General features: G+C 51.5%; 1 pseudogene; it reads right to left on the reverse strand.

Annotated features, from left to right (window-relative positions):
* Window positions 1-39,801: 39,801 nt before the first annotated feature.
* On the reverse strand, window positions 39,802-121,542 carry LOC139255898 (uncharacterized; annotated as a pseudogene).
* Window positions 121,543-142,131: the final 20,589 nt, after the last annotated feature.

The raw sequence follows: 142,131 nt of genomic DNA on the forward strand, positions 1-142,131 counted from the left end.
AGATCTGGAAGGCTCAGACCAAACATGTGTACGTAAAGAAAAAGGTTGGGAATAATAATCCTAGTTGTTGGTTGTCGAGGGATTTACAGGGGAGGATAAAGACAAAAAGGGACGCTTATGTCATATACCAACCGCTAAATACTATAGAATCGTTAGAGGAATATGGAAAGTTAAGAAGCAGAATTAGAAATTATATTAGGAATGCTAAGAGAGAGCATGAGAAATTCTTGGCTAGTAAAATTAAGGATAACCCTAAGATGTTCTGTAAAAATATTAAGAGTAAGAGGGTAACTAAAGAAAGGGTAGGGCCTATTAGAGACCATGAGGGTAATCTTTGGCAAAGATGTTGGTAAGCTTCTTAACGAATACTTTGCATCTGTTTTCACAAATGAAAGGGGCAATGCATATACTGCTATCAAGGAGGAGTGTGATATCCTGGATGAAATAAATATATTGAGAGAGGAAGTATTAAGGGGTTTAGCAGCCTTGAAAGTAGATAAGTCCCCAGGCCCAGATGAAATGCATCCCAGGCTGTTGAGCAAAGTAAAAGAGGAAATAGCAGAGGCCTTGACCATCATTTTCCAGTCCTCTTTGGATCTGGGCATGATGCCAGAGGATTGGAGGACTGCTAATTTCTCCCCCTAGGTCTCTGCAGAGAAAATCTTCAGAGTGAACGTTGAACGGCCAGGAAGATTAAAGGTGAAACTTCTGCTCATGTACTCACCAGCCTGAGAGGGTCTGCCCATTAAATCAGGGATGGGCTGAGGAAGAGCAGACTTTTAACCCAAAGTGTTTATTCTGAAAGTTTATCATAATTAAAAATTAATAACAAGTTTCCAAGCATGGAGAGAAATTTAACACTCTAACAATGCAGTGAGATAATGTACACAGGAGGTAAGTGAAGCTAGGATGAAAAGACAATGACTGATGAGCGAAGACAATGACCATTGAAAGGGACTGGCAACAGATTGGTGAATCTGAATGTCCCAGAGGGTGCCAGAACCATGTGACCCCAACACAACAGATCTCAGAAAGGACAAGGTTGTCAGTCTGTGTCCATGTTACAAAGGGAGAACCAGAATATTTGATGGTTGAGATATGCCAGTGTTGCATTGAATACAAACTGTAAACATAATCTTGCTGGGTCATACCATAATCTTGCACATTGAACATAACTCCACTGTATTGTTATAAAGCAAACCTCGCTAATGCTGAGATACCACAATAGACTTAAACTATGTTTGTTTTAGTAATGATTTAGACTCTTTGTTTTATATTTCTACCTATGTACTTATGCACTCCTTAATGTTTAACTTTATGAAAGCATTAATTGTGTCATCATGGACTTTGATAATAAAGTAGTGTTAATTAATGTATCTCCGTGTCTGATAGATGACTCTGGATATATGTACTGTGCCCCTGTAGTGAATGATTTGGCTTGTGTAACTATTAATATTAGTGTCAGCTGTGGCTCAGTGGGTAGCACACTCACCTCTGAGTCAGAAAGTTAAGGGTTCAAGTCCCACTCCAGGGACTTGAGCACACAAAAAAATCTAGGCTGATACTTCAGAGCAATGCTGAGGGAACACTGCACTGTTGGAGGTCATGTCTTTCGGATGACCACTCAGGTGGACATAAAAGATCCCATGGCACTATTTCGACTAAGAGGTGGGGAGCTCTCCCCAGTGTCCTGGCTAATATTTATCCCTCAATCAACAAAACAAAAAAAACAGATTATGTGCTCATTATCACATTGCTGTTTGTGGGAGTTTACTGTGCATAAGTTGGCTGCCACGTTTCCCACATTACAACAGTAACTGCACTCCAAAAATACTTTATTGGCTGTAAAGCACTTTGAGATGTTTGGCGGTCATGAAATATGCTATATAAATGCAAATCTTTCTTTTCTAATATACTTTGGACTGGGTAATGTAATGGCATATACAAGCGAACCAAATCAGGCATCCTACAAATTTTAGATGTGAATCATAAATTGCAACTGATTTCTGCGATGCGCACATGTTCGAAAGGGGAAATCGGCTTGCCTGATACCCTTTAACTAATATCCTTTACATAACTTACAGATTTGTCTTTCTGACTATCCTACAATAAGGAGTGCCATCTCAGTGATAAGTAATCTGACTTTTTATTCCCTGTTTGTTTAACCGCTGCATGCCTCATCATAGAACTGCCAAAGATAATTGATAATTCGATATTAACCCTCAGGGTACTACACATGATTTATCTTGGCCAGCTATGCAGTGGCACGAGTGTGATTACCCATCCAGCAGTAGCAGCTCCCGGTTTGATGCTGTCAGGTACTGTTAACAGAATATTTTTATTATTGTAATATTTCTGCATGCTTCACCACCACAGCATAGAAGCTGAAATGGCCAGCCCAGCAAATCGAGAATCTCTCTGGACTTGCCATCACCCTAAGGAGAAAGGGATAGAAGGCTTTGCAACAGGTAATGGTTGAGGCAGAGAGCATTGCATCTTTTGACAGAAAATCGGCTGAATATTTGTAGTGCAGGTAAAAAGCAAAGCATGGGAAGAGCATGAGATTCATTTTGAATTGCTCTATCAATGAGCTAGCACAGATATGATGGACTGAGTGGGCCCTTCTGTGCTGCAAATATCATTGGTTCTCTGGATATTTGTGAGCGAGTGCTGGCGTAATACAATGGGAAATATTGAAGCTGATTGCGACGAGACTTCAAAATACATGTTTGGCCCATCCCAAATTGCAATCTGTGTCTTTGAGGTGAGATCTATCTCCTAATAATCTAAATGAGTCAAGATGTGGTAATCCAAAAGAGCTCAGTTGAGTATTATGTGGAAATGCAGTGTAATGGCAATTAGCACATGTCTGGGATTATCGAGTGATAGCGTGCTGAAATCGCACAGAGTATTTGGTAGCTTTAGCGGAGCAGATGATTACACCTCGAGTTGAGGAAGAATACTCATAATGCTCATTTTCTTTTTAAAAATTGATTCTAAGGGTGTGGGCATTTCTGGCAAGGCACCCTTTATTGTCCATTATTAATTGCCCTGGAGAAGGTGGTGGTGAGCCTTCTGCTTGAACCGCTGCAGTCCGTGAGGTGAAGGTATTCCTATGGTGCTGACCCAGCAACGATGAAGGAATGGTGATATATTTCCAATTCAGGATGGTGTGTAACTTGGAGGGGAAATTGGAGGTGATGGTGCTCCCATGCACCTGATGTCCTTGTCCTTCTAGGCGGTAGAGGTGGTGGGTTTGGGAGGTGCTACCGAATAAGTCTTGGTGAGTTGCTTCAGTGCATCTTGCAGATGGTACACATTATAGCCACGGTGCACCAGTAGTGGAAGGAGTGGATGTTACAAAGAAACAGAAAATAGCTGCATGAGAGGACAATTCGGCCCTTCGAGCCTGCACCACCATTCAATATGATCATGGCTGTAGTGTATGTAGGCACCTGTAGTAATGACTCCACGAGGCAGGGTATGATACTTAAACTGTGTAGACATGTAGTCCTTTATTTGCAGCTCCTGAGTGACGACAACAAACTGTGAGTTCCCTTTTATACTGGGTTACCTGCCGTGTGCAGGCAACCCCTAGGTCTCCAGCAGCAGCACCCTCTGGTGTGTACAGTATAAGGGTACATTCAATGTAGCATAACAGTGTTACAGACATCACACAGTAAACAGGCATGCATACACAACAATGGCTGATCATGCAACTTCAGTACCCCATTCCTGCTTTCTCTCCATACCCTTTGATTCCTTTAGCCATAAGGGCCACATCTAACTCCCTTTTGAATATATCTAACGGATTGGCCTCAACAACTATCTGTGGTAGAGAATTCCATAGGTTCACAACTCTCTGAGTGAAGAAGTTTCTCCTCATCTCGGTCCTAAATGGCTTACCCTTTATCCTTAGACTGTGAGCCCTGGATCTGGACTTCCCCAACATTGGGAACATTCTTCCTGCATCTACACAAACCAATTCCGTCAGAATTTTATATGTTTCTATGAGATGCCCTCTCATTCTTCTAAATTCCAGTGAATATAAGCCTAGTCGATTCAGTCTTTCTTCATATGTCTGTCCTGCCATCTCGGGAATCAGTCTGGTGAACCTTCGCTGCACTCCCTCAATAGCAAGAGTGTCCTTCCTCAGATTAGGAGACCAAAACTGTACACAACATTCAAGGTGTGGTCTCACCAAGGCCCTGTACAACTGCATTAAGACCTCCCTGCTCCTATACTCAAATCCTCTTGCTATGAAGGCCAACATGCCATTTTCCTTCTTCACTGCCTGCTGTACCTGCATGCCAACTTTCAATAACTGATGTACCATGACACCCAGGTCTCATTGCACTTCCCCTTTTCCTAATCTGTCACCATTCAGATAATATTCTGCCTCCCGGTTTTTTGCCACCAAAGTGGATAACTTCAATTATACTGCATCTGCCATGCATTTGCCCACTCACCTAACCTATCCAAGTCACCCTGCAGCCTCTTAGCATCCTCCTCAGCTCACACTGCCACCCAGCTTAATGTCATCTGCAAACTTGGAGATATTACATTCAACTCCTTCGTCTAAAACATTAATGTATTTGTAAATAGCTGGTGGCCCAGCACTGAACCTTGCAGTACACCACTATTCACCGCCTGCCATTCTGAAAAGAACCTGCTTATTCCTACTCTTTGCTTCCTGTCTGCCAACCAGTTCTCTATCCACGTCAATACATTACCCCCAATACCATGTGCTTTAATTTTGCACACTAATCTCTTGTGTGGGACCTTGTCAAAAGCCTTTTGAAAGTCCAAATACACCACATCTACTGGTTCTCCCTTGTCCACTCTACTAGTTACATCCTCAAAAAATTCTAGAAGATTTGTCAAGCATGATTTCCCTTTCATAAATCCATGCTGACTTTGACCGATCCTGTCACTGCTTTCCAAATGTGCTGTTATTACATTTTTAATAATTGATTTCAACATTTTTCCCACTACCGATGTTAGGCTAACTGGTCTATAATTCCCTGTTTTCTCTCTCCCTCCTTTAAAAAAAAATGTGGTTTCATTAGCTACCCTCCTATCCATAGTATCAGTATCCAGAGTCTATAGAATGTTGGAAAATGACCACCAATGAGTTCACTATTTCTAGGGCCACTTCCTTAAGTACTCCAGGATGCAGACTATCCAGTCTTGGGGATTTATCGGCCTTCAATCCCATCAATGTCCCTAACATAATTTCCTGACCAAAAAGGATTTCCATCAGTTCCTCCTTCTCGCTAGACCCTCGGTCCCCTAGTATTTCCAGAAGGTTATTTGTGTCCTCCTTAGTGAAGACAAAACCAAAGTATTTGTTCAATTGCCATTTCTTTGTTCCCCATTATAAATGCACCTGATTCTGACTGCAAGTCTTCACTAATCGTTTTCTCTTCACATATCTATAGAAGCTTTTGCAGTCAGTTTTTATGTTCCCTGCAAGCTTCCTCTCATACTCTATTTTCCCCCTCCTAATTAAACCCTTTGTCCTTCTCTGCTGAATTCTAAATTTCTCCCAGTCCTCAGGTTAGCTGCTTTTTCTGGCCAATTTATATGCCTCTTCCTTGGATTTAACACTATCCTTAATTTCCCTTGTTAGCCACGGTTGAGCCACCTTCCCCGTTTTATTTTTACATCAGACAGGGATGTACAATTGTTGAAGTTCATCCATGTGATCTTTAAATGTTTGCCATTGCCTATCCACCGTCAACCCTTTAAGTATCATTTGCTAGTCTATCCTAGCCAATTCACATCTCATACCATCGAAGTTACCTTTCTTTAAGTTCGGGACCCTAGTCTCTGAATTAACTGTGTCACTATCCATCTTAAGTATAAGGTTGAAGATATTGGCTGGGTTGCCGATCAAGCAGATGGCATTGTCCTGGATGGTGTTGAGCTTCTTGAGTGTTGATGCAGCAGCATCCATCCAGGCAAGTGGAGAGTATTCCAGCACACTCCTGACTTGGGGATAGAAAGCTTATGAACTGTGGGCTGAATGATATACCACATCCCGGAATGGTCGGAACTTTGTATTCAAGTGGCTGCTGTTATTACATTTGTATTATGAAGCACTGTTTAAAGTGGATGCTTAGAAGGCTTAACCGATACGCTAACAATTTGGAGCTGGCTGCCCTTGCACAGGAGGAAGATAATTACTAGTTTCCTGTTGAGGAAAATGTTGGAAAAAAAACACCAGGTGGTTGGCGGAACAATTAAACAACTGAAAGAAGTCCTGTTGTCCATAACTCATCTGGTATACTTATAACATTACAATGCTCACCTTTTACTTCACTCCAGTAGAACAAACTCAAATTGGACACGTTATGCAGCATTCGCTACCCCAACAGAATGGGGCTAGTTGGGAGATAATAATTATGTGAGATTGGCACTCACAATGCCACACTCTCAAGATGGGGACTGTAAGAATATTGAACATAGAAGCAAAATTAACATCTTTTGCTTGGCAATATTCTTCTTCCTGGATTGCAAATCATCTAAAGTGATATTGTTTAATACCACAGATTTCTAATCGAGGTCAGAAGCTGATCAAATCACGGGGTCAATGCCCTGATTAGGATATGCTAATATTAGAGATTGGTTGGGACAATGGGGAAGCAGAAAAAACGAGACGAGCCGGCAACATCCCAGATTGTATGAAAGGCATACCAGGTGAGATGTTAATATAAGATTGGCCAGAACAATGGAGACACCAAAGCTGACACATAGACAAGCTGCAAAATCATATTAATCATTTGGATGGTTTCAATGTGATTTCATGTTCCTTTGAAGTGCCAGGCACAACATTACAGTTTAAGTTGAGCAATAGTCAAACAAACAGATTGACCATTATCTGTTAGACAGAAATGCTAACTATAGTTGTGATGGTTCAGGAAATGGGATAGAGGTATTGATAAATTCAATTGAATCTCCAGAGAACAAGAATGCAGTCAGGAGCTTTCTTGTTCCTTGGGTTTTAAAGCAGAAGCCAGTCTGCAATTAAGGTTTTAGGGTCAAAACTAAGAGTCACGCCGAAGGAGTGTGGAGTCACAGCAAAAGAGAAGGCACAGCTTGATGGGCGACTGACGATATCAATTCAGGATCGGAGCGGATAATATCAATTCTTGCCAAATTCTGTTAGCTACTGCTTAAATAGTTGCATGTATTAATCTTTTACATGTTGACAATAAAATAGCCACTATAAACCATAAACCAGTAATCTCAAACCATTTGATCTTTGCTTCGCAAATTAAGAACCCACAGGTGATCCCCAGAATGTTGATGGTGGGGAATTCCACAATGGTAATGCCATTGAATGTCAAGGTGAGGTGGTTAGATTTTCTCTTATTGGAGATAGTCATTGCTTGGCACTTTCATGCTGTGAATGTTACTTGCCACTTATCAACCCAAGTCTGAATGTCATCCAGGTCATACTGCATGTGGGCACGGACCGCTTCATTATCTGAAGAGTTGTGAATGGAACTGAACACTGTGCAATCATCAGCAAACATCCCCACTTCTGATGGAGGGATGGTCATTGGTGAAGTAGCTGAAGATGGTTGGGCCTAGGATACAGTCCTGAGGTACTCCTGCAGCGATGTCCAGGGATGAGATGATGGACCTCCAACCACCACAACCATTTTCCTTTCTGCCAGTGGAGCGTTTTCTCTCTGATTCCTATTGACTTCAATTTTACTAGTGCTCCTTGATGCCACACTTGGGCAAATGCTGCCTTGATGTCAAGGGCAGTCACTTTCAACTCACCTCTGTTGCGGGACCAGGGCACAAATCTTTCAGCGCTACGCGACCTCCATCTGTACCACAGTCTTCACACACTGCCCAAAGCACCACAGCCCCAGCACTCACTCACCAACAGTGTCTGCTTACCAACACTCACACTCACATCTCACACCTTGCACACAATGACAGTTATTCAGCTGTAGCAGGCTCATCATCCAAATACATTGCTCCACACTCACTCACACACCTTCCTTTCTCTTTCAGGCCAAGGTGACTCACAACAGGAGGGTGCAGGAGTGCACGGGTGGGGGAGAAACCAATACCCAACCACTGTCTGCGCTGGAGAATAGGGTGCTGCAGATCATTGAGCACCAGGTGGTGGGCGCCATGGCCACTGGCAACATTGACCCCCTTGGAGATACCATTGGTATGTTCATCCCTACTCCTTCATCTCACAACCCACTTCCCCCTCACCCCACAAGCGTTTCGCACTTTCCAGCTAATTGTGCTGTATGCATGCATTTCTCCCTTCCTGTCCCCCTCCCCTTACCTTAACCCGACTCTTGGGCCTTTATACTTTCAGATAACCAGCAAGCCCCTGAGCAACCTGTCCCTGAGGGCACCGTAGAGAGTGAGGCGGGAGAAGAGGAAGAGGAAGAACACATCGCGTCACTGCAGGCACCAGCTCAGATACTGTCACTACGTGTTCTTTAGAGGCTAGTGTAGTAGCAGGAACTGTATAGGGTGTGGCACCGGGGACGAGGGGGCTGCAGCAAGGGTATGGATAAAGGATAGCTTGGGGGCCAGCTTCCCGGAGGGCGAATTCACGCTTAGGTTCTATTGCACAGGACTCAGATGAGGACCTCGATGGGAAGATATTTAGAAAAAGAATGATGGGCATGCACATGGAGATAATAGGTGGAATGGCCCGAGAGGCTCTTGGCAATAGTAAGCAGCATGGAGGAGTCCACCTCAAACATTGCACGGGGCTCTGGAGCCCATTATTTTCAGTCTGCAAAGGATGGGAGTCTCCCAGAGAGACTGTGGTGACCCAGATCTGATGCCGCGTGTGATGGGCAATCTGGCAGTTTCCATTGCAGCACAGGCGGAAGCGACGCAACATGTTAGTGCTGTAATGGAGTCTATGCTTGGTGGCATCCAATCTCAGTTGATCTCATGCAGACACAGCTTGATGCCACGCAAGCTCTGACTGCTGCCATCATGGCTGGGTCTACCATCATCGATTGGGGCTTCACAGTGTCTCAGCAGGCCTGCAATCTGTACTCCAATAGATTAGGAGGAATGCTGTGATGCAGCCCCAGGGCTTGTGGCAGTGGGTCAGTGGAGCAGCAACCTGGTGTCCTCTCTCACTGGTAAAGATATTGAGGGCGATGGTGACCTTGATTGCCATTGAGAGAGCCATGGTTGCCTGGTCTGGGGCTGGAGGTTTGGTTGCAGGAGGTGGCAGAGTTCTGTGACCACCTCCTTGGTGAAGCGAAGCCTTCTAATACACTGCTCATCGCTTAATTGGAGGTAGGAGAAGTGCTCTTGGAATACCCTCGGAGGGTAAGGCCTCCTGTTGATAGTCCTGATGGCCCTTCTCCTCCCTCTGGCCACATATTCCAGTCTTTCTCGCTGCCTCCACCGTAGATCCTGGAGAACGAGGTCGACTGCCAGTACTGCCCCCATTAATGTAACTAAGTGTAACAGTTTGAATTTTTAAAGAATAAATGCAGCTACTTTTTAGTTGCCACAACACTCCAGATATTAAATAACCTTGAAATTACTGAATGAAACTATTGGACTATGTGAAACTGACAAGAAAGCACTGAAACTCCACGAGCATATAGCTGCGACTCATTACTGATGAGTCCTTTAAAAAAGGTCCCTGGAGCTAGTTTCCTGGTGCTTAACACCAGCTTTCCCTGTCGCTATTTCCTCCAGGCACTAAGGTAGGTGGCGACAATCAATTTCGCAGATCGGGCACTCAGTGAGCGTTGCACACTCACTGACGTCACAATCCACCTGGCATTGAGGCTCCCAGTGATAACTGTTAGTGGCAGCATTGCAGGGGTGGGATTTGGTGTGTGATGCTGGATTCACCTCGCCCAGCCAAAAATGCTCCAGCACATGGCGCTAGCGGGAGACGATAATGATCACATTTTTGCGCCCTAGGCTCAACGTTAGAGGCAAGTCCTTGGATCCTTCCTTTACCCACAGTCTATACATAATCTGCGATATTTCTCATCGAGTGCTTTCAGCATCGTTGCCCAGTCTCTTTAAAAGAGCCATCAAGAAAGCACCAATTCTTCTATTTGGTTCCTGCGACATTTTGAGGGTCCAGGTGGATGAGTTTGTAACTTGTAATATCACTATAGCAGGGCCATAAGGACAGAAGAAAAGGCCATTTGATCCATTGATCAAGAAAACCAGCTTCTGCAGCCTAGCAAGCAGCTGTATGGTGAACTCCTGCAATATCTTGAAAATTCATCACCTTACCTGATGGATCATCCTTTTAGATAGAAATGCACTTTTCATTCATTTAAATAATGTCTCTCCTTCTTCACATGGCATGACAGGACTTAGTGTAATACTTTTGGTTCACCTTCTCTGTGCCAATGATTGGCTTTCTTTCCATCATTGATTTTGCATCAATTACAAAGTGTGGAGTCAGATGTGCGGCGGACGTGTGCTAGACCCATGGGGCTAGACTTTGCACTTTCAGGCTAAGGCCGAAAAAAATGGGCCTTGTTCCAGCGATGCGGGATCTATCGCCTGTGCTGATCGCCGGCTCAAGGCCCATTTTTTTTTTTTGCGATTTTCCACTCGGCCTTAGCCCAGCATTGTCAAATGGGTGATGTCATTTCTCGGCGATCTCCTGATCGCCCAAAGAAAACGGAAGTGAATGAAAAAAAAGCTTCCCTAGCAACGCCTTACTGCGCATGTACAGGTTGATTTTTTTTCAGGTTGATGCTTCTTCCCACGTTTTGAGAGGTCAAGGGTCTTCACACATGCTCAGAAGCTCTGGCTGGATCTGGGAGAGAGAGAGAGAGAAAGACAGGCGAAAGGAAGCAGGTCAGGAAGTCTTATCCAAATTACAGATAAATTTAAAGAATGGAGGGATGTGCAGGAAAGAGAAGGGCCAAACCCGTCAGCAAAGAGGCAAATGAGGCCCTCGTAAATGATGTCAGCTCCAGGTGCGAGGATCTGACACGAGGTGGGCAGGGGAAACCTCCGCAGGAATCGCAGGAATTGGTCTGAAATAGCCGACGTAGTCACATCGGCCTCCAATGAAACGCACATACTGGACCAGTGCCGCAAACGGTGGAACAGCCTACTGGCAGCTGCGAGAGTAGTTGAAATTTATATTTATGTATTATTTAATGATCTAAATAGTAACTAGAATCTGCAATGTTATTGGGTTACATTTAAATATAACAAAATTTTACGCAACCCAGCATAAAGTTAAATGTTCACTTGTTCACTTGTTATCATTACTTAACTCTTCCCTTTCTATTCTTTCTGAAATGGTCACTTGTTGGCATGACTGAAATGGTCACTTGTTGTCATCACTGAGATGGTCACTTGTTGTCATGACTGAAATGGTCAATTGTTATCATAACTGAAATGGTCACTTGTTAACAAGTGACCATTTCAGTCACGCTATCATTACTTAAATGGCCACTTGTTCTGTAAAATGTCATTTCTTTTTGTAACGTTTTGGGGATTTTGAGGGAAGGGTGGGTTGGTGCGGGGGGTGGGGGGTTGGAGGGAGGGTGTTGTTCATTCGTTTGTTTGTTAATTAAAAAAAAAAAATTTCTACAACTTTTGAACGTTCTCTCTTACTTACATAAGTTTTACAATGTACAGTTCTTCATGCAGATTTGTTTGTTTATTCTGTTTCCCCACAGAATATCATTAAATAACTTCACTATGTAAAAACTATTTAATAAATAATTCCAATATATGCATAAATAAGGTGATAATACCTATTTATAGTCCCTGTCCCAAATTTCTGAGTACAATTTGCATCAATTTTACTCTCTAAATAACTCAGAACAATTCTCCACCCTTCCTCAGAGGCTAAAAATGGTGTCCGTAGTGCCCATTTCCCTCTGTAAGGCCCTGAAAAAGCAACTATTTTTGAGCACTCTTTTGGGCCTTGCATCAGCCCAGCGAAGTGATGCTAAGTGCTGAAACTTGGGATGGACCTTGTGTGGGCAAGCATTTGGGCGATCATCTCAGCAATCAAAGTGGAAACTTGGGAGCCTATTTTTTCGCCGATATTTTGGGCCTAGTTTCCACTTTTTGCTCAAAATGGGCGATAGAGGTCCATTTTGGGCCATAGATGGGCCTTAGATGGGCAATGTCAAGTGGAAAGTCTAGCCCATGGTTTCTTTCTGTATAGTGGTAGACATCTCCTGAGATAACGGCCTGGAAATTCAGGCCTCCCCGGGTCTGTACGAAGTTTCTATGGACCCGGGAAGGTATCGGAAAAGCCGGTTTCCAGCACACAATGCGCATGCGCTAAAAAAATGACTTTTACGATCTGTCAAGCTGCAGTCCTGCCCACATTACATTTATTTTTAACCATAATTAAATAAACTTTTTAAAAACTCGGAATTTTTTTCCTATAAGATATTAATTAACTGTAAATTTAATTATATGAGGTCTGTTTTTTATTTTTTATTGTGTTTAGTGTTTGGTTTTTTTCCCCAGTAATAGCAATGAGAAATGATAGATACGGAGTTCTCATTGCTATTAATGGGAAAGCTGTGGAATAAAGTACTTGATTGGTTGAGCAGTCACACATGACTGCACCTTCTGCGTGGGAACCTGGAGGACGGCAGCGTGCAGCACAGCGCAGCGCGGGAAGAGAAAGTCTCCCCAGAATATCACGCTTCTCTGGGACCAACAGGTAAATTCGGAGAAATGTTTCAGGTCGGAGGCAATTGCCCGCGGGAAGACTCCGACCACAATTTCAGCCCCAACATGTTGGGTGAGGTGGGGCAGTGGTGCTGTGACTGAAGGTGTTGCTGTCGTACAGCAAGTAGTTTCTGAAGTCAGTGAGGGATCGAATTTGTGTGGATGTGAGATTGCCGATGGTGAGCAATGGCGTAGGTGGTTTGATTGATAGTACGGGTATATTGTGTGAAATCTGAGGGTGAGTGATAGGGAATCTGGTGTGTGTCTGTGAGTATGGGTTAACAAGCAATTTTGATTTCCACAGATTCTGAAGACTTTGGTGATCTTTAAACAGACTTTCCCGTTACGTGTCTAGAGCGTTTCACGATCTGCACTTCTACTGGTGAAACCCACTTCCCTCTGGGTTGCCATGGTTTGCCTAAGTTGAGAGCCCATATATGGACTGCAAGCTGTTTCAGGGTTAACCACAGACCTGAGGTACATTGGGGACAACTTTAATCTCAGCCGACCCTCAGGAAACTGACAGGATCTGGTGCAACGCTGGTTTCACCCTGCCCGATCTCACTCTCCATTGAAGTCATCATATGGAGCATGATGTTTTAAATAACCTTCTGTTATTCACTTGAGTTGTAACGAATTCAGTCTTCCCATTTTAATCATTTATTCTTTAACTTCAGCATAAAGGGCAATTTACAAGTGTAGTACATTCACAGATAGAGCATGTGAACTTAGCACGAGTTTACTTATATTTATACATTGTTTACTTACCACAATGGAACTAGCATTGCCTAATATGGTAGTCTCTGGCTACTGCATAGTCCAGAGACACAAGTCTATATTTTCAACATACATCAACAACGTTAGATGCACGTAAAATGCAGTGGTCTTGCTGTGGTAAGCATAACCCTTCTAGTCGCTAGACATTCTTATCATAAACATAATGTGGGGGAAATTGGCTTCCTTTGCGCCTCCCATTACCACCTCCACTTTGTTTGGGAGATATGCTTGCCAAGCTGTTGAATAGCTGTAAATGTAGGCAAGATGTGAGTTTGAGTAGGTGCAGATGCTTAGTGCGTGAATGGTGGAGGGGTGGTGGTTTGTGCTGTGTGAGGTTTAGATGGTGATATGTAGGACCTGTTGAAGTGTGTACACACATTGACACCTGAATGAGATCGTTTAATTTCTTCAGGAACTGTGTCAGGTTCTGGATGACCTCAATACTGGCTGAGACTTATTGAGCAACTTCCCTCCACATTGTCCTGAAGACCTGGGGCAATGGCCGCCTTCCAGTGTCCAGGAACAGCTCTGCCCTCCATCGTTCCACTCCTGCATCCAATGCCTTGTCCATGAAATTATGAGCTCGCTCCCTGGGAGTGGGATCAGCCATTCCAATCAGGGGATTGAGTTGGTTGCAGGTCCCCTTCACAACCAGCAATGCTGAAAATGAGGATCTGCATGATGATGGAACAGCACCTTTAAGAGCTGGAAGAAGCCAGTGTGAATGATCGTTGCTGATTGCATTGCACCTGAAATTCATTATTGCTCTGCTGGTAGTGCCCTTGTAGCACCCTACTGAGGTAATTAGCGCTTGATTTGGTGCTCCAGTTCTTTTTTGGAGCGCTAATTTAGGGGAAGTTCACAGTTATTATCGCCTGGCGGTAATTTTTCAAGATTTCAAAAATTCTTGTTTCATTTCTAATCTAAACATTCTATAAAGAACATTTCCAAGGAAGATTGATTGCAAATGTTGGCTGTTGCTAAATGAAATCTGGATCTCTCTCTCTCTCTAATGATGCAATCCACCTTTCTCCCCATATTGAATGAACTAAACATAAACATCCTTCAGTAGCTGAATTAACTGAGTTCCATATGCCAACAGAGCATGAACACCGGCATAGACCTAATAAGAACATAAGAACATAAGAAATAGAAACAGGAGTAGGCCATACGGCCCCTCAAGCCTGCTCCGCCATTCAATAAGATCATGGCTGATCCGATCATAGACTCAGCTCCACTTCCCTGCCCGCTCCCCATAACCCCTTATTGTTTAAGAAACTGTCCATTTCTGATGGGCCAAATAGCCTGTTTCTGTGCTGTAAATTCGATGTAATTCTTTATAAATGTTGATTAATTTCGCTATATCCTGCACTTTGGAGTGGTCCATTTTATGAAACTGTTGCAGTAGAGGAGGGATGCTGAGTGTCCACAGCCTGCAGTGTCACCTCATTTCAATAATTACCATAAGATCCTGATATCATTTTTGGTTTGTGACAGCAGCTGGTGTAACACTGAATGCAAGGAACGTGGCTGCAGCACAAATTTAAAAGGATGCACCTCTTTAATGGCAGGTGGTCTTATACAGGAAGAAAGGTTAATAGAAACCTGACCCTCCCAGCGGTAAACTGTTGAAAAACGGATTGGTCACCAGAGGATGTGGCAGTGAGCAGAGAAGAAATTGATAGTGTAGAAATGAGATTGGTGGTGAGTTTTCTGATCAGTAAGGAATGGGTTGTGTTCAGTGGGAAAGGGAGTGGTGAGTGGGGAAGGGTTTGATGGTGAGTGAGGAAGGGGTTGATGGTGAGTGGTGAAGGGGTTGATGGTGAGTGGGGAAGGATTTGATGGTGTGTGGGGGTTTCAGGTTGAGTGGGGAAGGATTTGATGGTGAGTGGGGGTTTCATGTTGAATGGGGAAGGGTTTGATGGTGAATGGAGGGTTGATGGTTGAGTGGGGAAGGGTTTGCTGGTGAGTCTGGAAGGATTTGATGGTGAGTGAGGAAGGGGTTGATGGTGAGTGGGGGTTTCATGTTGAGTGGGGAAGCAGTTAATGGTGAGTGGGGAAGCAGTTAATGGTGAATGGGGAAGGATTTGATGGTGAGTGGGGAAGGCTTTGATGGTGAATGGAGGGTTGATGGTGAGTGGGGAAGGGTTTTTTGGTGAGTGGGGAAGAGTTTGATGGGGAGTGGGGAAGGGATTGATAGTCAGAGTGGGGAAGGGATTGATGGTGAATGGGGAAGAGTTTGATTGTGAGTGGGGCAGGGTTTGTGGTGAGTAGGGATGTGTTTGTGGTGCGTGTTGAAGGGTTTGATGGTAAGTGGGGAAGTGCTTGATGGTGATTGGGGAAAGGTTTGATGGTGAGTGGGGAAAGGTTTGATGGTGAGCGGGGAAGGATTTGATGGTGAGCGGGGAAGAATTTGATGGTGAGCGGGGAAGGATTTGATGGTGAGCGGGGAAGGATTTGATGGTGAGCGGGGAAGGATTTGATGGTGAGCGGGGAAGGATTTGATGGTGAGCGGGGAAGGATTTGATGGTGAGCGGGGAAGGATTTGATGGTGAGCGGGGAAGGATTTGATGGTGAGCCGGGGAAGGATTTGATGGTGAGCCGGGGAAGGATTTGATGGTGACCGGGGAAGGATTTGATGGTGAGCGGGGAAGGATTTGATGGTGAGCGGGGAAGGATTTGATGGTGAGCGGGGAAGGATTTGATGGTGAGCGGGGAAGGATTTGATGGTGAGCGGGGAAGGATTTGATGGTGAGCGGGGAAGGATTTGATGGTGAGCGGGGAAGGATTTGATGGTGAGCGGGGAAGGAGTTGATGGTGAGCGGGGAAGGAGTTGATGGTGAGCGGGGAAGGAGTTGATGGTGAGCGGGGAAGGAGTTGATGGTGAGCGGGGAAGGAGTTGATGGTGAGCGGGGAAGGAGTTGATGGTGAGCGGGGAAGGAGTTGATGGTGAGCGGGGAAGGAGTTGATGGTGAGCGGGGAAGGAGTTGATGGTGAGCGGGGAAGGAGTTGATGGTGAGCGGGGAAGGAGTTGATGGTGAGCGGGGAAGGAGTTGATGGTGAGCGGGGAAGGAGTTGATGGTGAGCGGGGAAGGAGTTGATGGTGAGCGGGGAAGGAGTTGATGGTGAGCGGGGAAGGAGTTGATGGTGAGCGGGGAAGGAGTTGATGGTGAGCGGGGAAGGAGTTGATGGTGAGCGGGGAAGGAGTTGATGGTGAGCGGGGAAGGATTTGATGGTGAGCGGGGAAGGATTTGATGGTGAGCGGGGAAGGATTTGATGGTGAGCGGGGAAGGATTTGATGGTGAGCGGGGAAGGATTTGATGGTGAGCGGGGAAGGATTTGATGGTGAGCGGGGAAGGATTTGATGGTGAGCGGGGAAGGATTTGATGGTGAGCGGGGAAGGATTTGATGGTGAGCGGGGAAGGATTTGATGGTGAGCGGGGAAGGATTTGATGGTGAGCGGGGAAGGATTTGATGGTGAGCGGGGAAGGATTTGATGGTGAGCGGGGAAGGATTTGATGGTGAGCGGGGAAGGATTTGATGGTGAGCGGGGAAGGATTTGATGGTGAGCGGGGAAGGATTTGATGGTGAGCGGGGAAGGATTTGATGGTGAGCGGGGAAGGATTTGATGGTGAGCGGGGAAGGATTTGATGGTGAGCGGGGAAGGAGTTGATGGTGAGCGGGGAAGGAGTTGATGGTGAGCGGGGAAGGAGTTGATGGTGAGCGGGGAAGGAGTTGATGGTGAGCGGGGAAGGAGTTGATGGTGAGCGGGGAAGGAGTTGATGGTGAGCGGGGAAGGAGTTGATGGTGAGCGGGGAAGGAGTTGATGGTGAGCGGGGAAGGAGTTGATGGTGAGCGGGGAAGGAGTTGATGGTGAGCGGGGAAGGAGTTGATGGTGAGCGGGGAAGGAGTTGATGGTGAGCGGGGAAGGAGTTGATGGTGAGCGGGGAAGGAGTTGATGGTGAGCGGGGAAGGAGTTGATGGTGAGCGGGGAAGGAGTTGATGGTGAGCGGGGAAGGAGTTGATGGTGAGCGGGGAAGGAGTTGATGGTGAGCGGGGAAGGAGTTGATGGTGAGCGGGGAAGGAGTTGATGGTGAGCGGGGAAGGAGTTGATGGTGAGCGGGGAAGGAGTTGATGGTGAGCGGGGAAGGAGTTGATGGTGAGCGGGGAAGGATTTGATGGTGAGCGGGGAAGGATTTGATGGTGAGCGGGGAAGGATTTGATGGTGAGCGGGGAAGGATTTGATGGTGAGCGGGGAAGGATTTGATGGTGAGCGGGGAAGGATTTGATGGTGAGCGGGGAAGGATTTGATGGTGAGCGGGGAAGGATTTGATGGTGAGCGGGGAAGGATTTGATGGTGAGCGGGGAAGGATTTGATGGTGAGCGGGGAAGGATTTGATGGTGAGCGGGGAAGGATTTGATGGTGAGCGGGGAAGGATTTGATGGTGAGCGGGGAAGGATTTGATGGTGAGCGGGGAAGGATTTGATGGTGAGCGGGGAAGGATTTGATGGTGAGCGGGGAAGGATTTGATGGTGAGCGGGGAAGGATTTGATGGTGAGCGGGGAAGGATTTGATGGTGAGCGGGGAAGGTTTTGATGGTGAGCGGGGAAGGTTTTGATGGTGAGCGGGGAAGGTTTTGATGGTGAGCGGGGAAGGTTTTGATGGTGAGCGGGGAAGGATTTGATGGTGAGCGGGGAAGGATTTGATGGTGAGCGGGGAAGGATTTGATGGTGAGCGGGGAAGGATTTGATGGTGAGCGGGGAAGGGATTGATGGTGAGCGGGGAAGGGATTGATGGTGAGCGGGGAAGGGATTGATGGTGAGCGGGGAAGGGATTGATGGTGAGTGGGGAAGGGATTAGATGGTGAGTCTGGTAGGGTTTGATGATCACTGTGGAAGAGTTTGAGGGTGAATGGAGTGTTGACGGTGAGCGGGGAAGGGCTTGATGGTGCGCGGGGAAGGGCTTGATGGTGCGCGGGGAAGGGCTTGATGGTGCGCGGGGAAGGGCTTGATGGTGCGCGGGGAAGGGCTTGATGGTGCGCGGGGAAGGGGTTGATGGTGCGCCGGGACGGGGTTGATGGTGCGCGGGGAAGGGGTTGATGGTGCGCGGGGAAGGGGTTGATGGTGCGCGGGGAAGGGGTTGATGGTGCGCGGGGAAGGGGTTGATGCTACGCGGGGAAGGGGTTGATGGTGAGTGGGCGTTTCATGTTGAGTGGGAAAGGATTTGATGGTGAGTGGGGGTTTCATGTTGAGTGGGGAAGAGTGTGATGGTGAATGGAGGGTTGATGGTTGAGTGGGGAAGGGTTTGCTGGTGAGTTTGGAAGGGTTTGATGGTGAGTGGGGAAGGGGTTGATGGTGAGTGGGGGTTTCATGTTGAGTGGGGAAGCAGTTAATGGTGAATGGGGAAGGATTTGATGGTGAATGGAGGGTTGATGGTGAGTGGGGAAGGGTTTTTTTGGTGAGTGGGGAAGGGTTTGATGGTGAGTGGGGAAGGGTTTGATGGTGAGTGGGGAAGGGTTTGATGGTGAGTGGGGAAGGGTTTGATGGTGAGTGGGGAAAGGTTTGATGGTGAGTGGGGAAAGGTTTGATGGTGAGTGGGGAAAGGTTTGATGGTGAGTGGGGAAAGGTTTGATGGTGAGTGGGGAAAGGTTTGATGGTGAGTGGGGAAAGGTTTGATGGTGAGTGGGGAAAGGTTTGATGGTGAGTGGGGAAAGGTTTGATGGTGAGTGGGGAAAGGTTTGATGGTGAGTGGGGAAAGGTTTGATGGTGAGTGGGGAAAGGTTTGATGGTGAGTGGGGAAAGGTTTGATGGTGAGTGGGGAAAGGTTTGATGGTGAGTGGGGAAAGGTTTGATGGTGAGTGGGGAAAGGTTTGATGGTGAGTGGGGAAAGGTTTGATGGTGAGTGGGGAAAGGTTTGATGGTGAGTGGGGAAAGGTTTGATGGTGAGTGGGGAAAGGTTTGATGGTGAGTGGGGAAAGGTTTGATGGTGAGTGGGGAAAGGTTTGATGGTGAGTGGGGAAAGGTTTGATGGTGAGTGGGGGAAGGTTTGATGGTGAGTGGGGGAAGGTTTGATGGTGAGTGGGGGAAGGTTTGATGGTGAGTGGGGGAAGGTTTGATGGTGAGTGGGGAAAGGTTTGATGGTGAGTGGGGAAAGGTTTGATGGTGAGTGGAGAAAGGTTTGATGGTGAGTGGAGTGTTGATGGTGAGTGGGGAAAGGTTTGATGGTGAAAGGAGTGTTGGTGGTGAGTGGGGAAGGGTTTGTGGTGAGTAGGGATGTGTTTGTGGTATGTGTTGAAGGGTTTGATGGTAAGTGGGGAAGTGCTTGATGGTGATTGGGGAAAGGTTTGATGGTGAGTGGGGCAGGGTTGATGGTGAGTGGGGAAAGGTTTGATGGTGAGTGGGGAAAGGTTTGATGGTGAGTGGGGAAAGGTTTGATGGTGAGTGGGGAAAGGTTTGATGGTGAGTGGGGAAAGGTTTGATGGTGAGCGGGGAAGGTTTTGATGGTGAGCGGGGAAAGGTTTGATGGTGAGCGGGGAAAGGTTTGATGGTGAGCGGGGAAAGGTTTGATGGTGAGCGGGGAAAGGTTTGATGGTGAGCGGGGAAAGGTTTGATGGTAAACTGGAAGGGTTTGATGGTGAGAGGGCATTTGATGGTGAGTGGTGAAGGAATTGATGGTGAGTGCGGAAGGGTTTGAGGGTAAATGGAGGGTTGACGATGAATGGGGAAAGGTTTTTTGGTGAGCGGGGAAGGGTTTGATGGTGAATGGAGTGTAGATGGTGAGTGGGGAAGGGTTTGATGGTGAGTGGGGAAGGGTTTGATGGTGAATGGAGGGTTGATGGTTGAGTGGGGAAGGGTTTGCCGGTGAGTCTGGAAGGGTTTGATGGTGAGTGGGGAAGGGGTTGATGGTGAGTGGGGGTTTCATGTTGAGTGGGGAAGCAGTTAATGGTGAATGGGGAAGGATTTGATGGTAAGTGGGGATGGATTTATGGTGAGTCTGGAAGCAGTTGATGGTGAGTGGGGAAGGGTTTGATGGTGAATGGAGGGTTGATGGTGAGCGGGGAAATTTTTGATGGTGAGCGGGGAAAGATTTGATGGTGAGCGGGGAAGGGTTTGATGGTGAGCGGGGAAGGGTTTGATGGTGAGCGGGGAAGGGCTTGATGGTGAGCGGGGAAGGGCTTGATGGTGAGCGGGGAAGGGCTTGATGGTGAGCGGGGAAGGGCTTGATGGTGAGCGGGGAAGTGCTTGATGGTGAGCGGGGAAGGGCTTGATGGTGAGCGGGGAAGGGCTTGATGGTGAGCGGGGAAGGGCTTGATGGTGCGCGGGGAAGGGCTTGATGGTGCGCGGGGAAGAGCTTGCTGGTGCGCGGGGAAGGGCTTGATGGTGCGCGGGGAAGGGCTTGATGGTGCGCGGGGAAGGGCTTGATGGTGCGCGGGGAAGGGCTTGATGGTGCGCGGGGAAGGGCTTGATGGTGCGCGGGGAAGGGCTTGATGGTGCGCGGGGAAGGGCTTGATGGTGCGCGGGGAAGGGCTTGATGGTGCGCGGGGAAGGGCTTGATGGTGCGCGGGGAAGGGCTTGATGGTGCGCGGGGAAGGGCTTGATGGTGCGCGGGGAAGGGCTTGATGGTGCGCGGGGAAGGGCTTGATGGTGCGCGGGGAAGGGCTTGATGGTGCGCGGGGAAGGGCTTGATGGTGCGCGGGGAAGGGCTTGATGGTGCGCGGGGAAGGGCTTGATGGTGCGCGGGGAAGGGCTTGATGGTGCGCGGGGAAGGGCTTGATGGTGCGCGGGGAAGGGCTTGATGGTGCGCGGGGAAGGGCTTGATGGTGCGCGGGGAAGGGCTTGATGGTGCGCGGGGAAGGGCTTGATGGTGCGCGGGGAAGGGCTTGATGGTGAGCGGGGAAGGGCTTGATGGTGAGCGGGGAAGGGCTTGATGGTGCGCGGGGAAGGGCTTGATGGTGCGCGGGGAAGGGCTTGATGGTGCGCGGGGAAGGGCTTGATGGTGCGCGGGGAAGGGCTTGATGGTGCGCGGGGAAGGGCTTGATGGTGCGCGGGGAAGGGCTTGATGGTGCGCGGGGAAGGGCTTGATGGTGCGCGGGGAAAGGTTTGATGGTGAGCGGGGAAAGGTTTGATGGTGAGCGGGGAAAGGTTTGATGGTGAGTGGTGAAGGAATTGATGGTGAGTGCGGAAGGGCTTGATGGTGCGCGGGGAAGGGCTTGATGGTGCGCGGGGAAAGGTTTGATGGTGAGCGGGGAAAGGTTTGATGGTGAGCGGGGAAAGGTTTGATGGTGAGTGGTGAAGGAATTGATGGTGAGTGCGGAAGGGTTTACGGGTAAATGGAGGGTTGACGATGAATGGGGAAGGGTTTTTTTGTGAGCGGGGAAGGGTTTGATGGTGAATGGAGTGTAGATGGTGAGTGCGGAAGGGTTTGATGGTGAGTGGGGAAGGGTTTGATGGTGATTGGGGAAAGGTTTGATGATGAGTGGGGAAGGGTTTGATGATGAGTGGGGAAGGGTTTGATGGTGAGTGGGGAAGGGTTTGATGGTGAGTGGGGAAGGGTTTGATGGTGAGTGGGGAAGGGTTTGATGGTGAGTGGGGAAGGGTTTGATGGTGAGTGGGGAAGGGTTTGATGGTGAGTGGGGAAGGGTTTGATGGTGAGTGGGGAAGGGTTTGATGGTGAGTGGGGAAGGGTTTGATGGTGAGTGGGGAAAGGTTTGATGGTGAGTGGGGATGGGTTTGTGGTACGTGTTGAAGGGTTTGATGGTGATTGGGGAAAGGTTTGATGGTGAGTGGGGAAGGATTTGATGGTGAGTGAGGAAAGGTTTGATGGTAAATGGAGGGTTGACGATGAACGGGGAAGGGTTTTTGGAGAGCGGGGAAGGGTTTGATGGTGAATGGAGTGTAGATGGTGAGTGGGGAAGGGTTTGATGGTGAGTGGGGAAGGGGTTGATGGTGAGTGGGGATTTCAGGTTGAGTGGGGAAGGATTTGCTGGTGTGTGGGGGTTTCATGTTGAGCGGGGAAGGGTTTGATGGTGAATGGAGGCTTGATGGTTGAGTGGGGAAGGGTTTGCTGGTGAGTCTGGAAGGGTTTGATGGTGAGTGGGGAAGGGGTTGATGGTGAGTGGGTTTTTCATGTTGAGTGGGGAAGCAGTTAATGGTGAATGGGGAAGGATTTGATGGTAAGTGGGGAAGGGATTGATGGTGAGTCTGGAAGGGTTTGATGGTCAGTGGGGAAGAGTTTGAGGGTGAATGGAGTGTTGATGGTGAGTGGGGAAGGGTTTGATGGTGAATGGGGAAGAGTTTGATTGTGAGTGGGGCAGGGTTTGTTGTGAGTGGGGATGTGTTTGTGGTGCGTTTTGAAGGGTTTGATGGTAAGTGGGGAAGTGCTTGATGGTGATTGGGGAAAGGTTTGATGATGAGTGGGGAAGGGTTTGATGATGAGTGGGGAAGGGTTTGATGATGAGTGGGGAAGGGTTTGATGATGAGTGGGGAAGGGTTTGATGATGAGTGGGGAAGGGTTTGATGATGAGTGGGGAAGGGTTTGATGATGAGTGGGGAAGGGTTTGATGATGAGTGGGGAAGGGTTTGATGATGAGTGGGGAAGGGTTTGATGATGAGTGGGGAAGGGTTTGATGATGAGTGGGGAAGGGTTTGATGATGAGTGAGGAAGGGTTTGATGATGAGTGGGGAAGGGTTTGATGATGAGTGGGGAAGGGTTTGATGATGAGTGGGGAAGGGTTTGATGATGAGTGGGGAAGGGTTTGATGATGAGTGGGGAAGGGTTTGATGATGAGTGGGGAAGGGTTTGATGATGAGTGGGGAAGGGTTTGATGATGAGTGGGGAAGGGTTTGATGATGAGTGGGGAAGGGTTTGATGGTGAGTGTGGAAGGGTTTGATGGTGAGTGGGGAAGGGTTTGATGGTGAGTGGGGAAGGGTTTGATGGTGAGTGGGGAAGGGTTTGATGGTGAGTGGGGAAGGGTTTGATGGTGAGTGGGGAAGGGTTTGATGGTGAGTGGGGAAGGGTTTGATGGTGAGTGGGGAAGGGTTTGATAGTAAATGGAGGGTTGACGATGAATGGGGAAGGATTTTTTGGTGAGCGGGGAAGGATTTGATGGTGAGCGGGGAAGGATTTGATGGTGAGCGGGGAAGGATTTGATGGTGAGCGGGGAAGGGATTGATGGTGAGCGGGGAAGGGATTGATGGTGAGCGGGGAAGGGATTGATGGTGAGCGGGGAAGGGATTGATGGTGAGCGGGGAAGGGATTGATGGTGAGCGGGGAAGGGCTTGATGGTGCGCGGGGAAGGGCTTGATGGTGCGCGGGGAAGGGCTTGATGGTGCGCGGGGAAGGGCTTGATGGTGCGCGGGGAAGGGCTTGATGGTGCGCGGGGAAGGGGTTGATGGTGCGCCGGGACGGGGTTGATGGTGCGCGGGGAAGGGGTTGATGGTGCGCGGGGAAGGGGTTGATGGTGCGCGGGGAAGGGGTTGATGGTGCGCGGGGAAGGGGTTGATGCTACGCGGGGAAGGGGTTGATGGTGAGTGGGCGTTTCATGTTGAGTGGGAAAGGATTTGATGGTGAGTGGGGGTTTCATGTTGAGTGGGGAAGAGTGTGATGGTGAATGGAGGGTTGATGGTTGAGTGGGGAAGGGTTTGCTGGTGAGTTTGGAAGGGTTTGATGGTGAGTGGGGAAGGGGTTGATGGTGAGGAAGCAGTTAATGGTGAATGGGGAAGGATTTGATGGTGAATGGAGGGTTGATGGTGAGTGGGGAAGGGTTTTTTTGGTGAGTGGGGAAGGGTTTGATGGTGAGTGGGGAAGGGTTTGATGGTGAGTGGGGAAGGGTTTGATGGTGAGTGGGGAAGGGTTTGATGGTGAGTGGGGAAAGGTTTGATGGTGAGTGGGGAAAGGTTTGATGGTGAGTGGGGAAAGGTTTGATGGTGAGTGGGGAAAGGTTTGATGGTGAGTGGGGAAAGGTTTGATGGTGAGTGGGGAAAGGTTTGATGGTGAGTGGGGAAAGGTTTGATGGTGAGTGGGGAAAGGTTTGATGGTGAGTGGGGAAAGGTTTGATGGTGAGTGGGGAAAGGTTTGATGGTGAGTGGGGAAAGGTTTGATGGTGAGCGGGGAAAGGTTTGATGGTGAGCGGGGAAAGGTTTGATGGTGAGCGGGGAAAGGTTTGATGGTGAGCGGGGAAAGGTTTGATGGTGAGCGGGGAAAGGTTTGATGGTGAGCGGGGAAAGGTTTGATGGTAAACTGGAAGGGTTTGATGGTGAGAGGTGAAGGAATTGATGGTGAGTGCGGAAGGGTTTGAGGGTAAATGGAGGGTTGACGATGAATGGGGAAAGGTTTTTTGGTGAGCGGGGAAGGGTTTGATGGTGAATGGAGTGTAGATGGTGAGTGGGGAAGGGTTTGATGGTGAGTGCGGAAGGGTTTGATGGTGAATGGAGGGTTGATGGTTGAGTGGGGAAGGGTTTGCCGGTGAGTCTGGAAGGGTTTGATGGTGAGTGGGGAAGGGGTTGATGGTGAGTGGGGGTTTCATGTTGAGTGGGGAAGCAGTTAATGGTGAATGGGGAAGGATTTGATGGTAAGTGGGGATGGATTTATGGTGAGTCTGGAAGCAGTTGATGGTGAGTGGGGAAGGGTTTGATGGTGAATGGAGGGTTGATGGTGAGCGGGGAAATTTTTGATGGTGAGCGGGGAAAGATTTGATGGTGAGCGGGGAAGGGTTTGATGGTGAGCGGGGAAGGGTTTGATGGTGAGCGGGGAAGGGCTTGATGGTGAGCGGGGAAGGGCTTGATGGTGAGCGGGGAAGGGCTTGATGGTGAGCGGGGAAGTGCTTGATGGTGAGCGGGGAAGGGCTTGATGGTGAGCGGGGAAGGGCTTGATGGTGAGCGGGGAAGGGCTTGATGGTGCGCGGGGAAGGGCTTGATGGTGCGCGGGGAAGAGCTTGCTGGTGCGCGGGGAAGAGCTTGCTGGTGCGCGGGGAAGGGCTTGATGGTGCGCGGGGAAGGGCTTGATGGTGCGCGGGGAAGGGCTTGATGGTGCGCGGGGAAGGGCTTGATGGTGCGCGGGGAAGGGCTTGATGGTGCGCGGGGAAGGGCTTGATGGTGCGCGGGGAAGGGCTTGATGGTGCGCGGGGAAGGGCTTGATGGTGCGCGGGGAAGGGCTTGATGGTGCGCGGGGAAGGGCTTGATGGTGCGCGGGGAAGGGCTTGATGGTGCGCGGGGAAGGGCTTGATGGTGCGCGGGGAAGGGCTTGATGGTGCGCGGGGAAGGGCTTGATGGTGCGCGGGGAAGGGCTTGATGGTGCGCGGGGAAGGGCTTGATGGTGCGAGGGGAAGGGCTTGATGGTGCGCGGGGAAGGGCTTGATGGTGCGCGGGGAAGGGCTTGATGGTGCGCGGGGAAGGGCTTGATGGTGCGCGGGGAAGGGCTTGATGGTGCGCGGGGAAGGGCTTGATGGTGAGCGGGGAAGGGCTTGATGGTGAGCGGGGAAGGGCTTGATGGTGCGCGGGGAAGGGCTTGATGGTGCGCGGGGAAGGGCTTGATGGTGCGCGGGGAAGGGCTTGATGGTGCGCGGGGAAGGGCTTGATGGTGCGCGGGGAAGGGCTTGATGGTGCGCGGGGAAGGGCTTGATGGTGCGCGGGGAAGGGCTTGATGGTGCGCGGGGAAAGGTTTGATGGTGAGCGGGGAAAGGTTTGATGGTGAGCGGGGAAAGGTTTGATGGTGAGTGGTGAAGGAATTGATGGTGAGTGCGGAAGGGCTTGATGGTGCGCGGGGAAGGGCTTGATGGTGCGCGGGGAAAGGTTTGATGGTGAGCGGGGAAAGGTTTGATGGTGAGCGGGGAAAGGTTTGATGGTGAGTGGTGAAGGAATTGATGGTGAGTGCGGAAGGGTTTACGGGTAAATGGAGGGTTGACGATGAATGGGGAAGGGTTTTTTTGTGAGCGGGGAAGGGTTTGATGGTGAATGGAGTGTAGATGGTGAGTGCGGAAGGGTTTGATGGTGAGTGGGGAAGGGTTTGATGGTGATTGGGGAAAGGTTTGATGATGAGTGGGGAAGGGTTTGATGATGAGTGGGGAAGGGTTTGATGGTGAGTGGGGAAGGGTTTGATGGTGAGTGGGGAAGGGTTTGATGGTGAGTGGGGAAGGGTTTGATGGTGAGTGGGGAAGGGTTTGATGGTGAGTGGGGAAGGATTTGATGGTGAGTGGGGAAGGGTTTGATGGTGAGTGGGGAAGGGTTTGATGGTGAGTGGGGAAAGGTTTGATGGTGAGTGGGGATGGGTTTGTGGTACGTGTTGAAGGGTTTGATGGTGATTGGGGAAAGGTTTGATGGTGAGTGGGGAAGGATTTGATGGTGAGTGAGGAAAGGTTTGATGGTAAATGGAGGGTTGACGATGAACGGGGAAGGGTTTTTGGAGAGCGGGGAAGGGTTTGATGGTGAATGGAGTGTAGATGGTGAGTGGGGAAGGGTTTGATGGTGAGTGGGGAAGGGGTTGATGGTGAGTGGGGATTTCAGGTTGAGTGGGGAAGGATTTGCTGGTGTGTGGGGGTTTCATGTTGAGCGGGGAAGGGTTTGATGGTGAATGGAGGCTTGATGGTTGAGTGGGGAAGGGTTTGCTGGTGAGTCTGGAAGGGTTTGATGGTGAGTGGGGAAGGGGTTGATGGTGAGTGGGTTTTTCATGTTGAGTGGGGAAGCAGTTAATGGTGAATGGGGAAGGATTTGATGGTAAGTGGGGAAGGGATTGATGGTGAGTCTGGAAGGGTTTGATGGTCAGTGGGGAAGAGTTTGAGGGTGAATGGAGTGTTGATGGTGAGTGGGGAAGGGTTTGATGGTGAATGGGGAAGAGTTTGATTGTGAGTGGGGCAGGGTTTGTTGTGAGTGGGGATGTGTTTGTGGTGCGTTTTGAAGGGTTTGATGGTAAGTGGGGAAGTGCTTGATGGTGATTGGGGAAAGGTTTGATGATGAGTGGGGAAGGGTTTGATGATGAGTGGGGAAGGGTTTGATGATGAGTGGGGAAGGGTTTGATGATGAGTGGGGAAGGGTTTGATGATGAGTGGGGAAGGGTTTGATGATGAGTGGGGAAGGGTTTGATGATGAGTGGGGAAGGGTTTGATGATGAGTGGGGAAGGGTTTGATGATGAGTGGGGAAGGGTTTGATGATGAGTGGGGAAGGGTTTGATGATGAGTGGGGAAGGGTTTGATGATGAGTGGGGAAGGGTTTGATGATGAGTGGGGAAGGGTTTGATGATGAGTGGGGAAGGGTTTGATGATGAGTGGGGAAGGGTTTGATGATGAGTGGGGAAGGGTTTGATGATGAGTGGGGAAGGGTTTGATGATGAGTGGGGAAGGGTTTGATGATGAGTGGGGAAGGGTTTGATGATGAGTGGGGAAGGGTTTGATGATGAGTGGGGAAGGGTTTGATGATGAGTGGGGAAGGGTTTGATGATGAGTGGGGAAGGGTTTGATGATGAGTGGGGAAGGGTTTGATGATGAGTGGGGAAGGGTTTGATGGTGAGTGGGGAAGGGTTTGATGGTGAGTGGGGAAGGGTTTGATGGTGAGTGGGGAAGGGTTTGATGGTGAGTGGGGAAGGGTTTGATGGTGAGTGGGGAAGGGTTTGATGGTGAGTGGGGAAGGGTTTGATGGTGAGTGGGGAAGGGTTTGATGGTGAGTGGGGAAGGGTTTGATGGTGAGTGGGGAAGGGTTTGATGGTGAGTGGGGAAGGGTTTGATGGTGAGTGGGGAAGGGTTTGATAGTAAATGGAGGGTTGACGATGAATGGGGAAGGATTTTTTGGTGAGCGGGGAAGGATTTGATGGTGAGCGGGGAAGGATTTGATGGTGAGCGGGGAAGGATTTGATGGTGAGCGGGGAAGGGATTGATGGTGAGCGGGGAAGGGATTGATGGTGAGCGGGGAAGGGATTGATGGTGAGCGGGGAAGGGATTGATGGTGAGCGGGGAAGGGCTTGATGGTGCGCGGGGAAGGGCTTGATGGTGCGCGGGGAAGGGCTTGATGGTGCGCGGGGAAGGGCTTGATGGTGCGCGGGGAAGGGCTTGATGGTGCGCGGGGAAGGGCTTGATGGTGCGCGGGGAAGGGCTTGATGGTGAGCGGGGAAGGGCTTGATGGTGAGCGGGGAAGGGCTTGATGGTGAGCGGGGAAGGGCTTGATGGTGAGCGGGGAAGGGCTTGATGGTGAGCGGGGAAGGGCTTGATGGTGAGCGGGGAAGGGCTTGATGGTGAGCGGGGAAGGGCTTGATGGTGCGCGGGGAAGGGCTTGATGGTGCGCGGGGAAGGGCTTGATGGTGCGCGGGGAAGAGGGCTTGATGGTGAGCGGGGAAGGGCTTGATGGTGAGCGGGAAAGGGCTTGATGGTGAGCGGGGAAGGGCTTGATGGTGAGCGGGGAAGGGCTTGATGGTGAGCGGGGAAGGGCTTGATGGTGAGCGGGGAAGGCTTGATGGTGCGCGGGGAAGGGCTTGATGGTGCGCGGGGAAGGGCTTGATGGTGAGCGGGAAGGGCTTGATGGTGAGCGGGGAAGGGCTTGATGGTGAGCGGGGAAGGGCTTGATGGTGAGCGGGGAAGGGCTTGATGGTGAGCGGGGAAGGGCTTGATGGTGAGCGGGGAAGGGCTTGATGGTGAGCGGGGAAGGGCTTGATGGTGCGCGGGGAAGGGCTTGATGGTGCGCGGGGAAGGGCTTGATGGTGCGCGGGGAAGGGCTTGATGGTGAGCGGGGAAGGGCTTGATGGTGAGCGGGGAAGGGCTTGATGGTGAGCGGGGAAGGGCTTGATGGTGAGCGGGGAAGGGCTTGATGGTGAGCGGGGAAGGGCTTGATGGTGAGCGGGGAAGGGCTTGATGGTGAGCGGGGAAGGGCTTGATGGTGAGCGGGGAAGGGGTTGATGGTGAGCGGGGAAGGGCTTGATGGTGCGCGGGGAAGGGCTTGATGGTGCGCGGGGAAGGGCTTGATGGTGCGCGGGGAAGGGCTTGATGGTGCGCGGGGAAGGGCTTGATGGTGCGCGGGGAAGGGCTTGATGGTGCGCGGGGAAGGGCTTGATGGTGCGCGGGGAAGGGCTTGATGGTGCGCGGGGAAGGGCTTGATGGTGCGCGGGGAAGGGCTTGATGGTGAGCGGGGAAGGGCTTGATGGTGAGCGGGGAACGGTTTGATGGTGAGCGGGGAAAGGTTTGATGGTGAGCGGGGAAAGGTTTGATGGTGAGCGGGGAAAGGTTTGATGGTGAGCGGGGAAAGGTTTGATGGTGAGCGGGGAAAGGTTTGATGGTGAGCGGGGAAAGGTTTGATGGTGAGCGGGGAAAGGTTTGATGGTGAGCGGGGAAAGGTTTGATGGTGAGCGGGGAAAGGTTTGATGGTGAGCGGGGAAAGGTTTGATGGTGAGCGGGGAAAGGTTTGATGGTGAGCGGGGAAAGGTTTGATGGTGAGCGGGGAAAGGTTTGATGGTGAGCGGGGAAAGGTTTGATGGTGAGCGGGGAAAGGTTTGATGGTGAGTGGTGAAGGAATTGATGGTGAGTGCGGAAGGGTTTAAGGGTAAATGGAGGGTTGACGATGAATGGGGAAGGGTTTTTTTGTGAGCGGGGAAGGGTTTGATGGTGAATGGAGTGTAGATGGTGAGTGGGGAAGGGTTTGATGGTGAGTGGGGAAGGGTTTGATGATGAGTGGGGAAGGGTTTGATGGTGAGTGGGGAAGGGTTTGATGGTGAGTGGGGAAGGGCTTGATGGTGAGTGGGGAAGGGCTTGATGGTGAGTGGGGAAGGGCTTGATGGTGAGTGGGGAAGGGTTTGATGGTGAGTGGGGAAGGGTTTGATGGTGAGTGGGGAAGGGTTTGATGGTGAGTGGGGAAGGGTTTGATGGTGAGTGGGGAAGGGTTTGATGGTGAGTGGGGAAGGGTTTGATGGTGAGTGGGGAAGGGTTTGATGGTGAGTGGGGAAGGGTTTGATGGTGAGTGGGGAAGGGTTTGATGGTGAGTGGGGAAGGGTTTGATGGTGAGTGGGGAAGGGTTTGATGGTGAGTGGGGAAGGGTTTGATGGTGAGTGGGGAAGGGATTGATGTACGTGTTGAAGGGTTTGATGGCGATTGGGGAAAGGTTTGATGGTGAGTGGGGAAGGATTTGATGGTGAGTGGGGAAAGGTTTGATGGTAAATGGAGGGTTGACGATGAACGGGGAAGGGTTTTTTGGAGAGCGGGGAAGGGTTTGATGGTGAATGGAGTGTAGATGGTGAGTGGGGAAGGTTTTGATGGTGAGTGGGGAAGGGTTTGATGGTGAGTGGGGAAGGGTTTGATGGTGAGTGGGGAAGGGGTTGATGGTGAGTGGGGATTTCAGGTTGAGTGGGGAAGGATTTGCTGGTGTGTGGGGGTTTCATGTTGAGCGGGGAAGGGTTTGATGGTGAATGGAGGCTTGATGGTTGAGTGGGGAAGGGTTTGCTGGTGAGTCTGGAAGGGTTTGATGGTGAGTGGGGAAGGGGTTGATGGTGAGTGGGTTTTTCATGTTGAGTGGGGAAGCAGTTAATGGTGAATGGGGAAGGATTTGATGGTAAGTGGGGAAGGGATTGATGGTGAGTCTGGAAGGGTTTGATGGTCAGTGGGGAAGAATTTGAGGGTGAATGGAGTGTTGATGGTGAGTGGGGAAGGGTTTGATGGTGAATGGAATGTTGATGGTGAGTGGGGAAGGGTTTGATGGTGAATGGGGAAGAGTTTGATTGTGAGTGGGGCAGGGTTTGTTGTGAGTGGGGATGTGTTTGTGGTGCGTTTTGAAGGGTTTGATGGTAAGTGGGGAAGTGCTTGATGGTGATTGGGGAAAGGTTTGATGATGAGTGGGGAAGGGTTTGATGATGAGTGGGGAAGGGTTTGATGATGAGTGGGGAAGGGTTTGATGATGAGTGGGGAAGGGTTTGATGATGAGTGGGGAAGGGTTTGATGGTGAGTGGGGAAGGGTTTGATGGTGAGTGGGGAAGGGTTTGATGGTGAGTGGGGAAGGGTTTGATGGTGAGTGGGGAAGGGTTTGATGGTGAGTGGGGAAGGGTTTGATAGTAAATGGAGGGTTGACGATGAATGGGGAAGGATTTTTTGGTGAGCGGGAAAGAGTTTGATGGTGAGTGGGGAAGGATTTGATGGTGAGTGGGGAAGGATTTGATGGTGAGTGGGGAAGGATTTGATGGTGAGTGGGGAAGGATTTGATGGTGAGTGGGGAAGGATTTGATGGTGAGTGGGGAAGGGATTGATGGTGAGTGGGGAAGGGATTGATGGTGAGTGGGGAAGGGATTGATGGTGAGTGGGGAAGGGATTGATGGTGAGTGGGGAAGGGATTGATGGTGAGTGGGGAAGGGATTGATGGTGAGTGGGGAAGGGATTGATGGTGAGTGGGGAAGGGATTGATGGTGAGTGGGAAAGGGATTGATGGTGAGTGGGGAAGGGATTGGTGGTGAGTGGGGAAGGGTTTGGTGGTGAGTGGGGAAGGGTTTGGTGGTGAGTCTGGTAGGGTTTGATGGTCACTGTGGAAGAGTTTGAGGGTGAATGGAGTGTTGATGCTGAGTGGCGAAGGGTTTGATGGTGAATGGAGTGCTGATGGTGAGCGGGGAAGGGTTTGATGGTGCGCGGGGAAGGGCTTGATGGTGCGCGGGGAAGGGCTTGATGGTGCGCGGGGAAGGGCTTGATGGTGCGCGGGGAAGGGCTTGATGGTGCGCGGGGAAGAGCTTGATGGTGCGCGGGGAAGGGCTTGATGGTGCGCGGGGAAGGGCTTGATGGTGCGCGGGGAAGGGCTTGATGGTGCGCGGGGAAGGGCTTGATGGTGCGCGGGGAAGGGCTTGATGGTGCGCGGGGAAGGGCTTGATGGTGCGCGGGGAAGGGCTTGATGGTGCGCGGGGAAGGGGTTGATGGTGCGCGGGGAAGGGGTTGATGGTGCGCGGGGAAGGGGTTGATTGTGCGCGGGGAAGGGGTTGATGGTGAGTGGGGGTTTCATGTTGAGTGGGGAAGGGTTTGATGGTGAATGGAGGGTTGATGGTTGAGTGGGGAAGGGTTTGCTGGTGAGTCTGGAAGGGTTTGATGGTGATTGGGGAAGGGGTTGATGGTGAGTGGGGGTTTCATGTTGAGTGGGGAAGCAGTTAATGGTGAATGGGGAAGGATTTGATGGTAAGTGGGGATGGATTTATGGTGAGTCTGGAAGCAGTTGATGGTGAGTGGGGAAGGGTTTGATGGTGAGTGGGGAAAGGTTTGATGGTGAGTGGGGAAAGGTTTGATGGTGAGTGGGGAAAGGTTTGATGGTGAGTGGGGAAAGGTTTGATGGTGAGTGGGGAAAGGTTTGATGGTGAGTGGGGAAAGGTTTGATGGTGAGTGGGGAAAGGTTTGATGGTGAGTGGGGAAAGGCTTGATGGTGAGCGGGGAAAGATTTGATGGTGAGCGGTGAAGGATTTGATGGTAAACTGGAAGGGTTTGATGGTGAGAGGGCATTTGATGGTGAGTGCGGAAGGGTTTGAGGGTAAATGGAGGGTTGACGATGAATGGGGAAGGGTTTTTTGGTGAGCGGGGAAGGGTTTGATGGTGAATGGAGTGTAGATGGTGAGTGCGGAAGGGTTTGCTGGTGAGTCTGGAAGGGTTTGATGGTGAGTGGGGAAGGGGTTGATGGTGAGTGGGGGTTTCATGTTGCATGGGGAAGCAGTTAATGGTGAATGGGGAAGGATTTGATGGTAAGTGGGGAAGGATTTATGGTGAGTCTGCAAGGGGTTGATGGTGAGTGGGGAATGGTTTGATGGTGAATGGAGGGTTTTTTTGGTGAGTGGGGAAGGGTTTTTTTGGTGAGTGGGGAAGAGTTTGATGGTGAGTGGGGAAGGGATTGATGGTGAGTGGGGAAGGGATTGATGGTGAGTCTGGAAGGGTTTGATGGTCAGTGTGGAAGAGTTTGAGGGTGAATGGAGTGTTGATGGGGAGTGGGGACGGGTTTGATGGGGAGTGGGGACGGGTTTGATGGGGAGTGGGGACGGGTTTGATGGGGAGTGGGGACGGGTTTGATGGGGAGTGGGGACGGGTTTGATGGGGAGTGGGGACGGGTTTGATGGGGAGTGGGGACGGGTTTGATGGGGAGTGGGGACGGGTTTGATGGGGAGTGGGGACGGGTTTGATGGGGAGTGGGGACGGGTTTGATGGGGAGTGGGGACGGGTTTGATGGGGAGTGGGGACGGGTTTGATGGGGAGTGGGGAAGGGTTTGATGGGGAGTGGGGGAGGGCATTTGATGGTGCATCCGGAAGGGTTTGATGGTGAGGCGGGAAAGGTTTGATGGTCAGTCGCGTTTTGATGGTGAGTGGTGATGTAATTGATGGTGAGTGCGGAAGGGTTTGAGGGTAAATGGAGGGTTGACGATGAATGGGGAAGGGTTTTTTGGTGAGCAGGGAAGGGTTTTATGGTGAATGGAGTGTTGATGGTGAGTGGGGAAGGGTCTGATGGTGAGTGGGGAAGGGTCTGATGGTGAGTGGGGAAGGGTCTGATGGTGAGTGGGGAAGGGTCTGATGGTGAGTGGGGAAGGGTCTGATGGTGAGTAGGGAAAGGTTTGATGGTGAGCGGGGAAGGGTTTGATGGTGAGTGAGGAATGGTTTGACGCAGCGTCTGGAAGGGGTTGATGGTGAGTGGGGAAGGGTTTGATGCTGATTAGGAAGGATTTGATGCTGAGTGGCGAAGGGTATGATGTTGAGTGGGGACGTGTTTGACGGTTCGCATTCTACAGTCCAGCCTCTAAACATCGCCACTCTGTACAAAGTACCTGCCGGGTTTGAGTCCTGAGGGTGAGTCATCTGCCTAGAGCCGCAGGTCGAGGTCATGAATGCCTGGCTGACGGAGATGGTCTTCTGCAGTGTGACTGTGGTATCCGCCAACAGTAGGTTATGAAGAAGGCCCTCATGGCCGATTCCAATGACAAAAATGTCCCGCAGCGCTTCGTTGAGGTGGTTGCCGAACTCTCTCGGTGCCGCCAGCCTCCTGAGGTCTGCGGCGTATTTCATGATTTCCTGGCCTTCGGTGGGTGTAGAACCGGTGTCTGGCTGTGAGGATGCTCTCCTTGGGCTTAAGTTGCTCATGGATCAGGGTTATGATCTCAGTGTACATCTTGGTCATTGTCTTCGCTGGTGCCAGCAAGTCCCTAACGAGGCCATGGACGGTGGGCCCACAACTGGCTAGCAAGATAGCTTGGCGCTTATCAGCCAGTGCGGCCGGGTCGTCTCCTGCCAGGTCATTTGCTATGAAGAAATCATCGACCCAATCATCACCAGTGGCGAACTGCTGCAACGTACCAAGGGTGGCCATTTTCGTGTGAAAGTTCATAATCTCGTCGCCAATTGTTGTGTCCTTAAATGCTCTAATAATGACTCCACGAAGCAATGTGTTGTACTTGAACTGTAGTGGCCTTAGTCCTTTATTTGTTAATGCCAGAGTGAGGATCACACCTGGTGGCCTGCCTTTTATAGTAGGCCACTGCTGTGCATACCTTGTGATAGTATCAACATTAGCCATGTAGGATACATGACATCTCCCCCGCCCCCCCATAGTCTCTCTCTTCCACCACCCCCAGTCCCTTTATCCTCCACCCCCACAGTCTCCCCTAGCCCGATTCCACCAGTCTCCCTCTGCCCCCGCAGTCTCTCTGCCCCAACACCCAGTCTCTCTCTCTCTCCCTCTCCTCCAGTCTCTACCTCTCTCTCCCCACAATCTTTCTCTCTCTCTCTCTCTGTCTGTCTGTCTCCCCCCACATCTCTCTCTCTCTCCCCCCCCAGTCTCTCCCTCACTCTCTATCCATCCCTGCCACTGTCTCTCTTCATCTCTCTCTAGCTGTCCCCCCGTCTCTCTCTTTCCCCCCCAATCTCTCTCTCTCTCTCTCTCTCGCCCCAGTCTCTCTCTCCCTCCCTCCAGTCTCTCTCTTCCCCCTTCACCCCAGTCTCTCTTCCCCCCCCCCCCCACCCCGAGTATCTTCCTTCCCCGAGCCCCCCCCCCCAGTCTCCCTCCTCCCCCTCGCAAGTTCTCTCCTCCCCTCCAGTCACTCTCCTCCCTGCCCCCCCAGTCTCTCTTTCTCTCTACCCCCAGTCCTACACTCTCTCTCTCTCTCTCCCTCCCCCTAGTCTCTTTCTCTCTCTGTCGCTCCTCTGCCAGTCTCTCCCTCTCCCCCTCCACCAGTCTCTCTATCTCCCTCCCGCCATTTTCTCTCTTCCCCTCTGTTATTTATGGAGAAAGAGTCAGAATGAACACTGAGCTCAAAGTAAAGTGCGACCTTAGTCTTTTGTTGCAGGTCCCCAGAGTGCCTCTCCAACTTGTGAGGCCTCCTTAAATACCTGTGCTCCCAAGAGATTATGGGATTCCTTGGGACTCCTGGGGATCAGCCCTATGGTGGCTATACAGAGTAAATACAAGTTTACATATATAACAACACTCCCCACCCCCCCCCCCCCCCCCCCCACACCGCTCCAAAGTCAATTGTGCAACTATTTACAATATGAGTCGATCGGCGACCCTTCTTGCCCAGGTTGATCGTCTCGGTGTGAAAGCTGGTATTGTTGAATCATTTGTTGGATCCTCGCTGGGCTGCTGTGCAACTGGACTTGCTGGGCTGCCTGGTGTGTTACATAGAGATATCAAAACATAGAAAATAGGTGCAGGAGTAGGCCATTCGGCCCTTCGAGCCTGCACCACCATTCAATAAGATCATGGCCAATCATTCCCTCAGTACCCCTTTCCTGCTTTCTCTCCATACCCCTTGATCTGTTTAGCCGCAAGGGCCATATCTAACTCCCTCTTGAATATATCCAATGAACTGGCATCAACAACTCTCTGCGGTAGGGAACTCCACAGGTTAACAACTCTCTGAGTGAAGAAGTTTCTTCTTATCTCAGTCCTAAAGGGCCTACCCCTTATCCTAAGACTGTGTCCCCTGGTTCTGGACTTCCCCATCATCGGGAACATTCTTCCCGCATCTAGCGTGTCCAGTCCTGTCAGAATCCTGTAAGTTTCTATAAGATCCCCTCTCATCCTGCTAAACTCCAGTGTATAAAGGCCTAGTTGATCCAATCTCTCCTCATATGTCAGTTCTGCCATCCCGGGAATCAGTCTGGTGAACCTTCGCTGCACTCGCTCAAGAGCAAGAACGCCCCTGTACAACTGCAGTAAGACCTCCCTGCTCCTATACTCAAATCCCCTAGCTATGAAGGCCAACATACCATTTGCCGCCTTCACCACCTGCTGTACCTGCATACCAACTTTCAATGACTGATGATCCATGACACCCAGGTCTCGTTGCACCTCCCCCTTTCCTAATCTGCCGCCATTCAGATAATATTCTGCCTTCGTGTTTTTGCCACCAAAGTGGATAACCTCACATTTATCCACATTATACTGCATTTGCCATGCATTTGCCCACTCATCTAACCTGTCCAAGTCATCCTGCAGCCTTTTAGCATCCTCCTCACAGCACATACTGCCACCCAGCTTAGTGTCGTCTGCAAACTTGGAGATATTACACTCAATTTCTTCATCTAAATCATTAATATATATTGTAAAGAGCTGGGATCCCAGCACTGAGCCCTGTGGTACACCACGAGTCACTGCCTGCCATTCTGAAAAGGACCCATTTATCCCAACTCTCTGCTTCCTGTCTGCCATCCAATTCTCTATCCACATTAGTACATTACCCCCAATACCATGTGCTTTGATATTGCACACCAATCTCTTGTGTGGAACCTTGTCAAAAGCCTTTTGAAAGCCCAAATACACCACATCCACTGGTTCTCCCTTGTCCACTCTACTAGTTACATCCTCAAAAAATTCTAGAAGATTTGTCAAGCATGATTTCCCTTTCATAAATCCATGCTGACTTGGACTGATCCTGTCACTGCTTTACAAATGTGCTGCTATTTCATCTTTAATAATTGATTCCAACATTTTCCCCACTACTGATGTCAGGCTAGCCGGTCTATAATTACCCGTTTTCTCTCTCTCCCTCCTTTTTTAAACATTGGTGTTACATTAGCTACCTTCCAGTCCATAAACGACAGACTGTTGGAAAATGATCACCAATGCATCCACTATTTCTATGGCCACTTCCTTAAGTACTCTGGGATGCAGACTATCAGGCCCCGGAGATTTATCGGCCTTCAATCCCACCAATTTCCCTAACACAATTTCCCACCTAATAAGGATTTCCTTCAGTTCCTCCTTCTCACTAGACCCTCGGTCCCCTAGTATTTCCAGAAGGTTATTTGTGTCTTCCTTCATGAAAACAGAACCAAAGTATTTGTTTAACTGGTCCACCATTTCTTTGTTCCCCATTATAAATTCACCTGAATCTGACTCCAAGGGACCTACATTTGTCTTCACTAATCTTTTTCTCTTCACATATCTATAGAAGCTTTTGCAGTCAGTTTTTATGTTCCCAGCAAGCTTCCTCTCATACTCTATTTTCCCCCTCCTAATTAAACTCTTTGTTCTCCTCTGCTGTATTACAAAATTCTCCCAGTCCTCAGGTTTGATGCTTTTTCTGGCCAATTTATATTTGGATTTAACACTATCCTTAATTTCCCGTGTTAGCAACGGATGTACAATTGTTGAAGTTCATCCATGTGAGCTTTAAATGTTTGCCATTGCCTATCCACCGTCAACCCTTTAAGTATCACTCGCCAGTCTATTCTAGCCAATTCACGTCTCATACCATTGAAGTTACCTTTCCCCAAGTTCAGGACTCTAGTCTCTGAATTAACTGTGTCACTCTCCATCTTAATAAAGAATTCTACCATGTTATGGTCACTCTTCCCCAAGGGGCCTTGCACAACAAGATTGTTCATTAGTCATTTCTCATTACAAATCACCCAGTCTAGGATGGCCAGCCCTCTAGTTGGTTCCTCGACATATTGGTCTGGAAAACCATCCCTAATACACTCCAGGAAATCCTGCTCCACCGCATTGCTACCAGTTTGGTTAGCCCAGTCAATATGTAGATTAAAGTCGCCCATGATAACTGCTGTACCTTTATTGCACGCATCCCTAATTTCTTGTTTGATGCTATCCCCTTCCTCATTACTACTGTTTGGTGGTCTGTACGCAACTCTCACTAGCTTTTTCTACCCTTTGGTATTCCGCAGCTCTACCCATACAGATTCCACATTGTCCAAGCTAATGTCCTTCTTGACTATTGCATTAATTTCCTCTTTAACCAGCAAAGCCACACCGCCTCCTTTTCCTTTCTGTCTATCCTTCCTAAATGTTGAATACCCCTGGATGTTGAGTTCCCAGCCTTCGCCACTCTGGAGCCATATCTCCGTGATACCAATTACATCATATCCGTTAACTGCTATCTGTGAAGTTAATTCATCCACTTTATTCTAATTACTCCTCACATTGAGGCGCAGAGCCTTCAGGCTTGTCTTTTTAACGCCCTTTGCCCCCTTAGGATTTTGCTGTAATGTGGCCCTTTTTGCTTTTTGCCTTGGGTTTCTCTGCCCTCCACTTTTACTTTTCTTCTTTCTATCTTTTGCTTCTGCCCCTATTCTACTTCCCTCTGTCTCCCTGCAGAGGTTCCCATCCCCCTGTCATATTAGTATAACCCCTCCCCAACAGCACTAGCAAACACTCCCCCTCGGACATTGGTTCTCATCCTGTCCAGGTGCAGAACATCCGGTTTGTACTGGTCCCACCTCCCCCAGAACCGGTTCCAATGTGACAGGAATTTGAATCCGTCCCTTCTGCACCACTCCTCAAGCCACGTATCTGAGCTATCCTGCGATTCCTACTCTGACTAGCACGTGGCACTGATAGCAATCCTGAGATTACTACTTTTGAGGTCCTACTTTTTAATTTAGCTCCTAGCTCCCTAAATTTGTCTTGTAGGACCTCATCCCATTTTTTTACCTATATTGTTGGTACCTATATGCACCACGACAACTGGCTGTTTACCCTCCCCCTTCAAAATGTCCTGCACCCGCTCTTAGACATCCTTGACCCTTGCACCAGGGAGGCAACATACCATCCTGGAGTCTCGGTTGTGGTTGCAGAAACGTCTATCTATTCCCCTTACAATATAATCCCCTGTCACTATAGCTCTCCCACTCTTTTTCCTGCCCTCCTGTGCAGCAGAGCCACCCACGGTGCTATGGACTTGGCTGCTGCTGCCTTCTCCTGATGAGTTATCCGCCTCAACAGTACCCAAAGCGGTGTATCTGTTTTGCACAGGGATGACCGCAGGGGACCCCTGCACTACGTTCCTTCCACTGCTCTTCCTGTTGGTCACCCATCCCCTATCTGGCTGTGTAACCTTTACCTGCGGTAAGATCAACTCACTAAACGTGCTATTCACGTCATTCTCAGCATCATAGATGCTCTAGAGTGAATCCACCCGCAGCTCCAGTGCCACAATGCGGTCTTTCAGGAGCTGCAACTTCAGGAGGATACACTTCCCGCATATGTAGTCGTCAGGGACACTGGAAGCTCTCCTGCCATGAATTAACCCCCAGATTAACTTATTTGGCAACAATAATGCTAAAGGTTACTTACTGATAAAGGAAAGAAAAAGAAAAAACTACTCACCAATCGCCAGCCAATCACTTACCCCCTTGGCTGTGACGTCACCTTTCGATCTCTCTCTACTTTTTTTGTCTTCTCTCCCTGCTGCAGCTGCACCAGCTGGCCTTTATAGGCCGCTCCGACATCCCCGAACCTCTTGCTGTGACGTCACACTTAGTTTTCTTTTCCTCCCAGGTTGGGGAGTCAGCACTGGTGGGGAAAACAAGACAAAGCAATACCTCCCGCTCCCACTTGCCCAACTCTCCCACTTACCTTTGCACTCTGACCTACCACTGCACTCCGAGCAAGACTGCACCAAGTTCCCTCTTTTTATACTGTTCCTGACTAACTCACTGGCCTATTTAGGGAACCAGTTTTTAACTAGCTGCCCAATTAACTAAGCTAGCTTGCTTGTTTGTCTCTGCTTGAACCTACAAGAATCCTATCTGTTTAATATTGCAGTTTTACTTAAACGTGAAGCACATAGCTTTTGACTAGGGATAATAAGGGGTCCTGGCTCATCCAGGTTTTGATGGGCCAGGCAGTGACGGATGATTGCTCACTCTCAAATGCTTACATAACCATGTCAAAATCTGCTGGCTGCGCCATTTCCACCCCCGTGGTGGGCAATGGCAGCCTACTGAGAGGATCGGCGCAGTTTTCTGTGCCCGGCCTGTGGTGGATGGCGTAGTTGTATGTGGACAACGTGAGCACCCATCTCTGGATGTCGGCCGATGCTTTGGTATTTATCCCTTTACTCTCAGAAAACAGGGATATTAGTAGCTTATGGTCAGTTTCCAATTCGAATTTTAGCCCAAACAGGTATTGATGCATTTTCTTTACCCCATAGACACACGCTAACACTCCTTTCTCAATCATGCTGTAGGCTCTCTCAGCCTTAGACAGGCTCCTGGATGCATAAGCAACCGGTTGCAGTTTCCCGAAATCATTAGCTTGTTGCAATACACACCTGACGCCATATGACGACACATTACATGGTAGTCCCAAACATTTACATGGATCATACAACACAAGCAATTTGTTTGAGCATAACAATTTTCTCGCTTTTACAAAGGCATTTTCTTGGCTTTTGCCCCAAACCGAAACCCATTCATCCCCTTTTCATGCAGTGGTTCTAACAGTGTGCTGAGACCCTGTAAGAAGTTACCAAAGTAGTTCAGGAGTCCCAGAAATGACCGCAGCTCCGTCATGTTCTGTGGCCTCGGTCAACAATTGTACATCCCTGTCTGGAGTAAAAATAAAACGGGGAAGGTGGCTCAACCGTGGCTAACAAGGGAAATTAAGGATAGTGTTAAATCCAAGGAAACATAGAAAATAGGTGCAGGAGTGGGCCATTCGGTCCTTCGAGCCTGCACCACCATTCAATGGCTGATCGTTCCCTCAGTACCCCTTTCCTAATTCTCTCCATACCCCTTGACCCCTTTAGCCGCAAGGGCCATATCTAAATCCCTTTGAATATATCCAATGAACTGGCATCAACAACTCTCTGCGGTAGGGAATTCCACAGGTTAACAACTCTCTGAGAGAAGAAGTTTCTTCTCATCACAGTCCTAAATGGCCCACCCCTTATCCTAAGACTGCGTCCCCTGGTTCTGGACTTCCCCATCATCGGGAACATTCTTTCCCGATCTAGCCTGTCCAGTCCCGTCAGAATCTTGTAAGTTTCTATGGGATCCCCTCTCATCCTTCTAAACTCCAGTGTATAAAGGCCCAGTTGATCCAGTCTCTCCTCATATGTCAGTCCCGCCATCCTGGGAATCAGTCTGTTGAACCTTCGCTGCACTCGCTCAATAGCAAGAACATCCTTCCTCAGATTAGGAGACCAAAGCTGAACACAATATTCAAGGTGAGGCCTCACCAAGGCCTATACAACTGCAGTAGGACCTCCCTGCTCCTATACTCAAATCCCCTAGCTTTGAAGGCCAACATACTATTTGCCGCCTTCACCGCCTGCTGTACCTGCATGCCAACTTTCAATGACTGATGAACCATGACATCCAGGTCTCGTTGCACCTCCCTCTTTCCTAATCTGCCGCCATTCAGATAATATTCTGCCTTTGTGTTTTTGCCCCCAAAGTGGATAACCTTACATTTATCCACATTATACTGCATCTGCCATGCATTTGCCCACTCACTTAACCTGTCCAAGTCACCCTGCAGCCTTTTAGCGTCCTCCTCACAGCTCACACTGCCACCCAGCTTAGTGTCGTCTGCAAACGTAGAGATATTCCTTCATCTAAATCATTAATGTATATTGTAAAGAGCAGGGATCCCAGCACTGAGCCCTGCAGTACTCCACTAGTCACTGCCTACCATTCTAAAAAGGACCTGTTTATCCCGACTCTCTGCTTTCTGTCTGCCAACCAGCTCTCTCTATCCACATCAGTACATTACCCCCAATGCCATGTGCTTTGATTTTGCACACCAATTCTCTCCATACCCCTTGATCCCTTTAGCCGCAAGGGACCTTGTCAAAAGCCTTTTGAAATTCCAAATACACCACATCCACTGGTTCTCCCTTGTCCACTCTACCAGTTACATCCTCAAAAGGATAGTGTTAAATCAAAGGAAGAGGCATATAAATTGGCCAGAAAAAGCAACAAACCTGAGGACTGAAAGAATATTATAATACAGCAGAGGGGGACAAAGGGTTTAATTAGGAGGGGGGAAATAGAGTATGAGAGGAAACTTGCTGGGAACATAAAAACTGACTGCAAAAGCTTCTATGGATATGTGAAGAGAAAAAAGATTAGTGAAACCAAACATAGGTCCCTTGCAGTCAGATTCAGATAAATTTATAATCGGGAACAAATAAATGGCGGACCAGTTAAACAAATACTTTGGTTCTGTCTTCACGAAGGAAGGCACAAATAACCTTCTGGAAATACTAGGGAACCGAGGGTCTAGTGAGAAGGAGGAACTGAAGGAAATCCTTATTAGGTGGGAAATTGTGTTAGGGAAATTGATGGGATTGAAGGCTGATAAATCCCCGGGGCCTGATGGCCTGCATCCCAGAGTACTTAAAGAAGTAGCCCTAGAAATAGTGGATGCATTGGTGATCATTTTCCAACAGTCTATCGACTCTGGATCAGTTCCTATGGACTGGAGGGCAGCTAATGTAAGATCACTTTTTAAGAAAGGAGGGAGAGAGAAAACTGGTAATTATAGACTGGCTAGCCTGACATCGGTAGTGGGGAAAATGTTGGAATCAATTATTAAAGATGAAATAGCAGCACATTTGGAAAGCAGTGACGGGATCGGTCCAAGTCAGCATGGATTTATGAAAGGGAAATCATGCTTGACAAATCTTCTAGAATTTTTTGAGGATGTAACTGGTAGATTGGACAAGGGAGAACCAGTGGATGTGGTGTATTTCGACTTTGAAAGGGCTTTTGACAAGGTCCCACACAAGAGATTGGTGTGCAAAATTAAATCACATGGTATTGTGTACTGACATGGTTGGCAGACTTGAAGCAGAGAGTCGGGATAAATGGGTCCTTTTCAGAATGTCAGGCAGTGACTAGTGGGGTGCCACAGGGCTCAGTACTGGGACCCCAGCTCTTTACAATATACATTAATGATTTGGATGAGGGAATTGAGTGTAATATCTCCAAGTTTCCAGATGACACTAAGCTGGGTGGCGGTGTGAGCTGTGAGGAGGACGCTAAGAGGCTGCAGGTTGACTTTGACAGGTTAGGTGAATGGGCAAACGCGTGGCAGATGCAGTATAATGTGGATAAATATGAAGTTATCCACTTTGGTGGCAAAAACACAAAGGTAGAATGTTATCTCAATGGTGGCAGATTCAGAAAAGGGGAGGTGCAACGAGACCTGGGTGTCATGGTACATCAGTCATTGAAAGTTGGCATGCAGGTACAGCAGGCGGTGAAGAAGGCTAATGGTATGTTGGCCTTCATAGCTAGAGGATTTGAGTATAGGAGCAGGAAGGTCTTATTGCAGTTGTACAGGGCCTTAGTGAGGCTTCACCTGGAATATTCTTTCTATTGAGGAAGGATGTTCTTTCTATTGAGGGAGTGCAGCGAAGGTTCACCAGACTGATTCTCGGGATGTCAGGACTGACATATGAGGAGAGACTGGATCGACTAAATTCACTGGAGCCTGTATTCACTGGAGTTTAGAAGGATGAGAGGGGATCTCATAGAAACATATAAAATTCTGATGGGACTGGACAGGTTAGATGCAGGAAGAATGTTCCCGATGTTGGAGAAGTCCAGAACCAGGGGATATAATCTAAGGATAAGGGGTAAGCCATTTAGGACTGAGATGAGGAGAAACTTCTTCACTCAGAGAGTTGTTAACCTGTGGAATTCCCTACCGCGGGAAATTGTTGATGCCAGTTCATTGGATATATTCAAGAGAGAGTTAGTTATGGCTAAAGGGATCAAGGGATATGGAGAGAAGGTGGAAAAGGGGTACTCAGGTGAATGATCAGCCATGATCTTATTGAATGGTGGTGCAGGCTTGAAGGGCCGGATGGCCTACTCTGCACCTATTTTCTATGTTTCTATGTTTCTATGTACCTTCTCAGTTGCCTTCATCTTTGCATTGGTGGGCCTGATGCCGTCCGCCACAATCCTCCTTCCCAAGAACTCCACTTCAGGTGCCAGGAAACGCACTTCGAGCATTTTAACCTGAGCCCCACGCGGTTGAGTCGACTAAGAACCTCCTCCAGGTTCTGCAGATGCTCGACTGTGTTCCGACTTGTGACCAAGATGTCGTCCTGGAAGACCACGGTTTGTGGAACCGACTTCAGTAAGATTTCCATGTTTCTCTGGAATATCGCCGCTGCTGATCAAACTCCAAATGGGCACCTGTTATAAATAAAAAGACCTTTGTGCGTGTTGATGCAGGTGAGGTCCTTCGATGATTCCTCCATTTCCTGTGTCATGTAGGCCGAAGTCAGATCCAGCTTCGTGAACGTCTTTCCTCCCGCCAGCATTGCAAAGAGGTCATCGGCCTTTGGTAGAAATGATTGATGGTCACTTTGTAATCACCACAGATTCTGACGGTGCCATCTCCCTTGAGAACAGGAACAATCGGGCTGGCCCACTCGTTGAACTCGATCGGTGAAATGATACCCTCTCGTTGCAGCCAGTCTAGCTCGATCTCTACCCTTTCTCTCATCATGCACGGTACTGTTCTCGCCTTGTGATGGATGGGTCACACCCCCAGAATTAGGTGGATCTTCACTTTTTTGCTCTTTGGAATTTCCTGATGTCTGGTTCAAACAGCAAAGGGAACTTGATTAAGACCCAGGCACACAAAGTATTGTCAGCTGGTGATAGCGCTCGGACGTCGTCCCAGTTCCAGCGTATCTTTCCCAGCCAGCTCCTGTCGAGCAGCGCGGTACCACCCAGAGTGGTAGTTTGTGCACCGCTCCATCTTATGAGACTTTTACGATGGCACTGCCAATTACGGGAAACAGTTCTTTCGTGTAAGTTCTTAGTTTCGAACAAATTGGAGTTAAGACTGGCCTTGAGGCCTTGTTGCACCATAACCTTTCGAAAGTCTTTTTGCCCATGATGGACTGGCTTGCGCCAGTGTCCAGTTCTATTGACACCGGGAGACCATTTTGTTCAACATTCAGCATTATCGGGGGACAATTCATGCTGAATGTGTACCTCTGCCTCCTCGGTCTGAGGCTCTGGTTCGTCGTGATCCTCCATGGATCTGTCCTCCTCTGAAACATGGTGGTTTGCAGGTTTACAAGATTTGCAGCTCGCCTGCACACTCATTGGAGGTATCCCATTGTTCCACAGCCCTTGAAAATGTACCCTTTGAATCGGCATGAATGGAAACGATGATCACCCCTGTAGCGTCAGCAAGGTGTTAATGGCCTTGCATTCATCACCCTTGATGGTGGACTCTGAGACATCTGCGGACGTGCAGCTGCAGGCTTGTGTGACCTGCCCTGTACGTTGTAATTCGAAAATAACATCACTTTGTTCACAGTACTTGTAGCAGCACTTGTGTGCTGAGAGATTTGCTTTGTATTGTCACTGGCGGCAATGAACGCCTGAGCTATCGCTATGGCCTTACTCAAGGTTGGGGTCTCTGCAGTCAAAAGTTTGCGAAGTATGGTTTTGTGGCCAATGCCTAGTACGAAAAAGTTTCTGAGCATGTGCTCCAAATATCCTTCAAATTCGAAATGTCCTGCAAGGCTTCTTAGCTCAACGATATAACTCGCCATTCCTGGCCTTCAGACCTTTTTAGGTGTAAAACCAGTACCTCGCCATCAGAACGCTTTCCTTCAGGCTCAAATGCTCTCGGACCAGTGTGCACAAATCATCGTATGATCTCTCCATGGGTTTCGCTGGAGTGAGCAGATTCTTCATGGTGACATACGTTGGTGCCCCGCAGACGGTGAGGAGGATCGCCCTTCGTTTGGCAGCGTTCTCTTCCCCATCTAACTCGTTGGCTGTGAAGCATTGGTCGAGTCACTCCACAAAAGTTTCCCAATCATCTCCATCTGAGAATTTCTCCAGGCTGCCCACTGCATCATTGTGTTCACTATCTGTATCTCATCGCCAGTTGTTATGTATGGAGAAAGAGTCAGACTGAACACTGTGCTCAAACTAAAGTGTGACCTTAGTCTTTTCTTGCAGGTCTCCAGAGTGCCTCTCCAACCTGTGAGGCCTCCTTAAATACCTGTGCACCCAAGGGATTATGAGATATACAAGTTTACATATATAACACCCTCTCCCTACCCAGTCTCGCTCTTCCCCCTCCCTGCCGTCTCTCTCCTCCCCCCCAGTCTCTCTCCTTCCTCCGTGCAGTCTCGCTCCCTCACCCCTGTCTCTCTATCTCCCCCACCCCAGTCTCTCTCTTCCCCCTCCCCACCAGTCTCTCTCTTCCCCCTCCCCACCAGTCTCTCTCTTTCCTCTCCCCCTCTCTCTTTCCTCTCCCTCCCAGTCTCTCTCTCCCTTCCAGTCTCTCTTCTGCACGTCTCTCTCCGCCCCACCCTTGTCCCTCTCCTGCCCTCCACCCCCAGTCTCTCTCCTCCCTCCCCTTAGTCTTGCTCTCTCCCTCCTCCCAGTCTCGCTCTCTCCCTCCTCCCAGTCTCGCTCTCTCCCTCCTCCCAGTCTCGCTCTCTCCCTCCTCCCAGTCTCGCTCTCTCCCTCCTCCCAGTCTCACTCTCTCCCTCCTCCCAGTCTCTCTCTCCCTCTTCCCCCAGTCTCCCTATGTCCCTATGTTCCCCCCCCCCCCACAGTCTCTCTCTTCCCCCTCAGTCTCTCTCCCCCCCCCCACTCCTTCTCTACCCCTCAGTCCCTCTCTCTCTCCCCCAGTCTCTCTCTCTCTCTCTCCCCGCAGTTTCTCTCTCTCCCCCACCCTCAAGTCTCTCTCTCTTTCCCCCCCCCCCAGTTTCTCTCTTCACCAATCCCCAGTCTCTCTCTCTCTTCTCTCCCCCAACCAGTCTCTCTCTTTTCCCCACCCCCAGTCCCTTTATCCTCCACCCCACAGTCTCTCTGTTTCCCCCGTCTTGCTCTCTCTCCCTCTCCCCCAGTCTCTCTCTCTCCCCAGTTTCTCTCTCTTTCCCCCACCGCCAAGTCTCTCTCTTCACCAATCCCCAGTCTCTCTCTCTTCTCTCCTCCCGTCTCTCACCCCACCCCCAGTCCCTTTATCCTCCACCCCCACAGTCTCTCTATTTCCCTCGTCTTGCTCTCCCTCTCCTCCAGTCTCCCTCTCTCTCTCTCTCTCTCTCTCTCTCTCTCCACCCAGTCTCTCTCTCTCCCAGTTTCTCTCTCTCTTTCCCCCCCCCCCCCCAACCAGTCTCTATCTTCCATGCCCCCAGTCACTCTTCCCCCTCTCCCGTCTCTCTCTTCCCCCACTTTCTCTCTCTTACCCCCCCATTCTCTCTTCCACACAATCTCTCTCTCCCCTTCAGTCCCTTACTTCCCCTCTCCAGTTGCTTTCTATCCCCCCCAGTCTCTATCTCTCCCAAAAATTCCAAGTCTTTCTCTCTTCCACCCCCCGCCCCCAGCCTCTCTCTTCACCAACCCCTCAGTCTCTCTCTCTTCTCTCTTTCCCCCCCGAGTCGCTCTGTTCCCCCTGTCTTGCTCTCTCCCTCTCCTCCAATCTCTCTCTCTCTCTCTCTCTCTATCCCCCCAGTCTCTCTCTCCCCCTCAGTCCCTTGCTTCCCCTCCCCAGTTGCTCTCTATCCCCTCAGTCTCTCTCTCTCTCTCTCTCTCTCTCTCTCTCTCTCTCTCCCCCACCCCCAAGTCTTCCTTTCTTCCCCCCCCCCTCCCCAGTCTCTCTCTCCCCCCATCCCCCAGTCTCTTTATTATCCACCGCCAACCCCCCAACAGTCTGTCTTTCCCCCACTTCACCAGTCTCTCTCTAGCCCCCAGTCTCTCTGTTTTCTCCCCCCCCCCCGCCCAGTCTCTCTCTCTCTGTCTCTTCCAGTCTCCTCCTCTCTCTCTCTCGCCCTCTCTGTCTCACCCCGTCTCTCTCTCTCACCCCCAGTCACACTCTCTCTCTCGCTCCCCTCAGTCTCTCTCTTTCTCTCGTACCCCCAGCCTCTCTCTCTCCCCCCAGTCTCTCTCTCTCTTCCCCCTCACCCCCCAGTCCCTCTCTCCTGCAGTCTCACTCTCCCCACCCAGTCTCTCTTCTCCACACCCCCGCAGCCTCTCTCCTCCCTCCTTCAAGTCTCGCTCTCTCCCCCAGTCTCTTTCTCTCTCTCTCTGTCTCTACCCGTCTCTCTCTCTCTCTCTCTTTCCCCCCAGTCTCACTCTCTGTCTCTCTCCCCCCCCCCAGTCGCTCGCGCTCCCCCCCTGTCTCTCTTTCTCTCTCGCTCCCCGCCCCAGTCTCTCTCTCTCGCACGCTTCCCCCAGTCTCTCTCGCTCTCTCTCTCTCTCTCCCCCCCCCCCCCAGTCTCTCTCTCTCTCTCTCTCTCTCTCTCTCTCTCTCTCTCTCTCTCTCTCTCTGTCTCCTCCCCCGTCTCTCTTTCTCTCTCTCTCTCTCCACCCCAATCTCTCTCTCTCTTCCCCCTACCCCCAGTCTCTCTCTTCCCCCTCCCTCCCAGTCTCTGCCCCCTCCCATTATCTCCCTTCCCCAACCCCCAGTCTCTCTCCTTCCTCCTATCTCTCTCCTCCTTCCCGTCTCTCTCCTCCCTCCCCTATCTCTCTCTCCTCCCTCCCACCTAATATGTCTCTGCTTATCTGTAGAATAACTCCACGAGGCCTAGTGCTCTGCTTGAACTGCTGTGACCTTAGTCTCTTTAGTCAAAATGCAGAGTGCCTTCACCGCGTGCTGACCAGCTTTTTATGCAGCTCCTGCTGGGTTCCCACAGTTGCACTCTCTAGTGGTACCAGCATAGTACATACACAGAGTATACATATATGACAACATTCACCCCCCAACGTCTTTGATGCGAGTTAGTTATAGGTTGAGGTGATCCAGAACTCTGCACTCCCTGGTTGATTGTCTGAATGTCACTTCTGGCATGGGTGAGTTGGTCAGGCCACTGCTGTCTTGCAGCGCTGTTGGTCTGACAGGACTGGTGGAGATGGTGAGATCATCCTCGTGGTTGGCAGCTGGGTCTATTGCTGATTGGTGTGTGCAGGTGGATCGCTGAAGGTAAGGTCCTCTCCCTGTAGTTCCTGGTTACCTGTAAATCGCAATTTGGTCTGGTCCAAATGCTTTTTGCACATTTGTCCGTTAAGCAGTTTGACAACAAACACTCTATTTCCCTCCTTGGCTAAAACAACGCCAGCGACCCATTTGGGGCCATGACCGTGATTCAGCACAAACAGTGGTGTCGCGTGATACAGCCGTGCGATCATGGTACATGTTTTGCCAATAACACCTGCTTTCTACCTGATTGTTGAGGTCAGGGTGGACTAAGGAGAGTGCACGTTTCATTAGTAACTCCGCAGGGAGGACACCAGTAAGCGAGTGGGGTCGTGTCCTGTAATTGATCAGCACCCGGGATAGGCGGGTTTGTAAGGATCCTTCCGTGACGGGTTTCAAGCTCGGCTTTATGGTTTGGACTGCCCGCTCCGCTTAGCCGTTGGATACGGGCTTGACATGCTTGATGCCATTGCGGGTCATGAATTCATTGAATTTCGAGCTGGTGAAACACGGACCATTGTCGCTGACCAGAATGTTGGGCAAGCCAAGCCAAGCCTGAGGCTTTCAATGGTGGCGGTGTACGTGCTGGATGCCATTATTACACATTCGATCCACTTAGAGTAGGTGTCCACTACAACGAAGAACATTTTTCCTAGAAAGGGCCCCGCATAATCTACGTGGATCCTGGACCATGGTTTTAAGGGCTAGGACCACAGACTAAGTGGAGCCTCCTTGGGGGCATTGCTCAATTGTGAGCAAGTGTCACACTAGTACACCAAGTCCGAGTCAATGCCGAGCCACCAGACGTGGGACCTGGCGATAGCTTTTATCATGACTATGCCTAGGTGGACTATGTGTAGGTCGCGTATGAAGGTTGCCCTGCCTTTTTTTGCCCCATAAGAGGCAATACGGTTGGATGGACATGTCGTCTTTACGATGGTGAAACGGCTTTATCTCGTCTTGCATTTCTCTTGGGATCGCTGACCAGCCCCCATTGAGGACGCAACTTTTTACAAGAGATAACACAGGGTCCTCGTTGGTCCAGGTCCTGATCTGCAGACCATTACGGGACTTTTCACTTTCGAAGACATCCATGACCAGGCACAGATCTGCAGGCTATGCCATTTCCACCCCGATGGTGGGCAACGGTAGCCGGCTGAGGGCATCTGCGCAGTTCTCAGTGCCTGGCCTGTGGCAGATCGTATAATCATAGGCCGACAGTGTTAATGCCCATCTTTGGATTCATGATGAAGCATTGGTGTTTATGCCTTTGCTTTCTAAAAACAGTGAGATTAGGGGCTTGTGGTCGGTTTCTAACTCGAACCTGAATCCAAACAAATACTGGTGCATTTTTTTACCCCATAGACACAGGCCAAAAGCCTCCTTCTCGACCATACTGTAGGCTCTTTCGGCCTTGGATAGACTTCTAGACGCATATGCAACCAGTTGGAGTTTGTCCGCTACATTTGCTTGTTGTAAAACACACCCGACACCATACACCAACGTGTCACATGCTAAAACTGGGTCATACAATACAAGCAACTTGTTCGAACACAGCAAGTTTCTGATCTTTTTGAAGGCGGCCTCTTCATTTTGACCCCAAACTCAGTCATCTCCCTTGCGTAGCAACTTGTGCAATAGTTCGAGCAAGGTGCTCAACCCTGGAAGAAAGTTACCAAAATAGTTGAGGAGTCCCAGGAACGAGCGCAGCTCCATTACATTTCGTGGTCTGGGTGCATTCTTGATGGCCTCTGTCTTCGAGTCCATGGGCCTGATGCTGTCACAATCTTCCTCCCCAGGAATTCTACCTCTGGCTCCAGGAAGACATACTTGGATCGTTGCAGCTGGAGTCCAGCTCTGTTTAGTCGACTTAAAACCTCTTGCAGGTTGTGCAGGTGTTCGGTGTTGTCGTGACCAGTGATGTCATCCTGAAATACAACGGTGCGTGGAACTGATTTCTCCATGTTCCTTTGGAAGATGGCTGCAGCTGAGCAGATCCTGAACGGACACCTGTGATACAAAAACAGTCCCTTGTGTGTGTTAATACATGTTAATTTTTTTCGACGACTCAGCCAGCTCCTGGGTCATGTAAGCAGAGGTTAGATCCAGCTTGGTGAACGCCTTTTCCCCTGCTAATGTCACAAAGAGATCATCGGCTTTGGGTAGCGGGTACTGTTCCTGTAATGAAACTCGGTTGATCGTTACCTTGTAGTCAACACAGATTCTGACCGTGCCATTGCACTTTAGTACCAGAACAATCGGGCTGGCCCACTCATTGAATTCGACTGGTGATATGATTCCTGTGATATCTTCACAGTGCACAGCACAGGCAGCTTCCTAACATGGCAGGCAGCTCTCTCGGAAGTCTCCGGAAATCTGCCTGGGCTGTTTATTATTAACCCTGCACTTGCAGTACACATTACGTCCACATCCACAGTGTGGAGCTACAAACATTACAAGCTTACAGACATTACACTACTCCCTCCTTATTGAAGAAGCCATCATAACTAACATCATACATAACTTTCATGTTTATACATAACACAGGATATAAACTTATTTTTTTGCCATATTTACAAATTTAACTTTACGACTTGTTTTCTGTTTCGAAGAGGATACCTTCACTCTCGAACAGAACCTTCCAAACATGGTGTCGATTCTAAACTCATTCGAGGCTCACCCTGAGGAACATTTTCCTCCATGGAATTTCCTTGATTTTCATTTGAACTCACTCTAACTTCAGGCTTTTTGTTTTCCTGACTCGGACTCAGACTTTCATTCTGATTCTCTCCTGGATTTGTTTCCAGTATATTGGATTTAGGATTTGCTACTGGTATATCAAAACTATCTGATGAGTCAGAAATAATTGAATCATTCCCACCTTCAACTCCTTCCATGTCTGTCGGTAAAATATGATCAATATGAACAAACTTAACCTGTCCATTATCAAACATCTTTACCAAATATGTGCGAGGACCACATATCTTCATCACTATTCGTGGTAACCACTTCAACTATTTATGGTGATGGTTCTTCACTCTCACCTTCTGGTTTAATTTCACACTTCTCTCTTTTACTCTGCCTCTATCCTGATTCTCTTTCTGTCTTAATTGTGTCTCTTCTACGGACTGTGCCAAATTTGGCTTTAACACCGAGAATCTGGTTCGAGGCTGTCGTTTGAGAACAACTCTGCTGGTGTTCTACCAGTAGTTGTATGAGGAGTATTTCGATATGCAATCAAAAAATTAGCCAATTTGTGATCCAATGACAACTGTCGTTTCCTTGGATTTGGATCTAACATTTGTTTTATGAGGGCACGTTTTAGAATTTATACAGTGCGCTCTACTGCACCATTCGAAGCATAGAAACATAGAAAATAGGTGCAGGAGTAGGCCATTTGGCCCTTCGAGCCTGCACCGCCATTCAATGAGTTCATGGCTGAACATGCAACTTCAGTACCCCATTCCTGCTTTCTCGCCATACGCCTTGATCCCCCTAGTAGTAAGGACTACATCTAACTCCTTTTTGAATATATTTAGTGAATTGGCCTCAACAACTTTCTGTGGTAGAGAATTCCACAGGTTCACCACTCTCTGGGTGAAGAAGTTTCTCCTCATCTCGGTCCTCAATAGCTTACCCCTTATCCTTAGACTGTGACCCCTGGTTCTGGACTTCCCCAACATTGGGAACATTCTTCCTGCATCTAACCTGTCTAAACCCGTCAGAATTTTAAACGTTTCTATGAGATCCCCTCTCATTCTTCTGAACTCCAGTGAATACAAGTCCAGTTGATCCAGTCTTTCTTGATATGTCAGTCCCGCCATCCCGGGAATCAGTCTGGTGAATCTTCGCTGCACTCCCTCAATAGCAAGAATGTCCTTCCTCAAGTTAGGAGACCAAAACTGTACACAATACTCCAGGTGTGGCCTCACCAAGGCCCTGTACAACTGTAGTAACACCTCCCTGCCCCTGTACTCAAATCCCCTTGCTATGAAGGCCAACATGCCATTTGCTTTCTTAACCGCCTGCTGTACCTGCATGCCAACCTTCAATGACTGATGTACCATGACACCCAGGTCTCGTTGCACCTTCCCTTTTCCTAATCTGTTACCATTCAGATAATAGTCTGTCTCTCTGTTTTTACCACCAAAGTGGATAACCTCACATTTATCCACATTATACTTCATCTGCCATGCATTTTCCCACTCACCTAACCTATCCAAGTCACTCTGCTGCCTCATAGCATCCTTCTCGCAACTCACACTGCCACCCAACTTAGTGTCATCCGCAAATTTGGAGATACTACATTTAATCCCCTCGTCTAAATCATTAATGTACAATGTAAACAGCTGGGGCCCCAGCACAGAACCTTGCGGTATCCCACTAGTCACTGCCTGCCATTCTGAAAAGTACCCATTTACTCCTACTCTTTGCTTCCTGTCTGCCAACCTGTTCTCAATCCACGTCAGCACACTACCCCCAATCCATGTGCTTCAACTTTGCACATTAATCTCTTTTGTGGGACCTTGTCGAAAGCCTTCTGAAAGTCCAAATACACCACATCAACTGATTCTCCCTTGTCCACTCTAGTATGGTGGAACCTTGGTATGTTTCACACCATTTTTGCTCGTGAATTGTGCAAATTCTTCTGAATGAAATTGTGGTCCATTATCCGAAACAATTTCTTCAGGGAGGCCAAATGAAGAAAATAATTTTTGTAAAATGTCCAATGTTTTACTTGTTGTTACTTTCCACATTGGAAACACCTCAACCCACTTCAAATGTCTATCAATCACAATGAACTCAGCAAAATCAATATGTAGCCTTTGCCACGCCCTGGAAGGCCATTTTCATGGCTGTAATGGTACTGGTGGTGGTTGCTTGCTTACCAATTGACATGTCATACATTGACTCACGATGTACTCTATATCTTTATCAAGACCTAGCCACCATAAATAACTGCGTGCAAAACTGTTGGTCAAGCACATTCCCAGGTGCTGGTCATGGAGGTCTCCTAATAATTTGGACCTGAATTTATTTGGTATAACCACTCTTGCACCCCACATGATACAATCTTTATCGACTGATAATTCATTCCTTCGAATGAAGAATGGATGTGTATCTTTGCCTGTTACCTGGTTTAGCCATCCATTTGCAATATACCCATACACCTTTGACATCACTGGGTCACGTTTGGTTGCTCTACCAATCTCTTCAGCTGTGACTGGCAGTTCATCAATGTATGAAAAATAAAACACTTCTTCCCTATCAGGTGTAACTTGTGATGGGGAAGGCAATCTAGACATTGCATCAGCATTACTGTGATCAGCTGATCGTCCGTATTCAATGTCATATGTATATGCTGACAAAATCAAAGCGCATCTCTGCATTCGGACTGCAACTAATGTTGGAACTGGGGACTTTGGATGGAGAATTGCTGTTCGGGGCTTATGGTCCATAACGATGGTAAACTTACAAGTATTTGTGAAACTTCTTGACCCCAAAAATTAATGCCAAAGCTTCCCTTTCAATTTGCGCATAATTACTCTCACTGGCACTGAGAGTGCGTGAAGCAAAAGCAATTGGTCTCTCTTCCCCACTACTTAATACATGAGAGATCACTGCCCCAACTCCATACAGAGAGGCATCACATGCTAGCTTAATCTCATTAAATATGTCATAGTGAACTAACATGGTGCTCTCTACCAATTTGCTTTTATGCTCCTTGAATGCTGTATCGCATTCTTTTGACCACTTCCACTGGACCTGTTTTTGTCAAAAGTTCATTCAGTGGATGTAATACTGTGGCCAAATTTGGTTGGAACTTCCCATAATAGTTCAAAAGACCCAAGAATGAACGAAGTTCAGTGTCATTCCTGGGAGTAGGTGCATTTCTAATTGCATCCAATTTTTCCATGGTTGGATGTAAACCATCTTTGTCTACTCTGTACCCTAAGTACTCCACTGAGTTTTTAAATAACTCACACTTACGAGCAGACACTCGTACTCTGTGCTTCTCTAGCCGTTTGAGGACTTCATTCAATATGTTATTATGAATTTGCCTGTTTGATTTTGAAATTTGTATGTCATCCAAATAACATCCTTCAATACCTTGCAAAATCTAGTTCATCACCCCTTGGAATATGGCAGGGGTGGAAGACACTCCAAACGGTAGCCTATTAAATTGATATAGGCCTAGATGAGTATTTATAGTCAAACATGACTTGGACCCCTCATCTAGTTCAAGCTGCTAGTAGGCATTCGTAAGATCCAGTTTTGAGAAGATCTGACCATCTGTCAGTGTTGTGAACAAATCTTCTATATTCGGCAATGCATTGGGGACATTACCCTCTAGAACCTGGTTTACGGTTAGTTTATAATCACCACACAATCTTAGCTTACCATCGGACTTAGGTACAACAACAATGGGTGTAGCCCAATTACATCGATCTATTTTACAAATAATGTTCTCAGTCTCTAGTCTTTTGAGTGCATATGGTACGGAACGTGGCTTGTAGTAAACCGATCTAGCATCCTTCTGTACCCTGACAGTCGCTTTGAAGTCTTGGATCGGACTGCCCGTTTCGCAGAACACCTTCGGATACTTCTTGATAACCTCATCCATTGATGAAAATCTCCCTTCCACACACAAAATCTTACTCCAATCCCGCTTCAGTGAGCTCAACCAATTTCTTCCTGGTAAGGCAGACTTATCTCCTTTCACTACCATTAGAGGCAAGTTCTGAAATTGATCTTTATATTTCACCGGTATGGTGATACGACTTACCACAGGAATTTTCTCTCCCCAGTCTATCTTGGATTTCTCCAGTTGAAAATCATGCAATTTGTCATGGTATCGTGACTCCAGTACTACACTCATGGATGCACCCGTGTCAATATCCATTGGTATCTTGAATCCCGCAACATCTGGATTTTGATGCTTTCCGTATCACTGTCCGTTAACCTCGTGCTTCTGATGACGTGTAACTCTAACATCTCCTCGTCCTGTTGTTGTTCTCCCATGTTATGTAATCTCTTGGGATTTCTACTCATAGCTTTGAACGCTGGACTCATAGCTTTCAAAGCTGGTTTACCCTTCAGTCAGCATAAGAACATAAGAACATAAGAATTAGGAACAGGAGTAGGCCATCTAGCCCCTCGAGCCTGCTCCGCCATTCAACAAGATCATGGCTGATCTGGCCGTGGACTCAGCTCCACTTACCCGCCCGCTCCCCATAACCCTTAATTCCCTTATTAGTTAAAAATCTATCTATCTGTGATTTGAATACATTCAATGAGCTAGCCTCAACTGCTTCCTTGGGCAGAGAATTCCATAGAGTCACAACCCTCTGGGAGAAGAAATTCCTTCTCAACTCGGTTCTAAATTGGCTCCCCCGTATTTTGAGGCTGTGCCCCCTAGTTCTAGTCTCCCTGACCAGTGGAAACAACCTTGCTGCCTCTAGCTTGTCTATCCCTTTCATTATTTTAAATGTTTCTATAAGATCACCCCTCATCCTTCTGAACTCCAACGAGTAAAGACCCAGTCTACTCAATCTATCGCCTCCAGCTCCTGACAGACCGCGTTGCGGAGTTGGAGCTGAGGGTGGATTCACTCTGGAGCATCCACGATGCTGAGAATGACGTGAATAGCTCGTTTAGTGAGTTGGTCATACCGCAGGTGAAGGGTCCACAGCCAGCTAGGGAATAGAAGACCAGCAGGAAGAGCAGTGCAAGGAAGGTAGTGCAGGGGTCCCCTGCGGTCATCCCCCTGCAAAACAGATTCACCGTCTTGAATACTATTGAGGGAGATGACTCATCAGGGGAGGGCAGCAGCAGCCAAGTTCATGGCACCGTGGCTAGCTCTGCTGCACAGGAGGGCAGGAAAAAGAGTGGGAGAGTGATAGTGATAGGGGATTCGATTGTAAGGGGAATAGATAGGCGTTTCTGCTGCCGCAACCGAGACTCCAGGATGGTATGTTGCCTCCCTGGTGCAAGGGTCAAGGATGTCTCGGAGCGGGTGCAGGACATTCTGAAAAGGGAGGGTGAACAGCCAGTTGTCGTGGAGCACATTAGTACCAACGATATAGGTAAAAAAAGGGATGAGGTTCTACGAGATGAATTTAAGGAGCTAGGAGCTAAATCAAAACGTAGGACCTCAAAAGTAGTAATCTCAGGTTTGTTACCAGTGCCATGTGCTAGTCAGAGTAGGAATCGCAGGATAGCTCAGATGAATACGTGGTTTGAGCAGTGGTGCAGCAGGGAGGGATTCAAATTCCTGGGGCATTGGAACCGGTTCTGGGGGAGATGGGACCATACAAACCGGACGGTCTGCACCTAGGCAGGACCAGAACCAATGTCCTAGGGGGAGTGTTTGCTAGTGCTGTTGGGGAGGAGTTAAACTAATGTGGCAGGGGGATGGGAACCAATGCAGGGAGACAGAGGGAAACAAAAAGGAGACAAAAGCAAAAGACAGAAAGGAGATGAGTAAAAGTGGAGGGCAGAGAAACCCAAGGCAAAAAACAAAAAGGGCCACTGAATGTAAAGGGGCTGCAGGAGGGGTCAAAACTAAAAATCATGGTTTAAAAACTAGTATTAAAACACTCTATCTAAATGCACGCAGCATTCGAAATAAAGTAAATGAGTTGACGGCACAAATCATTACAAATGGGTATGATTTGGTGGCCATTACAGAAACGTGGTTGCAGGGTGGCCAAGACTGGAAATTAAACATACAGGGGTATCTGACAATTCGGAAAGATAGACAAGAAGGGAAAGGAGGTGGGGTAGCTCTGTTAATAAAGGATGATATCAGGGCAGTTATGAGAGACGATATTGGCTCTAATGAACAAAATGTTGAATCATTGTGGGTGGAGATTAGAGATAGTAAGGGGAAAAAGTCACTGGTGGGCGTAGTTTATAGGCTCCCAAATAATAACTTCACGGTGGGGCGGGCAATAATCAAGGAAATAATGGAAGCATGTGAAAAAGGAACGGCAGTAATCATGGGGGATTTTAACCTACATATCGATTGGTCAAATCAAATCGCATGGGGTAGCCTGGAGGAGGAATTCATAGAATGCATACGGGATTGTTTCTTAGAACAGTATGTTACAGAACCTACAAGGGAGCAAGCATGCCTTCGCAAGATGCCCAGTCTTTCTGCAGAAGAAACACTCTGCCTTCACGTATGGACAAATTTGAGCAATGTGTTGTCCCAGGCACCTATAGCACGACTTCGACGCTCTGTTAGAATTTCCAGTTTCTGAGACTTTGGGCCCCCATCGTCTTTTACTTTGAACATGCAGGTGATTTATCTCGGTTGACTAACGACCATAATCATTATTTAATTCTCGGGAATATTGTTCATGCCCATCGACCTCACTGTCTGACGAGCAATCTAAAAAGTCAAGACATCCGTCGTCAATAACTTCCTTCTGATCGCATCATTTTTCACCCCACAAACAAAACGATCCCGTAATGCTTGGTTTTGAAAGTTTCCAAAATTACAGTGCATAGATAGCTTCTTTAATGCAACGATGTAATCACTGATATTCATCAGCCTTTCGATTCCGAATCCCGAAACGATAGCTTTCAGCAATTTCTAACTGTTTGGGGTTATATTGCGGCTCCAGCTTCGTTAAAATCTCTTTAAGAGTTGTGTCCTTTGGCTCGTCAGGCACAAGCAGATTTACAAGGGTTTCGTATAATTCTGGACCTGCCACCGATAAGAAGATCGCTTTCTTACGTTCCAACACAGCCCGGTTCTGGACTGCATTGTCTGGAACTTCGATTATGTTATTTGCAATGAAATACATTTCTAGCCAATCCACATACACTTTAAAATGTTCCCGGTCGTGTCTATGTTCCCCCAAATGTCCCAATACACCTGCTGGTGCTGCCATTTTAATCTCTAGCTGTTCACAATGTGTGCTGTATTTTACCTCGGATTTTGTAGCTTTTTTCAAAGACAGAAACTTCCAAAGTCTCTCTGTCGGCTGGCTGAATCCTTCACCAACAAAATTTCAGCTTTAAATCATCCAAAAAATCCCATCTCAATCGCCAAATGTGATATCTTCACAGAGCACAGCACACACATGGCAGGCAGCTCTCTCGGAAGTCTTCGGAAATCTGCTTGGGCTGTTTATTATTAACCCTGCACTTGCAGTGCACAATACGTCCACATCCACAGTGTGGAGCTACAAACATTACAAGCTTACAGAAATTATAATTCCCTTGCGTTGAAGTCTGTCCAATTTGATCTCCACTTTCTCCATCATCAAGTAAGGGACCACTCGAGCCTTGTGATGAACAGGCCGTGCCTCGGGGACCAAGTGGAGCTGCACTTTGGCGTCTGTGAAGTTGCCGATGCCTGGTTCAAATAAGGATGGGAACTTGCTCAGCACTTGAGCACAGGAAGCATCGTCCACTGAAGATAGTGCTTTGACAGCTTCCCAGTTCCACCGAATCTTCCCCATCCAGCTTCTGCCAAGCAGCGTTGGCCCATCACCTGGTATAACCCATAGTGGCAATTCGTGTATCTCTCCATCATCGGATACTTTTACGTTCGCACTGCCAATAACTGGGATCAGTTCCTTGGTGTAAGTACGCAGCTTTGTCTGAATCGGGCTCAGCTTGGGTCTTTGTTCTTTGGTGCACCACAGCCTCTCAAATGTCTTCTGGCTCATAAGTGACTGACTCGCCCCCATGTCCAACTCCATGGAAACAGGAATACCATTTATCGTGACTTTCATCATTATGGGGGACTTTTGTTGTGAAGGTGTGCACCCCGTGCACTGCTTCCTCGGGCTGAGTCGCCTCTCCAGCTTGTACTTTATGATCCTTGCTGGATATGAAACCTCCTGCCGACTCCTCTGCCATGTTTTGAGTCGCAGTTCTTCTGCACATTCACTTTGGGTGGCCCTTTTGGTTGCAGCCTTTGCACACATAGTGTCTGAATCGACACAATGGTTACCACCGCAATGTCAGCATGTTAAACGAGTCCCTTGGTGGACTGTGAGTTGGACTAATTCTTTGATCAACAGTTATTTTCTGCACAGTACTTGCCAGTGAGTTTTGATTCTGGGAGATTCTCAATGTTGAGGTCATGAACGCCTAGCTTAAGGTGATGGTCCGCTTCACGTTCTGTCCCGTCACAAAAACATTGTTGAGGAGATCGTCAAATTCGCACGATTCCACGACATATTTCACTAAATCCTGGCCCTTGGGGCGGCGGTGTGTGTAGAAGCGATACCTGGTCAGTGAAACCCGAGTAAAGGCTTCACCCTCTGTAAACTTTTCGAAACTACCAACGGCAGCCATCTCTACGTGTAAGTCCGTGATCTGAACTCATCGCCAGTTAATATGTCTCTACTTATCTGAAGAATAACTCCACAAGGCCTAGTGCTGTGCTTGAACTGCTGTGACCTTCGTCTCTTTATTCAAACTGCAGAGTGCCTTCACCGCGTGGTGACCAGCCTTTTATACAGCTCTGGCCTGGGCCTCCCACAGTTGTACCCTTAGTGGTACCAGCATAGTATATATACAGAGTATACATATATGACACTACCATCTCTTTCCTCCACCCCCCTCCCCCTCACAGTCTCTCTCTCCTCCCTCCCCACAGGCTAGCTCGCTCTCTCCCCCAGTCTCGCTCCTTCTCCCCGTCTCTCTCTCTCAATCCCCCAGTCTCTCTCTCTTTCCCCCCAGTCTCTCTCTTACTGTCTCTCCCCTCCAGGCTCTCTCTCTCTCTCTCCCCCCCAGACTCTCTCTCTTTCCCCCCAGTCTCTCCCTCTCTCTTCCACCCCCCCCCCTCTAGTCTCTCTCTCTCTCTCGCTCTCTCCCCCAGTCTCTCCTCCCCCCGCATCTCTCTCTTCTCCCCCGCTTCTCTCTCTTCTGTCCCCAGTCTCTCTATCCCTCTCTCCCTCTCAGTCCCTCTCTTCCCCTCCCCAGACTCTCTCTCCCCCTCAGTCCCTCTCTTCCCCTCCCCAGTTGCTCTCTTCCCCCCGCCCTAGTCTCTCTCTTCCCCAGTCTCTTTATCCTCCACCCCCGCCCCCCCCCCCCCCCCCCGCCAGTCTCTCTCTCCCCCACTCCACCAGTCTCTCTTTGGCCCACAGTCTCTCTCTGTTTCCCTCCCCCCACCTCCCAGTCTCTCTCTCTCTCTCTCTCTCTCTCTCTCTCCCCCAGGTCTCTCTCTCTCTCTCTCCACCCCAGTCATTCTCTCTCTCTCCCCCAGTCTCTCTCTCTCTCTCTCTCGCTCCTCCCAGTGTTCTCTCTCTCGCTCCTCCCAGTGTTCTCTCTCTCGTTCCTCCAAGTGTTCTCTCTCTTTCTCTCCCTCCCAGTGTTCTCTCTCTTCCCCAACCCCGTCTCTCTCTCACTCTCTCTCCTCCCCCAGTCTCCTCCTCTCCCCCCCCGTCTCTCTCCCTCTCTCCCTCTCCCTAGTCCCTCTCTCCCTCTCCCCCCAGTCTTTCTCTCTCTCTCTCCCTCCCCGTCTCTCTCTCCCGTCCCCAGTCTCTCTCTCTCTCTCTCTCTCTCTCTCTCTCTCTCTCTCTCTCTCTCTCTCTCTCTCTCTCGCTCCTCCCAGTGTTCTCTCTCTTTCTCTCGCTCCCCCAGTTTCTCTCTCTGTCTTCCCCCCCCCCCCCACCGCCCCTCCCTCTCCCCCAACCCCGACTCTCTCTCACTCTCTCCCCCCAGTCTCCCCTTCTCCCCCGTCTCTCTCATTCTCTCACTCTCCCTAGTCCCTCTCTCTGTCTCTCTCACCCCCCCACTCTCTCTCGCTGTCTCCCCCAGTCTCGCTCAGTCCCTCCCCCCTGTCTTTCTCTCTCTCACTCTCCCCAGTCTCTTACTCTCTCTCTCTCTCTCTCTCTCTCTCTCTCTCTCTCTCTCTCCCCCCCCCAGTCTCTCTCTCTCCCCAGTTTCTCTCTCCCTCCCCCCCCACTAGTCTCTATCTTCCACCCCCTCCCCAGTCTCTCCTCCCCCCTGTCTCTCTCTTTCCCGTCTCTCTCTGCCACCCCAGTCTCTCCTCCCCCCACCAGTCTCTATCTTCCACTCCCCCAGTCTCTCCTCCCCCCTTCCTGTCTCTCTCTTCCCACTTTCTCTCTCTTACCCCCAGTCTCTCTATCCCCCCAATCTTTCTCTCTCCCCTACTCCCAAGTCTTCCTCTCTCCCCCCGCCCCAGTCTCTCTCTTCCCCCCCCCCCAGTCTCTCTCTCTCTCTCTACTCTCCCCTCCCCCCACCCCAGTCTCTCTCTGGCCCCCAGTCTCTCTCTCTCAGTCTCCTCCAGTCTCCCTCTCTCACTCTCTCTCCCCAGGTATCTCTCTCTCTCGCTCTTTCTTTCTCACCCCGTCTCTCTCTCTGTCCCCACCATCTCTCTCTCTCTCTCCCCCCAGTCTCTCTCTCTCTCCCCCCCAGTCTCTCTCTCCCCCCAGTCTCTCTCTCTCTCCCCCCAGTCTCTCTCTCTCTCTCTCTCTCTTTCTCGCTCTCTCTCCCCCCACCTCTTGCTTTCACTCGCTGCCCCGATCTCTCTCTCTCTTCCTCAGTCTCTTTCTCTCTCTCTCCCCATGTCCCTCTCTCTCCCCCACCCCTGTCTCTCTCCCCCCCAGTCTTCCCCTCTATCCCCATTCTCTCTCTTGTAATGACCCTATTTAAAAAAGGAGGCAGACAAAAAGCAGGCAACTATAGACTAGTTAGCCTAACATCTGTGGTTGGGAAAATGTTGGAGTCAATTATTAAAGCAGCAGTAGCAGGACATTTGGAAAACCATAATTTGGTCAGGCAGAGTCAGCATGGATTTATGAAGGGGAAGTCACGTTTGACAAATTTGCTGGAATTCTTTGAGGATGTAATGAACAGGGTGGATAAAGGGGCACCAGTGGAAGTAATGTATTTGGATATCCGGAAGGCATTTGATAAGGTGCCACATAAAAGGTTACTGCACAAGATAAAAGTTCACGGGGTTGGAGGTAATATATTAGCATAGATAGAGGATTGGCTAACTAACAGAAAACAGAGAGTCGGGATAAATGGTTCATTCTCTGGTTGGCAATCAGTAACCAATGGAGTGCTGCAGGGATCAGTGCTGGGACCCCAACTATTTACAATCTATATTAACGACTTGGAGGAAGGGACTGAGTGTAACATAGCCAAGTTTGCTGACGATACAAAGATGGGAGGAAAAGCAATGTATGAGGAGGACACACAAAATCTGCAAAAGGACATAGACAGGCTAAGTGAGTGGGCAAACATTTGGCAGATGGAGTATAATGTTGGAAAGTGTGAGGTCATGCACTTTGGCAGAAAAAAATCAAAGAGCAAGTTATTATATAAATGGAAAACGATTGCAAAGTGCTGCAAGTACAGCGGGACTTGGGGGTACTTGTGCATGAAACACAAAAGGTTAGTATGCAGGTACAGCAAGAGATCAGGACGGCCAATGGAATCTTGGCCTTTATTGCAAAGGGGGTGGAGTATAAAAGCGGGAAAGTCTTGCTGCAGCTATACAGGGCATTGGTGAGGCCACACATGGAATAATGCATGCAGTTTTGGTTTCCATATTTACGAAAGGATATACTTGCTATGGAAGCAGTTCAGAGAAGGGACACGAGGTTGATTCTGGAGATGAGGGGGTTGACGTATGAGGACCTCTACTCATTGGAATTCAGAAGAATGAGAGGTGATCTTATTGAAATGTGTAAGATTATGAGGGGGCTTGACAAGGTGGATGCAGAGAGAATGTTTACACTGATATGGGAGACTAGAACTAGAGGGCATAATCTTAGAATGAGGGGCCGCCCATTTAAAAGTGAGATGAGGAGAAATTTCTTCTCTGAGGATTGTGGATTTGTGGAACTCACTGCCTCAGAGATCTGTGGAAGCTGGGACATTGAATAAATTTAAGACAGAAATAGACAGTTTCTTAAACAATAAGGGAATAAGGGGTTTTGGAGAGCGGGCAGGGAAGTGGACCTGAGTCCATGATCAGATCAGCCATGATTGTATTAAATGGCGGAGCAGACTCGAGGGACCGTATGGCCTACTCCTGCTCTTATTTCTTATGTTCTTATGTTCTTAGGTTCCCGTCTCCCACCTTCTCCCCCCTCCAGTATCTCTCTCCCCCCCCCCCAGTCTCTCTCGTCCCTCCCACCATCTCTCTCCTCCCCTCCCCCCCAGTCTCGCGCTCTCTCTTCCCCAGTCTCACTCTTTCCCCCCCCCCAGTCTCACTCTCTCCCCCTCCCCAGTCTTTCTCTCTCTCTCTCTCTCTCTCTCCCCCCAGTCTCTCTCTCTCGTGCGTTCTTCCCAGTCTCTCTCTCTCTCTCTCTCTCTCACCCCCAGTCTCTCTCTCTCTCCCACGCGTCTCTCCCTTTCCCCCACCCCAGTCAATCTCTCTCTCTCTCTCTCTCTCTCTCTCTCTCTCTCTCTCTCTCTCCCCAGTGTATCCCTCTCCCGCCCCACCAGTCTCTCTCTCTCCCTCCCCCAGTCTCTCTCTTACACTGTCGCCCCCCCCAGTCTCTCTCTTCCTCCTCCCCCACAGTCGCTCTCTCTTCCCCCTTCCCCCCAGTCTCTCTCTCCCTCCCCCCCATCTCTCTCTTCCCCCCCGCCCCCCGCCACAGTCTCTCTCCTTCCCCACCACCCTCCCCCATTCCCAGGCCTCTTAATCTCTCTCTCTCTCTCTCTCTCCCCAGTCTCTCTCTTTCCCCCAAGTCTCTCTCTCTCTCTCCCACCGCAAGGTTCAATGCTGGGACCCCAGCTATTTACTTTATATATGAATGATTTAGATGAAGGAATTAAATGTAATATCACCAAGTTTGCAGATGACACTCAGCTGGGTGGCAGTGTGAGTTGTGAGGAGGATGCTAAAAGGCTGCAGGGTGACTTGGACAGGTTAGGTGAGTGGGCAAATGCATGGCAGATGCAGTATAATGTGGATAAACTTGAGCTTATCCACTTTGGTGGAAAAAACAGGAAGGCAGACTATTATCTGAATGGTGACAGATTAGGAAAAGGGAAGGTGCAACGAGACCTGGGTGTCATGGTACATCAGTCATTAAGTAGGCATGCAGGTACAGCAGGCGGTGAAGAAAGCATGTTGGCCTTCATAGTTAGGGGATTTGAGTATAGGAGCAGGGAGGTCTTGCTGCAGTTGTACAGGGCCTTGGTAAGGCCACCCTTGAGTATTGTGTGCAGTTTTGGTCTCCTAATCTGAGGAAGGACGTTCTTGCTATTGAGGGAGTGCAGCGAAGGTTCACCAGACTGATTCCTGGGATGGCAGGTCTGACATATGAAGAAAGACTGGATCGACTAGGCTTAAGTTCACTGGAATTTAGAAGAATGAGAGGGGATCTCATAGAAGCATATAAAATTCTGACGGGATTGGACAAGTTAGATGCACAAAGAATGTTCCCGATGTTGGGGAAGTCCAGAACCAGGTGGTCACAGTCTAAGGATAAGGGATAAGCCATCTACGACCGAGATGAGGAGAAACCTTTTCACCCAGAGAATTGTGAACCTATGGAATTCTCTACCACAGAACGTTGTTGAGTCCAATTCGTTGGATATATTCAAAAGGAAGTTAAATGTGTAACTTACGGCTAAAAGGATCGGGGGTATCGAGAGAAGGCAAGAGTGGGGTACTGAAATTGCTGATCAGCCATAATCATAGTGATCCACCCCACAGTCTCTCTTTCTTCTGTCCCCCTAGCCTCTCTCTCTCGCTCTCACTCACTCCCTCCCCCCAGTCTCTCTCTCTCTGACTCTCGCTCTCTTCCCCCCGCAGTCTCACTCTCTCGCTCCCCCCAGTCTCTCTCTCTCTTACTCCTCCCAGTCTCTCTCTCTCTCTCTCTCTCTCTCTCTCTCTCTCCCTCCAGTCTCTCTCTCTTCCCCCCCCCCCGTCTCTCTCCCCGATCCCTGTCTCTCTCTCTCTCTCTCTCTCTCTCTCTCTCTCTCTCTCTCTCTCTCTCTCTCTCTCTCTCTCTCCAGTCTGTCTGTCTCACCCCCAGTCTCTCTCTCTCTCCCCGTCTCTCTCTCTTCCCCCCAGTCGCGCTCTCTCTCTCACTCCCTCCCCCAGTCTCTCTCTCTCCCCCAGTCTCTCTCTCTCCCACCCCCCGGTATATCTCTCTCTCTCTCATGCCCTCATTTTGTCTCTCTCTCCCCCAGTCTCTCTCTCCCTCCCTCCAGTGCTATTGAGTAAGGACATTAATTGGTGATGAGAAACGGGAATCAACGACCCACGAGAATGGCCACCAGTAGCACAGAGGAACTGTACTGTGTTGGTGAGGACTGGGATGATTTCATTGAGAGGCTCCAGCAAAGCTTTGTCACGAAAGAATGGCTGGGAGATGCAGCGGCCGACAAGCGAAGGGCCCATCTGCTGACCAGCTGCGGACCTAAGACTTACGCACTCATGAAGAACCTACTAGCACCCGAAAAGCCAGCGGTCAAAACCTTTGAAGAGCTCAGCAAACTAATCGGTGAGCACCTCAAACTGGCGAGCAGCATACACATGGCCCAACACAGATTCTATACCCACCGACGTCGTGAAGGACAGAGCATACCGGACTTCGTTGCGGACCTCTGGTGCTTGGCCAGCCACTAAGTTCACAGACGCCTGCAGGGGAAAGATGCTAAGGGACTTCTTTAATTGAGGGTATCGGTCATGTGGGGATTTTCCAAAATTGAGACCAAGGACTTAACCTTGGAAGCGGCAGCGTTGATGGCTCAGACTTTCATGGTGGGGGAGGAGGAAACCAAAATAATATACGCGCGGAATTCTGCCTCCAACGTGGCGATGGATCAGGGAGTCAATATCATAAGCGCAACTCAGAGCCCGCAGGCAGGCAAGGGCAGGTCGACACACCCCAGGCAGCAATAGACCCCAGAGTAGGTTTTCAACAGAGACAATGGCAGGCTGAACGGACATTTACGCTATCACAGTGAACAATGCAGTCCAAATTGGGCCATTGACATCCACTAACAGGGTACTCAAGAGCAGTCAAAGGGACAATCAGCAAGGAATGCCGGGTCATAGCTGCTTTTTCACAACATTGGGAATCTCAGCTCATGCTGGAGGTGTGGGGGCAAACACTCTGCTAGGACTTGCAGGTTTCAACAATTTGTCTGCAGCACTTGAAACCTCAGTGGCCATTTAGCTCGAATGTGCAGGAAGCCTGTAACCAGGCTAATTTATGAGGCGGATGGACTAGAAGAGGGTTCTGTGAGGCATGATGGCTCTTGGAGCAAATCAATGAACGCTGAAGTTCAGCGGGTTCATGTGGCAAACATTCACAGCTCATATACCAAACGCCACCAATGATGATGAAGGTTTTATTAAACGGCATCCCTGTACGCATGGAGCTGGACAATGGGGGCCAGCCAGTCACTCATGAGCGTTCAATAATTTGAAAAGCTATGGCCACTCAAAGCCAGTAGACCCAAACTAGAGTGCATTGAGACACAACTACGGATGTATAACAAAGAAATCTTTCCAGTACTAGGCAGTGCAATGTTGGCGGTCACACACAATGGATCAGTGAACCGGCTGCCGCTCTGGATTGTCCCGGGCAATGGTCCCGCACTACTGGGGAGGAGCTGGTTAGCTGAGATGAACTAGAAATGGGGGGATGTGCATGCAATGTCATCTGTGGAGCGAAGTTCGTGCTCACAAGTCCAACAACAATTTGAGTCACTATTCCAACCTGGCGTCGGGACGTTCAAAGGTACCAAAGTAGTGATCCGCATCACCCCGGACGCCAGACCAGTGCACCACAAAGCCAGAGCGGTGTCGTGTATGTGATGCGGGAGAAAATTGAGAGCGAATTGGACTAATTGTTAAGAGAGGGCATGATCTCGCCCGTTAAATTCAGCGACTGGGCGAGCCCCATCGTTCCCGTCCTAAAAGTGGATGGCTCTGTCAGGATCTGTGGTGACTACAAGGCCACTATCAATCAGGTGTCCCTACAAAACCAATACCCGCTCCCGAGAGCAGAGGATCTTTTCGCCACGCTGGCAGGCGGCAAGCTGTTTACCAAGTTGGACCCCAGGCTACATGACCTAAGAACTGGCCGACGAATCTAAACTACTGACCACCATCACTGCGAACAAGGGACTTTTCATTTACAACAGGTGGCCATTTGGCATTCGATCAGCGGCCGCGATTTTTCAAAGAAACATGGAAAGCCTGCTGAAATCCATTCCTGGAACAATCTTATTTCAGGACGACATCCTCATCATGGGTCGTGACACCGAGGAACACCTCCACATCCTGGAGAAGGTGCTAGCTGACTGGACCGGGTAGGCTTGCGACTCAAGAAGTCTAAATTTGTGTTTTTGGCTCCTGAGGTTGAGTTCCTGGGCAGGAGGGTTGCTGCATATGGGATTCGGCCCACCGAATCCAAAACAGAGGCGATTCAACGAGCACCCAGGCCTGGCAACGCATCGGAGTTGTGTTCATTTCTGGGACTCTTGAACTATTTCGGGAACTTTCTGCTGAACTTAAGCACGTTGTTGGAGCCGCTACACGTGCTCCTGCCTAAGGGTTGCGATTGGTTTTGCGGGGACTGTCAGGAACGGACTTTCAATCGGGCATCGAACCTACTTTGTTCAAATAAGTTATTGACCCTGTACGACCCCTGTAAGGAATTGGTTCTGACATGTGATGCATCGTTCTATGGGGTTGGGTGCGTGTTACAGCAGAGTAATGCTGACGGCCAACTACAACCTGTGGCTTATGCCTCCAGGTCGCTCTCTCGAGCAGAACAGGGATATGGGATGGTTGAGAAGGAGGCACTCGCATGTGTCTATGGTGTAAAAAAAATGCATCAGTATCTTTTTGGTAGGAGGTTCAAATTAGAAACGGACCTCAAGCCGTTCACATCCCTGTTGTCAGACAGCAAGGCTGTCAATGCCAATGCGTCAGCTCGCATACAGCGATGGGCTCTCACGCTGGCTGCTTATGACTACTCCATCCGGCACCGGCCTGGCACTGAAAATTGCGCTGACGCACTCAGCAGGCTTCCACTGGCCACCACCGAGGAGGCAGTGGAGCAAAGCGCTGAGATGGTCATGGACCAATGCCTTTGACAGCGCAGGCTCCCCCATCACAGCCCACCAGATCAAAATCTGGACCAACAGAGATCCCTTCTTATCTCTGATTAAGAAATGTGTCCTGACTGGGGATTGGGTGCCCTGAGGAAGTCAGACCGTTTCACAGACGGATGGATGAGCTCTCCATCCAAGCTGACTGCCTACTATGGGGCAGCCGGGTAGTCATGCCCCAGAGGGGCAGGGAAGCATTCATCCGGGATCTCCACAGCGTGCATCCAGGCATCGTGCTGATGAAGGCCATTGCCTGGTCACATGTTTGGTGGCCGGGAATTGATTCAGACCTGGAATACTGTGTTCGCAGGTGCACGACGGGGGCCCAGCTGGGCAATGCCCCCAGGGAGGCCCCGCTCAGCCCGTGGCCCTGGACCAGGTCATGGTCACGTATTCATGTAGACTACGCGGGTCCGTTCATGGGAAAAATGTTTCTCATTGTGGTAAATGCGTACTCGAAATGGATCGAGTGCATAATTTTGAATTCGTGCACGACATCCACCACTGTGGAGAGTCTACGTGCGGTCTTTCCAACCACGGCTTGCCGGATATCCTTGTTAGTGATAATGGCCCATGTTTCACAAGCTACGCATTCCGGGAGTTCATGTCGGGCAATGGCATCAACCATGTCAGGACAGCACCGTTCAAGCCGGCCTCCAATGGCCAGGCGGAACGTGCGGTCCAAATCATTAAACAAGGCATGCTCAGGATTCAAGGACCCTCCCTTCAATGCCGCCAATCGTGCCTCCTGTTGGCCTATAGGTCCAGACTGCACTCGTTCACGGGGGTCCCGCCCCCTGAGCTACTTATGACATGAGCACTCAAAACTCAGTTGTCCCTCATTCACCCAGTCCTGACCGAAATAGTTGAGGGCAAGCGCCAGTCCCAAAATGAGTACCATGACCGAAATTCAAGGGGGAGATGTATAGAAATAAATGACCCCGTATTTGTCCTCAATCATGCCGTGGGGCCCAAATGGCTTGACGGTGCTGTAATCGACAAAGAGGGGAATAGGGTCATCGTGGTTAAACTTAACAATGGGCAGATATGCCTTAAGCATCTGGACCAAGTAAAAAAAGGTTCAGCATGGACACTGAGGAACCTGAGGAAGATCATGAGATGGTGCTCACACCACCACCAGTGAACAAGCAACAAGAACATTCAGAGGCATGCACAGTCCCTGCGGTCAGCCCGGACAGGCCGGAGTCACCATAGGTGACAGACACTCATGCCAAGGCTCAACAACCAGAGCTCCAACTGCGGTGCTCCACGAGGGAGCGTAGACCACCTGAAAGACTTAACCTATGATCCCAATAAGACTTGGGGGGGGGGGGGCGGTGATGTCATGTATGTCACCTCAATGTAACACCACTGCAATACTGTATATACTTAAGAAATGCACACCTTGACCACAGGGGTGAACTTGTGGGAGACACTCCTTACCTGGTCATCCAGGTATATAAAGGGAGGTCCCACGCAGGGTCATCACTTCTTGGTCCTGAGAATAAAGGTTCAGGTCATAGAGTGACCTTGTCCATAGAATGTGCCTCATGTGGGTTTTGTGCTATTGAGTAAGGACATTACAATGACCACAGACTCAGTGGGGCCTCCCTTGGTGCATTGCTCAACTGTGAGCAAGTGTTGCATTGGTGTACGCATGACTCCAACTTCGAGTCAATGCCGGGCCACCAAACGTGCGACCTGGTGATGACTATGCCTGGGTGGGTACTGTGAAGGTTGCATATAAACCTTCCCCTGCCTTTTTTTGGCAAAATTACATGATTCCCTCATAGGAGGCAGTCCGAGTGGATGGACATTTCATCCTTGCGTTTGTGGAACGGCTTAATTTCGTCTTGCATTTCCCCTGGGACTGCCGACCAGCTCCCATTGAGGACACAGCTTTTTACTAGTGATAGCACCGGGTCCTGATCTGACGAGCCATGACGGGTGACCCCTTGCTCTCAAAAGCATCCATTACAAGGAGCAAGTCTGCGGGTTACGTCATTTCCACCCCGACTGAGCCGACTGAGGGCATCCACACAGTTCTCGGTGCCTGGTCTGTGGCGGATTACATAATCATACGCAGATAACGTTAGATAACGTTATTGCCCCTCTTTGGATGCGGGACGAAGCATTGGTGTTAATACCTTTGCTTTCTGAGAACAACGAAATGAGTCGCTTGTGGTCGTTTCGAGCTCGATTCGGAGCCCAAATAGGTTTGGTGCATTTTCTTAACCCCGTATATGCATGCTAATGCTTCTTTTTCAACCATACTGTCGGCTCTTTCAGCCTTAGAAAAGTTTCTGGACACATATGCAACTGGTTGCAGTTTGGCTGATTGTTGTAACACACAACTGACCCCGTACGAAGATGCATCACATGTTAGTACTAAATGTTTACATGGGTCATACAATACAAGTAACTTGTTAGAACATAGCAGGTTTGTGGCCTTGTTAAAGGCTGTGTCTTGAGCTTTACCCCAAACACAGTCGTCACCCTTGTGTGGCAAAAAATGCAATGGTTCCAGCAAAGTGCTCAACCCCGGTAGAAAGTTACCAAAATAGTTGAGGAGTACCAACAAACGCAGCTCTTTCACATTCTGTGGTCTGGGTGCATTCTTGATGGCCTCTGTCTTAGAGTCTGTGGCTCTGATGCCGTCCGCCACAATCTTTCTCCCCAGAAATTCGAACTCTGGCGCCAGGAAAACACACTTGGAGCGTTTCAACCTGAGTCCCACTCTGTCCAGTCGCCTGAGAACCTCTTCCAGGTTATGCAAGTGTTCAGTGGTATTGCGGTCAGTGATCAAGATGTCGCCTTGGAACACCAGAGTGCGTGGAACTGATTTCAGCAGACTCTTCACGTTCCTCTGGAAGATGGCCGCTGCCGAACGAATCCCAAAAGAGCATCTGTGGTATATGAACAGTCCTCTGTGCGTGTTGATGCACATCAATTTTTTCGAAGGTTGAGCCACCTCCTGTGTCATGTAAGCAGAGGTTAGATCCAGCTTGGTGAATGACTTCCAACCTGCTAGCGTTGCAAACAGGTCATCCACTTTGGGTAGTGGGTACTGGTCCTGTAACGAGACTCGATTGATTGTTACATAGAAACATAGAAAATAGTTGGTGGAGTAGGCCATTCGGCCCTTCGAGACTGCACCACCATTCAATAAGATCATGGCTGATCGTTCACCTCAGTACCCCTTTCCTGCTTTCTCTCCATACCCCTTGATCCCTTTAGCCATAAGGGCCATATCTAACTCTCTCTTGAATATATCCAATGAACTGGCATCAACGGTAGGAAATTCCACAGGTTAACAACTCTGAGTGAAGAAGTTTCTCAATTTCTCAGTCCTAAATGGCTTACCCCTTATCCTTAGACTGGTTCTGGACTTCTGCAACATCGGGAACATTCTTCCTGCATCTAACCTGTCCAATCCCGTCAGAATTTTATACGTTTCTATAAGATCCCCCCCTCATCCTTCTAAACTCCAGTGAATAAAGGCCCAGTTGATCCAGTCTCTCCTCATATGTCAGTCCTGCCATCCCGGGAATTAGTCTGGTGAACCTTCGCCGCATTCCCTCAATAGCAAGAACATCCTTCCTCAGATTAGGAGAACAAAACTGAACACAATATTCCAGGTGAGGCCTCACCAAGGCCCTGTACAACTGCAGTAAGACCTCCCTGTTCTTATACTCACTATAAAGGCCAACATGCAATTTGCCTTCTTCACCGCCTGCTGTACCTGCATGCCAACTTTCAATGACTGATGTACCATGACACCCAGGTCTTGTTGCACCTCCCCTTTTCCTAATCTGCTGCCATTCAGATAATATTCTGCCTTCGTGTTTTTGCCACCAAAGTGGATAACCTCACATTTATCCACATTATACTGCATCTGCCATGCATTTGCCCACCAAGTCACTCTTCAGCCTCTTAGCGTCCTCCTCACAGCTCACACCGTAGTCCCCGCAGATTCTGACCGTCTCATCGCTCTTCAACATCGGAACAATTGGACTGGCCCACTCATTGAACTCGACTGACGATATGATCCCCTCTCGTTGGAGTCTGTCCGTTCGATCTTGACTTTCTCTTGCATCACGTATGGAACCGCTCGGGCCTTGTGATGAACGGGTCATGCATCAGGGGCTAGATGAATCTGCACTTTGGCGCCTGTGAAGTTGCCCATGCCTGGCTCGAATAATGATGGGAATTTCTTTAGCACTTGGGCGCACGAGACGTCATCCTCCAAAGACAGTGCTTTGATGTCGTCCCAGTTCCATTAGATCTTTCCTAGCCAGCTTCTGCCGAACAGCTTTGGACCATCACCTGGTACCATAGTAGTAAATCATGCAAAGCTCCATCGTACGATACATTCACTGCCGCACTGCCAATGACTGGTATGTAAGTGCGCAGCTTGGTGTGGATCAGACTTAGTTTTGCCCTTTGTGCCTTGTTGCCCCACAGTTGCTCAAAAGCTTTCTGGCTCATAATTGACTGACGCCCCCGTGTCCAATTCCATGGAAACTGGAATGCCGTTTAATTTGACTTTTAACATTATCGGAGGGCTTTTGGTGGTGAAGATGTGTACACCATACACTTCCTCTTCAGCCTCGGGTTGAGTTGCCTCTCTTACTCGTTCAGCGTGATCCAAGCCGGATCGGTCATCTTCTGCCGACTCTGCCACATGGTGAGTCACAGCACGTCTGCACATTCACTGGAGATGCCCCATTGTTCCACAGCCCTTGCATACGTAGTGCCTGAATCGACAGTGATGGGCTCGATGATTACCCCCGCAGCGCCAACATGGTGCTAATGAATTCGCATTCACGCCCCATGGTGGGCTCTGAGTCATCCTACAAACACTGAATGGATTTCTCTGTCACGAGATGGATTTCTCTTTCACTGGATGAATTTCTCTACCACTGGCTATATTTCTCTATCACTGGATGGATTTCTCTGTCGCTGGTTTGATTTCTCTATCACTGGATGGATTTCTCTATCAATGGGTATAATTCATGACTACTGGCTGGATTTCACTGTCACTGGATATATTTGTCTATCACTGGATGGATTTCCCTATCACTGGATGGATTTCTCTGTCACTGGATGGATTTCTCTTTCACTGGATGGATTTATCTATCACTGGATATATTTCTCTGTCGCTGGATGGATATCTCTATCACTGGATGGATTTCTCTATCACTGGATGGATTTCTCTGTCGCTGGATGGATTTCTCTATCACTGGATAGATTTCCCTGTCACTGGATGGATACCTCTATCATTGGATGGATTTCTCTATCACTGGATAGATTGCACTGTCACTGGATGGATTTCACTATCACTGGGCAGATTTCTCTATCACTAGATGGATTTCATTATAACTGGGTAGATTTCTCAGTTATTGGATGGATTTCTCTGTCACTGGATGGATGTTTCTGTCACTGGATGGATTTCTCTATCAATGGATGGATTTATCTGTCACTGAATGGATTTCACTGTCACTGGAAAGATTTCTCTGTCACTGGTAGGATGTTACATTCACTGGATGGTTTTCACTGTCACTGTATGGAGTTCTCTATCACTGGGTGAAAATCTCTATCACTGGGTGTATTTCTCTATCACTAGATGGATTTCTCTATCACTGGATGGGTTTCTCTGTCACTGGATGGATGTCTCTATTACTGTATGGAATTCTCGATTACTGGGTAGATTTCTCTATGACTGCATGGATCTTTCAAACACTGAATGGATTTCTCTGTCACTCGATGGATTTCTCTATCACTGGGTGGATTTCACTATCACTGGATAGATTTCTCTGTCACTCGATAGATTTTGCTGTTAATGGATGGATGTCTCTATCACTGGTAGGATGTTACATTAACTGGATGGTTTTCACTGTCACTGTATGGATTTCTCTATCACTGGGTGGAATTCTCTGTCACTGGGTATATTTCTCTGTCACTGGACGGATATCTCTATCACTGGATGGATGTATCCATCACTGGATAGATTGCACTGTCACTGGATGGATTTCTCTATCACTGGGCAGATTTCTCTATCACTGGATGGATTTCATTATAACTGGGTAGATATCTCAGTTATTGGATGGATGTTTCTGTCACTGGATGGATGTTTCTGTCACTGGATGGATGTTTCTGTCACTGGATGGATTTCTCTGTCAATGGATGGATTTCTCTGTCAATGGATGGATTTCTCTATCACTTGATAGATTTCGCTGTTAATGGATGGATATCTCTATCACTGGTAGGATGTTACATTCACTGGATGGTTTTCACTGTCACTGTATGGAGTTCTCTATCACTGGGTGAAAATCTCTATCACTGGGTGTATTTCTCTATCACTGGATGGATTTCTCTATCACTGGATGGGTTTCTCTGTCACTGGATGGATGTCTCTATTACTGTATGGAATTCTCGATTACTGGGTAGATTTCTCTATGACTGGATGGATCTTTCAAACACTGAATGGATTTCTCTGTCACTCGATGGATTTCTCTATCACTGGGTGGATTTCTCTATCACTGGATGGATTTCTCCATCACTTGATAGATTTCGCTGTTAATGGATGGATTTCTCTATCACTGGTAGGATGTTACATTGACTGGATGGTTTTCACTGTCACTGTATGGATTTCTCTATCACTGGGTGGAATTCTCTGTCACTGGGTGTATCTCTCTGTCACTGGATGGATTTCTCTGTCACTGGATGGATTTCTCTATCACCGGATGGATTTCTCTATCACCGGATGGATTTCTCTGTCACTGGATGGATTTCTCTTTCGCTGGATGGATATCTCTATCACTGGATGGATTTCTCTATCACTGGATAGATTTCCCTGTCACTGGATGGATACCTCTATCACTGGATGGATTTCTCTATCACTGGGTGGATTTCTCTATCACTGGATGGATTTCTCCATCACTTGATAGATTTCGCTGTTAATGGATGGATTTCTCTATCACTGGTAGGATGTTACATTGACTGGATGGTTTTCACTGTCACTGTATGGATTTCTCTATCACTGGGTGGAATTCTCTGTCACTGGGTGTATCTCTCTGTCACTGGATGGATTTCTCTGTCACTGGATGGATTTCTCTATCACCGGATGGATTTCTCTATCACCGGATGGATTTCTCTGTCACTGGATGGATTTCTCTTTCGCTGGATGGATATCTCTATCACTGGATGGATTTCTCTATCACTGGATAGATTTCCCTGTCACTGGATGGATACCTCTATCACTGGATGGATTTCTCTATCACTGGATAGATTGCACTGTCACTGGATGGATTTCATTAAAACTGGGTAGATTTCTCAGTTATTGGATGGATTTCTCTGTCACTGGATGGATGTTTCTGTCACTGGATGGATTTCTCTATCAATGGATGGATTTCACTTTCACTGGATAGATTACTCTGTCACTCGATAGATTTCGCTGTTAATGGATGGATTTCTCTATCTCTGGTAGGATGTTACATTAACTGGATGGTTTTCTCTGTCACTGTATGGATTTCTCTATCACTGGATGGATGTCTCTGTCACCGGATAGATTTCTCTGTCACTGGATGGATATCACTGGATGGATTTCTCTATCACTGGATAGATTGCACTGTCACTGGATGGATTTCTCTATCACTGGATTGATTTCTCTGTCAATGATGGATTTCTCTATCACTGGATGGATTTCTCTATCACTGGCTGGATTTCTCTATCACTGGATGGATTTCTCTGTCACTGGATGGATTTCTCAATCACTGGATAGACTGCACTGTCACTGGATGGATTTCTCTATCACTGGGCAGATTGCTCCAACACTGAATGGATTTCATTATAACTGGGTAGATTTCTCAGTCATTAGATGGATTTCTCTATCACTGGATGGCTTTCATTATCACTGGGTAGATTTCACTATCACTGGATAGATTTCTCTGTCACTGGATGGTTGTCTCTATTACTGCATGGATTTCTCTATCACTGGATAGATTGCACTGTCACTGGATAGATTTCTCTATCACTGGATGGAGTTCTCTGTCACTGGATGGATTTCTCTATCACTGGATGGATTTCTCTGTCACTGAATGGATTTCTCTATCACTCGATGGATTTCGCTGATAATGGATGGATTTCTCTATCACTGGTAGGATGTTACATTCACTGGATGGTTTTCGCTGTCACTGTATGGAGTTCTCTATCACTGGGTGAAAATCTCTATCACTCGATGGATTTCGCTGTTAATGGATGGATTTCTCTATCACTGGATGGGTTTCTCTGTCACTGGATGGATGTCTCTATTACTGGGTGGATTTCTCTATCACTGGATAGATTTATCTGTCACTCGATAGATTTCGCTGTTAATGGATGGATGTCTCTATCACTGGTAGGATGTTACATTAACTGAATGGTTTTCACTGTCACTGTATGGATTTCTCTATCACTGGCTGGAATTCTCTGTCACTGGGTGTATTTCTCTATCACTGGATGTATTTCTCTGTCACTGGATGTATTTCTCTGTCACTGGATGGATATCTCTATCACTGGATGGATTTATCCATCACTGGATAGATTGCACTGTCACTGGATGGATTTCTCTATCTGGGCAGATTTCTCTATCACTGGATGGATTTCATTATAACTGGGTAGATTTCTCAGTCATTGGATGGATTTCTCTATCACTGGACGGATGTTTCTGTCACTGGATGGATTTCTCTATCACTGGATTGATTTCTCTATCACTGGATAGATTTCTCTGTCACTGGATGGATATCTCTATCACTGGATGGATTCCTCTGTCAATGATAGATTTCTCTATCACTGGATGGATTTCTCTGCCACTGGATGGATTTCTCTATCACTGGATGGATTTCTTTATCACTTGATAGATTTCTCTGTCACTGGATGGATGTCTCTGTCACTCGATAGATTTAGCTGTTAATGGATGGATTTCTCTATCACTGGTAGGATGTTACATTCACTGGATGGTTTTCGCTGTCACTGTGTGGATTTCTCTATCACTGAGTGGAATTCTCTTTCACTGGATGGATTTCTCATGTCACTGGAAAGATGTCTCTGTCACTGGATGTATTTCTCTATCATTGGATGGATTTCTCTGTCACTGGATGGATGTCTCTATTACTGGATGGATTTATCTGTCACTGGATGGATTCCTCTGTCGCTGGATGGATGTCTCTAATTCTGAAATTATTTCTCTCTCACAGGATTAATTTATCTATCGCTGGGTAAATTTCTCTATCACTGGATAGATATCTCTATCACTGGGTAGGTTGCTCTATCACTGGATGGAATTCTCTATCACTGGATGGACTTCCCTATCACTGAATGGATTTATCTATTACTGAATGGATTTATCTATCACTGGGTAAATTTCTCTCTAACTGGATGGATTTCTCTATCATTCGATGGATTTCTCTATCACTGGATGGATTTCTCTGTCTGGATGGATTTCTCTTTCACTGGATGGATTTCTATGTCACTGGATAGAATTCTCTATCACTGGATGGATTTCATTATCACTGGGTAGATTTCACTGTCACTCGATAGATTTCTCTGTCACTGGATGGATTTCTCTGTCACTCATTAGATTTCGCTGTTAATGGATGGATTTCTCAATCACTGGTAGGATGTTACATTCACTGGATGGTTTTCGCTGTCACTGTATGGATTTCTCTCTCATTGGGTGGAATTCTCTGTTACTGTATGGATTTCTCTATCACTGGATGGATTTCTCTGTCACTGGATGGATGTCTCTATCACTGGATGGATTTATCTGTCACTGGATGGATTCCTCTGTCGCTGGATGGATGTCTCTATAACTGGATAGATATCTCTATCACTGGGTAGGTTGCTCTATCATTGGGTGGATTTCTCTGGCACTGGATGGATTTCTCTATCACTGGATGGATTTCACTGTCAATGGATGGATTTCTCTATCACTGGATGGATTTCTCTATCACTGGATAGATTGCACCGTCACTGGATGGATTTCTCTATCACTGGGCAGATTTCTCAATCACTGGATAGATTTCCCTCTCACTGGATGTATTTGATTGTCACTGGATAGATTTCTATGTCACTGGATAGATTTCTCTATCACTGGATGGAGTTCTCTATCACTGGATGGATATCTCTATCACTCGATGGATTTGATTATCACTGGATAGATTTCGCTGTCACTGGATAGATTTCTCTATTACTGGATAGATTGCACTGTCACTGGATGGATTTCTCGATCACTGGGAAGATGTCTCTGTCACTGGTTGGATTTCATTATAACTGGGTAGATTTCTCAGTCATTGGATGGATTTCTCTATCACTGGATGGATGTTTCTGTCACTGGATATATTTCTCTGTCACTGGATGGATTTCTCTATCACTCAGTACATTTCGCTGTTAATGGATGGATTTCTCTATGACTGGTAGGATGTTACATTCACTGGATGGTTTTCGCTGTCACTGTATGGAGTTCTCTATCACTGGGTGACATTCTCTATCACTGGGTGTATTTCTCTATCACTGGGTGTATTTCTCTATCACTGGATGGATTTCTCTATCACTGGATGGGTTTCACTGTCACTGGATGGATGTCTCTATTACTATATGAATTTCTTGATTACTCGGTAGATTTCTCTGTCACTGGATGGATTTCTCTGTCACTCGATAGATTTAGCTGTTAATGGATGGATTTCTCTATCACTGGTAGGATGTTACATTCACTGGATTGTTTTCGCTGTCACTGTATGGAGTTCTCTATCACTGGGTGACATTCTCTATCACTGGGTGTATTTCTCTATCACTGGGTGTATTTCTCTATCACTGGATGGATTTCTCTATCACTGGATGGGTTTCACTGTCACTGGATGGATGTCTCTATTACTATATGAATTTCTCGATTACTCGGTAGATTTCTCTGTCACTGGATGGATTTCTCTGTCACTCGATAGATTTAGCTGTTAATGGATGGATTTCTCTATCACTGGTAGGATGTTACATTCACTGGATTGTTTTCGCTGTCACTGTATGGATTTCTCTATCACTGGGTGGAATTCTGTGTCACTGGGTATATCTCTCTATCACTGGATGGGTTTCTCTATCACTGGGTGGTTTTCTCTATCACTGGATGGGTTTCTCTGTCAGTGGATGGATGTCTCTATTACTGCATGGATTTCTCTATCACTGGATAGATTGCACTGTCACTGGATGGATTTTGCTGTTAATGGATGGATTTCCCTGTCACTGGTAGGATGTTACATTCAATGGATGGTTTTCATTGTCACTGTATGGATTTCTCTATCACTGGATGGAGTTCTCTATCACTGGATGGATTTCTCTGTCGCTGGATGGATTTGATTATCACTGGATAGATTTCGCTGTCACTGGATAGATTTCTCTATTACTGGATAGATTGCACTGTCACTGGATGGATTTCTCGATCACTGGGAAGATTTCTCTGTCACTGGTTGGATTTCATTATAACTGGATAGATTTCTCAGTCATTGGATGGATTTCTCTATCACTGGATGGATGTTTCTGTCACTGGATATATTTCTCTGTCACTGGATGGATGTCTCTATTACTATATGAATTTCTCGATTACTCAGTAGATTTCTCTGTCACTGGATGGATTTCTCTGTCACTCGATAGATTTAGCTGTTGTCTGGCCTTTGCGGGCGTGTAGGCCGTACCATATACCGTTCTGCCTGCTGAATGCACAGTACATGCCGGTGAGCTTCAATGCTGCAATGATATCTGTTTAGTGTTATCGTTCATGGACATAAAAGCCTGGGCTATTGTGATGGCCTTGCTCAGATCTAGGAATTCGGCAGACAGCAGTTTGCGAAGAATGACCACATGGCTGATTCCAAGCATGAAAAAGTCCCGCAACACTTCCCCCAAAAATCCAGCAAATACGCATGGTCCCGCAAGGCATCTTAGGTCGGCGACATAGCTCGCCATGGCCTGGCCCTCGGAGCTGTGGTGCGTATAAAAGCGATACCTAGCCATCAAGATGCTCTCCTTCAGCTTGAGGTGTTCCCGAACCAGCGTGCACAACTCTTCATATGTCTTGTCCGTTGGTTTCGTCGGTGCTAGCAGATTTTTGATGAGGCCATATATCGTGGATCCACAAACGGTGAGGAGAACCACCCTGTGCTTGATCACAGTTTCTGCCTTTTCCAGTTCGTTGGTCCCGAAGTACTGGTCAAGATGCTCAACGAAGGCTTCACCTTCAGCACCTTCAAACAAATCTCTTAAGAATACAAACGGCAGCCATCACTGTGTGAAAGTTCATGATCTGTTACTTGTCACCAATTGTTACGTTTAGAATAATTCCACAAGACTGTATATCTTAAGCTCAAACTGTTGTGACCTTGGTCTCTTTATTGTAACTCCAGACTGAGGAGGCAGCATGGTAGACAGCCTTTTCTACCTGCTTGCCCGGGGTATGCAGGTGACCCTTGGGTCTCCCACAGATGCACCCCCTGGTGGCAAGTCTTACACATTGGTAATGTTTACAAACATAACACTCTCCTCCCCCACTCTCTCTCCCCCCACACCAGTCTCTCTCTCTCCCATCTCCAGTCTCTCTCGTCCACCACTCCCCTGGCTCTCTTCTCCTTCGCATCTCTCTCCTCCCCTCCCCTGAGTCTCGATCGCTCCCTCATCCCAGTTTCACTCTCTACCTTACTACTAGGGGGATCAAGGGGTATGGCGAGAAAGCAGGAATGGGGTACTGAAGTTGCATGTTCAGCCATGAACTCACTGAATGGCGGTGCAGGCTAGAAGGGCCGAATGGCCTACTCCTGCATCTATTTTCTATGTTTCTATGTTTACCTCCCCCCAGTCTCGCTCACTCCCTCCACCAGTCTTGATTTCTCTCTGCCCCAGTCTAGCTCTCTCCCTCCCCCAGTCTCGCTCTCTCCTCCCCCCCTTCTCACATACTCGCTCCCCCCAATCTTGCTCTCTCCCATCCCCAGTCTCTCTCACTCCCCTCCAGTCTCTCTCTCTCACTCCCTCAGTCTTGCTCTCTCCCAACCCCCAGTTTCTCTCTCTCTTCCCCCTAGTCACTCTCTTTCTCGCGCCCCAGTCTCTCTCTCTCTCTCTCTCTCTCCCTCTCCCTCAGTGCCTCTATCTCTCTATCTCTCTCTCTCTCTCTCTCTCTCTCTCTCTCTCTCTCTCTCTCTCTCTCTCTGCCCTAGTTGCACTCTCTCGCCCTCCAGTCTCTCTCTTCCCCCACCCCCAACCACTAGTCCCTTTCTTCCACCCCCCCAGTCTCTCGCTTTGCCCCCCCCCCAGTCTCTCTCTTCCCCTCCCCATCTCTCTCTTCTCCCCAGTCTCTCTCTTCCCCCAACCCACAGTCTATCTCTCTCTCTCGCCTCAGTCTCTCTGTCTCCATCTCCTCTCTCCCCCACCTAGTCTCTCTCTCTCTCTCCTCCCTCCCCAGTCCCTGTCTCTCTCCCGCCAGTCTTTCTCTCTCCCCCCCACCAGTCTCTATCTTCCACCCCCACAGTCTCTCTCGTTGCCCACGCAGTCTCTCTCTCCCCCACAGTCCCTCTCCGCCCACCCAGTCCCTCTATTTCCCCCTCCACAGTCTCTCTCTCTCCCCCATGCCCAAGTCTCTCTCTCTTCTCTCCCCCGCTAATCTCTCTCTTCCCTCAGCCCCCAGTCTCTTATCCTCCACTCCCCCAGTCTCCCCCCCGACTCTCTTGTCCTCTCCAGTCTCTCTCCCCGCCAGTCGCTCTCTCTCTCTCTCCCTCTCTCTCTCTCTCACCCCCAGTCTTTCTCCCCCCAGTTTCTCTCTCCCTCCCCCCAGTCTCTCTCCCCCACCCCAAGTCTCTCTTGCCCCCAGTCTCTCTCTCCCCCCCACAGTCTCTCTCACCCCACCCCCAGTCTCTATCACCCCACTAGTCTCTCTCCCCGTGTCTGTCCTCCATTCCCCCCCCAGTCTCTCTCCTCCCAGTCTCCCTCTCTCCCTCCCCCAGTCTCTCTCTCTCCCCATATCTCTCTCCTTCCCTCCCCTCCCCCACGTCTCGCTCTATCCCTCCCCCACGTCTCGCTCTATCCCTCCCCCACGTCTCGCTCTCTCCCTCCCCACAGTCTCGTTCTCTCCCAACCCCGGTCTCTCTCTCCCCGCCCCCCCAGTCTCTCTCTCTCCCCATGTCTCTCTCCTCCCCTCCCCTCCCACAGTCACGCTCTCTTCCCCCCTCCCCCCCCAGTCTCGCTCTATTCCTCCCCCCAGTCTCACTTGCTCCCTCCCCTGCAATCACACTTTCTCCCTCTCCACTCCTCCAATCTTCCCCCTGTAAAGTCCTGTCCCTTCAGTACAGATTCACACGAGGCATGTAGTGAAGTCAAGGTCACTCTGGACCTGCACCTTTATTTCACAGTGCTGGAATGCTGCACTTGCCTGAGACCTGTCCTTATATACCTATCTCTTGCAAGTGCACCCCTGGTGGTAAGGTATGCTGGTGGTTACAGGTCATATCTCATTACAGTCATGTATAGCATGTTAGGATACAGTTATATATAATAATGTAAGATACATGACATCACCCTCCCCCAAGGTCTTATTGTCTTTATAGGTTCAGTCTCTCAGGTGGTCTATGCTCTCGCGTGGAGCGTCTGAGTTGTGGTTCAGTTGTTTGCCTTGGTGTCTGTTTTTCTTTGGGTGTGGTTGCTGGTATCTCACCTGGGCTGTCTGTTTCAATTGGTATGATTGTTGTTGACTCGCCTGAGCTGTCTGTTGGGATTGCCCTTTCGCTCTGTCTGTCCACCAGGTGTGGTGCAAGTTCCACATTGTAGTCTGCCTCTGGTTCCGCAGTGTTGTTGGTAAATCTGCTTTTGACTTGGTCTACATGCCTCCGGCAGATTTTGCCATTGTCCATTTGTACTACCAGTAGCCTGTTTCCTTCCTTGCCCGTTACTGTCCCTGCAAGCCATTTGGGACCCCTGCCATAGTTTAGGAGAAACACTTTGTCCCCTGTCTCATTCCATCTCCCCCTTGAATTTCTGTCATGGTACTCAGTCAGCTTACGGTGCTTTACCTCAACGATTTCGTGCATGTCTGGGAGGATTAATGAGAGCCTTGTTTCTAAAGTCCTTTTCATCAACAGTTGCGCGGGGGGGATCCCAGTCAGTGAGTGCGGACGAGATCTGTATGCCAGCAGCAGTCGCGACAGGCGGCCCTGCAGCGTGAGAACTTGGATTGTTTAATGATTTGCATTGCTCTCTCCACCTGGCCGTTGGAGGCCGGCTTGAACGGTGCCGGCTTGACGTGATTTATGCCGTGCTCAATTATAAAATCTTGGAATTCTTCGCTGGTGAAGCACGGACCATTGTCACTGACCAATATGTCAGGGATTCCGTGCATTGCAAACATGGTTGCGAGGCTCTCCACAGTGGTGGAGGTTGTGCTCGAGCTTAAAATGGTGCATTCGATCCACTTTGAAAATGCATCTACAACTACGAGGAACATTTTGCCCATGAATGGGCCCGCATAGTCTACGTTTACCCGCGACCACGGTTTGGTAGGCCAGGGCCAGGGGCTCGGGAGCCTCCCTGGGGGCATTGCTGAGTTGGGCACAAATGGTGCACCTTCGGACGCAGAACTCCTAGTCCGCATCAATACCAGGCCACCAGACGTGGGATCTGGCTATGGCCTTCATGAGAATAATCCCCGGGTACTCGCGGTGGAGCTCCCGGACAAATGCCTCTCTGCCTCACAGAGGCATGACTACTCGGCTGCCCCACATCAGGCAGTCTGCTTGTAGTGATAGCTCATGCATGCGCCTGTGAAAGGGTTTTAATTCCTCGGGGCAGGCATCGTGAGCCTCTGCCCAGTCACCGGTTAGGACACATCTTTTTACTAAGGATAACATGGGGTCACTGGCCATCTAGGCTCTGATTTGGCGAGCCGTCATGGGCCAACCTGTGGACTCAAAGGCATTGATTGCCATGATTATCTCACAGTCCCGTTCGTCAGACCCTTCCGTGGTCGCCAGGAGTAGCCTGCTGAGCGCGTCGGCACAGTTGTCTGTGCCTTATGGTATAGTCGTAGGACGCCAGCATGAGTGCCCACCATTGAAGTCGCGCTGAGGCGTTGGCGTTTATTGCCTTGCTCTCGGATAGGAGGGACGTGAGGGGCTTGTGGTCGGTTTCTAACGCAAACTTTGTCCCGAAAAGGTATTGGTGCATCTTTTTGACACCGTACACGCACGCGAGCGCCTCCTTCTCTACCATTCCTTACCCGCGCTCCGCCCGCGAAAGTGACCTGGAGGCATAAGCTATGGGTTGTAATTTGCCCGCACTATTGACATGTTGCAAAATGCACCCGACCCCATACGCTGACGCATCGCATGTGAGAACTAGCTTTTTACTTGGATCAAAGAAAGTCAAGACACTGTTGGAACACAGAAGGTTGCATGCCTTGTTGAAGGCGTGTTCCTGGGCGTCCCCCCAAAACCAATCGCACCCCTTCCTGAGTAGCACGTGAAGAGGCTCCAGCAGCGTGCTTAAGTTCTGCATAAAGTTCCCAAAGTAATTGAGTAGCCCGAGAAAGGCACGCAGTTCTGAGACATTCCGGGGCCTGGGTGCCAGGCGAATTGCTTCTGTTTTGGACTCTGTTGGGCAGATTCCATCAGCGGCAATCCTTCTGTCCAAAAATTCAACCTCGGGTGCGAGAAACAGGCACTTGGATTTCTTGATTCGTAGGTCTACCCGATCCAACCGCTTTAGTACTTCCTCCAAATTACGGAGATGGGTGTCGGTGTCCCTGCCCATGATAAGTATGTCGTCTTGAAATACAACCGTCCCCGGGATGGACTTGAGCAGACTCTCCATGTTGCGCTGGAATATGGCAGCTGCCGACCTGATGCCGATTGTACATGAAAAGGCCTCGATGTCTGTTGATGGTGGTGAGTAGCTTGGATTCCTCGGTCAATTCTTGCGTCATATACGAAGATGTGAGGTCTAGTTTTGAGAAAAGTTTACCTCCAGCCAATGTGGCAAATAAGTCCTCCGCTCTGGGCAGCGGGTATTGGTCCTGTAGGGAGACTCTGTTTATGGTAGATTTGTCGTCCCCACAGATTCATACAGATCCATCAGGCTTCATGACTGGGACGATGGGACTTGCCCAGTCGCTAAATTCCACAGGTGATATAATGCCTTCCCGCAGAAGCCTGTCTAGTTCGTGTTTAATCTTTTCTCGCAGGAGCCTGTCTAGTTCATGTTCAATCTTTTCCCTCATCACATAGGGTACAGCTCTGGCCTTGTGATGACTGGTCTAGCATCCTGTGTGATGTAGATTTTGACTTTGGCCCCTTTGAAAGTGCCCACACCTGGCTGAAAGAGATGTTCAAATCGCTTTATAACTGTTGAGCAGGAGGTCCGTTCCTCTAATGACATGGCATGGACATCATCCCATTTCCAGTTTAGTTTTGCCAGCCAGCTTCTCCCCAGCAGTGCTGGGGGGTCTCCGGGGACAATCCACAGGGGAAGTCGGTTCACTGTCCCTTTGTGTGTGACAGAGAGCATGGTGCTGCTGAGGACTGGTACGATTTCTTTGGTATAGGTCCTTAGTTTGGTGTCGACCCTTGTGAGTTTTGGCCTGTCTCTTTTATGCAGCCACAGTTGTTCAAATTGTTGAGCGCCCATGAGAGATTGACTCGCTCCCGTATCCAGCTCCATGTTGACAGGTATCCCGTTGAGTAGGACCCTCATCATTATAGGAGGCGTGCTGTTGTAGGAGCAGTGGCCATTGATCGTGTTGACCCGGTGTACATCGGTGTCCCCGGTACTGTCCTCTCCATCTTCTGGTCCGCTTTCCGACCCATCCGATTTGTATACCAGCCGAGCTGCCATTTCTTTGCACATGCGGGCCAAATGCCCTGTATATTCACAGTTCCTGCAAACCGCCTGCTGAAATCGACATCCCCTTGACGAGTGCCCACCCCCACACCTCCAGCACAGACCGTTTCCATTCCCAAAGAATGAGCTGCATCTGGCTGATCTCTCTTGAGCTTCTCTCAGTTTGTAGTTGATTGCTCGCATTGTGGGTTGATGAGGCCGTTCCTGTGGCCCTTGATGGCTTCTGGCGCCACTGCCTGCTGTCGAGAGCCTGTTCTCCCGGTTTTGTCAGTGTGTGGGGGTAGCAGCTTGTTTCACGCTGTGAACTTCTTGTTCCGATATTTCGTTAGTTGTCGTACCTGCATTGTAAATCAACTTCGTTTCTTCTTCCCCTACCAAGAATGTTTGTCAGTGCTGCTGCTTCTAAGGTCAGATTCTTGGTCTCTATGAGCTTTCGGAATATGCCTGCGTGGCCTATTCCTTCAATGAAAAAGTTTCTCAGCATTTCTCTCCTCAGTTCATCGGAGAACTCACATAAACTAGCCAACCTCCGAAGTTCCGCCACGAAGTCGGGTATGCTCTGGCCCACACAGCGTCTGTAGTTGTAGAACCTGTGTCTGGCCATGTGTAGGCTGCTCGCTGGCTTCAGGTGGTCTCTTACCAGGGTGCTCAATTCTTCAAACGACTTGCTTGCTGGTTTCTTGGGTGCCAACAGATCCTTCATTAAAGCGTATGTTTTCGAGCCACAGCTGGTCAAGAGATGGGCTCATCTCTTGTCTGCCTTATCGTCGCCTAACCAGTCTTTGGTTACAAAGCTTTGCTGCAGCCTTTCTATAAAGTCCTCCCAATTGTCTCCCGCATTGTACTTTTCATCTGATCCGTTGTTCGCCATTCTGTGGATTCTGTAATCCCATAACTCGTCTCCACTATAAAGTCCTGTCCCCTCAGTACAGATTCACACGAGGCATGTAGTGAAGTCAAGGTCACTCTGGACCTGCACCTTTATTTCACAGCTCTGGAATGTTGCGCTTACCTGAGACCTGTCCTTATATACCTGTCTCTTGCAAGTGCATCCCTTGTGGTAAGGTATGCTGGTGGTTACAGGTCATATCTTATTACAGTCATGTTTTGCATGTTAGGATACAGTTATATATAATAATGTAAGATACGTGACACCTCTCCCCCTCCCCCCCCAGTCTCTCTTTCCCTCCCCCCCCAGTCTCGCTCTCCCCCTCCCCCAGTCTCGCTCTCTCCCTCCCCCAGTCTCGCTCTCTCCCTCCCCCAGTCTCGCTCTCTCCCTCCCCCAGTCTCGCTCTCTCCCTCCCCCAGTCTCGCTCTCTCCCTCCCCCAGTCTCGCTCTCTCCCTCCCCCAGTCTCGCTCTCTCCCTCCCCCAGTCTCGCTCTCTCCCTCCCCCAGTCCTCGGTCTCTCCCTCCCCCAGTCTCACTCTATCCCTCCCCCAGTCTCGCACTCTCCCTCCCCAGTCTCTCGACTCCCCCAATCTCTCTCCTCCCTCCCCCCAGTCTCGCTCCCTCCCTCCCCACAGTCTCGCTCTCTCCCTCCCCCAGTCTGGCTCTCTCCCTCCCCCCCCGTCTTGTCGCTCTCTCTCCCCTCAGTCTCTCTCTCTTGCCCCAGGCGCTCTCTCTCCCCCAATCTCTCTCTCTCCCCCAGTCACTCTCTCCCCCAATCTCTCTCTCCCCAGTCTCTCTCTCTCCCGCCAGTTTCTCTCTCTCCCTCCCCACAAATCTCTCTCTTTACTCCCAGTCTCTCTCTTCCCCAATCTCTCTCCCCCAATCTCTCTCTCTCCCCCAGTATCTCTCTCCCCCGGGACTCTCTCTTGCACCAGTCACTCTCCCCCTCAGTCTCTCTCTCCACCCCGAGTGTCTCTCACTCTCCCCCCCTTTCTCTCTCCCTCTCTCTCTCCTGTCTCTCTCTTTCCCCCCAGTCAATCTCTCACCCCCAGTTGCCCTCTCCCCCCAGACTCTCTCTCTCTCTCTCTCTCTCTCTCACCAGTCTCTTTTCCCCGCTCAGTCTCTCAATCCGCCACAATCTCTCACTTCTCCCCCAGCCTCTCTCCTGCAGTCTCTCTCTCTCCCCCTCAGTCTCTCTCTCTCTCTCTCTCTCTCTCTCCCCCATTCTCTCTCACTCTCCCCCAGTCTCTCTCTCTCCCCCAGTTTCTGTCCACCCAGTCTCTCTCTCTCTCTCTCTCTCTCTCTCTCTCTCTCTCTCTCTCTCCATCTCTCTCTCTCTCTCCCTCTCTCTCCCTCTCTCTCTCTCTCTCTCTCTCTCTCTCTCTCTCTCTCTCCCTCCTCCCCCAGTCTCTCTCTTCCTAATCTCACTCTCTCCCTCCCCCATCCTCGCTCTCTCCCTCCCACCAGTCTCGCTCGTTCCCTCCCCTGCAATCACACTTTCTCCCTCCCCACTCCCTCAATCTCCCCCTCTCTCCCCCCGCAGTCTCTCTCCTCCCCCCATCTCTCTCCCTCCCCAGTCTCTCTCTTCTCTACCCCAGTCTTGCTTCCTCCCTCCCCCAGTCTCACTCTCTCGCTCCCCCAGTCTCGCTCGCTCCCTCCCCGAGTCTCGCACTCTCCCTCCCCCCAGTCTTGTCTTGCTCTCTCCTCCCCCAATCTCTCTCCTCCCGCCACCAGTCTTGCTCTCTCCCTCCCCCAGTCACGTTCGCTCCCTCTCCCCAGTCTTGTCTCAGTCTCTCTCTCTCCCCTCAGTCTCTCTCTCTTGCCCCAGGCTCTCTCTCCCCCCGCCCCCAGTCTCTCTCTCTCCCCCAGTCACTCTCTCCCCCAGTCTCTCTGTCCCCAGTCTCTCTCTGTCCCCCCAAGTCTCTCTCTTTACTCCCAGTCTCTTTTCCCCCCCAATCACTCTCTCTCCCCCAATCTCTCTCTCCCCCGAGACTCTCTCTCGCACCAGTCTCTCTCCCCTCACAGTCTCTCTCTCCATCCCCCAGTGTCTCTCTCTCCCCCATTCTTTCTCCCTCCCTCTCTGTTGTCTCTTTCTTTCCCCACCGCCTCCAGTCAATCTCTCTCCCCCAGTCTCCCTTTCCCCCTGTAAGGGGTGGTTTGCAGGGGGTCAGCTTTCCCTTCTGACCTTATATGAGCGGTTCCGAATCGCTCCCACATCCTTGGTTCTAGACACTGGAATTCTGAAGGGACTGTGACAGACTTGGACAGACAATCGGTTTCAAGGTAGGAAGCAGGTATGGCTTTATTGTGTTTAAAAAGAAGTAAAAGGCACACCTTTAATAACACACACAGACCAATACACACTGAGGGGTACAACACATTGAATAAATTGTCCAATTACAGTCTGTGGGGAAAAGAATACAGCTCAAACTCTAAATGGGGTAAAGAGGCGAATGCAGATACATTTACACAAGTTATCCCAGCCTCCCTCCTCCCAATTCCCCTAACTAACGAAGTTATAGCTCTGGGGGGTTCAGGGGCTATGCTCACCAATCCCCTTTTTGACAGTTCCAACTCCAGGGTTCGCCTTAGTTGTCCCTGGGGTTCGCCTTAGTTGTCCACGTTCTGTAGTCTGTACCCCTTGGTAGCGTAGGACCAGCTTGTAGAGTGGAAAAATCTTCGGTTTTTCTTCGGTTTTGTCGGGTTGGTTCCGGTTGACTGTTGGGTTGGTCGCGATGGCCCGCAACTTTCCAATAGTCGTTTTGACAGCCTGTTTGCTGTTGTGGTGCTGTCCTTCTGGGTTTTAGAGATTCCTTTCGCCGATGTTTCGGGATCCCACTTTTCGAGGCTGGTGTAGAACTTATACAACGAGACTGCTAACTTAATAGTGTCTCTTGAAGCACACCTAACTGCCAGAACAGACTTCAATTATACTAAAACAGGCTTCCTTATCTTCCATCAAATCTTTGTTTCGATTTTTCAGCCAGCTAACTGAAACTTGATTAAGTGGTTTTAATCTGGCGTTAATAGGCTTTTCGATGTTGGTGAGCTCTCCATTGTGCTAGTCTGGCCTGAGCCAGATATTTCCTATGCCTGTTGAAAAGGTGTTGGAATATGTATGTGACATTTGGGTCCTCCGGGTGCGGTGATAAATGTTTCTTCCATCGTTGATTGTTTAAATGCTAATGTTTTCAAGGGGCAAGTTTCGAGGGTATACAGTTCCCAGACAATTTGATTATTTCCAATGTCCAAACTGACCCTTTAGATATTGACCCCACCCCTTTTCTCGCAGACCCAACATACACCTTTTAAAAATCCCAAATTCGATTAAAGTTCGTAGTTTCTTCCATGTGCACTTTAGGATTTCAAACTTTCTGGTAGATAGTTCCAAATTAAATTCCCTTTCCTATGAGTCCAAACACTGGGGGGGGGGGGTCTCCATGAATGCACCCCCTTTTGTCCCCTGCAGGCCTCGTCTGCCCTTTTAAAATTCATTTGTGTCCCAAAGTTTTCCTTCCATTTTAAAAGTCCAGAAAGGGATTTTTCTCCTCTGCAGGGGATAGGTACCTGGAATCTTTGCGAGATATTGGTAAATTCTACACCCCCATACTCTCTCTCTCACCAGTCTCTCTCTCCGCCCCAATCTCTCACCTCTCCCGCAGTCTCTCTCCCCAGTCTCTCTCTCCCCCCCCAGTCTCTCTCTTTCCCCCAGTCTCTGTCCAACCAGTCTCTCTCTCTCTCTCTCTCGCTCCATCTCTCCCTTTCCCTCCGCCCCCTCCCTGCCCAGACTCTCTCTTCCCACTCTCGCTCCCTCCCTCCCCCCAGTCTCGCACTCTCGCTCCCAAGTCTCGCTCTCTCCCTCCCCCCAGTCTCACTTTCTCCCTCACACCTCCCAGTCTTGATCTCTCCCTCCCACAGTCTCACTCACTTCCCTCTCCCCAGTCTCGCTCTCTCCCTCCCCACATTCACGCTCTCTCCCTCCCCCCAGTCTAACTCACTCCCTCCCCTTAGTCTCTCTCTCCCCCCCAGTCTCTCTCTCTCCCCCTGTTTCTCTCCCCTCCCCCTTCCCCAATCTCGCTCTATCCCTCCCCCCAGTCTCGCTCACTCCTTCCCCCGCAATCACACTTTCTCCCTCCCCACTCCCCCAATCTCCCTCTCTCCCTCTCCCTCAGTCATTCTCTCCACCCCCATCTCTCTCCTCCCCCCTGTCTCTCTCCCCCCCATAAGTCTCTTCCCCCCCCCCCCCTGTGTCTGTCCTCCACTCCCTCCCCCAGTCTCGCTCTCTCCCTCTGCCTAGTCTTGTCTCTCTCTCTCCCCTCAGTCTCTTTCTCTCCCCTCAGTTTCTCTCTCTTGCCCCAGGTTCTCTCCCCCAATCTCTCTCTCCCCCCCAGTCTCTCTCTACTTCAGTCTCTCTCTCTTCCCCAGTCTCCCTCTTTACTCCCAGTCGCTCTCTTACCCCACAATCACTCTCTCTCCCCACAGACTCTCTCTCACGCACCAGTCTCTCTCTCCCCCTCCGACTCTTTCTCCGCCCCCAGTGTCTCTCTCTCCGTCCCCATTCTCGCTCTCTCCCTCCCTCCTGTCCCTCTCGTCACCCCCCCCACCCCAGTCAATATCTCTCCTCTAGTCTCCCTCACCGCCCAGACTCTCTCTCTCTCACCAATCTATCTCCCCCGCTCAGGCTCTCTCTCCACCCCAATCTCTCACTTCTCACCCTGTCTCTCTCCCCCAGTCTCTCTCTCTCTCTCCCCTCAGTCTCTCTCACTCTCCCCCAGTCTCTCTCACTCTCCCCCAGTCTCTCTCACTCTCCCCCAGTCTCTCTCACTCTCCCCCAGTCTCTCTCACTCTCCCCCAGTCTCTGTCCCCCCAGTCACTCTCTCTCTTTCTCTTCCCCGTCAGTCTCTCTCTTCCCACTCCCCCCGAGTCTCTATCTCCCTCCCCCAGTCTCGCTCACGTCCCTCCCCCCAATCACGCTCTCTTCCTTCCCCCCCCTCCCCCGCCTCGCTCTCTCTCTCCCTCCCCCCAGCCTCGCTCTCTCCCTCCCCCCAGCCTCGCTCTCTCCCTCCCCCCAGCCTCGCTCTCTCCCTCCCCCCAGCCTCGCTCTCTCCCTCCCCCCAGCCTCGCTCTCTCCCTCCCCCCAGTCTTTCTGACTCTCCCCCAATAGCTCCTTCTCTCCCCAGTCTCTCTCTCTCTCTCACCCCCAGTCTCTCTCCTCCAGTCTCTCTCTCCCTATTTTTCCATCTCTCTAGTTCCCCCCAAACCTGTCTCTCTCCTCCTAAACACCAGTCTTGCAATCTCCCTCCCCTCAGTCTCACTCTCAGCGCAGTCTCGCTCACTCCCTCCCCTCAGTCTCTCTCTTCCCCCCAGTCTCTCTCTCTCCCCCTGTCTATCTCCTCCCCTCCCCGCTTCCCCAATCTCGCTCTCTCCCTCCCCCCAGTCTCACTCTCTCCTTCCCCCGCAATCACACTTTCTCCCTCCCCACACCCCCAATCTCCCTCTCTCCCTCCCCCTCAGTCATTCTCTCCCCCCCATCTCTCTCCTCCCCCCCGCAAATCTCTTCCCCCCCTGTGTCTGTCCTCCACTCCCTCCCCCAGTCTCGCTCTCTCCCTCTGTCCAGTCTTGTTTCACTCTCTCTCCCCTCAGTCTTTCTCTCTCCCCTCAGTCTCTCTCTCTTGACCCAGGTTCTCTCTCTCCCTCAGTCTCTCTCTCTCTCTCCCCCCAGTCTCTCTCTCTCCAGTCTCTCTCTCTCCCCCAGTCTCCCTCTTTACTCCCAGTCTCTCTCTTACCCCACAATCACTCTCTCTCCCCCCAGACTCTCTCTCACGCACCAGTCTCTCTCTCCCCCTCCGACTCTTTCTCCGCCCCCAGTGTCTCTCTCTCCGCCTCCATTCTCACTCTCTCCCTCCCTCCTGTCCCTCTCTTCCACCCCCCAGTCAATATCTCTGCTCTAGTCTCCCTCACCGCCCAGACTCTCTCTCTCTCACCAGTCTATCTCCCCCGCTCAGTCTCTCTCTCCGCACCAATCTCTCACTTCTCTCCCAGTCTCTCTCCTCCAGTCTCTCTCTCTCCCCACACCCAGTCTATCTCTCTCTCCCCTGAGTCGTTCTCTCTCTCCCCCAGTCTCTCTCACACTCCCCCAGTCTCTCTCACTCTCCCCCAGTCTCTCTCTCTCCCCCAGTTTCTGTCAACTCAGTCTCTCTCTCCATCTCTCTCTCTCCCTCCCCCCCAGTCACGCTTTCTCCCTCCCCCACAGTCTCGCTCTCTCCCTCCCCACAGTCTCGCTCTCTCCCTCCCCCAAGTCTCACTCTCTCCCTCCCCCCAGTCTCGCTCTCTCCCTCCCCCCAGCCTAGCTATTCCACCCCCCAGTCTCGCTTTCTCTCTCACACCTCCCAGTCTTGCTCTCTCCCTCCCCCAGTCTCGCTCCCTCCCTCCCCACAGTCTCGCTCTCTCCCTCCCCGCAGTCTCGCTCTACCCCCCAGTCTCTCTCCCTCCCCCTGTTTCTATCCTCCCCTCCCCCCCCAATCTTGCTCTATCCCTCCCCCCAGTCTCGCTCTCTTCCTCCCCCCGTCTCGCTCTCTCTCTCTCCCTCCCCCCAGTCCCGCACTCTCCCTCCCCCCAGTCCCGCACTCTCCCTCCCCCCAGTCCCGCACTCTCCCTCCCCCCAGTCCCGCACTCTCCCTCCCCCCAGTCCCGCACTCTCCCTCCCCCCAGTCCCGCACTCTCCCTCCCCCCAGTCCCGCGCACTCCCTCCCCCCAGTCCCGCGCACTCCCTCCCCCCAGTCCCGCGCACTCCCTCCCCCCAGTCCCGCGCTCTCCCTCCCCCCAGTCCCGCAGTGTCTCTCCCTCCCCCCAGTCCCGCAGTGTCTCTCCCTCCCCCCAGTCCCGCAGTGTCTCTCCCTCCCCCCAGTCCCGCAGTGTCTCTCCCTCCCCCCAGTCCCGCAGTGTCTCTCCCTCCCCCCAGTCCCGCAGTGTCTCTCCCTCCCCCCAGTCCCGCAGTGTCTCTCCCTCCCCCCAGTCCCGCAGTGTCTCTCCCTCCCCCCAGTCCCGCAGTGTCTCTCCCTCCCCCCAGTCCCGCAGTGTCTCTCCCTCCCCCCAGTCCCGCAGTGTCTCTCCCTCCCCCCAGTCCCGCAGTGTCTCTCCCTCCCCCCAGTCCCGCAGTGTCTCTCCCTCCCCCCAGTCCCGCAGTGTCTCTCCCTTCCCCCAGTCCCGCAGTGTCTCTCCCTCCCCCCAGTCCCGCAGTGTCTCTCCCTCCCCCCAGTCCCGCAGTGTCTCTCCCTCCCCCCAGTCCCGCAGTGTCTCTCCCTCCCCCCAGTCCCGCAGTGTCTCTCCCTCCCCCCAGTCCCGCACTCTCCCTCCCCCCAGTCCCGCACTCTCCCTCCCCCCAGTCCCGCACTCTCCCTCCCCCCAGTCCCGCAATCTCCCTCCCCCCAGTCCCGCACTCTCCCTCCCCCCAGTCCCGCACTCTCCCTCCCCCCAGTCCCGCACTCTCCCTCCCCCCAGTCCCGCACTCTCCCTCCCCCCAGTCCCGCACTCTCCCTCCCCCCAGTCCCGCACTCTCCCTCCCCCCAGTCCCGCACTCTCCCTCCCCCCAGTCCCGCACTCTCCCTCCCCCCAGTCCCGCACTCTCCCTCCCCCCAGTCCCGCACTCTCCCTCCCCCCAGTCCCGCACTCTCCCTCCCCCCAGTCCCGCCCTCTCCCTCCCCCCAGTCCCGCCCTCTCCCTCCCCCCAGTCCCGCCCTCTCCCTCCCCCCAGTCCCGCACTCTCCCTCCCCCCAGTCCCGCACTCTCCATCCCCCCAGTCCCGCACTCTCCCTCCCCCCAGTCCCGCACTCTCCCTCCCCCCAGTCCCGCACTCTCCCTCCCCCCAGTCCCGCACTCTCCCTCCCCCCAGTCCCGCACTCTCCCTCCCCCCAGTCCCGCACTCTCCCTCCCCCCAGTCCCGCACTCTCCCTCCCCCCAGTCCCGCACTCTCCCTCCCCCCAGTCCCGCACTCTCCCTCCCCCCAGTCCCGCACTCTCCCTTCCCCCAGTCCCGCACTCTCCCTCCCCCCAGTCCCGCCCTCTCCCTCCCCCCAGTCCCGCCCTCTCCCTCCCCCCAGTCCCGCCCTCTCCCTCCCCCCAGTCCCGCCCTCTCCCTCCCCCCAGTCCCGCCCTCTCCCTCCCCCCAGTCCCGCCCTCTCCCTCCCCCCAGTCCCGCCCTCTCCCTCCCCCCAGTCCCGCCCTCTCCCTCCCCCCAGTCCCGCCCTCTCCCTCCCCCCAGTCCCGCCCTCTCCCTCCCCCCAGTCCCGCCCTCTCCCTCCCCCCAGTCCCGCACTCTCCCTCCCCCCAGTCCCGCCCTCTCCCTCCCCCCAGTCCCGCCCTCTCCCTCCCCCCAGTCCCGCCCTCTCCCTCCCCCCAGTCCCGCCCTCTCCCTCCCCCCAGTCCCGCCCTCTCCCTCCCCCCAGTCCCGCCCTCTCCCTCCCCCCAGTCCCGCACTCTCCCTCCCCCCAGTCCCGCACTCTCCCTCCCCCCAGTCCCGCACTCTCCCTCCCCCCAGTCCCGCACTCTCCCTCCCCCCAGTCCCGCACTCTCCCTCCCCCCAGTCCCGCACTCTCCCTCCCCCCAGTCCCGCACTCTCCCTCCCCCCAGTCCCGCACTCTCCCTCCCCCCAGTCCCGCACTCTCCCTCCCCCCAGTCCCGCACTCTCCCTCCCCCCAGTCCCGCACTCTCCCTCCCCCCAGTCCCGCACTCTCCCTCCCCCCAGTCCCGCACTCTCCCTCCCCCCAGTCCCGCACTCTCCCTCCCCCCAGTCCCGCACTCTCCCTCCCCCCAGTCCCGCACTCTCCCTCCCCCCAGTCCCGCACTCTCCCTCCCCCCAGTCCCGCACTCTCCCTCCCCCCAGTCCCGCACTCTCCCTCCCCCCAGTCCCGCACTCTCCCTCCCCCCAGTCCCGCACTCTCCCTCCCCCCAGTCCCGCACTCTCCCTCCCCCCAGTCCCGCACTCTCCCTCCCCCCAGTCCCGCACTCTCCCTCCCCCCAGTCCCGCACTCTCCCTCCCCCCAGTCCCGCACTCTCCCTCCCCCCAGTCCCGCACTCTCCCTCCCCCCAGTCCCGCACTCTCCCTCCCCCCAGTCCCGCACTCTCCCTCCCCCCAGTCCCGCACTCTCCCTCCCCCCAGTCCCGCACTCTCCCTCCCCCCAGTCCCGCACTCTCCCTCCCCCCAGTCCCGCACTCTCCCTCCCCCCAGTCCCGCACTCTCCCTCCCCCCAGTCCCGCACTCTCCCTCCCCCCAGTCCCGCACTCTCCCTCCCCCCAGTCCCGCACTCTCCCTCCCCCCAGTCCCGCACTCTCCCTCCCCCCAGTCCCGCACTCTCCCTCCCCCCAGTCCCGCACTCTCCCTCCCCCCAGTCCCGCACTCTCCCTCCCCCCAGTCCCGCACTCTCCCTCCCCCCAGTCCCGCACTCTCCCTCCCCCCAGTCCCGCACTCTCCCTCCCCCCAGTCCCGCACTCTCCCTCCCCCCAGTCCCGCACTCTCCCTCCCCCCAGTCCCGCACTCTCCCTCCCCCCAGTCCCGCACTCTCCCTGCCCCCAGTCCCGCACTCTCCCTGCCCCCAGTCCCGCACTCTCCCTGCCCCCAGTCCCGCACTCTCCCTGCCCCCAGTCCCGCACTCTCCCTGCCCCCAGTCCCGCACTCTCCCTGCCCCCAGTCCCGCACTCTCCCTGCCCCCAGTCCCGCACTCTCCCTGCCCCCAGTCCCGCACTCTCCCTCCCCCCAGTCCCGCACTCTTCCCCCTCCCCCCACAGTCTCGCTCTCTCCCTCCCCCCAGCCTAGTTCTCTCCCTCCCCCCCAGTCTCGCTCTCTCCCTCCCCCCCAGTCTCGCTCTCTCCCTCCCCCCAGCCTAGTTCTCTCCCTCCCCCCCAGTCTCGCTCTCTCCCTCCCCCCCAGTCTCGCTCTCTTCCTCCCCCCCAGTCTCGCTCTCTCCCTCCCCCCACAGTCTTGCCCTCTCTCTCTCTCTCCCAGTCTCTCTCTCTCTCCCTCCCCCCAGCCTAGTTCTCTCCCTCCCCCCCAGTCTCGCTCTCTCCCTCCCCCCCAGTCTCGCTCTCTCCCAGTCTCTCTCTCTCTCCCTCCCCCGCAGTGTCTCTCTTCTCCCACCCTGTCTCTCTCCTCCCAACCCCCAGTCTCGCTCCCTCCTCCCAGTCTTTCTGACTCTCCCCCAATAGCTCCTTCTCTCCCCAGTCTCTCTCTCTTCCCCAAACTCTCTCTCGCATCCCCAGTCTCTCTCCCTCTCTCTCCGTCTCTCTAGCTCCCCCCAAACCTGTCTCTCTCCTCCCAAACCCCAGTCTCGCAATCTCCCTCCCCCCCAGTCTCACTCTCACTCTCAGCGCAGTCTCGCTCTCTCTCTCCCCCAGTCTCTCTCTCTCTCTCCCCCAGTCTCTTTCACTCTCCCCCAGTCTCTCTCTCTCTTGCTCTTCATCTCTCTCTCCCTCCCCCCAAGTCTCTCTCTCCCTCCCCCCAGTCTCGCTCACTTCCCTCCCCCCGTCTCGCTCTCTCCCACACGCCCGTCTCGCTCTCTCCCTCCCCCCAGTCTCGTTCTCTCCCTCCCCCCAGTCTCGTTCTCTCCCTCCCCCCAGTCTCGCTCTCTCCCTCCCCGCCAGTCTCGCTCTCTCTCTCTCTCCCAGCCTCTCTCTCTCTCCCTCCCCCCCAGTCTCACTCTTCCCCCACCCTGTCTCTCTGCTCCCCCCCCAGTGTCTCTCCTCCCCATCCACAGTCTCGCTCCCTCCCCCCAGTCTTTCTGACTCTCCCCCAACAGCTCCTTCTCTCTCCAGTCTCTCTCTCTTCCCCAAACTCTCTCTCTCACCCCCAATCTCTCTCCCCCAGTCTCTCTCCTTCTCTCTCCGTCTCTCCAGCTCCCCCCAAACCTGTCTCTCTCCTCCCTCCCCTGAGTCTCGCTCTCTCCCTCCCCCCAGTCTCACTCTCTCCCTCCCCAAGTCTCGCTCTGTCCCTCCCCCCATCTCTCTCTCTCCCTCAGTCTCTCTCTCTTGCCGCAGGCTCTCTCTCTCCTCCAGTCTCTCTCCCCCCCAGTCTCTCTCTCTCACTCTGCCCAGTCTCTCTCTCTCTCCCTCCGCCCAGTCTCTCTCTTTACCCCCCAATTACTCTCTCCCAGTCTCTCTCTCCCCCGTGACTCTCTCTTGCACCGGTCTCTCTCCCCCCTCAGTCTCTCTCTCCAGCCCCAGTGTCTCTCTCTCCCTCCATTCTCTCTCCCTCTCTCTCTCCTGTCTCTCTCATCCCCGCCAAAGTCAATCTCTATCCCTCAGTCTCACTCTCCCCCCAGACTCTCTCTGTCTGTCTCTCTCTCTCTCTCTCTCTCTCTCTCACCAGTCCCTCTTCCCAGCTCAGTCTCTCTCTCTGCCCCAATCTCTCACTTCTCCCCCAGTCTCTCTCACCCAGTCTCTCTCTCTCCTCCCCCTGTCTCTCTCTCTCCCCCCACACTCTCACTCGTGCCCCAGTCTCTCTCTCTCCCCTCAGTCTCTCTCTCTCCCGTCTCTCTCTCTCTCTCTCCCCCAGTCTGTATGCACCCAGTTTCTCTCTCCCTCTCTCTCTTCATCGCTCTCTCTCCCTCCCACCGCGCCCCCCCGACCCCGTCTCTCTCTTCCCACTCTTGCTCTCTCCATTCCCCCAGTCATGCTCTCTCCCTCCCCACAGTCTTGCTCTCTCCCTCCCCCCAGTCTCGCAATGTCCCTCTCCCAATCTCGCTCTATCCCTCACCCCAGTCTCGCTTTCTCCCTCACCCCAGTCTCGCTCGCTGCCTCACCCGCAATCACACTTTCTCCTTCCCCACTCACCCAATCTCCCTCTCTCCCTCCGCCTCAGTCATCATCTCCATCCCCCATCTCTCTCCTCCACCTTGTCTCTCTCCCCCCCGCAAGTCTCTCCCCTCCTGTGTCTGTCCTCCACTCCCTCCCCCAGTCTCGCTCTCTCCCTCCCCCCAGTCATTTCTCTTTCTCTCCCCTCAGTCTCTCTCTCTTGCCCCAGGTTCTCTCTCCCCAATCTCTCTCTGTCCCCCAGTCTCTCTCTTTTTACTCCCAGTCTCTCTCTTGCCCCACAATCACTCTCTCTCCCCCCAGACTCTCTCTCACACCAGTCTCTCACCGCCTCCGACTCTCTCTCCGCCCTCAGAGCCTCTCTCTCTGCCCCCATTCTCTCTCTCTCCCTCCCTCCTGTCTCTCTCTTCCCCCCACAGTCACTCTCTCTCCTCCAGTCTCCCTCACCCCCCAGACTCTCTCTCTCTCACCTGTCTCTCTCCCCCGCTCAGTCTCTCCGCCCCAATTCTCACCTCCCCCAGTCTCCCTCCCCCACTTTCACTCTCTCCCCACAGTCTCTCTCTCTCCCCACAGTCTCTCACTCTTACCCCAGTCTCTCTCTCACACCACCCTCCCCCACCCCCATCTCTCTCTCTCCCCCAGTCTCTCTCACACTCCTCCAGGCTCTCTCTCCCCCAGACTCTGTCCACCAAGTCTCTCTCGCTCACTCTCTCTCTCCATCTCTCTCTCTCCCACGTCCCCCCAGTCTCTCTCTTCCCACTCTCGCTCTCTCCCTCCCCCCATTCTCGCGCTCTGCCTGCCCCCCAGTCTTGCTTGCTCCCTCCCTCCCCCCAGCCTAGCTCTTCTTCCCCCGTCTCGCTCTTTCCCTCCCCCTAGTCTCACTTTCTCTCTCACACCCCACAGTCTTGCTCTCTCCCTCCCCCCAGTCTCGCTCTCTCCCTCCCCCCAGTCTCGAACTCTCCCTCCCCAGTCTCGCTCTCTCCACCCCCCAGCCTAGCTCTTCCTCTCCCCAGTCTAGCTCCCTCCCTCCACAAAGTCTCGCTCTCTCCCTCCCCCCAGTCTTCCTCTCCCCCTATCTCTCTCCTCCCCTCCTCCCTCCCCCAATCTTGCTCTATCCCTCACCCCAGTCTCACTCGCTGCCTCACCCACAGTCACACTTTCTCCCTCCCCACTCCCCCAATCTCGCTCTCTCCATCCCTCCAGTCATGTCTCTCTCTCTCCCCCAGTCTCTCTCTCCCCCAGTCTCTCTCTTTTAACTTCCAGTCTCTCTCTTGCCCCACAATCACTCTCTCTCCCCCCAGACTCTCTCTCTCGCACCAGTCTCTCCCCCCACCTCCGACTCTCTCTCCGAACTCAGTGCCTCACTCTCCGCCCCCATTCTCTCTCTCTCCCTCCCTCCTGTCTCTCTCTTCCCACCCCGCCCCCCCCCAGTCAATCTCTCTCCTCCAGTCACCCTCACCCCCGCAGTCTCTCGCTCTCTCTCTCTCTCTCTCTCTCTCTCTCTCTCTCTCTCTTTCTTCATCTCTCTCTCTCTCTCTATCTCTCTCTCTCCCTCCTCCCCCCCCCGAGTCTCTCTCTTCCCACTCTCGCTCTCTCTCTCCCCCCAGTCTCGCTCTCTCCTTCCCCCCAGTTTCACGCTCTCTCTCCCCAAATACGCTCCCTCCCTCCCCCCAGCCTAGCTCTTCCTCCCCGTCTCGCTCTTGCCCTCCCCCGAGTCTCGCTTTCTCTCACACCCCACAGTTTTGCTCCCTCCCTCCCCCAGTCTTGCTCACTTCCCTCCCCCCAGTCTCTCTCCCCCCCCAGTCTCTCTCTCTCCTCCTGTCTCTTTCCTCCCCTCCCCGCTCCCCCAGTCTTGCTCTCTCCCTCACCCCAGTCTCGCTCGCTCTCTCCCCCGCAATCTCACTTTCTCCCTCCCCATTCCCCCAATCTCCCTCTCACCCTCTCCCTCAGTCATTCTCTCCCCCCATCTCTCTCCTCCCCCGTCTCTCTCCCCCCCGCAAGTCTCTCCCCCCCCGTGTCTGTCCTCCACTCCCTCCCACAGTACCCCTCTCTCCCTCCCCCCAGTCTTGTATCTTTCTCTCACCTCAGTCTCTCTCTCTCCCCTCAATCTCTCTCTCTTGCACCAGGTTCGCTCTCTCCCCCAGTCTCTCTCTCTCCCCAGTCTCTGTCATTATTCCCAGTCTCTCTCTTCCCCCACAATCACTCTCTCTCCTCCAAGACTCTCTCGCATCAGTCTCTCTCCCCCTCTCCGAATCTCTCTCCGCACCCAGTGTCTCTCTCTCCGGCCCCATTCTCGCTCTCTCCCTCCCTCCTGTCTCTCTCTTCCCCCCCGCCCCGGTCAATCTCTCACCTCCAGTCTCCCTCATTCCCCAGACTCTCTCTCTCTCTCATCAGTCTCTCTCCCCCGTTCAGTCTCTCTCTCCGCCCCAATCTCTCACTTCACCCCCAGTCTCACTCCCCGCAGTATCTCTCTCTCCCCCTCCAGTCTCTCTCTCTCCCCCTAGTTTCTCTCTCTTGCCCCAGTTTCTCTTTCTTACCCCCAGTCTCACTCTCTCCCCTCAGTCTCTCTCTCTCACTCTCCCCCAGTCTCTCTCACTCTCCCCCAGTCTCTCTCACTCTCCCCCAGTCTCTCTCACTCTCCCCCAGTCTCTCTCACTCTCCCCCAGTCTCTCTCACTCTCCCCCAGTCTCTCTCACTCTCCCCCAGTCTCTCTCACTCTCCCCCAGTCTCTCTCACTCTCCCCCAGTCTCTCTCACTCTCCCCCAGTCTCTCTCACTCTCCCCCAGTCTCTCTCACTCTCCCCCAGTCTCTCTCACTCTCCCCCAGTCTCTCTCACTCTCCCCCAGTCTCTCTCACTCTCCCCCAGTCTCTCTCACTCTCCCCCAGTCTCTCTCACTCTCCCCCAGTCTCTCTCACTCTCCCCCAGTCTCTCTCACTCTCCCCCAGTCTCTCTCACTCTCCCCCAGTCTCTCTCACTCTCCCCCAGTCTCTCTCACTCTCCCCCAGTCTCTCTCACTCTCCCCCAGACTCTCTCACTCTCCCCCAGTCTCTCTCACTCTCCCCCAGTTTCTCTCACTCTCCCCCAGTCTCTCTCACTCTCCCCAGTCTCTCTCACTCTCCCCCAGTCTCTCTCACTCTCCCCAGTCTCTCTCACTCTCCCCCAGTCTCTCTCACTCTCCCCCAGTCTCTCTCACTCTCCCCCAGTCTCTCTCTCTCACTCTCCCCCAGTCTCTCTCTCTCACTCTCCCCCAGTCTCTCTCTCTCACTCTCCCCCAGTCTCTCTCTCTCACTCTCCCCCAGTCTCTCTCTCTCACTCTCCCCCAGTCTCTCTCTCTCACTCTCCCCCAGTCTCTCTCTCTCACTCTCCCCCAGTCTCTCTCTCTCACTCTCCCCCAGTCTCTCTCTCTCTCCCCCAGTCTCTGTCCCCCCAGTCTCTCTCTCTTTCTCTTCATCTCTCTCTCTCCCTCTCCAGTCTCTCTCTTCCCACTCCCCCTGAGTTTCTCTCTCCCACCCCCAGTCTCGCTCACTTCCCTCTCCCCAGTCACGCTTCTTCCCCCCCGTCTCGCTCTCTCTCTCCCTCCCCCCAGTCTCGCTCTCTCCCTCCCCCCAGTCTCGCTCTCTCCCTCCCCCCAGTCTCGCTCTCTCCCTCCCCCCAGTCTCGCTCTCTCCCTCCCCCCAGTCTCGCTCTCTCCCTCCCCCCAGTCTCGCTCTCTCCCTCCCCCCAGTCTCGCTCTCTCCCTCCCCCCAGTCTCGCTCTCTCCCTCCCCCCAGTCTCGCTCTCTCCCTCCCCCCAGTCTCGCTCTCTCCCTCCCCCCAGTCTCGCTCTCTCCCTCCCCCCAGTCTCGCTCTCTCCCTCCCCCCAGTCTCGCTCTCTCCCTCCCCCCAGTCTCGCTCTCTCCCTCCCCCCAGTCTCGCTCTCTCCCTCCCCCCAGTCTCGCTCTCTCCCTCCCCCCAGTCTCGCTCTCTCCCTCCCCCCAGTCTCGCTCTCTCCCTCCCCCCAGTCTCGCTCTCTCCCTCCCCCCAGTCTCGCTCTCCTGTATCTCTCATCCCCCCGCAGTCAATCTTTAGCCCCCAGTCTCACTCTCCCCCCAGACTCTCTCTCTCTCTCTGTAAAGTCCTGTCCCCTTAGTACAGATTCACACGAGGCATATAGTGAAGTCAAGGTCACTCTGGACCTGCACCTTTATTTCTCAGCTCTGGAATGCTGCACTTGTCTGAGACCTGTCCTTATATACCTGTCTCTTGCAAGTGCACCCCTGGTGGTAAGGTATGCTGGTTGTTCCAGGTCATATCTTATCTTATTACAGTCATGTACAGCATGTTAGAATACAGTTATATATAATAATGACATATTAATATAATTATGATACATGACATCACCCTCCCCCAAGGTCTTATTGTCTTTATAGGTTCAGTCTCTCAGGTGGTCTACGCTCTCGCATGGAGCGTCTGAGTTGTGGTTCAGTTGTTTGCCTTGGTGTCTGTTTTTCTTTGGGTGTGGTTGCTGGTATCTCGCCTGGGCTGTCTGTTTCGATTGGTGTGATTGTTGTTGATTCACCTGGGCTGTTTGTTGGGATTGCCCTTTCCTCAGGTTGTTCCCTCTGTCTGTCCACCAGGTGTGGTGCGAGTTCCACATTGTAGTCTGCCTCTGGTTCCGCAGTGTTCTACATGCCTCCGGCAGGTTTTGCCATTGTCCATTTGTACTACCAGTAGCCTGTTTCCTTCCTTGCCCGTTACTGTCCCTGCAAGCCATTTGGGACCCCTGCCATAGTTTAGGAGAAACACTTTGTCCCCTGTCTCATTCCATCTCCCCCTTGAATTTCTGTCATGGTACTCAGTCAGCTTACGTCGCTTTGCCTCAACGATTTCGTGCATGTCTGGGAGGATTAATGAGAGCCATGTGTTTAAAGTCCTTTTCATCAACAGTTGCGCGGGGAGGATCCCAGTCAGTGAGTGCGGACGAGATCTGTATGCCAGCAGCAGTCGCGACAGGCGAACCTGCAGCGTGGGACCTTGGATTTTAAGCATGCCTTGTATAATGATTTGCACTGCTCTCTCCACCTGGCCATTGGAGGCCAGCTTGAACGGTGCCGTCTTGACGTGATTTATGTCGTGGACAATTATAAAGTCTTGGAATTCTGCGCTGGTGAAGAACGGACCATTGTCACTGACCAATATGTCAGGGATTCCGTGCGTTGCAAACATGGTTGCGAGGCTCTCCACAGTGGTGGAGGTTGTGCTCGAGTTTAAAATGGTGCATTCGATCCACTTTGAAAATGCATCTACAACTACGAGGAACATTTTGCCCATGAATGGTCCCGCATAGTCTACGTGCACCCGCGACCACAGTTTGGTCGGCCAGGGCCAGGGGCTCAGTGGAGCCTCCTTGGGGTATTGCTGAGTTGGGCACAAATGGTGCACCTTCGGACGCAGAGCTCCAAGTCCACGTCAATACCAGGCCACCAGACGTGGGATCTGGCTATGGCCTTCATGAGAATGATCCGCGGGTGCTCGCGGTGGAGCTCCCGGACAAATGACTCTCTGCCTCGCAGAGGCATGACTACTCGGCTGCCCCACATCAGGCAGTCTGCTTGTAGTGATAGCTCATGCATGCGCCTGTGAAAGGGTTTTAATTCCTCGGGGCAGGCATCGCGAGCCTCTTCCCAGTCACCGGTTAGGACACATCTTTTTACTAAGGATAACATGGGGTCGCTGGCCATCCAGGCCCTGATTTGGCGAGCCGTTGTGGGCGAACCTGTGGACTCAAAGGCATTGATTGCCATGATTATCTCACAGTCCTGTTCGTCAGACCCTTCCGTGGTCGCCAGGGGTAGCCTGCTGAGCGCGTCGGCACAGTTGTCTGTGCCTGGTCTGTGCCTTATGGTATAGTCGTAGGACGCCAGCATGAGTGCCCACCATTGAATTCGCGCCGAGGCTTTGGCGTTTATTGCCTTGCTCTCCATAGGAGGGACGTGAGGGGCTTGTGGTCGGTTTCTAATGCGAACTTGGCGCCGAAAAGGTATTGGTGCATCTTTTTGACACCGTACACGCACGCGAGCGCCTCCTTCTCTACCATTCCATACCCGTGCTCCGCCCGCGAAAGTGACCTGGAGGCATAAGCTTTGGGTTGTAATTTGCCCGCACTATTGACATATTGCAAAACGCACCCGACCCAATATGCTGACGCATCGCCTGTGAGAACTAGCTTTTTACCTGGATCAAAGAAAGTCAAAACACTGTTGGAACACAGAAGGTTGTATGCCTTGTTGAAACATAGAAACATAGCAACATAGAAAATAGGTGCAGGAGCAGGCCATTCAGCCCTTCTAGCCTGCACCGCCATTCAATGAGTTCATGGCTGAACATGAAACTTCCTGCTTTCTCGCCATAACCCTTGATCCCCCGAGTAGTAAGGACTTCATCTAACTCCCTTTTGAATATATTTAGTGAATTGGCCTCAACTACTTTCTGTGGTAGAGAATTCCACAGGTTCACCACTCTCTGGGTGAAGAAGTTTCTCCTCATCTCGGTCCTAAATGGCTTACCCCTTATCCTCAGACTGTGACCCCTGGTTCTGGACTTCCCCAACATTGGGAACATTCTTCCTGCATCTAACCTGTCTAAACCCGTCAGAATTTTAAACGTTTCCATGAGGTCCCCTCTCATTCTTCTGAACTCCAGTGAATACAAGCCCAGTTGATCCAGTCTTTCTTGATAGGTCAGTCCCGCCATCCCGGGAATCAGTCTGGTGAATCTTCGCTGCACTCCCTCAATAGCAAGAATGTCCTTCCTCAAGTTAGGAGACCAAAACTGTACACAATACTCCAGGTGTGGCCTCACCAAGGCCCTGTACAACTGTAGCAACACCTCCCTGCCCCTGTATTCAAATCCCCTCGCTATGAAGGCCAACATGCCATTTGCTTTCTTAACCGCCTGCTGTACCTGCATGCTAACCTTCAATGACTGATGTACCATGACACCCAGGTCTCGTTGCACCTTCCCTTTTCCTAATCTGTCACCATTCAGATAATAGTCTGTCTCTCTGTTTTTACCACCAAAGTGGATAACCTCACATTTATCCACATTATACTTCATGTGCCATGCATTTGCCCACTCACCTAACCTATCCAAGTCACTCTGCAGCCTAATAGCATCCTCCTCACAGCTCACACTGCCACCCAACTTAGTGTCATCCCTGGGCGTTCCCCCAAAACCAATCGCACCCCTTCCTGAGTAGCATGTGGAGAGGCTCCAGCAGAGTGCTTAAGTTCTGCAATAAAGTTCCCAAAGTAATTGAGTAGCCCGAGAAAGGCGCGCAGCTCTGAGACATTCCGGGGCCTGGGTGCCAGGCGAATTGCTTCTGTTTTGGACTCTTGGGCGGATTCCATCAGCGGCAATCCTTCTGCCCAAAAATTCAACCTCGGGTGCGAGAAACAAGCACTTGGATTTCTTGACTCGTAGGCTACCCGATCCAACCGCTTTAGTACTTCCTCCAAATTACGGAGATGGGAGTCAGTGTCCCTGCCCGTGATAAGTATGTCGTCTTGAAATACAACCGTCCCCGGGATGGACTTGAGCAGACTCTCCATGTTGCGCTGGAATATGGCAGCTGCCGATCTGATGCCGAATGGGCATCGAATGTACATGAAAAGGCTTCGATGTGTGTTGATGGTGGTGAGTAGCTTGGATTCCTCGGTCAATTCTTGCGTCATATACGCAGATGTGAGGTCTAATTTTGAGAAAAGTTTAACTCCAGCCAATGTGGCAAATAAGTCCTCCGCTCTGGGCAGCGGGTAGATTTGTAGTCCCCACAGATTCGTACGGATCCATCAGGCTTCATGATTGGGATGATGGAACTTGCCCAGTCGCTAAATTCCACAGGTGATATAATGCGTTTCCGCAGAAGCCTGTCTAGTTCGTGTTCAATCTTTTCCCTCATCACATAGGGTACAGCTCTGGCCTTGTGATGACTGGTCTAGCATCCTGTGTGATGTAGATTTTGACTTTGGCCCCTTTGAACGTGCCCACACCTGGCTGAAAGAGATGTTCAAATCGCTTTATAACTGTTGAGCAGGAGGTCCTTTCCTCTAATGACATGGCATGGACATCATCCCATTTCCAGTTTAGTTTTGCCAGCCAGCTTCTCCCCAGCAGTGCTGGGGGTCTCCGGGGACAATCCACAGGGTAAGTCGGTTCACTGTCCCTTTGTTTGTGACAGAGAGCATGGCGCTGCTGAGGACTGGTACAATTTCTTTGGTATAGGTCCTTAGTTTGGTGCCGACCCTTGTGAGTTTTGGTCTGTCTCTTTTATGCGGCCACAGTTGTTCAAATTGTTGAGCGGCCATGAGAGATTGACTCGCTCCCGTATCCAGCTCCATGTTGACAGATATCCCATTGAGTAGGACCCTCATCATTATAGGAGGCGTCCTATTGTAGGAGCAGCGGCCATTGATCGTGTTGACCCGCTGTACATCGGTGTCCTGGGTACTGTCCCCACCATCTTCTGGTCCGCTTTCCGACCCATCCGATTCGTATACCAGCTGAGCTGCCGTTTTTTTGCACATGCGGGCCAAATGCCCTGTATATTCACAATTTCTGCAAACAGCCTGCTGAAATCGACATCCCCTTTGCGAGTGCCCACCCCCACACCTCCATCACAGACCTGTTCCATTGCTCAAAGTGTTTCCAAAGAATGAGCTGCGTCTGGCTGATCTCTCTTGAGCTTCTCTCAGTTAGTAGTTGATTGCTCGCATTGTGGGTTGATGAGGTGGGAACGGCCATTCCTGTGGCCCTTGATGGCTTCTGCCTGCTGTCGAGAGCATGTTCTCCCGGTTTTGTCTGTGTGTGGAGGTAGCAGCTTGTTTAGTGCTGTGAACTTCTTGTTCTGATATTTCGTTAGTTGTCGCACCTGCATTGTAAATCAACCTCGTTTCTTCTTCCCCTACCAAGAATGTCTGTGCAACCAGTGCTGCTGCTTCTAAGGTCAAGTTCTTGGTCTCTATGAGCTTTCGGAATATGCCTGCGTGGCCTATTCCTGCAATGAAAAAGTCTCTCAGCATTTCTCTCCTCAGTTCATCGGAGAACTCACATAAACTAGCCAACCTCCGAAGTTCCGTCACGAAGTCGGGTATGCTCTGGCCCACACAGCGTCTGTAGTTGTAGAACCTGTGTCTGGCCATGTGTAGGCTGCTCGCTGGCTTCAGGTGGTCTCTTACCAGTGTGCTCAATTCTTCAAACGACTTGTGTCGAGGAAATTTAGCTTAAATTAACTCAGGCGGAGACTTTCAGAATTGCGCTTCGAGAGAATTTTATTTCTAAAACTAATGAGATATCTGGGAGAGCCCGCTTAGTCCACACCAAGGCAGAACTCTGAATTTTACAGGCAACTTCGCTCTATCTTTATACAGTTGAAACAGGAATTTTATCTGCAACTCGCCACGCATAAACATTATTCATACATTCCGTGAGTACAAAGGTCATTGTATCTATGAGCATTATTCATATGAAACTGTGAGTACAAAGTTCACCCCGGTAGGCACACTTTATCTGTTTCTTGCATAGTTTCTCTCTGTCCCTATGCTGATAAGCAAGGTATCTGGAAACTCATGCAAAGACCAGACAGTCATGTATATACAACATTCTGTTCTTTGAGGCTGATAAGTTTCGGTAAACACCAGATAGTCATGTATATACAACATTCTGTTCATTGAGGCTGATAAGTTTCGGTAATTTTCTCTAGCTCCGTGAATTCTACAGAATCAGCAAAAGCGAACTTAACCCTTCCTTTAACCTAGGACATGGATTGTTTTCTTCTACAACTCCCTCCTTGTTGATCTTTTCCGGATCAACACGGTTTCATATTCTTTTCATGTTTAAAAGGGGGTTCATACCCTTCAGGGTAGGATCGCATTTCAAGGCATTTTTCCTCGTCGTAATCATCTATATTTTCTTCTATGCGATTTAACCTTTCTTTTATGAACACACTTTTTCTTTCCACGCGGGATACTAGGTCCATTACTTGACCAATTAATTTTTTCAATTTCATCCACATTGCACAAATGATTATCAACAACGCAAGCATAACTGCACCCAAGATTACTATGGGGTGTATGGCCAGTTTCAATACGGCTGAGGCCCTGGGGGACCATCCGTAAAACACATCCCACCAGTGGTGTACTGTTAAGGAGGTGACTTCATCTGCGATTCTTACTAGTTGTCCCTTCCTGTAAGCCATTTCGATTTTGAATTGGTGGATGTCTCTGCCTCGTTTAGACAGAGCTTCCTCAATTTGCTTGTCATTACATATCATATTGTGCAGTCTGGTCAAATTAATTATAGGGGGTAGGGGGTCAATCCTATGCACAGACAGGCATTTTTCTACATTTTGCCACTGCCCAAAGGTATAAGTTCTTTTTTCTTCAGGGTCATACAAGGTGTATACTCCTCTCATGCATGTATTAATGGGGGGCCTATATAGAATTCCATCCAGATAGACAGATTTGCTTCCTGTCACACAGATTTCATTCGGTCCAATTTCTGCAATCTCAGTGTCATTTGTTGGCTTTAATCCCCATTTACATACTCCAATGGAGTGCTGCAGTGAGCATGGTTCGTATATGGCGGTCTGATAGGGACATACCATTCCGAATGGCCACCTAGCACATCCCCTCTGGTGATGTGTCATATTCTTCTCATCGACCCAATCTCCTTTAAATTCTGGGTACCAGAAGTTCTGTCCAAACAGCTGGGGCATTACTTGGAACTGACACCAAATTTATTTTCGTGTCTTACTTACTATCTCCATAGTAACGTTACATCCTTTTGAATTACAACTTTTTTGAGGGTTAATTAAGTCGTTACTACCGTGTGGACGTGTTGTTATTGTAACAGTGGGCCAAATAATAAAGGCCCAAACTGGCACACAAATGAGCTCTGACATCCGTTCCTGAACTTTTGGGCAGTACTTTCAAGTCCAAATATTTAATTTAACACAAGAGCAGGTACAGTTCTTCAGCGAGAAGATGGCCTTTTTCTTAGTCAGGCAATCGTAGTACGTCCTGGTTCAATGCCTTTTCTTTTGTCTGTATTTCGTCGGGAAAATAATATTTACAACGGGTTGCATGCACCCAATTTGGATGCTTTTCCAACTTCAGCGCGGTTCGTGTTGTGAGAATTATCTGATATGGTCCTTTCCACCTAGGAGAAAAGGATTCTTTGTTTAATGTTTTTACCAACACTTGGTCTCCAGGCATAAAAGGGTGCATATTTCCTTCCGACGGGGGCACCTGTGTCTGCTTTATTTGTTCATGCAGACTCCTTGCTATTTCACACATGGCCTGAGCATACTTTAGTGATTTTTCATCATTCCAAATTAATGCTATTTTTTCAGCCAACAATGGTGGTTTTACGCCGGTAGGCATTGGTCTTCCCAACAAGGCTTCATGTGGTGTCAAACTAGTATTTCGGTTTCTTTGGTTTCTCATTGTATACAGTACCAATGGTAAGGCACCTGGCCATTTTAATCCTGTTTCCTGACATACCTTGGTGAGGGTAGATTTTACTATTCCATTCGCTCTCTCTACCATTCCCGTGGACTGTGGTTGATATGGTATATGTAACTTCCACTGGAAACCTAATGCTTCTGCAAGATTTTGCACTTTCTTTCCTGTGAAGTGTGTTCCCCTATCACTATTGATTCCCATAAGTATCCCATATCTTGGTACTATTTATTTAAATAGAATCTTTACTACTCTTCGGGCATCGTCTCTCTTAGTGGCGTACGCTTCTACCCACCTTGTGAACATGCCTATTATCACCAATAGGTACTTAAAACCTGATACTGGAGGCATGTGGACAAAATCAATTTGCAAATTTTCAAAGGGCATACTAGGTTGGGGTAGATGATCATATTCAGCAGGTGTTTTACCTCTGTTATTTTGTTGACAAATTTGGCATGTTCTAGCAACTTTCTCAATTACTACTGTTATTCCTGTTGCATACCACTGTGCATTAATAGCATGTATCATCCCTCCTTTGCCCATGTGAGCCTGACCGTGTGCCAGGTGAGACAGGGGCAAGAATAGAGATCTAGGGCAAACAGTTCGCCCATCAGGGTGATACCAAATGTCGTTTCTCAGAAAATAACCCTGGTTTTCCCAAGTCCTTCTTTCCTGCATAGTAACTTGTTGTTGGGCTGTTTTAAGTAGTTGGATGTTGTCGAAATCTCGACCTCCGAAAAGAATGACTCCGACACTTACAGCTCCGGTAGAAGTTTCCTTTTTAATTTACTTGCTCGCAAGGGGTAGGTCACACTCAGTCAAGGGCTAAGTGAACACCTCCGAAATGGTTCAGTTTAACAAGATATTTATACAGTAAAACCAAAATTATGGCCTCTCCCTGTGTATTGCTCTGTCTCACAGTCAGTGAATACAGATAAAGAGTTAATTACTATATCCTGGTCCTGACATGGTATCCAAATATTTCTTTTTGTCAGGGCTATCAGAAAGCCAAACGGCCATTACTCCATGAGTCACAGGTAATGGGCTATCACCTGTCTTGTATTGTGTCAGGATTGTTTCAATTTCCTGGTCAGTTTATCTGTTTGCATCAAATGGATGCGGTCTCGGGAAGAGATAATGGCTAGAAGATAAGGGTGGGGTGACATGGAACTCCTGTAGTGTAGACAATAGGAGAGCACCATGGGGGGTTACTTGTCTCAGCATGACTTGTTCTCCTAGCTGTCTGATGGCCATCAGCCATCTAACAGCAGGTTTAGCTGTTTATGCAAGCTGACTGCTAAAATGCAGAAAGTTCTGGAAGGGCCAGGACTCCATTTTAATCAAAAGGCACACAAATACCGTATGGTATCAGCTTAGATAAAAAATACTTTCCATATTCCCCCATTTTGTCCTTCACAAGGACAACTCAATCCATTCTGATCTTGTACAGTCTCTCCATTTCCATTTCCACACAAGAGCTTTCAGCAGTTGTTGCTACCATAACTCTAGCCGTGGTCTCGGTAGGTAACATAGTTTCTCCCACCCTGGCACAGCAACACTTAACGATGACAAATAATAGATACAGGGCGAAGACTATCAGCAGGAATATGACCAAACCCTGTCCCACAGATTTCCCCAGGGCTCCCAACCATCCTGATGTTTTCAGCTAGACTGCCGATATATTCTGATTTATCTAGGATATACGTACAGCATCCTTCACCTATTAATGCGCATGTTCCTCCCTCCTTGGCTAGGAGATAATCTAAGGCCATACGATTTTGGAGAGCCACTGTTCGAATAGCTACCATTTCGTCATTTATCCCTTCAAAGGCTTGGGAAGTTGCGTTGGCTACTGATTCTACTAAGTTAGCCAGTTCCCGTAACTGCCATTCGGTCGATACTATTCCATAGGGTGGCACCATTACCTTGAATATTCCGTTTAGCCACGTCAAATCCCGTTTAAATCTGTGGCTTCCATAGGCCTCCCTTAGAGTCCTTACTGATCTGATAAGGGGTACCACATATCCTAAGTAACAGGACCCTGTCCAGTTGGCTGGTAACCATGGATAGGCTTTATGGCCACAAATAAAGTAGGTGCAATTATAGGGCGTCAGCTCCTGGTCCTTTAGTCTCATTACTCACTAGGCATTCAGGATTTCCTATTCTGGGAGTAATGCTTAGGAAGGGAGGCTGATGGTTATTATCATAATTTGGCTGGTACCATCCCTGGAAGGCTGTAAGTTTATACCCTGCCGACCTCCATTCTGTTTGCTCCTTCGTTTCTGGCCCCTTAGTTAGTTTTGTCCTGTTTTGCACTGTCAACCATTCTACCATTTCTGATTCGTTAAAGGGGACAGATCTCAGGGGAATACCCCCCCTGGAGTGGACAGGTACATGGGAACATATCCAACAACTCGACAAGTTTCTTTCTTGAGCATACCTATGACTCAGTGCCATAAATACGTTTACGTGCAATTCCCTTCGGTGGCGGGTCTGTGCCCCTGGTGTAATCAATAATGTGAAGTAAAACCCTGTCAAGCCCAGCACCATCAGTCCCCATAGTCCATACAGTTCCTTATTCAGTCTTCCTTTTTCTGTTCCTCTGATTCCTTCGTCCCTTCCTCCTGGTCGGGTGCCCGTTTGCAATGGGATGCGTGGATCCATGTTGGTCTTTCCTTTACCTTGATTGCAGTATTGGTCGCCAGCAAGACCTGGTATGGTCCTTCGAATCTTGGCTGTAGACTGCTTTTCTTTTTAAAAATCTTGATGTAAACGAATTCCCCTGGCTTGACTTGGGCTTCCTTTACCTGTGAATGAAAGCTGGAAATACATTTGGTTAGTGCAATACAATAATTCAACATATTTTCCTCCATTTTGTGGATGTCCATCTGTTTTGCAGTAAATGGTGCTGTAAAAGGTAGTCGTTGGGGACGTCCCATAACTATCTCATGCGGTGACAGGCCTGTTGTTCTGTTGGTTGCAGATCGCATTACCATCAAAGCTAAGGGCAGCAGTTCTGTCCATTTCAGTCCAGTGTCATTGCATAGTTTTGCCAGCTTATTTTTAAGCATTCCATTATATCTTTCAACAAGTCCAGCTGATTGTGGATGATAACTGCAATGAAAACGTTGATTAATCTGCAAAGCTTTACACATTTCTCTTATAACAGTTCCCGTGAAATGTGACCCGTTATCACTAGAAAGCTTAGCGGGAATTCCGAAGCGCGGTACAATTTCTTTTAACAAACATTTAGCAACAGTAGTGGCATCGGCCTTTTTACATGGAAAGGCTTCAATCCATCGAGAGAACACATCTACAATAACTAATACATACTTGAATCCCATACACATAGGTAATTCAATAAAATCCATTTGTAAATGTACAAAAGGCCCGACTGGATTTGGGTGGGAGGCAGATTCTTTTTCCGTCTTACCCGGATTCATTGTCTGACAGGTAACACAATTTTCACAGATTTGTTTTGCAATTGCCGAAATACCTGGTGCATACCAAGTTGCCAAAATATAATCTGCCAATCCCCCTTTGCCTGCATGTGTGAATGTATGAACACATCGGGCAATCCATGGAAGTAAGGATCTAGAGGCCACCACGCGGCCGTCATGGTGAACCCATATTCCTTCTGGATTTTTATAACATTGATCCTTCGTCCAGGTCACCATCTCCTCCGTACTGGCCTGTGTCTGAAAGGCCAGCACGTCATTAATAGTGGGTGGCGGGTCTGAGCAATTATTTTTCCTTAGTGGGAACAATGACACCTGCATCCCCCCTGACTTAGCTGCATTATCAGCTCTGGCATTCCCAAGTGCCACCTCATTCGACTGGCCTGTATGTGCTTGGCATTTGATAATGGCAAGTTTCAAGGGGCATTGAATGGCTCGCAAAGATTTTCCACTTGTTCTGCATTTTCTGATAGGGGTTCCTGAAGAAGTCAGGTACCCGCGAATCTTCCAAATTTGTCCATAGTCATGTGATACCCCAAAAGCATACCTGGAGTCAGTGTAGATATTAACTGTGTCCTTCAGCCAGAATACAGGCTCGAGTTAACGCAAATAATTCGGCTTGTTGGGCTGAAAAGGAGTCTGGAAGAGAGGCTGTTTCGACAACATTAAACTGAGTTACAATTGCATAAGCCGCTCTTGGTTGGCCCCTATCATTTCGTAAGGCTGATCCATCAACATAGTACACTAGATCAGGGTTACACATTGGTACATCCGTTAGATTGATACGTGGTTTAGTCACTAATTCGGTTACCATTTCACATGAATGGGGTTCACCGTCGTCTTCCGTGGGGAGTAGAATGGCTGGATTTAAGGTAGTACATCTTTTGATGATAAGGTTCGGATTTGATAACAGTTCGACCTCGTATTTAGTGGTTCTTGCGGAGGTTAGGTGTGGGGTGGCACATTTAGTAAGTAAAATCTCGACAGAGTGGGGGATATACAAAATGGTCTGATGATTTAGAGTTATTGTCTGAGCCTGTTGCATAGCATAATAAGCTGCTGCCAATGAAGGAAGACATCCTGGTAGTCCGCGTGCCACTGGGTCTACTGAAATATGCTACCGGTCGCTGCCTGTCCCCATGTAACTGAGTCAAAACAGATTGTGCAAAACCCGACTTGTGATGCACAAATAAGTTGAATAGTTTAGTGTAATCTGGTAATCCCAAGGCGGGTGCTGAAGTGAGGGACTGCTTAAGACTCTGGAAAGCATTCCGGGATACTTCATTCCACATCCTTTAAGCATTGTGAGAATATAGTAGATTCATTCACAGCTCGTAGGTCATGGACAAACCTCCATTTGTGTGGGCTTCTGAACTGGACGAATCTGTGTGTTACACGGACTTCTCATTTATGCTTATAGTGATTCACAGATCACAGAATGTAAAGTACTTGTTTTCTAATTTTATTAAAAGGCTTCCAAACCCAAGATTTTTCCAATGCACTCAAAATGTTGATCAAGGAGATCACCTGAAATATCTCAAAATCCCAATTCAATTATTGTACTGCCATTCTTTATCTAAAAAAAATCCTCTTACTGAGCTAGAAGCTTTTGTACCAAGATTTTACACCAAGGACAATGAGAGTGTACTCCCCCAGCCTGCACCTCGAGAGACCCACAAAGGCTTTTTTTTAAAAAAAAGCATTACAACTTTTAACCACGGGACCATGTCTCAACAAACCTATCCTTTGTGCATTTCCTAGCTCTGTAACCTCTCATCCGAATAAATCCACACCTGCGCTTCTAACTTAAAATGTCTTAAACTTCCCACATACAGGACAACACTATGAAGGGTTAAAAAACTTCACTTTGTTTGAAAAAGTGGGTGGAGCTAAAACAAACAGGCAGCTCCACAACCTTTCCAAACAGGTTTCCAGACACAAGGAAAAAAAGACAGAAGCACTCTCATTCAAAGACAAGACATTCACGCACTCTCATTCAAAGACAAGACATTCACAAGTCTCTCTCCATTCAATAAAGCTTTTTCTTTTGCTAGCTTCATTTTTTTTTGAATCCATAAGTCACTATCAGGTTCTCTTTTTTTTTACATTTGATTTACTTCCTCTGTTAATTTTACATGGACTTGAAGAATCGGAACCCAGGCCTTTTTTATTACTTTCCTTTTTTTTTTCTACCTGGATCTCTGTTTATAAGACACTCCTCTAGACATGTTGTTCTCTCTAAATTAAATGAACCATCGGGTGGAAATGGCCTGTTTTCACCCTTAGTCCACTTTACCGGTTTTTGTTTCTTTGGTCAATTGAAGACTGACCACAATTCTGGAGCATGACATAGGCTGGTGTGCCTTTTGATGGTGGTTTACTTGCTCCAGCCCCCATTCTGGATGATTTAAGATTTTTTCCACAGTTTCTGATCTCACAATCCTTTCGGCCAACCGAGTTCTCTACGCCCACTTCTCCTGGCCGTTACGTGGCCTGAAAAGGCTCTTAATTCGGGCTCAGTCTGGGTGTGTGAGATATGTTGGCACGAACCAATCGTAGTTGATCAATCAGTTACTGTTTCTTTTCTTAATCAATCCTTGTGGGTTTTTTTTTCCTCGAATCACAATTTTCCCTAGTGACTCTTCCCGTTTCTCTAATGGCAATGACTCACAAAGGTATTGCACACGACAGTAATACAAGGACAACAAACAATATTCCCGCGAGTACACAAATCATAACCTCTAAACAAATTCTCAGTCTGCGTTGTACGCCACTACAGACCGAGTCCTTAACTTATCCTAATAAAAACTGATAAAACTTAAGGTTCCGTACCCAAACTCTTTGATCGATTGCGCTTTCTTTTTTTTTATAGTCTTATCACATAAGAACCCCTTCCGAATTAAAAACAATAAAAATCTTATCACATAAGAACCTTCGATCGATTAGCGCTTTCTTTTTTCTCTTTTTTTTTTAATAGTCTTATCACATAAGAACCCCTTCCGAATTAAAAACAATAAAAATCTTATCACATAAGAACCTGGAACCCTTTTCGATCGACTAGCGCTCCCTTACCTACTGAAACCTTCCCCGGGCTGTCTCGAGATTTTTTTTCCAGAACCTGTTCTCTTCTGCTGGCGAGCTGAGAAAGAAATGGTTATAAAAAAAATACCTTTAACTTTTAAATGCCGAGTCTTGTAGATGCAGTACCTCCGCTGTGGACAACAGATTACATATGCGATTCAACAGTGAAGAAACCTCTTGTGAGCAAAAGGCTCACCTTGTTTGGCCACTGAAGCCTTTCACTGGAGAGGCACTATGCCTGTATCCGTTTTACTCACAGGACAGAGAGTATGCATCTCGGTGGAACCTCCAATAACTGTCGAAATCTCGACCTCCGAAAAGAATGACTCCGACACTTACAGCTCCGGTAGAAGTTTCCTTTTTAATTTACTTGCTCGCAAGGGGTAGGTCACACTCAGTCAAGGGCTAAGTGAACACCTCCGAAATGGTTCAGTTTAACAAGATATTTATACAGTAAAACCAAAATTATGGCCTCTCCCTGTGTATTGCTCTGTCTCACAGTCAGTGAATACAGATAAAGAGTTAATTACTATATCCTGGTCCTGACATGGTATCCAAATATTTCTTTTTGTCAGGGTTATCAGAAAGCCAAACGGCCATTACTCCATGAGTCATAGGTAATGGGCTATCACCTGTCTTGTATTGTGTCAGGATTGTTTCAATTTCCTGGTCAGTTTATCTGTTTGCATCAAATGGATGCGGTCTCGGGAAGAGATAATGGCTAGAAGATAAGGGTGGGGTGACATGGAACTCCTGTAGTGTAGACAATAGGAGAGCACCATGGGGGGTTACTTGTCTCAGCATGACTTGTTCTCCTAGCTGTCTGATGGCCATCAGCCATCTAACAGCAGGTTTAGCTGTTTATGCAAGCTGACTGCTAAAATGCAGAAAGTTCTGGAAGGGCCAGGACTCCATTTTAATCAAAAGGCACACAAATACCGTATGGTATCAGCTTAGATAAAAATACTTTCCACAATGTCAAGTGTCTGTGGAAGGGAGACTGAGACTGCTTGAAGGCAGTTTGCCTGTGCCGAAGCGGCCTGTTTGGCTGCCTCGTCAGCCCTCCTATTTCCTACTGCTACTTCATCCTCACCGGTTGTGTGAGCTGCACATTTGATAACGGCTACCTTACTTGGCAACTGAATGGCGTCTAATAGATTAAGCACCAGTTGAGAGTGCTTAATATGCTTTCCTCCAGAGGTGATAAAGCCTCTGTTTTTCCATAGTTGCCCAAAATCATGGACCACACCAAATGCATACCTAGAATCAGTATAAATATTGGCAGTTTGATCTTTTGCTATTATACAAGCTCTGGTGAGGGCAAACAATTCAGCAGCCTGAGCCGAGGTTCCGGGAGGCAGGGCAAATGCTTCAACCGTTTCATGGGGGTTTACAATTGCATAACCTGCCAAAAGTAAATCATCTGACGGCCTGTACGATGATCCATCTGTATACAGAATGAGATCAGGATTGTCCGTAGGTTCTGTGAGCAAGTCTGGTCTTGGTAAGGTGGCTACTTGCACTGTTAATAGACAATCATGCTGGTCTGGATCTTCTATGTCAGTAGTAGGAAGGAAAGTGGCTGGGTTTACTACCAGTGCGCGCCGAAAGATGTAATTAGGGTGTGACAGTAGTAATACTTCATAACCTGTTCTTCTAGATGCTGTAAAGTGTTGTGTGGCAGCGGAATTCAACAGTAATAACACAGTGTGGGCTGTTATGACATTACATGGATAGTCCAAAACAATAGGTACCGACTTCTCCACCATCACCGCGGTAGCTGCTACAGCACGTAGACATGCTGGCATTCCCCTTACCACTGGAGGCAGCAAAACCGAATAATAAGCCACTGGTCTATTTCCCCCACCGTGTTCTTGGGTCAGTACGGCTGTTGTAAATCCTTCTTTTTCATTCACATACATTTGAAAAGGTTTTCCATAATTTGGAAGTCCCAACGCTTAGTGATCGCTTTCTTTAACTGTTTAAATGCTTCTTCTCTCTCAGGGGTCCATTCCACCTTGGGTGGGGCATCATTTAGAGCAGCTGATCTTAGGACTGCATCCCATTCCCGATTAATCAGGGATCCATTGTCTACAGTACCCAACCATCCCCAAAAATGACAAGATATCCTTCTTTGTCTTGGGTATGGTGGCTCTTTGAATTATCTGAATTCTTTCTGGTCCTAGCTGCCTTTGCCCATGAGATATGATAAAACCTAGGTACTGGACTTGAGTCTGACAAAACTGTAACTTTTGTAACGACACTCGGTGCCCTCTTTCACACAGGTGTTGTAATAGTTTCAGGGAATCTTGCATACACCTATATCCGTGGCTGGAAGCCACAAGCAAGTCGTCCGCATACTGCAGCAGTACGGACTGGTCTGATAAGGTACAGTCTTCGAGGTCTCTCTTTACTGCTGCTGCATATACGGCGGGGCTTTCTGTATACCCTTGGGGCAACCTGGTCCAGGTGTACTGCTGTTTCTTGTAGGTGAAGGCAAACACAGATACTGACTCTCCTGACTTAGTGGGATGGAGAAAAAGGCTGAACACAGATCTACCACCGTAAAGACAGTTGCTGTTGGTGGGATAGCAGATAGTATAATGTTGGTGTCCGGCACCACAGGGGTGATAGGGACTACTATCTTGTTAATAGCTCTCAGATCTTGCACAAATCTCCCCTCATTCGGCCTATTAACCTTTGGTATGGGCAGTATCGGAGTGTTACACGGGCTCTGTGTCTTTTCTTGAACTGCTTGTTCCAACAATGCAGAAATGACTGGCTTTATCCCATCTTCTGCCTCTGGAGGCAGTCTGCACTGCTTAATGCTTGGTAACACGGCGTTCTTTATCTTAGCTGTACCCGATGGGGTACTGCAGAGTGTACTTGCCCAACATGATTCTTATGTTTTGCCCAAAGTTCCGAAGATACTTGATTCAATGCCATTGGCAGCTTAGGGCTTGGTTGTTCAGGGGGCTGCTGTTTTTTAAAAGTGGAGGCATAACTTTTACCTTTCCACCAGAGAATCCCCCTGGTGCGGGCGATGAATTCTATCTGCACATTCTGTAATTCTATTACTGCCCAAGGTCGATAGCCTGGTTGCTGTTTCTCCTTTTCAATTTCTACAATCATCGGACCCATATCTTTGGGTTTCGCTGGCGGTTTTACAGCCAATGTCAGATGGGGTGTCGAGTTCTCTTCTTTAAACCGCTTCTGCTGTAAGGGCGTCAAATTCATGGCTACCCCTAATCCTTCTGGTCCGAAATAAATGCGGGGTGTAGCTTCTATTATTTCTTCTTTATTTAGAAAGGGCTGTATTAAGCACTGGTAAGTTTCAGCTTTTTGTCAAGTGTACCAGGCTGTGCAGTGAAGCTGAACTGCCTCACAGCTTGTTAAAATTATATACATCAATTCTTCGGTATTAGAGTCGAATTTAGTTTTTAAGTTTTGTATAATTTCATGTATCAAAGGGGAATAGGAGTTGCCATTCAACTGCCAATAATAGAGGGTAGCCTTTTCTTCGTTATCTTCCCTCTTTTCTCCCTCAATCCCCTTGAGGAACTGATGGATTTTATTAGGTGGGAGTTCCATGAACATTCCCTCCTGTGTACAATAAATTGTGGCTCCTAGTTTGCATAAAGTCTGCCTTCCTAATAAAGGGAGAGGCGCTGTTTTAGAGACTATCAAAGCCTCGTCATTAACTTGTTGTCCTTCAATGATCAATCTGGTAGGTTCAGATAAAAATTCTTTCATGGGGATACCAGCCACGCCCAAACTTAAGACGGTGGTGTTGCTTACAGGTAGTCCCACAGAGGGTGGTACAGAAGACATAGTAGCACCGGTATCCTTCAGGAACATCACATAAGTGTTTCCCACTTTTACTACTGCTAGTGGGTTTTCTTCTATGTCGGCTGATAAGTGGAGGGCTGCCGCTTGTACCACTAAGCCTCCGGTGCATCCCTATGCTGATTGGTGCGGGTTGGGGTTAGAAAATGAAAACTGAGGGGCCAAGGGAAGTGGAGGTTCGGGGAAACCCCCTTTCAATCCTCCACCCTGTTTCGGGGGGCACCTGCAATCGCGAGCCCAATGCCCTTTTCTTATGCAATTTCTACACTCATCTTGGGATCGATCTCGTTGGGGCCACTGTCCTCTTCCCCTTGCGCGTCCTTGTCCCCCAAACCCTCCTTTATTATTTTGTGTGTACCCTCTTCCTTTTTGCTGATAGTATTGACCTGTCGTTTTGGCCTTATTGTCTTTATAGGTGAATAGTCCCTCCCTATCCATATTGGCTAGTACTGTAATTGTCTCTTTCCAACTTTTTCCTTGCCAGTCCAAAACCTTTATTTTATAGGTTCTGGCGTGTTATGGCAACATACAATTTAACAAGGTTTGTACTGCCAAAGGTTCATTTTGATCCATAGGTATTCCTGCATGTTCGTCCCAACTATTTCTCCATCTGCCTGCGAAGTCTATCATTGATTCTTCCGCCTTCTGCAAGCAGCGGGTGACTTCCCCTATATCGCCATGCTTTTTAGCTCCCTTTAATATGGCATCCTTGCCCCTGTGTTGCAACCAATGTTCCCGGGACTCATTTCCTTCTTCCTCATCATTTTTTCGCCAATCTCCGTTTCCGCCGGCGGGTATAGGGAACATATCTTTTACCCCCTGCCAGGAAGACCCATAGGCCGCTTGCAATAATAATTTAACATCTCCTGGGAGTGGATTGTAAATTGTACATGTCTGCTCAAGCCAGTTGTGAAAAGCTATTGGTCTTTTTACCGGATTCGGGGCAGCCGAGATCATATCTCTAGCTTCTCCGGGAGACCAGGGTTTCAGGACTGCTGTAATTCCTACCATTACCCTAGGATTTTGGCCGACGGGGGTTTGGGAAGTAGAGTCGGCGGCTTTTTTTGCCGTTTGTTGCCTTGTTTGGTGAGGACCTCTCCTCCCTGTGTCCTAGTTTGCTACCCCCCTCCCTCTACTGCTCCGGCTTCCCCTGATCCTGATGCTCCCGGATCTCCTCCACCGGGTCCTCCATTAGGTGGCTGATCCGGAGGGGCTGCTAGTTCCCTCGGAGCTTGATTTCTATGGGCCGCAATTATTTCTATAATTTTCTGCCAACTATCTTGTTTTGGGGGTTCTATACGGGGGTAAAGTCCTACTGCTGGTGCTGAGGGGATAGGAAAACCCGGAGGACTGTAAGAGGGAGGTTTTCCACCTTTTCCTTTTTCTTTTTCTTCCGGTTTACTTTTGGGGGGTTGATGCCTTTTGGCAACCTCTGTCCATTTTTTAAAACAGTTTTCCATGTAGTCTTATCCCAAGTAGGATCTCCCCCTCCTTCTTGGTTACTTTTCTCCATTCCTCTATCAAGGATAACTTAAAACTTCCTCCATATGGCCAATCCCCATCAGACCAACCATACAAATCGCTGCTAAACGTTACCGCGTATCTGTTGTCTCCTGCTTCTTTAATTACAGTGTCCGCCGGCGAGCCGGGCGGCACAATGGGATCTCCTACCTTCTCTCGTTGCTTTACTACCTTACGGATTCTCTTCTCGGTTTGAGGATCTAATTTCATTTTTTCAGTCGAGGGATCGTCTTTCTTTCCTTTTCTAGGAGCTGGGCGCGAGCGCCATGCACGACTAGAGCCGTTTCCCATTCGTCTGGGTGTTATGTCCCACGATCCTTTCTGAAATGAGAGTTTAGGACACGCCTACAAAATATACAGTATTTTACAAAGCGCTCACCGGTGTTCTCTTTTCTGCTCAGCTCGGGGTCTCTTTTTGCCTTTTCGTTACTTTAGCTTCTTTACGGTAGCTACCTTATGCCTCAACCACTCCCCTGGGGATTTTTGCCGGCTCGTCCTTTTTAACTAGGACTGCCCAGGCACCTTCTTCCTTTCAGCTAGGAAGGTCCTTTAAAATTCCTCTTTTCTCTTTAAAAGTTAAATTTAGTTCTTTTGGATCTCGTTATCAGAGATCCTGCTGACTACACCAGAAACTGTCAAGGAAATTTAGCTTAAATTAACTCAGGCGGAGACTTTCAGAATTGCGCTTCGAGAGAATTTTATTTCTAAAACTAATGAGATATCTGGGAGAGCCCGCTTAGTCCACACCAAGGCAGAACTCTGAATTTTACAGGCAACTTCGCTCTATCTTTATACAGTTGAAACAGGAATTTTATCTGCAACTCGCCACGCATAAACATTATTCATACATTCCGTGAGTACAAAGGTCATTGTATCTATGAGCATTATTCATACGAAACTGTGAGTACAAAGTTCACCCCGGTAGGCACACTTTATCTGTTTCTTGCATAGTTTCTCTCTGTCCCTATGCTGATAAGCAAGGTATCTGGAAACTCATGCAAAGACCAGACAGTCATGTTCTTTGAGGCTGATAAGTTTCAGTAATTTTCTCTAGCTCCGTGAATTCTACAGAATCAGCAAAAGCAAACTTAACCCTTCCTTTAACCTAGGACATGGATTGTTTTCTTCTACAACTTGCTTGCTGGTTTCTCGGGTGCCAACAGATCTTTCATTAAAGAGTATGTTTTCGAGCCACAGCTGGTCAAGAGATGGGCTCTTCTCTTGTCTGCCTTATCGTCGCCTAACCAGTCCTTGGTTACAAAGCTTTGGTTACAAAGGAGCCTTTCTATAAAGTCCTCCCAATTGTCTCCCGCATTGTACTTTTCATCTGATCCGTTGTTCGTCATTCTTTGGATTCTGTAATCCCGTAACTCGTCGCCACTGTAAAGTCCTGTCCCCTCAGTACAGATTCACACGAGGCATATCATGAAGTCAAGGTCACTCTGGACCTGCACCTTTATTTCACAGCTCTGGAATGCTGCACTTGCCTGAGACCTGTCCTTATATACCTGTCTCTTGCAAGTGCACCCGTGGTGGTAAGGTATGCTGGTGGTTCCAGGTCATATCTTATTACGGTCATGTATAGCATGTTAGGATACAGTTATATATAATAATGTAAGATACATGACGCTCTCACCAGTCCCTCTTCCCAGCTCAGTCTCTTTCTGCGCCAATCTCTCACTTCTCCCCCAGTCTCTCTCTGTCCCCACAAGTCTCTCTCTGTCCCCACCAGTCTCTCTCTCTTCCCCCAGTCTCTCTCTCTCCCCCCACTCTCTCTCTCTTCCCCCCCAGTCTCTCTCTCTCCCCCCAGTCTCTCTCTCTCCCCCCAGTCTCTCTCCCCCCAGTCTCTCTCTCTCCCCCCAGTCTCTCTCTCTCTCCCCCCAGTCTCTCTCTCTCTCCCCCCAGTCTCTCTCTCTCTCCCCCCAGTCTCTCTCTCTCCCCCCAGTCTCTCTCTCTCCCCCCAGTCTCTCTCTCTCCCCCCCAGTCTCTCTCTCTCCCCCCCAGTCTCTCTCTCTCCCCCCAGTCTCTCTCTCTCCCCCCAGTCTCTCTCTCTCTCCCCAGTCTCTCTCTCTCTCCCCAGTCTCTCTCTCTCCCCCCAGTCTCTCTCTCTCCCCCCAGTCTCTCTCTCTCCCCCCAGTCTCTCTCTCTCCCCCCAGTCTCTCTCTCTCCCCCCAGTCTCTCTCTCTCCTCCCAGTCTCTCTCTCTCCTCCCAGTCTCTCTCTCTCTCCCCCCAGTCTCTCTCTCTCCCCCCAGTCTCTCTCTCTCCCCCCAGTCACTCTCTCTCTCCCCCCAGTCTCTCTCTCTCTCCCCCCAGTCTCTCTCTCTCTCTCCCCCCAGTCTCTCTCTCTCTCTCCCCCCAGTCTCTCTCTCTCTCTCCCCCCAGTCTCTCTCTCTCTCTCCCCCCAGTCTCTCTCTCTCTCTCCCCCCAGTCTCTCTCTCTCTCTCCCCCCAGTCTCTCTCTCTCTCTCCCCCAGTCTCTCTCTCTCTCTCCCCCAGTCTCTCTCTTTTTACTCCCAGTCTCTCTCTCTCTCTCTCTCCCCCAGTCTCTCTCTTTTTACTCCCAGTCTCTCTCTTGCCCTAAAATCACTCTCTCCCTCCCCCCAGTCTCGCTCTCTCCCTCCCCCCAGTCTCGCTCTCTCCCTCCCCCCAGTCTCGCTCTCTCCCTCCCCCCAGTCTTGCTCTCTCCCTCCCCCCAGTCTCGCTCTCTCCCTCCCCCCAGTCTCGCTCTCTCCCTCCCCAGTCTCGCTCTCTCCCTCCCCAGTCTCGCTCTCTCCCTCCCCAGTCTCGCTCTCTCCCTCCCCAGTCTCGCACTCTACCCGCTAGCCTAGCTCTTCCTCCCCCCAGTCTAGCTCTCTCCCTCCCCCCAGTCTCTCTCTCCAACCCCAGTCTCTCTCTCCCCCCCCTGTCTCTCTTATCCCCTCCTCCCTCCCCCAATCTCGCTCTGTCCCTCACCCCAGTCTAGCTCCCTCCCTCCACACAGTCTCGCTCTCTCCCTCACCCCAGTCTCTCTCTCACCCCACCCAGTCTCTCTCTCCCCCGCTGTCTCTCTCCTCCCCTCCTCCCTCCCACAATCTCGCTCTATTCCTCACCCCAGTCTCATTCGCTGCCTCACCCGCAATCACTCTTTCTCCCTCCCCACTCCCCCAATCTCCCTCTCTCCCTCCCCCTCAGGTCATTCTCTCCATCCCCCATCTCTCTCCACCTCCCTGTCTCTCTTCCCCCCCCCCCACCCCCGCAAGTCTCTTCCCCTCCTGTGTCTGTCCTCCACTCCCTCTCCCAGTCTCGCTCTCTCCATACCCCCAGTCATGTCTCTCTCTCTCTCTCTCTCTCTCTCTCCCATCAGGCTCTCTCTCCCCCCAGTCACTCTCTCTCCCCCCAGTCTCTCTCTCTCCCCCCAGTCTCTCTCTCTCTCCCCCCAGTCTCTCTCTCTCCCCCCAGTCTCTCTCTCTCCCCCCAGTTTCTCTCTCTCCCCCCAGTCTCTCTCTCTCCCCCCAGTCTCTCTCTCTCCCCCCAGTCTCTCTCTCTCCCCCCAGTCTCTCTCTCTCCCCCCAGTCTCTCTCTCTCCCCCCAGTCTCTCTCTCTCCCCCCAGTCTCTCTCTCTCCCCCCAGTCTCTCTCTCTCCCCCCAGTCTCTCTCTCTCCCCCCAGTCTCTCTCTCTCCCCCCAGTCTCTCTCTCTCCCCCCAGTCTCTCTCTCTCCCCCCAGTCTCTCTCTCTCCCCCCAGTCTCTCTCTCTCCCCCCAGTCTCTCTCTCTCCCCCCAGTCTCTCTCTCTCCCCCCAGTCTCTCTCTCTCCCCCCAGTCTCTCTCTCTCCCCCCAGTCTCTCTCTCTCCCCCCAGTCTCTCTCTCTCCCCCCAGTCTCTCTCTCTCCCCCCAGTCTCTCTCTCTCCCCCCAGTCTCTCTCTCTCCCCCCAGTCTCTCTCTCTCTCCCCCCAGTCTCTCTCTCTCTCCCCCCAGTCTCTCTCTCTCTCTCCCCCCAGTCTCTCTCTCTCTCTCCCCCAGTCTCTCTCTCTCTCTCCCCCAGTCTCTCTCTTTTTACTCCCAGTCTCTCTCTCTCTCTCCCCAGTCTCTCTCTTTTTACTCCCAGTCTCTCTCTCTCTCTCTCTCCCCCAGTCTCTCTCTTTTTACTCCCAGTCTCTCTCTTGCCCTAAAATCACTCTCTCCCTCCCCCCAGTCTCGCTCTCTCCCTCCCCCCAGTCTCGCTCTCTCCCTCCCCCCCAGTCTCGCTCTCTCCCTCCCCCCCAGTCTCGCTCTCTCCCTCCCCCCCAGTCTCGCTCTCTCCCTCCCCCCCAGTCTCGCTCTCTCCCTCCCCCCCAGTCTCGCTCTCTCCCTCCCCCCCAGTCTCGCTCTCTCCCTCCCCCCCAGTCTCGCTCTCTCCCTCCCCCCCCAGTCTCGCTCTCTCCCTCCCCCCCAGTCTCGCTCTCTCCCTCCCCCCCCAGTCTCGCTCTCTCCCTCCCCCCCAGTCTCGCTCTCTCCCTCCCCCCCAGTCTCGCTCTCTCTCTCTCTCCCCCCAGTCTCTCTCTCTCTCTCTCCCCCAGTCTCTCTCTTTTTACTCCCACTCTCTCTCCCCCCAGACCCTCTCTCTCGCACCAGTCTCTCCCACCTCCCCCGACTCTCTCTCTGCCCTCAGTGCCTCTCTCTCCGCCCCCATTCTCTCTCTCTCCCCACCCCCGCCAGTCAATCTCTCTCCTCCAATCTCCCTCACCCCCCAGACTCTCTCTCACCAGTCTCTCTCTTCTGCTCAGTCTCTCTCTCCGCCCCAATCTCTCACCGCCCCCAGTCTCCCTCCCCCAATTGTACTCTCTCCCTCACAGTCTCTCTCTCTCCCCCCTGTCTCTCACTCTTGCTCCAGTCTCTCTCTCACGCCCCCCATTCCCCCCGTCTCTCTCTCTCTCTCCCCTCAGTCTCTCTCACTCTCACCCCCAGTCTCTCTTACACTCCGCCAGTCTCTCTCTCTCCCCCAGTCTCTGTCCACCCAGTCTCTCTCTCTCCATCTCTCTCTCGCCCTCTCCCCCCCCTTCAGTCTCTCTCTTCCCACTCTGGCTCTCTCCCTCTCCCCAGTCTCGCTCTCTCCCTCCCCCCAGTCTCGCTCTCTCCCTCCCCCCAGTCTCGCTCTCTCCCTCCCCCCAGTCTCGCTCTCTCCCTCCCCCCAGTCTCGCTCTCTCCCTCCCCCCAGTCTCGCTCTCTCCCTCCCCCCAGTCTCGCTCTCTCCCTCCCCCCAGTCTCGCTCTCTCCCTCCCCCCAGTCTCGCTCTCTCTCTCCCCCCAGTCTCTCTCTCTCCCCCCAGTCTCTCTCTCTCTCCCCCCAGTCTCTCTCTCTCTCTCCCCCAGTCTCTCTCTCTCTCTCCCCCAGTCTCTCTCTTTTTACTCCCAGTCTCTCTCTCTCTCTCTCTCCCCCAGTCTCTCTCTTTTTACCCCCAGTCTCTCTCTTGCCCTAAAATCACCCTCTCCCTCCCCCCAGTCTCGCTCTCTCCCTCCCCCCCAGTCTCGCTCTCTCCCTCCCCCCCAGTCTCGCTCTCTCCCTCCCCCCCAGTCTCGCTCTCTCCCTCCCCCCCAGTCTCGCTCTCTCCCTCCCCCCCAGTCTCGCTCTCTCCCTCGCCCCCAGTCTCGCTCTCTCCCTCCCCCCAGTCTCGCTCTCTCCCTCCCCCCCAGTCTCGCTCTCTCCCTCCCCCCCAGTCTCGCTCTCTCCCTCCCCCCCCAGTCTCGCTCTCTCCCTCCCCCCCAGTCTCGCTCTCTCCCTCCCCCCCAGTCTCGCTCTCTCCCTCCCCCCCAGTCTCGCTCTCTCCCTCCCCCCCAGTCTCGCTCTCTCCCTCCCCCCCAGTCTCGCTCTCTCCCTCCCCCCCAGTCTCGCTCTCTCCCTCCCCCCCAGTCTCGCTCTCTCCCTCCCCCCCAGTCTCGCTCTCTCCCTCCCCCCCAATCTCGCTCTCTCCCTCCCCCCCAGTCTCGCTCTCTCCCTCCCCCCCAGTCTCGCTCTCTCCCTCCCCCCCAGTCTCGCTCTCTCCCTCCCCCCCAGTCTCGCTCTCTCCCTCCCCCCCAGTCTCGCTCTCTCCCTCCCCCCCAGTCTCGCTCTCTCCCTCCCCCCCAGTCTCGCTCTCTCTCTCTCTCCCCCCAGTCTCTCTCTCTCTCTCTCCCCCAGTCTCTCTCTTTTTACTCCCAGTCTCTCACTCGCCCCAAAATCACTCTCTCTCCCCCCAGACCCTCTCTCTCGCACCAGTCTCTCCCCCCTCCCCCGCCTCTCTCTCTGCCCTCAGTGCCTCTCTCTCCGCCCCCATTCTCTCTCTCTTCCCCACCCCCGCCAGTCAATCTCTCTCCTCCAATCTCCCTCACCCCCCAGACTCTCTCTCACCAGTCTCTCTCTTCTGCTCAGTCTCTCTCTCCGCCCCAATCTCTCACCGCCCCCAGTCTCCCTCCCCCAATTGTACTCTCTCCCTCACAGTCTCTCTCTCTCCCCCCCCAGTCTCTCTCTCTCCCCCCAGTCTCTCTCTCTCCCCCCAGTTTCTCTCTCTCCCCCCAGTCTCTCTCTCTCCCCCCAGTCTCTCTCTCTCCCCCCAGTCTCTCTCTCTCCCCCCAGTCTCTCTCTCTCCCCCCAGTCTCTCTCTCTCCCCCCAGTCTCTCTCTCTCCCCCCAGTCTCTCTCTCTCCCCCCAGTCTCTCTCTCTCCCCCCAGTCTCTCTCTCTCCCCCCAGTCTCTCTCTCTCCCCCCAGTCTCTCTCTCTCCCCCCAGTCTCTCTCTCTCCCCCCAGTCTCTCTCTCTCCCCCCAGTCTCTCTCTCTCCCCCCAGTCTCTCTCTCTCCCCCCAGTCTCTCTCTCTCCCCCCAGTCTCTCTCTCTCCCCCCAGTCTCTCTCTCTCCCCCCAGTCTCTCTCTCTCCCCCCAGTCTCTCTCTCAACCCCCAGTCTCTCTCTCTCTCCCCCCAGTCTCTCTCTCTCTCCCCCCAGTCTCTCTCTCTCTCTCCCCCCAGTCTCTCTCTCTCTCTCCCCCAGTCTCTCTCTCTCTCTCCCCCAGTCTCTCTCTTTTTACTCCCAGTCTCTCTCTCTCTCTCCCCCAGTCTCTCTCTTTTTACTCCCAGTCTCTCTCTCTCTCTCTCTCCCCCAGTCTCTCACTTTTTACTCCCAGTCTCTCTCTTGCCCTAAAATCACTCTCTCCCTCCCCCCAGTCTCGCTCTCTCCCTCCCCCCAGTCTCGCTCTCTCCCTCCCCCCAGTCTCGCTCTCTCCCTCCCCCCCAGTCTCGCTCTCTCCCTCCCCCCCAGTCTCGCTCTCTCCCTCCCCCCCAGTCTCGCTCTCTCCCTCCCCCCCAGTCTCGCTCTCTCCCTCCCCCCCAGTCTCGCTCTCTCCCTCCCCCCCAGTCTCGCTCTCTCCCTCCCCCCCAGTCTCGCTCTCTCCCTCCCCCCCAGTCTCGCTCTCTCCCTCCCCCCCAGTCTCGCTCTCTCCCTCCCCCCCAGTCTCGCTCTCTCCCTCCCCCCCCAGTCTCGCTCTCTCCCTCCCCCCCAGTCTCGCTCTCTCCCTCCCCCCCAGTCTCGCTCTCTCTCTCTCTCCCCCCAGTCTCTCTCTCTCTCTCTCCCCCAGTCTCTCTCTTTTTACTCCCACTCTCTCTCCCCCCAGACCCTCTCTCTCGCACCAGTCTCTCCCACCTCCCCCGACTCTCTCTCTGCCCTCAGTGCCTCTCTCTCCGCCCCCATTCTCTCTCTCTCCCCACCCCCGCCAGTCAATCTCTCTCCTCCAATCTCCCTCACCCCCCAGACTCTCTCTCACCAGTCTCTCTCTTCTGCTCAGTCTCTCTCTCCGCCCCAATCTCTCACCGCCCCCAGTCTCCCTCCCCCAATTGTACTCTCTCCCTCACAGTCTCTCTCTCTCCCCCCTGTCTCTCACTCTTGCTCCAGTCTCTCTCTCACGCCCCCCATTCCCCCCGTCTCTCTCTCTCTCTCCCCTCAGTCTCTCTCACTCTCACCCCCAGTCTCTCTTACACTCCGCCAGTCTCTCTCTCTCCCCCAGTCTCTGTCCACCCAGTCTCTCTCTCTCCATCTCTCTCTCGCCCTCTCCCCCCCCTTCAGTCTCTCTCTTCCCACTCTGGCTCTCTCCCTCTCCCCAGTCTCGCTCTCTCCCTCCCCCCAGTCTCGCTCTCTCCCTCCCCCCAGTCTCGCTCTCTCCCTCCCCCCAGTCTCGCTCTCTCCCTCCCCCCAGTCTCGCTCTCTCCCTCCCCCCAGTCTCGCTCTCTCCCTCCCCCCAGTCTCGCTCTCTCCCTCCCCCCAGTCTCGCTCTCTCCCTCCCCCCAGTCTCGCTCTCTCCCTCCCCCCAGTCTCGCTCTCTCCCTCCCCCCAGTCTCGCTCTCTCCCTCCCCCCAGTCTCGCTCTCTCCCTCCCCCCAGTCTCGCTCTCTCCCTCCCCCCAGTCTCGCTCTCTCCCTCCCCCCAGTCTCGCTCTCTCCCTCCCCCCAGTCTCTCTCTCTCCCCCCAGTCTCTCTCTCTCTCCCCCCAGTCTCTCTCTCTCTCTCCCCCAGTCTCTCTCTCTCTCTCCCCCAGTCTCTCTCTCTCTCTCCCCCAGTCTCTCTCTCTCTCTCTCTCCCCCAGTCTCTCTCTTTTTACCCCCAGTCTCTCTCTTGCCCTAAAATCACCCTCTCCCTCCCCCCCAGTCTCGCTCTCTCCCTCCCCCCCAGTCTCGCTCTCTCCCTCCCCCCCAGTCTCGCTCTCTCCCTCCCCCCCAGTCTCGCTCTCTCCCTCCCCCCCAGTCTCGCTCTCTCCCTCCCCCCCAGTCTCGCTCTCTCCCTCCCCCCCAGTCTCGCTCTCTCCCTCCCCCCCAGTCTCGCTCTCTCCCTCCCCCCCAGTCTCGCTCTCTCCCTCCCCCCCAGTCTCGCTCTCTCCCTCCCCCCCAGTCTCGCTCTCTCCCTCCCCCCCAGTCTCGCTCTCTCCCTCCCCCCCAGTCTCGCTCTCTCCCTCCCCCCCCAGTCTCGCTCTCTCCCTCCCCCCCAGTCTCGCTCTCTCCCTCCCCCCCAGTCTCGCTCTCTCCCTCCCCCCCAGTCTCGCTCTCTCCCTCCCCCCCAGTCTCGCTCTCTCCCTCCCCCCCAGTCTCGCTCTCTCCCTCCCCCCCAGTCTCGCTCTCTCCCTCCCCCCCAGTCTCGCTCTCTCCCTCCCCCCCAGTCTCGCTCTCTCCCTCCCCCCCAGTCTCGCTCTCTCCCTCCCCCCCAGTCTCGCTCTCTCCCTCCCCCCCAGTCTCGCTCTCTCTCTCTCTCCCCCCAGTCTCTCTCTCTCTCTCCCCCAGTCTCTCTCTTTTTACTCCCAGTCTCTCACTCGCCCCAAAATCACTCTCTCTCCCCCCAGACCCTCTCTCTCGCACCAGTCTCTCCCCCCTCCCCCGACTCTCTCTCTGCCCTCAGTGCCTCTCTCTCCGCCTCCATTCTCTCTCTCTTCCCCACCCCCGCCAGTCAATCTCTCTCCTCCAATCTCCCTCACCCCCCAGACTCTCTCTCACCAGTCTCTCTCTTCTGCTCAGTCTCTCTCTCCGCCCCAATCTCTCACCGCCCCCAGTCTCCCTCCCCCAATTGTACTCTCTCCCTCACAGTCTCTCTCTCTCCCCCCTGTCTCTCACTCTTGCTCCAGTCTCTCTCTCACGCCCCCCATTCCCCCCGTCTCTCTCTCTCTCTCCCCTCAGTCTCTCTCACTCTCACCCCCAGTCTCTCTTACACTCCGCCACTCTCTCTCTCTCCCCCAGTCTCTGTCCACCCAGTCTCTCTCTCTCCATCTCTCTCTCTCCCTCTCCCCCCCCTTCAGTCTCTCTCTTCCCACTCTGGCTCTCTCCCTCTCCCCAGTCTCGCTCTCTCCCTCCCCCCAGTCTCGCTCTCTCCCTCCCCCCAGTCTCGCTCTCTCCCTCCCCCCAGTCTCTCTCTCTCCCTCCCCCCAGTCTCGCTCTCTCCCTCCCCCCAGTCTCGCTCTCTCCCTCCCCCCAGTCTCGCGCTCTCCCTCCCCCCAGTCTCGCGCTCTCCCTCCCCCCAGTCTCGCGCTCTCCCTCCCCCCAGTCTCGCGCTCTCCCTCCCCCCAGTCTCGCGCTCTCCCTCCCCCCCAGTCTCGCGCTCTCCCTCCCCCCAGTCTCGCGCTCTCCCTCCCCCCAGTCTCGCGCTCTCCCTCCCCCCAGTCTCGCGCTCTCCCTCCCCCCAGTCTCGCGCTCTCCCTCCCCCCAGTCTCGCGCTCTCCCTCCCCCCAGTCTCGCGCTCTCCCTCCCCCCAGTCTCGCGCTCTCCCTCCCCCCAGTCTCGCGCTCTCCCTCCCCCCAGTCTCGCGCTCTCCCTCCCCCCAGTCTCGCGCTCTCCCTCCCCCCAGTCTCGCGCTCTCCCTCCCCCCAGTCTCGCGCTCTCCCTCCCCCCAGTCTCGCGCTCTCCCTCCCCCCAGTCTCGCGCTCTCCCTCCCCCCAGTCTCGCGCTCTCCCTCCCCCCAGTCTCGCGCTCTCCCTCCCCCCAGTCTCGCGCTCTCCCTCCCCCCAGTCTCGCGCTCTCCCTCCCCCCAGTCTCGCTCTCTCCCTCCCCCCAGTCTCGCGCTCTCCCTCCCCCCAGTCTCGCGCGCTCCCTCCCCCCAGTCTCGCGCGCTCCCTCCCCCCAGTCTCGCGCTCTCCCTCCCCCCACTCTCGCGCTCTCCCTCCCCCCAGTCTCGCGCTGTCCCTCCCCCCAGTCTCGCTCTCTCCCTCCCCCCAGTCTCGCTCTCTCCCTCCCCCCAGTCTCGCTCTCTCCCTCCCCCCAGTCTCGCTCTCTCCCTCCCCCCCAGTCTCGCTCTCTCCCTCCCCCCCAGTCTCGCTCTCTCCCTCCCCCCCAGTCTCGCTCTCTCCCTCCCCCCCAGTCTCGCTCTCTCCCTCCCCCCCAGTCTCGCTCTCTCCCTCCCCCCCAGTCTCGCTCTCTCCCTCCCCCCCAGTCTCGCTCTCTCCCTCCCCCCCAGTCTCGCTCTCTCCCTCCCCCCCAGTCACGCTCTCTCCCTCCCCCCCAGTCACGCTCTCTCCCTCCCCCCCAGTCTCGCTCTCTCCCTCCCCCCCAGTCTCGCTCTCTCCCTCCCCCCCAGTCTCGCTCTCTCCCTCCCCCCCAGTCTCGCTCTCTCCCTCCCCCCCAGTCTCGCTCTCTCCCTCCCCCCCATTCTCGCTCTCTCCCTCCCCCCCAGTCTCGCTCTCTCCCTCCCCCCCAGTCTCGCTCTCTCCATCCCCACCAGTCTCGCTCTCTCCCTCCCCCCCAGTCTCGCTCTCTCCCTCCCCCCCAGGCTCGCTCTCTCCCTCCCCCCCAGTCTCGCTCTCTCCCTCCCCCCCAGTCTCGCTCTCTCCCTCCCCCCCAGTCTCGCTCTCTCCCTCCCCCCCAGTCTCGCTCTCTCCCTCCCCCCCAGTCTCGCTCTCTCCCTCCCCCCCAGTCTCGCTCTCTCCCTCCCCCCCAGTCTCGCTCTCTCCCTCCCCCCCAGTCTCGCTCTCTCCCTCCCCCCCAGTCTCGCTCACCCCCTCCTCCCAATCTCACTTTCTCCCTACCCCCAGTCTCGCTCTCTCCCGAGCCCAGTCTCGCTCTCTCACTACCCCATTCTCACTTTCTCCCTCCCCCCAGACTCACTCTCTCCCTCCCTAGTCTCTCTCTCTCCCCAGTCTCGTTCTCTCTCGCACCCCCCCCGCAGTCTCCAATAGACCACCACTGATCATCTCCCCTGGGCATGACAATAAAGATATGAGAAATGCTTAGCGGGGGGGGGGAAGTGTAGCGTATGTAGGCACCTTTAGTAATGACTCCACGAGGCAGGGTATGATACTTAAACTGTGTAGACCTGTAGTCCTTCATTTGCAGCAGCTCCTGAGTGCAGACAACAAGCTGTGTGTTCCTTTTTATACTGGGTTACCTGCACTGTACAGGTAACCCTTAGGTCTCCAGCAGCAGCACCCTCTGGTGTACAGGCAAGGTGTGTACAGTAAAGGGTACATTCAGTGTTGCATAACAGTGTTACCGACATCACACAGTAAACAGGCATGCATACACAACACTCTCCCTCCCCCAGTCTCGCTCTCTCCCTCCCCCAGTCTCACTCCCTCCCCCAGTCTCGTGCTCTCTCTCTCTCCCCCAGTCTCTCTCTCCCCCAGTATCTCTCTCTCCCTCCCCCCCAGTCTCTCGCTCTCTCTCCCCATTTCTCTATCCCCGCCCAGCCTCTCTCTCTACGTTTCCCCAGTCTTGCTCTCACCCTCCCCCCAGTCTCTCTCTCTCCCTCCCCAGAGTCTCGCTCTCTCCCTCCCCCCCCGAGTCTCTCTCTTCCCACTGCCCCCCCCAGTCTCTCGCTTCCCCCTCAGTCTCTATGAGCCCTCCCAGTCTGTCACTTCCCCCACAATGTCTCTCTCCTCCCCTCCCCCTACAGCCTCTCTCTCTCCCTCCCCCCAGTCTCTCTCTCTCTCCCTCCCCCCAGTCTCGCTCCCTCCCTCCCCCCAGTCTCGCTCCTTCCCTCCCTCCAGTCACTCTCTCTCCCTCCTCCCAGTCTTGCTCTCTCCCTCCCCCCAGTCTCGCTCCCTCCCCCAAGTCTCTCTCTTCCCCCTCAGTCTCTCTTCCACCACACCCCCGCAGTTTCTCTCCTTCCCCTCTCTGTCTCCTCCACCCCTGTCTCTCTCCTCCCCTCCCCCTGTCTCTCTCCTCCCCTCCCCCTGTCTCTCTCCTCCCACTCCCCCTGTCTCTCTCCTCCCCTCCCCCTACAGCCTCTCTCTCTCCCTCCCCCCAGTCTCTCTCTCTCTCCCTCCCCCCAGTCTCGCTCCCTCCCTCCCCCCAGTCTCGCTCCTTCCCTCCCTCCAGTCACTCTCTCTCCCTCCTCCCAGTCTTGCTCTCTCCCTCCCCCCAGTCTCGCTCCCTCCCCCAAGTCTCTCTCTTCCCCCTCAGTCTCTCTTCCACCACACCCCCGCAGTTTCTCTCCTTCCCCTCTCTGTCTCCTCCACCCCTGTCTCTCTCCTCCCCTCCCCCTGTCTCTCTCCTCCCACTCCCCCTGTCTCTCTCCTCCCCTCCCCCTGCAGCCTCTCTCTCTCCCTCCCCCCTGTCTAGCTCTCTCCCTCCTCCCAGTCTCACTCTCTCCCTCCCCCCTGTCTCACTCTCTCCCTCCCCTAGCCTCGCGCTCTCCCTCCCCCAGTCTCTCTCTCTCTCTCTCTCCCTCCCCCTCAATCTCTCCCTTCCCCCCTCTCCATCAGTCTTTCTCTCCCAACCCAGTCTCCTCCCCCTGTCCCTCTCCTCCCCACCCTCATCTCTCTCCTGTTCCCCCCCACCCCACATCTCTCTCCTGCCCTCCTCCCGTCTCTCTCCTGCCATCTCCCAATCTTGCTCTCTCCCTCCCCCCGTCTCGCTCTCTTCGTCCCACCAGTTTCGCGCTCTCCACACCCAGTCTTGAACTCTACCTCCCCCAGTCTCACTTTCTCACTCGCCCCATCTCCCTCTCCCTCCCCTAGTCTCGCTCCCTCCCTCCCGTCAATCTCGCTCTCTCCCTCACCCCAGTCTCGCTCTCTCTTCCCCCCCCCCAGTCTCTCTCTCTCCCTTCTCCCAATCACTCTCTCTCCCTCCCCCTCAGTCTCCCGCTATCCTCCCCCCCCCCCGAGTCTCTCTTCCCCCTCCCCCCAGTCTCTCGCTTCCCCCTCAGTCTCTATCAGCCCCTCCAGTCTGTCACTTACCCCACTCTGTCTCTCCTCCCCTCCTCCCAACTTCTCTTTCTCCCTCCCCCCCAGTCTCACTCTTTCCCTCCCCCAAGTCAGTCTGTCTCCCCGCACCGCAGTCTCGCTCCCTCCCTCCCTCCAGTTACTCTCTCTCCCTCCTCCCAGTCTCGCGCCCTCCCTCCCCCCAGTCGCGCTCCCTCCCTTCCCCCGTCTCACTCTCTCCCTCCCCCAGCCTCGCTCTCCTCCCTCCAGCAGTCTCGTCTCTCCTTCCTCCCAGTCTCGCTCTCTCCCTACAGCCAATCTCGCTCTCTTCCTCCCTTGAGTCTCTCTCCCTCACCCAGTCTCTATCTCTCTCCGCCAGTTTCTCTCTCCCCCAGTCTCTCTCTCTCTCTCTCTCTCTCTCTCTCTCTCTCTCTCTCCCCGTTTCTCTAACCCCGCCCAGCTTTTCTCTCTCCCTCCCCAGTCACACTCTCTCCCTCCTCCCAGTCTCGCTCACTCCCTCCCCCCAGTCTCGCTCCCTTTCCCAAGTCTCTCTCTCTCTCCGCAGTCTCTCTCTTCCCCCTCAGTCTCTCTTTCACCCCACCCCCGCAGTCTCTCTCCTTCCCCTCTCTGCCTCCCCTCCCCCTGTATCTCTCCTCCCCTCCCCCTGTCTCTCTCCTACCCTCCCCCTGTCTCTTTCCTCCCCTCCCCCTGTCTCTCTCCTCCCCTCCCCCTGTCTCTCTCCTCCCACTCCCCCATCTAGCTCTCTCCCTCCTCCCAGTCTCACTCTTTCCCTCCCCCTGTCTCACTCTCTTCCTTCCCCAGTCTCGCTCTCTCCCTCCCCCAGTCTCTCTCTCTCCGTCTCTCTCTCTCCCCCTCAATCTCTCTCTTCCCCCATCTCCATCAGTCTTTCTCTCCCAACCCAGTCTCTCTCCTCCCCCTGTCCCTCTCCTCCCCAACCCCGTCTCTCTCCTGCCCTCCTCCAGTCTCGCTCTCTCCACACCCAGTCTTGCACTCTACCTCCCCCCAGTCTCGCTTTCTCACTCCCCCCATCTCCCTCTCCCTCCCCCAGTCTCGCTCTCCTCCCTCCCCCCAGTCTCGCTCTCTCCCTCCCCCAGTCTCTCTCTCTCTCCCTCCCCCAGTCTCGCTCTCTCCCTCCCTCCAATCTCGCTCTCACCCTCCCCCCAGTCTCGCTCTCTCACTCCCCCAGTTTCTCTCTCTCTTCCCCAGTATCTCTCTCTCCCCCAGTCCCTCTCTCTCTCTCCCCGTTTCTCTATCCCCCGCCCAGCCTCTCTCTTTTCCTCCCTCCAGTCTTGCTCTCTCCCTCCCCCCAGTCTCTCTCTCCCTTCCCCCAATCACTCTCTCTCCCTCCCCCCATTCTCCCGCTATCCCTCCTCCCTGAGTCTCTCTCTTCCCCCTCCCCCCAGTCTCTCGCTTCCCCCTCCGTCTCTATCAGCCCCTCCAGTCTGTCACTTCCAATACCCTCTGTCTCCTCCCCTCCTCCCAGCCTCTCTTTCTCCCTCCCCCCAGTCTCACTCTCTCCCTCCCCCCAGTCTCACTCTCTCCCTCCCCCAAGTCTGTCTCTCTCCCGCACCCCAGTCTCGCTCCCTCCCTCCCTCCAGTTACTCTCTCTCCCTCCTCCCAGTCTCGTGCTCTCCCTCCCCGCCAGTCTCGCTCTCTCCCTCCCTCAGTCTCACTCTCTCCCTCCCAGCAGTCTCGTCTCTCCCTCCTCCCAGTCTCGCTCTCTCCCTACTGCCAATCTCGCTCTCTGCCTCCCCTGAGTCTCTCTCCCTCACCCAGTCTCTATCTCTTTCCGCCAGTGTCTCTCTCCCCCAGTCTCTCTTTCTCTCTCCCCGTTTCTCTAACCCCCACCCAGCTTTTCTCTCTCCCTCCCTGCAGTCTCACTCTCTCCCTCCCCCAGTCTCGCTCCCTCCCTTTCCCCAGTCTCGCATCCTCCTCCCAGTCTCTCTCTCTCCCCGCATTAATGTCCTTACACACGACTATAAATTCACACGAGGCACATTCTGCAGACAAGGTCACTCTGTGACCCGAACTTTATTCACAGGACCAAGAAGAGATGATCCTGTGTGGGACTTACCTTTATATACCTGGATTACCAGGTAAGGAGTGTCTCCCACAAGTTCACCCCCTCTGGTCAAGGTGTGCATTTCTTAGGTGTATACGATATGCAGTGTTGTTACATGAAGGTTACCGTAACATGAAGGTAACATGACACCCGCAATCTCTCTTCCCCGTCAGTTTCTCTTCCATGCTCCACCCCTCAGTCTCTTTCCTTCCCCTCTCTCTCTCCTCTACCCCTGTCTATCTCCTCCCACTCTCCCTGTCTAGCTCTCTCCCTCCTCCCAGTCTCGCTCTCTCCCTCCCCCCAGTTTCGCTCTCTCCCTCTACCAGTCTCGCTCCCTCCCTCCCTTCCCACAGTTTCACTCCCTCCCCCCAGTCTCTCTCTCTCCTCGCAAACTCTCTCTTCCCTCTCAGTCTCTCTTCCACACTCCCCCCCCCCCTCAGTCTCTCTCCCTCCCCTCTTTCCTCTACCCCTGTCTCTCTCCTCCCACTCTCCCTGTCTAGCTCTCTCCCTCCTCCGAGTCTCGCTCTCTCCCTCCCCCCGTCTCACTCTCTCCCTCCCCCAGTCTCGATCTCTCTCTCCCCCAGTCCCACTCCCTGCCCCAGTCTCGGTCTCTCCCTCCCCCAGTCTCTCTCTATCTCTCTCCCCACCAATCTCCTTCTTCCCCCCTCTCCTTCAGTCTTTCCCACTCCAGTCTGTCTCCTCCCCTCTGTCCTCTCCTCCCACCGCCCCCAGTCTCTCTCCTGCGATCTCCCAGTCTTGCTCTCTCCTTCCCCCTAGTCTCGCTCTCTTCGTCCCCCCAGTCTCGCACTCTCCCCTCCCCTGTCTCTCTCTCTTGCTCCCCGCAGTCTCGCTCACGCCATCGCCCCAGTCTCGCTCACTCCCTCCCCCAGTCTCTCTCCCTCCCACAGTCTTGCTCCCACCCCCAGTCTCTCTCCCTCCCCCCAGTCTCGCTCTCTCCCTCCCCCAGTCTCGCTCTCTCCCTCCCCCAATCTTGCTCTCTCCCTCCCTGCAGTCTCGCTCTCTCCCTCCCTGCAGTCTCGCTCTCTCCCTCCCCCAGTCTCGCTCTCTCCCTCCCCCCAGTCTCGCGCTCTCCCTACCAGTCTCGCTCCCTCCCTCCCTTTCCCCAGTCTCGCTTCCTCCCCCCAGTCTCTCTCTCCCCCCGCAATCACTCTTCCCCCTCAGTCTCTCTTCCACGCTCCCTCCTCAGCCTTTCTCCTTCCCCTCTCTCTCTCCTCTACCCCTGTCTCTCTCCTCCCACTCCCCCTGTCTAGCTCTCTCCCTCCTCCCAGTCTCGCTCGCTCCCTCCCCCCGTCTCACGCTCTCCCTCCCCCAGTCTCACTCTCTTCCTCCCCTCACCCTCGTTCTCTCCCTCCCCCTGTCTTGCTCTCTCCCTCCCCCAGTCTCGCTCTCTCCCTCCCCCACCCTCGTTGTCTCCCTCCCCCCGTCTTGCTCTCTCCCTCCCCCGAGTCTCGCTCTCTCCCTCCCCAGTCTCGCTGCCTCCCCCAGTCTCGCTCTCACCCTCCCCAGTCTCTCTCTCTCTCTCTCTCTCTCTCTCTCTCTCTCTCTCTCTCTCTCTCTCTCTCTCTCCTTCTATCTATCATCCCACCAATTACTCTCTTGCCTCCTCTCCATCAGTCTTTCTCTCCCACCCCAATCTGTCTCCTCCCCCCGTCCCTATCTTCCCCCCCCCTCAGTCTCTCTCCTGCCATTTCCTCGTTTCGTTCTCTCCCTCCCCCCCAGTCTCGCTCTCTTCGTCCCCCCAGTCTCGTACTCTCCCTCCCCCATCTCTCTCTCTTGTTCCCCCCAGTCTCGCTTACTCACATGCCCCAGTCTCGCTCACTCCCTCCCCCAGTCTCTCTCCCTTCCCCAGCCTCGCTCTCTCCCTCCCTCCAATTTTGCTCTCTCCCTCCCCCCAGTCTCACTCTCCATCCCCCCAGTCTCTCTCCCTTCCCCAGTATTTCTCTCTCCCCGAGTATTTCTCTCTCCCTCAGTCTCTCTCTGCCCCCGCTTCTCTCTCCCTCCCCCCAGTCTCGCTCTCTCTCCCCCCAGTCTCGCTTCCTCTCCCCAGTCTCTCTCTCCCCCCGCAATCACTCTTCCCCCTCAGTCTCTCTTCTACGCTCCCCCCTCAGTCTTTCTCCTTCCCCTCTCTCTCTCCTCTACCCCTGTCTCTCTCCTCCCACTCCCCCTGTCTAGCTCTCTCCCTCCTCCCAGTTTTGCTCTCTCCCTCCCCCTGTCTCACTCTCTCCCTCCCCCAGTCACGCTCTCTCCCTCCCCCCACTCTCGTTGTCTTCCTCCCCCCGTCTTGCTCTCTCCCTCCCCCCAGTCTCGCTCTCTCCCTCCCCCAGTCTCGCTGCCTCCCCCAGTCTCGCTCTCACCTTCCCCCAGTCTCTCTCTCTCTCTCTCTCCATCTCTCCAATTCCCACCAATCACTCTCTTGCCCCCTCTGCATCAGTCTTTCTCTCCCACCCCAATCTGTCTCCTCCCTCCTGTCCCTCTCCCCCCCCCCCGAGTCTCTCTCCTGCCATCTCCTCGTCTCGCTCTCTCCCTCCCGCAGTCTCGCTCACGCCATCGCCCAAGTCACTCTCCCTCCCCCAGTCTCTCTCCCTCCACCCAGTCTCACTCACTCCCTCCCCCAGCCTTGCTCTCTCCCTCCCCCAGCCTTGCTCTCTCCCTCCCTCCAATTTCGCTCCTTCCCTCCCCCCAGCCTCGCTCCTTCCCTCCCCCCAGCCTCGCTCCTTCCCTCCCCCCAGTCTCACTCCTTCCCTCCCCCCAGTCTCTCTCTCC

Source organism: Pristiophorus japonicus, chromosome 3 (assembly GCF_044704955.1).
Source record: "Pristiophorus japonicus isolate sPriJap1 chromosome 3, sPriJap1.hap1, whole genome shotgun sequence".
NCBI lineage: Eukaryota > Metazoa > Chordata > Chondrichthyes > Pristiophoridae > Pristiophorus > Pristiophorus japonicus.